A 143,124-nucleotide genomic window follows, 5' to 3' on the forward strand; every position below is an offset into this window, starting at 1 on the left:
GAAAACAGCTGGCTGCCTCTCGGCTTTCCTTTACCAGATTACCATGTCACCCGGCTGCCGTCAATCCAACAATTCGGGGGACAAAGAGCAGTTTTAGAAAATGACTTGTTGCAGTGACAGGCAGTCAGTGATCTCTGTGTGCTTGCACCAAATCCAAACCCAATGAATGTAGATTAAGCAGAGGTTTTGGGATCTTTGGCCATGTTTGTTTTGAAATTTGTCCCTTCTTAACCCCATTGCTTGCTGCTTCCTGCTGGATTAGCTCCTGCATTGTGCTAATGCGGCTATGCAAAAGCTCCACTCTCCCTGACTCATGCTCTTAATGTGCATACCTTAATATAAAGCACACCATATAATCCCTGTAAATAATTGTGGGGGCCCCTCCACTGGGTAAAAAACCCCAAAGAATGTCATAAACCGTCTAATCTGTGATTTACCAGCAGACCAAAATGAAGCATGGCCTGTCTAGTTTGTTCGCTGAACTGTGTCAATTTAACACCAATTTATAAATAAAAGTTGTAGTAGTCACTGACTGTCAAAAATTAAGCTAATGTGGAAGTGCCTTGATGTGAAATACCACAGATCCTCGTTAGAACCAAAATCAATGTAGTTAAAGGTATGCTGCAAAGACTTTAATTTTTCTAAAGATAAAAATTACATTTCCACCTTATTTCCATGTCCGAAAGAGGATTTTCAATCTAAGTGGATGGATCACAAGAAAAATAATGCTATAGCTATTGATTTCTGAATTAAATCTGCAAGACCAAAGTCTCACAAAGCAGGCTGAGACAAGAAATGTGTAGACAAACACAAGCTATTGGAAGAATTAATCATGACAGTTTGTCAGGAGTGGCTTTACAGCTAATTTTCATGTACTGAAATCAATGAAATGAGAAGCTAGCATGGGCTAGATGACAAGGTAACACAAACTTGGTGGAAACGACAGTAGAAACAAAGAGGAGAAGTCACTTGCTGAACTCTCTATATTTAGTGATAGCACAAAATGAGATTCTGTAAGTCTTTATTTAAACAATATAAATAATTTGAATTTATTTACATCATAGACCCTCTCTTATCAAAAATACTCCATTAGCATAACTACTCTAAAAACCCTCCACTCTTTCGGACAATTTTGCAAATTTGACCATGAGACAGCTGGATTTTAATTCAAAATGAATTTGTCATAGTACAGCCTGTATTGTGGAAATGTGGGTGAGATGAGTTTGGAATATTCATAAACCCTCATTATTTATTTTTAATAAAAAATAATAATAAATAAATAAAATGTATCATTTAGATGAGATTTTAGGCCAATTAATAACTGCTAGAGAGCAAGCTTAGGTGTGTGTGATCAAAGTATTGCCATCCTTGAGTGGATGAATCAAAACGTATTAGGATGCTCACCTTATGTTTTTGCAGTTGTTTTTGGGGAGGGGGGGTTGGTAGAGGTTAGTAAGCTGAAAAATAAATGTTGAAATTTCACATAGGTATGTTATATAGCATATGGCATATAAAATAGGTTATATATGCATAATTTAATTAGATTTTCCTTTGCTTAGACATATCTGTGTTGCCAGATCTAATGACAGTTCTGGTAACAGTGCGACAACGGCATGGTCTCCATAAAATAAAATCTTATCCTTATTTTTTCTGTCCAAAGATGCCAACTATATATGAAAGTGTTTGGCTAAAACAGTATGAGTGAAATAGCTGTAATATTTCTTTCAGTGACTATGGAGTGAGGGAATTGGTCAGAATCCATGCTAATGTTTACTCTCCCCACTGGATTAAACACACTTTGAAACAACCACTGTCTGCTATTATAGGCGCAGGTTCGAGCTGAAAACTATCCAACATATACAAAAAAAATATTCATGAGAGTTCTGGTTTCCAAACATTGTTTAGCAGTTGTATTAATAGCCATTCTGTGTCTTCCTTTGCTAGGATCCTATTCAAATGGCTAAATTTCTTTTCCCAAGCATTAAGTAATGTACACTACCGTTCAAAAGTTTGGGGTCACTTTGCCATGGGATTCAATAGGGAAGTGACCCCAAACTTTTGAACGGTAGTGTAATTAAATGGACGTGTAATATAACACAATATTAAGTAATTCATAAATAACATATTTTAGTTTTTGTTGTATTTAAGCAAACTTTCCCCACCTTTTCTGAAAATATTTAGGTGTTGTTCACAAAGACCAGAGAAATGCTCAGTTTCATTTCTTTAAAATACCTTCATCCAGATTGTTTTAAATTATCTTCTTTTCTGCTCATCCATGTCTCCTTATGTTTGTACTGATTATGTTCTATGTTCAAAATCATCAAGTGGGGACATGCTTGTAAATGTAAGACATTTTGGCAACTTCAAAGGCCTGTTTGAGGATTTTGCCTTTAATCAAAAGTTATGTTCAGTATCATTTTAGGTAAGGAATAAGCTAAGGTTTGGAGTTGGGGTTTTTATGGATAAGGTCAGAGACAAGCAGATAGACTTTGTAGGCCTTCTTGAAGTGAACAGCCCTGAAGACAAGTATGAGTATATCCAGGACACATGGAGGACATACTGAGATGAGATTGCTTAGACCACGTTTGAAAGTGGTCTGGGCAACATAAGACCACATTCTTCTAGCATTGTGTAAAGGCAACACCTATAAACAACTGACAAAATGTGCGTAAGCGGTAAATTCCTAGTATGTTTTTTTCCCCTTGAGTCTGACAGACATGCAGAAAATGCTATTCTGCTTAAATCAAAATCCAAACACACTGGGTTCTCATTGAAAAAAAAATCTGCTGGATCTCATTTGTGCTCATTTCTGCACTGTGAGCATGTGACACAACAGCTGTGATCATTCTCTGGTTCCTAAGCACTGTCCTGTGTTCCTAGTCCTTAATGTTTGAGCTGAGTCACGATGTTAATCCTCAAAATGGGTATTTTAATGTGAAATCTAACATAGGTTGCAAGATGGTAATGTAATTAAGTTAGTTTGTTTTTTACACATATGGTATATATGAAAAAGTATATTTTCTTTCACATGGTGAAAGCTAAGTAAAAGCTCCAAAGTAAGCTTCAGATTGTGTCACAATTGAGTTTCCATCTCTTTTTTTTTCCTTCTACTTCTCTGTCATATATAATACATTACAGACTGTCAAATCACAACAGGTCACTTGACAGGTTCAATCTGTTGTCTGGATGAACAGACTGACCTTCAAAACCTGGGTCTTCCAACACCTTAGAATCATAACCGCCAAGGGGGTCATTTTTACCACCTTGGTTTTTCAAATGCTTGTATCTCTGTAAAAAAATCCATATTTCTCCTAATTTATGACTTCCTAAAATTGACCCAGTAAACTTACAATGAATTTTGGTGAGTGTGTGATCAAAAGAAAAAGAAATATGACAATTTATACCTAGAAAGGCCAAGGGGGGTCATTTTTACCCCCTCATTCAAAGCAGTATATTGCTTAGTAATGCACAAGTTTGACAGCTGTCAGAGTGTGAGCAGCTTAAGTAGTTTAATGATCATATAATCTGGTGCTAACTTTTAGAAATGAAAAAATTCAAAAGGTGGATGAACGCCAAAGAAGCTTGGTTACAATTCCAAGACCTGAGTGACGGAGAGTCAGAAGAAAGAGAGGTAATGGTGGATGTGGGTGAGGAGGGATCTGACAGGATCTGAGGAGGAATTGCTGAGGGGAGAGAGCAATGAACCGTCATGTTTATGCGGCAACGACTCACCAACTGAGGATGAGGAGCTGATGACGGATAACAGACTAAAAAAAAGGCCCCAACTTTTAGTGACTAGGGGAGAACATGGTGTACAAACTGATGGAGCCATTTATGGGGAAAGGGATAAATGTCAACACAGACAACTTTTTACTTTTCTCCCCCTCGCCAACAAACGTCTGGCAAAAAATATGCTGGAGATGGCCACCCTGAATGTGTGGGTCCTGTACCAGAGTTGCACAGGTGCAAACGTTCCCTGGCAGGACTTCATCCTGGACCTCTGCAAGCTGCTACGCAACAAGCATATTTCAAGGCCAGCAAAGACACTGGCAACCCACATCAGGGAAAAAATAAGGTGTATTTGCATTGTGAAACTCAACTGCAGAATAAACACAGCAACCAAAAAATGTACAAAGTGCCAACGTGCAGTGTGTGGACAGTGCACAATGAAAGTGTACAGTGTGTGTGCTGATTGTGAATAAAGAAAATAACAGTAGTATGAAGCCAGTTTCAAGTGTCAGTGCATGTGTATAAACTTGATATTTAAATTAGTAAATTATATAAATGTGTATGTTCTCACTGTAATATTAATTTAAAGTTAGAAATGTATTTAATGGATAGGCCCTTGAGATGCAACATCTCGTTTTCAAGGGGATCCATGGTCCAGCAAGGGTTAATAACTTATGATCAGTAATTTAGGTGATGTGAAAAAGTTATTTTCATGTGTTCGTGTGTGCACGCGTGTGGGAATGACAGAGTGAATGAGCTGGAGGGCAGCGTTTCTTTATCTCTTCTTCCTCTAAAATGAATTAAAATACTGAAATCTGTTATTTTGTTATTTTAAATATTCTTATATTTTACTGTTTTGTTAGTTTTTAGAGTCTCCATTATTTTAGATATATTTATATTTAAAGAATAAATGGAAATGAACAACTTCATTGCATCTTTGCAGCAGGGGGTGGCATAAATTACTCCTCTTGGCGGTTCTAGGAGTGTCGCAGTGTTGGCACTTCTAGTGTTAAACTCCTTCCCCACAAAAACATGGCGGTTCTGTTGAGAAGAAACCATGATAGAGAAACTATGTATGTGTGTTTTTGTCTGGAAGAGGAAGGTATCTGTCGTTATGTGCTGTGAAACACGTTCACCGATAATGCAATAATCTTTAACATGACTGAGCCATTGTTAGATGACTAACATCAGCTCAAAACCACAACACAGCATTATGTCTGAGCTTGTCATTTCTTATTGTCAAATATTTATGTTGTCATTTTCTCCTGATTATATCAACAGAACAAAATCTGACATGACGTATCACATCGGGCCAAAATGTGCTAATTGCTTTTAGATAAAAAATTCTCCCAAATCAGTTATATCTTCTCTTTTATTAGGTTTACATTAATAATAAAAGTCTTTTTTTTTAATGATTTACCAAATTTTCCTCAAGTCATTGATGATTATTGTATCAACAGATGAACGACTTTGTATATAGAGGCTGGTTTGCCCCCTTCAAAAAAAGAAGACTGCACTAGTGTGTAGCATTTGGCCATCCTCTCTACATAACAAAAATGCCAGAAACTCCAGTATTAGCTTAGAAAAGTTCTACGTGGTATGACCAACTTATTCCATCAAAGGACTTTTACTTCCCTGACGGCAAGGCCTTATTCCAAAATGAGAATGCCAGGATTCATTGGGCTCTAACTGTGAAAGAATGATTCAGGAAGCATGAGATATTGTTTTCTCCCATCATCAGTACAAGATCTAGGTGAAAAATGCATGGACAGCTGGATACAAAAAAATCTTGTGGCATTGCAGAAGCTTATCGAAACAATGCCACTGCAAATGCTGCCATAAGACGGTCCAACAAAATATTAGACCATGTGATCTATTTTTGACCAACTCAAACCAAGACAGTTCATTATGCACAGAAATGGCAAGCAGAACATGCTTAAAGTTGGATGCTATGTATACAGAAGCTGTGAGATCAACTTAACCAATCTGGGTCCCTGATTTTAACATTCTCTAAAGATGTACCTAGAACAAAAACTTTGATAATGCAACAAGAAAGTCTATAAGGTATCAAATAAATCTGCTAAAGTTAAAGATCTGGGTGTAAATTTTAAGGGAAAGGTTTACAAGTGAATATTAGACAAATATAAAGTTAGCTGGACAGACTCAGTTGAAAAAACTGTTCTTCATATGTTTTTCTCTAAATAGGCAGATAGTTAAAGAACTTTAAAGATATATTTTTTTTATTTTCATTTCTTCTGGTCAGTGTACATTGTAGTAGTGTTATATGTTAAAGCTTTACAGCTCTAAAGATGTACCTCCTGTTTAGCATATTACTAAGATGTATTATATTCCAAACATTATGCCAAGTAGCAACACAATTCCTACTGTTCTTTTAATAATTTCTATTAAATTTGTTTTCTTTATTTTTTTTTTCTTCTTTTTTGTTGTGTATCTTAAACTTTTGCCACTTTCAAAGAAGGCAAAATGAAGAACATCAACATTTTCCTTTGGAATTTCCTTTCTTCTTAACATGACTGCAGTACTGCTATATGAAGGAAACTCTGTTTAATTCTACAAATTTCTGTTTTTGATTTTTAATCAGGTTAAACTTGGACTGTAATCAGGTTAAACATGGACCTTACACTGGTTTTAAAGGACCAGTGTGTAAGATAAGTGACATCTAGTGCAAAAAGGGCAAACTGAATTAATACTTCCTCCTGACACCAATAGGCAACCAACTCATAAAGTCAGGGTTTGCTTTGCCTCCCTGAGCGACTCTAGCTACAGAGCATAGCATTAGATGTAAACCTTTACACACTGGAGCTTTAACAACAACACAACTATGAAGTACATTGACCAAAACTTGAACAAATTACAAGAAAAAATCATTCCTTAAACTTGTGTTTACTAATTCATTGGCAACTCAATATATCATATTAGCTACACATATGTGTATTTACACAAAAATGTGAAGAACAATTATTTCAATTGAGTCTGTCCATCTAGCTTTGTATTTGTCTAATATTCACTCATAAACATTTCCCATAAACTTTACACCCAAATCTGTGAATTTAACAGATTTTTTTTTTTTTTTGTCATGATTGTTTCTCTTCATTTGTTTCTTTTTTTTCATGTGTCTTCTCAGTGTTTGTTATTATTCTTGTGGCCTTGGTTGTGTTGTGTCTCTATGCAAACTTAAGTGATTATGTGACACAAGTCACAATACACAATTCAAGGGTATTATTTCTTGTGCAGCATTTATTCCCAGACCTACACCAAACTAAAGAACCATTTCTCAATCTGAGCAGAGTAAGAAAAACTTGAAATTGAAACTGACACTGGATGAGATCAGGTGTAGCAGCAAGGGAGAACATAAAAGTGTAGAATAATGGAGGCAGGTGGGATTAAAGTCCTGCCAGCTAAGGCAACGTGCTCACAGGCAGGTAAACCACCACAGGCCAGCACAGGCTAAACCAACAGAAATCACGACTTGGTAAAAACCCCTCCCTGAGGTGTGTCTCTGGTGTTATATGTGCTCTCTAACACGTACTATGTCTTTAAGGCTTCCAATCTATATTTACCCACGTTTTATGTCTGATTGTGACGCTGAAAAATAACCTCCATGAGTCATGAGGCAGGCAACGAGAGAGGGGGGGAAAGGGAATAAGACTAAAATCAGTTTAAAGACGGATCAGTGGAACAGAGTGCAAAAGAGACAAACTGAGGTGAAGGGGGAGAAGAAAAGAGGATAAATATGGCATGAAGGGGATCATGGCTGAGTAGGAAAGAAGACAGGTGTAGAGTTGAGGGGGATTGCACTGATTCTGAGACCTTTCTTCATCTGCATGTGTTTGCATGTAAAAGAAAGACTGACGTAAAGATGTGAGACGGGCTTCACTCCCCAAACTCCCCATACAATTACAGGAATTCAACGTCCAATATGTGTCAAGATTAATTTTTAAAGTATCTTGTCATTTGAAATATTGCAACAAATTTCAGTTACACACACTTAACTGGAAAGATTGGTCAGCTGTTTTGCCAGTCTAGCTTCACTGCACCCACTCAACCTTCACATGGGAGTAGCCCAGCTTACCCTCATTACCACAGCATTACCATTCACCAGGCATATCCATCAGTGTGCTTGTGTTCGTGTGCATGTGTTTGCATTTATTTAAGTGTATATAGATGCAAATGGGTCATTGATTAGCTGTCTTTTCTATTCCATTCTGTCCCTTCTTCTGTTCTCTTTCTTTGTCTTATATACAAGTGTTACTCCTAACTCCACTGCAGAATATAAACTATATATTCTGCTATTTTCAAAGATTAAAATATCGACTAAACTGTATTTTCAGAAATCTTATCTAGCCATAAACCAAAGAGTAGTGGTTTACAGTTCATGAGTTCATTTATGGTTGCTTTCACCTTGATCAGGTTGGCATGTTAGAAGTATTATTTAATAAGCAGATAACATAGTGGTATCAAGCATCTCATACCACCTGGTCAGAAACCTGATACACCTGTTTGACTTGAAAAATAAAAACATAAAAAAAAAATTAAAAAGAAGGATTCTGGAAAATGGAGCTGACTCTATTTCATCAGTCTTCTTATAATACGATTCTTTTCACTTTGCCCTTGTTCGTGGGGGATGGAGTTCAGTATTCAAAACAACAATGGTGGATTCTGTGTCTTGCTTAAGAACATCTCTGTAGGGCAAAGGGCTCCTGTGTCTGAAATGAAACTATGATAACATCCATTCAATGCCAGTGTCATCATTGCGATGAGTTGGAATTGAATTAAAAAAAAAATAAAATACCTTTGCAGCATATGTCTAAGACCCACAAGTAAGGAATTGATGTGAGCTGGGGGAATTACTGCAGATCAGGGAGAAAGGAGCTGGATTTGTGTTGTGTTCTCATTTGAGACAGGCACAGCCTTGTTAGGGAATCCACAAGGGCTTAGTGTTAAAACTGTCAGAATCATCCTACTCTAGATCAACGACAAATCACTCAGAGACGGTGAGGAAGCTGACTTAAAAAAAAGCATGAAATTTTGGGATTTAGATTAGGAACAACACTAATTTACTCTTTCATTCACCCGAAAGAAAATCAGTGATTAAAAGGTCAGTGATGCTGGCAAATGAGAGTTTTTTTGTTAGAGGTGGATAAAAGAATGTTCTCACAGTGAAACTCGATTCTTGTAATCTCAAAGTCCAAAGGGAGTTTTGCCTGAATCCGTGTACGAGTGCAAGCCTGCAAGTTATTGTTTGACGTCTTATCTGCCTTCCTCAATGTTTGTTTGTTATATTGTAAAAGGCCTTTAAAGCCCATTTATCAGTTATACTCATTAAATGAAAGCCAACATCCACCCTGAGTCATGTGTCTCCAGTCAATTAAAATGTGTTATCACTAAGCTTTTTACTGCATTAACACATAACGACAGTGTGATTTTATTTGCTTTTGTTTTTGTAGTAGTTGTTCAAAGATATATTTTCAATATTTGAAAATAAGTAGTCTGTACTTTTTTTTGTCAAAATTCTATGCAAGTTATCCTGTTCTAAATAACAATTTATTACGTCTTGTTTTGAGTCAAAATTGCATGTAAAAGCATTATATAAATACACCCACAGTCCTATACTGCAGACTCCTGCACAATATAAACATCTTGGTCCTTCTCCCACACACACTGTAAATCTCACATCCTTTCCCTCCACACAGCATTTGACCTATATGTCAACCCCTTTTTAACGTGCTTTGAGGAGACACACAGGTTTACTGTGTTTTCTTTGCATGACCAGTTACCTCATGTTACATGTTCCAGATATTCTGCTGTGTTTGACGACGCTGTCTTAATACTGCCATGTCATGGGAGCTGCATTTTAACAGCAATCATTCAAAGTTGATCCTTCATCTTTGTCAACCTTACCCCCATTTTATGCTATTTTCTCCTGGCTGACTCACTTCTCATCTCACTCCCTTAGGGCAGACACTGGATAGTTTTCCTTTTCTGACTGACCACAACAAACTTTGACCAGAACATTTTACTGGCATCAGCTGCCTAGCACAATAAGCTGTCCAGGAGCTCCCTGACTTTTGCCATAATGAACCAAGGTCCTATGCCTCTCTCTGGATACTACTCCCATTGGATGACATTTGACTGGTATTTAAAAACTCAGTTCCAAGTTGCTAGAGAGTAAATTGAAAGATTATGGAGATGGTGTTTGTCAGAGGAGGTGATAAAGAAGAAAGAGGAAGCATTAGTAATTGAATGGACCACAGTGAAGAAATAAAAATATGTAAAAATACTGACAGTATGCACTTTCATGTGAGTTATAGAGTCAAAAAACCCAGCCTCACATAAAAATATGTAATTGCTACACTGGTCTACAGAGGGAAACTGTTGTTATACAATAAAGGCTGTAAAACTGAAATGCCTATGATTTCTTTTGGGCGTATACTTGAGATGTAATCTGGCAACCTTAAAAACATTTGAAAATGAGTCATTCTAACGTGTATTTAGCATTGTGAATGGGTGTATTTAAACCCAAACCATTATCTTTCTCTAAATCTTACTAAGCAGTTTTGTTGCCCAAAATCTAACCAAACGCTAACCGAAAGAGATGGTCAACATCAAAGATAAACTAGGAGTTATGTCCAGGAATGTTACAAGAAAAAAATTTTACAATACAGCAATACAAAAACATAAAGAGCATAATGTTACCAAAGGGGAACAAACCTCAGTTTCCATGGAGAAAGTCTTGTGCTGCAGTCACACCAATGACCACATTATTTACCTCCTAAGATGGACTTCAAGGATTCTTTTCAATGCACAATTAGAAAGAAACTAGTATTCAATACAACACGAGCACTGAAAAATTCATGGACATGACTTCTCATCTAATGATATATATTTTGCTGTGGATTATTGCAGTTCCTACACATTTAGTTGTCAGACTGGGCTTCAGCAAATAACATGCATTTTAGACAGCGGACATTAAGAATGGACAAGGGTATTTGGGGCCATCTGACAATTCTGTAGCTATAGCAGACAAAAAGAAAAAGAAAACCAAGAAAACTCATTAGGAGTTTCAATTCAAAGCTCCACAAAAAATAATTAAATAAATAAATTAAAAGCATTGTCCAGATACTGATTTATTTTTTCTATTTCATTTTTGATGGCTCGAATAGCATATAGCAACATAGTTATTCCTGTTAAAACACTGTGAAGCTTAAAGTAAAATTAAAGTCTGGACATTTAGTTTCAACACACATTTACATATACAAATGTATTTGCAATGTGATATGACCAATATAAACCATTTCTAGCTTTAGACAAGTCATCTGCCTCAATACATACTGCAGATCCATGACTGGCAACAGCTTTCAAAAATGCATAACGCCATGACAGCCAGAAGCCTTACTGAACCATGCCTCATCACTTCATGTGCATGCTGGGTATTGATGCTGTTAATTAACCGTGGCTAACTGTCATTATGTAGCCCAGAAACACAGTATCCTGGAGCAACAGATATTTCAGAGAGATTAGCAGTTTGAGGGGCCAGTAAACGGTGTACTTAAGACATTCCCAGCATGTTCCGGTGAAATCGGCCTATTTCTGAACGCTTAAATCATTAACATGTGATTATTTTTGCTTCGTTAAGGCTTGCCAGTCCATCAAACTGCATGCAAGTAAAAAAGAAAGTTTTGACATGTCAAATAGAAGTTTATAATATTGTCTGACTCTAAACAGTATTCACCTTAATGTTTAAATATAACTTGTGCAGGTCTCTATTTTTATCATGACCCCAATAGTCAGTAATCTGAAGCCTGTGTGTGTGTGTGTGTGTGAGTGTAAAATAAATTTTCCTGGCAACTGTTTGCAGTCAACTTGCACTTCACGTACACATTAAAATGAGAGTGCAGAGGTTTAAAATTTAGTTTTTGCAACTATCCATTGCATAATTTGCTGTCTTTTCTTACACCAGCCTCGGCTATTTTGAACATTTCCATTGTCCCCACAAAACCTATCACCACAGCTCTTACTTCATACTTTTGCTGTGCAACAGAGCACATAAGCTTCAGCACTGACAGACAACCACAGCAAATGTAACGTTTGTGGATCAATTCAACACAAAATCTTCTCTTTTTTGATTTAACTCACATAATGTGTGACCTTGTCGCATTATGTTCCCTGTTGTGATCATACTGTATATTCTCTTTACATTACCCTAGGCTAATATCTAAAACCCTAAGTAGATTAGATGTAATCTTCTTACAGTACCATATTTAAGGATTTTCACGTACGTGTATTGACAGCTAGAGCCAAATCCGGTCAGAAAATCTATCAGCCAGAGCTGTGTTAGCTTGTCAAGCTTGTTGCTGCGTCAGAAGGCCCACTACTGCATCACCATATAAACTGCTGCCTCACAAAATACACACCTACAGCACATCTCAGGAATAGCTGTAAGACAGGCAGGTCCCAAAGAGGAACCCGTGTATATCACAAGACAGCTGTATCACATATCCAACTGTTTCACTGCGTCACAGAGCAAACTGTTGCATCATAGTAATGGACTCTAGCTAGCTCATGATTTCTCTGTTTTAGCAGTTCTCTCAAAAGGTTGTGTCAAAAATGCTCCCATATTTTAGCCATTTGGTACTCAACAGTAAGCCCTACACTGGCATTTCTAACACTTTCTGATTTATAAACCAATAATTGCACCAGGGCTGTCACATTTTCTCTAAGGCTTGAACAACCATTTATACACAGGGAAAACTTCAAACATAGGTAACCTTTTCTAATCTAATTAATGTTTCAGACAGCAGATGTATTGGATAGCTAGTAATCCAGTAGAGGGCACTTTAGACTCAGGTTGACCTTGTGATCCATACCTTGGTAACCATTTTGTACAATTAGCAAATTTCACAATTGCTCAGTTGATGTGGAGAAAAAATAAGAAGAAAAAAGCCAAATCACCCTAAGAGGGCAGTCATAACACCAAATAATGTGAGACTTATATACTGTACACTAGCAGTATAGGAGTGAGCAAAGATAAGAATCTACGTCAACTTTGCACAACAAAGCAGTTTCATTTTGCAACGAAAAAAAAAAAATCTGCTGACTCACCGGCTAGCACTTAACCCAAGTGAACCAGCAGAGGCAACATATAAGCAAGTCAATGTCAGGTGGTCGGTGTTTACTGGCTTCATACTATTTGGCACAGTCAGCTACAGCAGGTCCTTTTCCAGTGAGTTATAAACAGCAGAAAAATAGTTCTAACATGTAGATTAGACAATGTGTTTGACTTCTCATCACAAAATTATTTACACTTTGTTCATTAGCGTCTTGTAGCAAAAGTCATGAAGACTTGAATTATATTTGGAAAGAATGACTGGTGTTCTTGGACATTTCTTTAATTTATCATGGAAATTTATCATAAAATTACATAACGTATAGGAGATGTTCTTTTGTGAAACTGTCACAAAATGTTTTAACATAAGAAAACACCCATATTATAAGATTGGAATGTGTGGAGTGGACTTTTGTGGATTTTCATTCTAGAGACCCAAAGTTTAACATGCTATAGTATACACTCAATTCCATTGACTTCACATTAATTTGTCCTCACTTTTTGGTTTGACACCTAGTTAGGTTTTGTTATCAAAAACTACATTGTATTTATTTAAAAACCATTGCTAGATCGAGATAGTTTTTGTCTACAGAACATTAGAAATCTCTTTATTTTTTTCTTCAAATTTAGCAAGGGACACTTTCCCCATCTTAGATTACAAATCTGGCCAAAGATTTAAAAAAAAAAAACTTTATTAAAGCTGTACATAATGTCACACACACACACATATGCACAACTGCTTGTTTCAAGGTTTATTCTCCTTTTGGCATGGGACTTGGAAGGCAAGACATGGCATCTCCATACACTAAGTATGACACAATTAAGAAACTATTGTCCTCCCTAGAAAACATTCATGGAAAGCAGCTCTACTGGTTAAGACTCCCCTCTGGAACAATGGTGGAAGAAGGGTGGCATTGTTCTAGAGCCACAATGTCCATGTTGGGGGTTGGTGGAGTTTTTTTCCATCGGTCTGATCAAAAAAATGTCCTACTTTAAAACAAGGGCTACTGTTCATTTCTTATGTGCTACTGACAGTGAAACCCTGTTACTTTTCATCTCAACAATGGTCATCTAATCATATTTAAATTATAATGAATTTGTAATCAGTGTCTTACGATATTTTATTACAAAAGTGTATAAATGTGTTTCGGATTACATAATATTATGAGCAGGTTTAATCTTACTATATCCATCAGCCTGCCATATAGGGCATATACAGTATTAACAATGGGAAATAAAAGTTGCGATTTTTGCATTTCTTTTCTTTAACTCCCAATTATCAAAAGTAAAACCCTAAGATCAGTTTTTAAGCAAAACCATTAAAAGGAGTTACCAAATTCAATTAAAAATTTCTCAGTTGTATGGCCATAGCATGGCAATTGCTATGACCCCAAAGTAAATTAGCATTTTAAATTATTTTATCATTTTCATAAATGCTTCTAATTAAAAGTGAGTGACATTTCTATAGATAAATGTGACAGCCAAGGAGAGAAGTACAGATGTACGTCTCCATATTTTCAAATGTACTCTGTTAGATATTTGTCAGTTTTCATAATGATGAATTTGTGTACCGCTATAATCCTATTTGCGAGTTACACAAGAAATGTTGATCAAAGTCCATTACTATGTACAGTAAAAAGTTATGTGACCAATAACAATTGGCAAAGTTAAAAATAGTCAATACTGCGATTGTGTCAAATCAGCATTTTTTTAAGAGGTCAGTTTATTATTTCAAAATCTTATTTTCTTCATGAGCAATAAACATGTCAGAGTTAGTTAGTTAGTTAGTCTATTGTGGTCTATTGAGAAGGTAAATAAAACACAATTTGAGCATTTGTGCCACTCTGAAAATGACTGGTAAAGAAAATCCGATGAAAATTTAGATGACCTACAGTAGCTTTTGAATGTGTTAAATATGCACAAAGCTGTGAGGCTCCCGGAAGCATTTAGTCTCAAAACCCCTCGTGCACTTGTAGACTCTTCGTACCAGGCAATTTAAATTGAATGTTGAGTATCGTACATGTTTCTTTAATATTTCCAGTTATCAGAGCACATTTAACTAAGAGGCCATTCTTATACTAAAAACAAAATTTCCTGAGCTTATTTATTCATTTCTTGTCTGTTTATTTTGTCTTTCAAACACTGGCACAAACCATGCAATGCTGAAAGCAGGATAATTCTGACTTTTTGGTAGTTAAGCAATGAACATTTCTCCCTCTGGCCCTGCTTCTCTGTCTTCAGACCTTTGCATTTCATCCCATTACTACACAGTTTCTGACATCTTACATTTCTTTCTGTTCTTAATCAGTGGTTTCTCTTATCCCTTATGCTCCTAAAATTGGCATCCGCTGCCACCCAGATTCCACCTACCACTAGAGGACTCTCCTCTCTGGGGCCGGTTCCCTCTTACAGAACAATCCATTAAGATCTTCTCCAGCTTTGCTCATACCATCCATGGAGTGTGTGTCTGTGCCAGCATTTGTCTATAAATTATATCATCTCAAAATCATGTGGTCAAGACTCTTTTGAATGACCTTACTAGAGGCTGTTTGTGCTGGGACAAATTTAGCTGCCTCAGTCCACCATGAAACCCTTGTCTTACAGGCACTGTAAGCACTGGCAGTGAAAACCTGTGAGATTTGGCTTGTTACAGTACAGTGAAATTTTTCCACCCAGCATAGAAATTTAATCTGGACACAAGTTGGAGGAAATTCTAGGAAATACCACAAATTTCTTGGACACAAATGACTGTCTGTTTACAGGCTTACCCAGGTTTGTTTGGCAGGCTCATGCTCAAGGACGGGCAGATAAGAGGACACATACTCATACACACACCCACATGTTTCGAAGACTAAATCAAATATTTATCAAATTCAGGGAAAAGTTAAAAAGAAATTAAACATGCCCTCAAATATCTTACAGAGGTGTAAAAGTGAAGAATGCATCAAAATGAATGCATGCAGTATAGCATATGCTGCCTATAGGAACTTCACAAGGCATTTTCAGTAACAAGCTCCCCATATCTGGTGCTTTAACTCTAACCAATCAATTCACTGCAGGGTAAGCTCTTCTGAGATTTCAGTTCATGCAGTATCTGCACACATTGTGTAAAACTTCAGTCTGGTGATCATGAAGGTCAGTAGCCTAACTTGAACTCTTTGGAAATTGAAGAGAAAAGAAAGCCTGCAGGAGGAGGGAAGTAAGAAGGCATAAACTTGAGCTCATTGAGTTCATCACTACCCTGCCTTACACTTCTGTCCTTTTCCCTCTCCATCTTGGACCACCCGTTCCTCCCACACCCCCCACTAAGCGTATCTCATTTTAGCATTGACTTTCTGTAAGCCAAGAGCCGTTGTCACCAGATCCTCTGGTCCTGCAGAGTTCTTAGGAATGGCATGTGTTCCCAACTGCCAGTTTAACATACACCCGACCACACAACTACAAACCAGATTTCAGGGGGGGTATGGGGGTCTAAGTTATAGGTCGCTGCTTGCAGGATGTAAATCGCATCACGCATGCGCAGCAAGACACTTTTGTTGGGCTTCTCAGAACATGAGAAGAGACTTGTTGAAGGCTTTAGGAGTACAGTGGTTTATCTGCAGTGTCCGACACTGCTTTGGCTTTTTGTCAACCCCCTATTACTCAGTTCCAATGCTTCTGCAAAGACAGACTGTCAATGTTACATCTTAGGTTTCAGAAGAAAATGGCATACAGAGAGCCAGACGTTTTTTGGCAGTGACACACACCAACCACCAACAGCTTTTATGCTTTCTACATATATGGTTGTGACTTTGTAAGCCTACGTCCAGTATAGACCTACCCACAACTAAAGGCCTGTTGTTATGCAATATGCACACTTATGCTCTCGTTTTCATTTACATTTTCACCTTTATGAGCATAAAAGACTCCGTTTTTAGCTTTGGCTCTGTGAGTGTGAGAGAGAATTACAGTGAGAGTGGCAGTATTCAAAGGTTAAGTTAAACATAGAAAAAAGAGCAGGAACATATAAAATGATTTATCAACATAAACTCTAGTTTTTCATGTCCTTTTTCCTCCTCTTTTTAATTCAATGATGCACTAAAAATATTTTCAGCTGAGTCACCCTCAGCTTTATTCTCCAACAAGCTTCCTTCCAGTTAGGTTGAGGTTTTCAGCTGTTTCCTTGATTGATCTTTTGTTCTGTCATTGCCTTTCATTGAGCAGTAACTCAATTTATCCATTTTTTCTTTTGTTCTGTCTTCCCCCTCTTTATCCATTTTAATTCTATCTGCTGCTTTTTGTCAATACCACATTTATGAAAATGAAATAGTCACTTATTGTATATATCTCAACATTAACTTGATGAATAGGCACAATGTTACATAGATGTTGACTCAGTTTCATAATATAATGTGTAATAAATGTATTCATTTGTTCCTTTTTCTTTCTTTCTTTTTTGCCTATTTATTTATTTATTTATTGTTTTGTTTTTTGTACACACACAGCTGTTAAGTTTTTTTCTCTTTCCAGATTAAAAAGGCCACATTTTCTATCTTTAGAATAAAAGGAACTTGATTTTGATAGAAGTCAAATGCAGGACTTTCACTCATAAGACTGGAATTAAGGTCCTATCTGGTAACACTGGATTATTTAAATCATTAGTAGAACTTTATTTTGAAATTTTAGTTTATTTTTGTTTATTTTTCCGATGTTGTGTGGTATTGAGTGAACATGATAATTTTGTAATAAGTCTTCGCATAAATTCAATAAAAACAATCTTTTCCCTGACGTAAATTGTGGATCCTGGGTGTTTGGGTTATTTTCCCTACACTGTTCTCTTTGTTACCTTCAAGCCCCTACACTGTTAGGCATCTCATTCTTAATTTAGTTGATGCTACTCTGGTCTAATGATCTTTATACTGCTCTGTGCTTTGTATTTCTTGCCATCATCTTCCTCCCCATCACAGTCTCATCCCAGTTGTTCAGGGTCTCGACTCCTCCACCACCAGTACCAGAATCTACTCTTAAAGTCCAACATTAATCACCTTCTTCTAGTGCATTGCTCAGTTTTGACATTTAATCCAACTCTATTTACCAAGACTCCTTTACAACTCAGTCTGCATCAATAAATCTATAGTTTAGCTTAAACTATCTGTCCTTACTGAATAAGTTTAAGGGTTACTTTGATTTTTATTCATTTATTTGGTTTAATTTTCATGTGGTCAGGTTGACAATGTTATTCACATCTTAGAATGCTCCACTTTCTTTTTAGTGATCCCCTTCATCTAAAAGATGCAAGAAACAACAATGGATGCTGCCTAGGTTGCTTGGACCAAAGTAAAATGGAACCACATCTTAACCTGGATTTTTGTGCATTAGCAATATATAAGGTCTGCGACTTGGTAAGCAAGACTTTTCCTTACTTTGTGGGAGGTCTGCTCAACCAAGAGTCTGGTTTCTGGTTAATCTGATAGGCTGCCTCCAGCTGAATATGCCACACTACACATGTGATTGGAATGGTTGCCACTAAATAACCCAAAGAAGCTCAGATTACAACACAGCTCAAACATAAAGGGAATACTTAAACAATACGTCTTATATTTTGATGAATTAAATATTCCAGTTGAAAATCTCTATTCATTAAATAGTGGAATATGACTCAGTTTCACCTGCTGTTGAAAACAACATAAGAATGATCAATGGAAATCAAAGTCATTAACCCATGGATGTCTGGATTTAGAATTTTGCTTAAAATAAAAGTGGAAAGAGCTGATCACAAGCTGGCCCAACTTTGTGGAAATTCCTCAAGACCATTGAAAATGAGGTCCAGTACATGGTTCAGCTTCGGTGCATAAGCCTCGTTTCCACATCCTCGTTAATACAGAGGATGAGTTTTTAAAAACATTGCCAAGTTTTTAATACCCAGTTTACATCAGCATGTTAACACTCTTAGTGTGTGCATGCATTTTGCTGAAGGGCATGTACTGGGCTTAAATTATAATTGAGTTTCAATTCAACTTTGCAGAGCTGACTGCTTCACTGTGAGACTCATCTCTCACAATTTCTTGGTAACGAAGAAAGAAAAGGCCAGAGGACACTGGTCAAATATAACTCTTAAGTTGTGAACATAGAGTGATAACATGAGAATAAATTCTTAGAGAGACTACAGTCACTACACAAAATCTTTAGATCTTTCTTATCTTTCTTGCATGACTTCCTCACTGTGTATTGACCCTGCCAAATAATGAATATCCACCTCTTTCTTTTCATATGCTAAAATGTATTGTATTGTTATAGGTTAAGCTGGTTAAAATACATTATACAGCTTGAAGAAAAGCAGGCAGTAATGAATTTCAGGGATTCATTCTACCCTCCAACCACATCCCTAAAATGTTCTCTCTCAGATACTGGCACTACCAGGCAGAAACACAGATATGCAAAGTCACACACATAAGCTGACACACATACATGCACAGAGGTAGCCCAGTAATTAGAGGTACCATAATTGTGACTTAGCATTGTAAACTGGCAGTGCAGTGTTACCAGGGAAGGTTTGTTGACTGTAGGATTATGACAGGGGACCTAAATGGTATGTGTTTATCTACATTCTGCAGTGGTGAGAGCTGCTGTTTAAAATATCCACCAGGTTCTCAGTAATGAAGTTGGCTCAGGCTGTAAAGTTTCAGCAGTGATCCTCATCTCTGTCATCCTCTCTGATGCATTACTGCCACCAAAGGGAACTGTTAATCAAACTATATTATGCATGCACGTTACAATTCTTTGTACACAGTAGGTATTTTAAACATTAATCTATAGCTTAGTTTGGTTCCCTCTTGTCTGCACGCATCTGTATTCCACCATTTTTACATCCTGTCACGACAGTGGTTGAAACCCAGAGTGAAGCATCAATTTTTTCAATTACACCAGCCTTCTGTAAGCAGTCCAGTTCTGCTGATGCAGAAGCTCTCACGGCAAACCGCCGGAGATGCAGATTCTGGGGTCAAACTGGTCAATTTTCACTTTATGCATGAAGGTATGTGTACAGCCGTTATCAGGAGCAACTGGGTTGCAAGATGGAGGGGATGAGTCAGTGGTCATCACAGGTGCAGGAGAAGCCTCATTTGAAAAAGAAAAAAAAAAACGGTGTTGCCTGCAGTGCAGATGTTTAAGGCTCCCGTCAGGTCTTGTTCAAGAGGAGGTGTACCCTTTTTCAACACAAAGAACGTAGCTGAGGTGGTTACAGTACCTCTAGTCACCCTGACATGTAAGAAGCCTGTGACAGAAATAAATACAAAATAGATACTGCAGGCCTGTATAAACAGTCAGTTCAATGTCTTTAGCAGGGCAAGAACAATTGCAAAATAAAGAAAGAAGAAAATAATTGATGAAAATAATTTAGGTTTGCTTGTCGCTAAAATGTAGTGCAAGACAGGATGAAACACAGGTCTTAACTTTGAACAAGTGCCTTTTTAATAGTAGATGTCTCGAAGCTTGTCAAAGTGTTAAATGACATTAGGTTGAATACTGATTCTGATCAAGTATCAGTCCTAGTCCTGTCCTCAGTGATCTCAGTGCTGCATTTGATACTGTAGATCACAAAATTCTGTTGCACAGGCTGGAAAACTGGGTTGGACTTTCTGGTGTGGCCATTAACTGGTTCAGGTCCTATTTAGAAGGCCGGAGTTATTTTGTTACGATCGGCAGCTATGAATCTGAGCGAGTGGCCGTGACTTGTGGAGTCCCCCAAGGGTCAGTCCTTGGGCCTCTTCTGTTCAACTTGTATATGCTCCCTTTAGGTCAAATATTACAGAACTATAGCATTAATTATCAAAGTTATGCAGATGATAAACAACTTTATGTGTCTCTGTCACCAGATGACTGCAGTCCAATAGACTTATTGTGTCAGTGTCTGGAGCAAATAAACACCTGGGTGAATGAGAATTTTCTAAAATTAAATGAAGACAAAACTGAGATTATTTTGTTTGGTAGCAAAGAGAAGAGGGTCAGTATTGGCAAACACCTGGAGACTCGAGCTCTTAAAATCACCGACCAAGTTTGTAACCTTGGAGTGTTGATGGACTCAGACCTGACTTTCAGCAGCCACATCAAAGCTGTTACTAAGAAGCTTTTTACCAGCTCAGAAACATCAATAGAATTAAATGTTTAGTCTCCCAGAAAGACCAAGAGAAACTCATCCATGCATTCATCTCCAGTAGACTGGATTACTGTAATGGCCTTTTAACAGGACTTCCTAAAAAGAGCATTAAACATTTGCAGCTCATCCAAAACGCTGCTGCTAGAGTTTTAACCAGAACTAAGAGATCTGAACACATCACACCAGTTTTGAAATCTTTACACTGGTGTCCAGTCAGTCACAGAATAGATTTTAAAACCCTTTTGATTGTTTACAAGATTTACAAGATTGTTCAGAGAATATAAACCTAGCAGAGATCTTAGATCCAAAGACTCTGGTCAACTAGTCCAGGCCAGAGTCCAGACTAAACATGGAGAAGCAGCATTTAGCTGTTATGCTGCAAACAAGTGGAACAAACTGCCAGTGAAAATTAAACTTTCACCAAATGTAGACATTTTTAAATCCAGGTTAAAAACATTTCTTTTCTCATGCGCCTATGGATGAAATCTGCATGTTATTTTTTTTTTTAACTTACCTTGCTTTTAATCATTTTAATGTAATTTATTATTTTATTGTGATTATGTGTTGATGCCTTTTACTATTTCTAAATATCTGTAATGCCTTTGTTTTATGTAAAGCACTTTGAATTGTCCTGTACATGAAATGTGCTATACAAATAAACTGCCTTGCCTGGCCTTGCCTCGTCAGTAACACATAGCGTACCACATACATATCTCTTTCTGTCCATCTTGGATCTTTCAGAAGTCCATCAGTTCTTACAACACCACCTGTAAGGATTAACAGCACAAGAACTTACAAGACACAACAGGCATGTCTTCTTTCAATTGAACAAAAATGTTATTGTTCTAGTCTTTTTTCTCTTTTGTACTTATGCATCATTCATTTAAATATTCAAACATAACATTTTAAAACTTTAAATACTTATATAGAACATCCTTTAATGTAAATTAATTGACACATTCACATTGATATCCACATTTACATTTTTTTAATCCACAAATAAGTGCACCAAAAAATATGCCATTTTTTATCAATACCTTTTAAAGACCATTGTCTAAAGAAAGTTTCTCGTACCCTGAATCAGAAATCTCCACATTTAGGTGATTCATTTAAGCTCAAAGTTTTTTAAAAGAGTGGTTTGTGCTTATATAGTATCATTCATTCATTCAATGTATATAAAATTTTATTCGTGAACTACTTATAGAGCATAGTGAAATGTTGTATTTTTATACATTGGCAGACATTTTTGTTTACAAAGTGATTAAAAATGGATATTTAAGTTTGTTATTTAAAACTTTTGCTTTCACCAAACGTTTAAATGATCACAGATTACCATCATTCAAGATGTTTTTTTTTTTTTTTACCACATTTCTTACTAAAATTCAACATTTCTTAGGTTGTTCACAAGACTCTTGCTTGTTGCATTCAGACTTTTTGCCTGTAAACAGTCATGACAAAACATAGCTGTAGGTGCCTCAGATCTTATTAGTCAATCTTTGATGAAATAATGTATATCGTATTTTATTAATATATTAAAAACTCATTACATTGATACTGTACTTTACAACTTTGTCAAACCATAACCAACCAAATCAAAAATAGCCTATAGGGAATTTATGGAGGGGGGTAGGAGTGTTACTATAGTAGGAAAACAAGAATTCCTCTTTAACTGTGAGGTCTGACATTTCTGGGGTAAAATCCTTGACCCCTCAACTTTAAAGATCTGTTTGAGGGAAAATCTTGGCATTAGAGTTTAAATAAGGTTAAGATTAGGATTAGGCATTCAGATGGTAATGGCTAGATTAAGAGAATGCATTATGGCAATGTCTACTGCCCAGTAAGGCAGGAAAACATGTGTATGCGTGTCAGAAATTGTGTGGAACAGGTGGTTGTAATGACGAACTCAAATATTTGACACAGTCTAATTGCAAAGGTAGTCTTGTGACTACACGTGCTCATAGTTTCCATAGGTGTTGAAAACAAGCCTTTTCTTCCATGCAGCTAAATGGTTGTAAACTAGACACACAAATTTAAAAATACCATAACGCACACATCTGTTAACGTGCGTGAGTGCATGTATGCTTGTGTGTGTGTGTGTGTGTGTGTGTGTGTGTGTGTGTGTGTGTGTGTGTGTGTGTGTGTGTGTGTGTGTGTGTGTGTGTGTGTGTGTGTGTATACACAGCAAAGAAATTGCATCAGCAGGAAATTCAGCATCAGATAAAGCCCAAACCTGTTTTGCTATGCCCTTTTATTCTCAGCACTGTTTTTTAAGTATTCCCACGAAAAGCACAATAAATCTTCCCACAATATTTCCATTCTTGCCCCCACAAATCACAGTAATCAAAGTCACACATATCCAAAAGCTATTATTCTTTTTTATTGCGTTCTCGTTCTCAAATTCCCATGGCCTGAATTTCCATTTCATTCACTAAATGGTTGATCAGGAGATTTTCCCTTCCCTTTCTTTTTTTTCATCCTACTCTAAAATAAACAATGGTTGCTTTTCACGACTTAAAAGTGTCCAAGGGGGTGAGAAGGGGTATGGAGTAGCTCAAAATATCAAGGTGAGAGATTAGGGCTTATCAGAGATTTCCATTCAGAAAAAATGTTTTTCCCTGCAGCTGCTGCTGCTGGACTGAGCAGCGACCAGTGGACTTGGAAGGGGTGTCCATGTGTTGTAACTAAGACTCAACCACAGGTGATTTACCGACCCTTAGAATGAATACTATGGTCTGCACATGTTCCTCTGGTTCTCTAAATCACAGTTTTTTTTCATTTCTGCCCTCTGCCTTTCCTTTTGTGCTTGACTTTGACCTAATGTACCCTCTGACCAGAAGACCAAATTACTGGAGAGCTGCCAACTTTCCAGGAAAAATTAGCTCACAAAAGATCATATGCTTTTTAATGACCCATGTTTTCTGGCTGATGACAAAGAAAACGTGAAGAAAAATGGTCTCAAAACAGCAGCAAACTTTAACAGAAAGGAATATGTTTGCGGTGTGATTCATAAGAACAGCCAGGGCATTGGAGACAAGGTCACAGCTATAACTGATGTCACTCCAAATGCCAGTCATTCATTAAGGTGTGGGTCACTCAGTCAGAGGACATGTGGCTAGGTGAGTTCTGTGGGGGAACCACCTAAGTTACTTGAGGTTAGATTCCCCCATCATAGCTCAGTTGATACCCTACTGCCCTCCAGTGGCCACGGGGCAAATGCAGACAACTTCTGAGGTCGCTTAATGCAATGACCCAGGTAATTGGACTTGGTAAACTGGGATAAAAAAAAAAAATAAGTCTATTTTAAAAAGAGTTTGGTGGGAATAAGCATGTAAATCCTCTTACTGAAATATGAAGGCAGTCCTTAGATTGCTGCCCTCATTATGTTGTCTTGAAAGGAGGTTGCAGGCAAGGTGAGGAAATAATTGAACAACGTACCAGAGTGCAGCAGAGCTGATAACGTGTTACAATCTTGCAAATTATTCATCAGTGTGCTTTCACCTCTTCAAGCAGCCTGAAAAGAAGAATGAGCAGCTGAAAATAAAGCTAGCTTGATTGTGTACATGGTGCTGTACGAGTCATTTACAGCGCCGTACGTGACAACTTTCACACATAACTGTTAGTTGACCCAAAATTTCCCTGACATTGTGACACAAAGAGGGGATTTTTTGCGTCACTGCTTTGACAAGTAGTTCTTTTCATCACAACACACAAAGCCTCAACTGTGTTCATAATGGAGTGAAAGAACAGTTGCTTGTATGTCTGGTCCAAGACTGTGAGCCACGCTGCCTGGTGAAAAAGTGCCTGTGCTGCAGGTGGCGATGAAACCTTGGTGTGGACGTGGGCACTGCAGCCCAGATGGTACAGTGCAGGTGCACATCAACCCCTGGAGAGTCAAAAGAACTCTAGCCCTGCTTTGCCTGTACAGCAGGTGCTTTCTCCACTATGAGCTCAATATTGCTGCAAGTAAGGGAGTCAGACAGTGACTAAGGCAGCATCTTCTCTCTGCCTCAGACTCACCACAATTTAGGATGTTATTTAATAAAACTTGCAGAGGATACTTCACTTTCTTCTGCTGACGTGCAGAATACAAATATTTAATATCCCTCCTATAACTCCACCTCACATAGTCTTGCACAACAGGTGAGTAAGACTGCATACGCACAAAGAGACAAAAGTACACACTGCACACACATTCATGTCAGCTCCATTAGGCTAAACCGTGCTGAGTCTCCGAAGTTAATGTTTAGACGCATTATGCCTGCTGAGATACATGCAGCAGGGACGCCGGGCTGAAGGTCAACCCCATATGTCCTATGTGATCTTTTCAAGTCAACACTGAGCCAACTGACATGAATTTGAGGACTGGGGATGGGGCAGGTGGCTAATCAGGGCTACACAGTCTTAACATCTGGCTGATAACTCATATGTCCTGTTGTGTAATCTTTTCAAACTAACAGCAATCCAAATGACACAGCCTGAAAGACTCACCAGCTGACTCGGTCACCAGAGAGAGGCTAATTATAATTGGGGGTGCTTTCAGTGTATTTTTTTTAACTGTTGCCATGCAAAGTAAAGAAATTGTGTTAAGGACAAGGTATCAACATGTTTATCCGACTTATACCTGCATGAATCTTTTCAGCCATGACAGTGTGTTGGTCTGTCATTTCCTGGAGTAGAGCACAGGGCTGGGCAGGTGGGTCCATGGCCACATTGGACTCAGGCCTGGCCATCTTATATGGCCAATAGTCAAGTCCATCACATGACAGCTCTACAGCCAGAAATCACAAGGAGGAATGGGGGACAGTAACCGTGGTTGCATCGACAGTTGAATCGAGCTATGGTTATAGCATAACAGGACCACTTCATTAGGCCAAGATCCTTGTTTCAGTATATATGCAGAGAAAGTAATGTATTCATTGACTGTGGCATGTTACACATTGCAATGTTATGTATAGATATAACCAATCTCACTTCACAAATTTTCTTTAAAAATAGATTGTATTAATTCACACTTTCACTTTTACAAAATGTTGCAAAAAATGCAGAAATTGTTTGACTTATTTGTATGTGCAGAATTTATACATTTTTTTTGTAGTGTGTATGCTTAAGTTTAAGCCATGAATTAACTGAAGCTCCTGTACAGCCTCTGAAAAACAGCAGGAATGTTTTTAACTTTTAATAGCTTTGGAAATAAAACCTCCAAGCTGCTGAGCAGTGTATATCTGTGGTTATACTTTATATAAATGTAAACATCTTGTACCTTTGATCAGCTATTTAGATAGTTTAACTGCTTTTGATCTTATTTAATCAGACAAGGGCTACATAAACATAGTGTGCATAGCAGTCATTTCTGCATATGTACACAAAAGCTTCAGAAATGAACTACATACCCTACAGTTATGTACCTTACAAGAAAAAAAAAAAGACAAGTTACTGGCCAGAGCGAAGTAATGGTCTCATCTTGGCCATGCCCCCCTTTGTGGATTTTTTCTGTTTGTGCCACTGCTAAATCAGAAAATTTTGTGAAATTCAAAAGACTTAGTTTACGTTACTAACTCTCATTAAACATTGACTTGACTAAAGACCATTTTGTATTTTAGTTTACGGCACAAATGGGTTTTAGAGTTTACAACAATAACAGCAGAGCTCTGAGGGTTAAGCAACAAGTTTAATTTGCAATTTAAAGTTTAATTGGTGTAAGCCTGATTTTAAGACAACTTTAATACTAGTGAGTACAGGTCCCTCCACCCCCCTTTTTTTCTTTACTTAATTTAATCTAATTATTTTTGTCAACTTGAACTATTTTGTGGACCAAAGAAGTGTCATGAGGCAATGAAGAGGAAGGACCCAAATGCAGAGAGAGAAATTTGCAAATGAGGAGCAGGTGATAGATTTAGCAAGTGAAGGAATGAAAAGCCAACTAGAACACAGAAAGAAATACAAAAGGAGTAGAAACTAAGCAAGAACTAAACCAAATACAGACCTATGAAAACAGAAACCCTCTAAGTATGTCACAGAGTTCCTCTTAAAAATATAAATTCACTCAACACTACATCATTTTTATACGTGAATTAACAAAAAAAAAAACAATCTTAAATAGAATCATATGTAAAATGTGTCATTAATCCCCACATTAGAGAACTTTTTAAATAAAAAGTATAAATTAATTCAAGAAAAAAAGGAAACCTGCTACCTCCTTAATAAAGTCTGGATTCTGTGTAAATGAAACCCTGTGTGAAAAGAGCAGGTGACTGTTGAGAATCCCCAGCTACTAACTGTGTGTACTGGTTATATCTGCTGTTCCTTTTTTCCTGCTTCCAGCTCTCCAGATATTTGTGGAAGTGGCAGATATAATGACATACATTAATATTACCACGATAAACTGTCAATATAAATAAGCTGGTCTTCCATTATCATCTGTGCTGTAAAAAAATGTGCTATTTTTTGTATGTTCTGCATCTCATGTACTCTGTTCACACAACTAAACTATACTTGTGGGAAACTACAAATATTTAATAAAACCTAATAAGACCTCATCTCTAATAAAACAATGCATATAGCAAATAATTCAAATATCTATACAAAATACTTTACTTACAAATGCTATTTTGGCCAGGGACCACAATAGGGACTACTTGGTTAAATAAAGATAAAGAACTACATATACAGTCCCACAGTCATTCAACTATATCCTTGAAGATGCTATAATATTTTGTTTGTATACATTTTTATAGAAATCTGTTGGGGTTTAATGCTCACACCAGCATTCTGACTCCAGCATAGGATTTGGCTTCTGGGAACCGTTTTCATACTTGTTTATTAGTTGTTAAGGCATCAATAAAAAGTATAATGAACATCTATAGGGACTTCTGCCATGTTAGCTTGGCTGACAATAAACTTAAGCAACTATTGTTGTGAAGTATGACACCCTGCTGAAAGGAGTAATGTCAAGTTGTGTGGATTTCACAGATGTAAATTTAATTATTATTACAAAGCTATGACCTTCTCATGGCCTCGTTATGATAATTTTACCTGGACAGGTACACTTCATCACACTGTTACTGTACGAACATGTGACAGACTGACAGACCAGCAATCAGTGGTGGCCTTTAACAGACCGCCTGACAAGCTGAAAGAGAAGAGGTGACAATCATGAAGTCCACAGTGCCAAAGAATCCAGCTGTAAAAAAAACAAAAGACCAAACGCTGATAGACACTAACAAAAATAGGACAGAAAATCATGCACATGAATACTCACAAGCCAGACTAAAGGTTATGGGAGGCATTGTTGACCGATCATGCCTTTATTTTTATTGGCTGCCCCTCACAGGTTTCCTTTTTGCAAACTAATCTCGTCAAAGTTTCTACAGCATCATGCTGGGTTTTTTATAGAGCTCTACCCTGAAATAAACCCATTATCAGAAGGAGCTCGAATGGCATCATGTTACCTAACAAATTGCTGCTGTGCAAATGTTTATCAAATATCTGCTGGAGACCTGGCAAGCCTCTTATAATCTTACCCTCAACACATACACACATGTATACCCACAATGCAAACTGGCCAGAGAATTTCACCTGCTCTTTCCAGTTCTCGCCAACCCTTTTCCTTGAAGCCAGCTTGAGCTAAGTCCTCCTGCTGTACTGGCTGTGCTCTGCTCCAGCCAGGGAAACCAAAAGAGGGTTTTGTTCAGTTGCCCAGAAAGGCATCAGGATCTCACAAGGAAACCTCAGAAAGGGAATACAGTTAGGAAATGGAATGACCACACACACTCTTGCAGATATACTGTCTTTCTGCAGAAGAGTGCATTTAGAATTCTCTGTGTGGTCCAGGATATGGGTGATTTGTCTGTACAGCAGAAGAGCCACGGTGAAATGCCTAGAAGGGAAAGAATATGAGACGTTCAGGGTGTGCAAGGCCAAAAAGGGGAGATATAGAGTTAAAGGGAAAGAATGAGATCATGACACAGTGTGTGTCTGTGTGAGTGTGTAAGAGAGAGAGCAGCTTTGGCCACAGTCTCTGACTTTGACCCACACAGGCTGCCAGTATAGGCAGCTGACATACTGGCCAGTTGCCATGCGAACTCAACGCCTCGGCAACGTGCTGCCTTCCTCGTACACAGCAGCGTCGTGGAAACAGTTACCAGGCGCGTCTGTTTGACTGAGTCAACAGCAGCCACTGGTGGTCAAATCCAGACATTCATTCATAAATATAATGTCCACATATGTGTTGCACATCAACTTTAGTAGTTGCAAGCGTGGAAATCTGTAAGCATAAAAATCCAGTGAAGCATGGATGAATCCACAACTGTGTCCCCTTCCCAAATGCAGATATAACAGGCTATGTACACATTTTGTGCTTTCACCCCTTTGGCTGTACATGTCCTGCAAATACACTAGCAGATATATGCACATAGTCTCACTCCAGCTGAAATAACAGTGTCTCCAACCAGCCAGTAGGACATCCTCTGCTTTAGCAGTCATTAATGCAGAACAGAACAGAACAACCTCCACTGGGCATCCGGTGTCTGAACCAATATCAATTAAATGCCCTAGTTCTTTTGGATTTTAAGGAGGAGCCACATCAAACAGTGAGTCTGCAGATGCACACTGTCCTGTGCTTCATGGGTCATAGAGTCCAAAAGAGGAGAAGAGTGTGTAATGTAACCAGTCTGGCCAGAGGAGGTAGTGTCTAGTCATTGGTCACCGCATGAGCAAGTAAAAGCAGGAGGGAAAAGACATCAAACTTCCACAAGGAGATGAGAAGTGAGGCTGACACAGAGACATTCCTGTTAATATCTTGTAGACTTTCCATTATTGTTTAAAATAAAATGCGGTGCCTCATCTGTACTGGAAGGAATCTCCACAGAAGGGAAATGAGAAATAAATGATTCATATTAGTAACCTATTAACTGCTTTTGACTGTAAAAGGTAATGTGCAGAAGGAGAGAGCACAATGGCCTGTGCTTTTGATCTCATCTACATTAATGGAACAGCTGGTTACAGCAATAAAGCAACATACCAACAACAGGATGAGGTTGTCAGCACTACTCTGCCTATTTTCTGTAACTCACCAAAGAATTAAAACAGCTGTTGTTTGTATTTTGAGGTGACTGAACTGCTGCCATGAAAACACTGCATCACACATTTAAAAAAAATTTGTGACACAATACAAAACTACCCTGACTACTCAAGCTGTGAACTTAAGCACTCATAATGAATTGCAATAATAACTGTAATGATCAAGTTGACCCTTTTACAGGTACCTTGAAAACGACCTGGTCTATCCTCAAATACGTAGCAATCTTTCAGTTAATCATTCCTTCAGCTTCCTGCTTTTTTTTAACTTAAATGTAAATTATATAATGACTTTCATGTTTAGTAGTGTCCACTTGTATATTGAATTTTACCTCTAGGGGGCTCCACAAATGCAAAGTTTCCAGCAGTTGTTACATTCATTCATAAAAAACCTCAGTTTAAGCTAGTGGCATGTTGTCTAAGTCTGTTTGGAAGGACGTTTATTTAAGCAGGTATCGCTTTAAACAAAAGATCCAGATTTCTTGACATTTGACTTTTGAAGCTTTTAAAAAAATCTCTGGGGAAAAAAAATTATTTATTTTTTTATTTATTTTTACTATATCAACCTATTTTTCCTTTTTATTAGCTAGGCAGTTATTTATATGCATTGGCTTATTTGAACACTATTATAAATTGTACTAATTGTGGACAGAATTTTCTCCTTTCCCTTTCAAGAAGGCTAGTCTGGTGTTTCTTGTGCCAAAGGAGAAAAAATACTAAATACTGATGCTCCTTTCCTTAGAATTTAGAGAACTCAACTCATTTTTCTATTATGGATGTTTCTAAGATACTCATACTATTCAATCATAGTCAAGGTCTGATTTGAAACAAAATTCTTCTTGCCAACAATGTCAGAATGTATGCATGTTGCATGGCTTCACATGTTCATTGAGGTCAACAAACGCTTGCAATCTGTTCAGTCCCCCATTGTTGTAGCTTGCAGTCATATTTATATTATTGATATAGAGTTAACTAGTTAGGAAACTAGTTTATTAGTAAATGAGCAAGCAAGCTGATGATAAAATATACAGGAAATGTTTTCAATGTGAATACAATACCTACATTTCTTTTATGTTTGATAGGAAGACAGTGGCAGCCATACATAATCAGATATCAGTGCTGTCTGTAATCTTCATGTGCCTGCAGAAGAAGCCATGTGAGTATATCTTATTTTATTCCCATATATAAAAGATTTGGCAAACAACTACATGCACATGTCAAACCTTTGGAGTCATTCAGGATGAAAATAATGTGTTGAATGCAGACGGATGAGATTACAGTGCAGCACACCTTTCCATGGATCAGGCTATAGGGTGGGGATGTCATGAGTCAGCTACCAGCCAAACAGGCTGGCAGCTTTAGAGGGGATGATGATGTCACCAGGATGAGATGAGGTGCACAGACACCGTTTGTCTATCCACATGCAAGACAGTCTGCCCACAGACATATTTTTACATATTTTTGCATATTTTTACTATAAGCTGCAGGTTTTGGAAGGTGCACAAAAATCAGTCGGAGAGTCAGACACCTAATGCACAGCTCACTCACTTTACTTTTAATGTAGCTCCACCTCAAAGGGTTTAAACACATGGCCTCCTTTTGGACTACACATATATTCTGACTTGTATGCAAAGTCCTGTCTGCATCCTTTACCCCAGTGTAGCCAAATTCTCTTTTTCTCTGTGTTGGATTTCAGAGGCGCAAGGCAGGGAGTGTGACTAGCAGCGTGACAAAACCAAGTGTGATGGCTAAAGGAGGGGGGAACTCAACAGAACTGAATTAGGGGTGTTGGTGCGGCACAAAGACGAGAGTGGCAACTGCGCCTCTCTGCAGCTGTGGGCCTACGTGAGCATCGGCAGGAACGCTACTCTGGTCTCTCCACCCCTCCCTTACTCGTTCCCTGGCACTCTTTCGTCTCTCCCATTTCACCCCCCTTTTTCGCTCATTTGCACCTTCTAATAGACTTTTGAGGTCTCCCCTCCCTCCTTTTGCCCAAATCCTTCTTGCACTGTCTTCTGATTATCTCGGTCATAACTCCCTCACTTCTCTCCCACGTCATGTTGCCAAACGGCATGGACTCGAACAGGGAGGGTTGTGTTGTGTCAGGCCAGCCAAAAGATATCTGAGCCGGTTGGATGGGGAAGAAAAGAGAACAAAGATCTTGTTTCCCACATGCACGCACAGACACTCTGGCCTGAATGACCTAGAAGGGATGTGCATGTGTGGATATCACTGAAAGCAAGTTAACTGATTTTCACGCACTTTATGTTAGCATGCAAATAACAGCATATGCTCACGTGACTACTCCAGTATCTTAAGAGTGGAGGCAAACACTGGGCTTTGAGGGCCAAGGTCAGAGGTGATACGCACAAGACTGAGCAGACTGAGACAAGTGGGAGGAGGAAGAGGAGAGAAAGGAGGAGTTAATACAATGAAGAGTTAAGAGATGTATCAAGGACTGAATACAGTGAAAAGAAGAAAGTTTTTACATTTTAGAAGATGTGTCAAAATGTAATTGTGATTTCAGAGGAGGATAATCATAATATCCAGATAAAGGACAGAGCTGAATGGGCTGATTGTCCTTGTGCTTTTGAGCAGGTGCATTTTTTGGCACTGGATGTGTCTGGTAGGCTTATGCTGTCATCCATATAGACTAAAGAGCAGTGCTGACCTCTACTGGCTGAAAATGAACATTTAAAAGTTTACAAAAACTACGCACATTCAAGTTTTAAGTTCTGTGCAGAAGTATACACAGAACAAATGAGTTTTCCCACTAAAAATAATCTATTATTATCCAAATCATTTATTAGATTATCTCCCTCCTCAGAATGATGTTTCAGGCATGAATGCTGCTTTTCAAATAAAAAAACATCCACATACGCCTCTTAAACTGCACATTCGCCTTCCCCATGTTGGTTGAAGCATATATTTTTCTCCATATTCTATGCTTCTTATAAATTAATCTGTTACATTCATGTTGTCTTCAAAATCTTTATGGGTTTTAATGAAAACTCAGACGCTCATGAATATAGTTTGAGAGGCATCATGTTACCAAATCCACCAAGCATCAGTGAATCAGTTTCTTTTTTAGATAAATGGAAAAAGAAAATGTAGTGAGTATGCAAAAACTAAGAAATAATGCAACATTCTGACTGGACAGATTGTGAAACAGCTAAATTCTTCTAATAAAGAAGTGGGGTTTAAGGTGTCTTGAGAGAGGTCCTTCCAGGTTACTCAATTAAACATAATTTTAATGATAATAAGTAATAATAAAAATTCCTATTTGAGGTTATAGAAGTCAAAATCTAATATCCCATTGGTTGCATGATAATAAAGTGATGTATAATGTAAAAACAGCAGTAGTGTGCTACATTTAAAATGCAAATAAGAACGTTAATTGTCTAAATTAGACTCAACAGGATTTTTCTGAAGGTCTTTTGCTCCTGTTTGTGGGTTAAGGCCACTAAAGTAAGTGTGTTATAAATGAGTTTGTAGTCATTATGTTCTAAGTAATCACTGGGATGTAAAGCAGTGCAGTTACACATACATATATTATTATGCCTGCAAGGTTAACTATGTGAATATCCCACCCAATTCTATAAAACTGCAAGATTTTTTGTCAGCTAGCTCAGTGTGAATAAGGTCACACTGGATTAAAGTCAGTCAAATCTGTCCATGAGCTGTGCTTTTATTTAGTTTAATCATATTCAGGGATTTGATTTTAAAATAGTTCTTCTGTCTATTATTTATTTATCTATTCTATTAGGGGCGGCATGGCTCAGTAGGTGGAGTGGTGGTCCTGTAGCTTAAGGGTTGCCGGTTCAATCCCGGCTGGTCGAGCTCATGTCGAGGTGTCACTGAGCAAGATACCGACCCTGATTGCTCCTGATGGGTCGTGGTTGAGCGCCTTGCATGGCAGCTTCCGCCATCAGTGTGTGATTGTGTGTGTGTGTGAATGTGACGTACAAGTAAAGCACTTTGGATAAAAGCGCTATATAAGTACAGACCACTTACCATGTGTAATACACAAAACAATGTATACAAGAACAATTTCACTTTCCTCATTAGAAAGTTATTTAAAAAAATTAAATGCATGAAATATGTCAAAATACTTGCTTTAAAAGCGTTTGTGGTACAAAACTGAGCCTTGTGCCTCCACTTCAGAACAGTTTAATGTTCTGCAAGATTTAAAAATTTGTTTTCTGTTGAAATTTGTTTTTCATTAATACTGCACTTAGATTAACTTACAAATCAATTTACAGAGGATAGAAGTACACAGCAGAGTTATGTGGTGTACCAACTGAGTGAACAATGGCAATTTTTTTTGTGTGTGTGCATGTTTACCTTTTATTTGACTGCCAATGTTTGTAACAGATTTTAAATCCTTATGAAATTAATTTTTAGTATAAACTAAACTGAAATGCATTAATTTAAACATATTATATCTGAAATAAGACTGTATAGAAAATTGGCACATAGTTACACTGAGGTCTAACCTGTCAGGGATAATCATCTTGGTGAAATCTTGTATAGATTAAAAACATCAGAGGATAATTTTTAAGAAAATTTGTCTTTATTTCAAATGATCTAAAATTAAATAAAACATTCCTGAGCAATGTCCACATCTTGGACAGGCTGACAATTTATTTTATAAATTCAAGTATGAATTTAAAACATTAAAAAATAGACTGCAACAGCATGAATTAATAAATCTGATGAACTGATACATTCCCTAAAGAAATGTTTTACTGAAAGCAGACGATTCAGCATCAACCATAATAATCATCATGTCTTGTCTTAAAATACATGAACACGTGTGTGCTTATAAAACTGAGTTGAACAAACAATTTGAGAAAAGAAATAAATCATAAATATGAGAAATCTCATAAGGAAAAGTGGTAAAAAAAAAAAAGGAAAAATAATTCAATTTTAGATGCATCTTGATTTTCAGAGAAACAAGTCCTCATTTAAGATAGTGCCACTGAGTTGAGAATTCAGAGGAAGACACGAGGAAGGTCATTTTTCTCAGCTTCACGAACATATCCGTAGAGTTTACCAGCTCTAGACAACTGGCGGAAGCTAAGTTTGCCAGGTGCAGAGACATACCACATGACCACACCAGAAGGGTTCACTGACACAACAAAGTCAGTCGAGTCTTTCAGTGCAGCAGTTTTCTCAGTGAAGACATCAATGATCTATGAAAGAGTTTGTAAGATATTATTAGGAGGTATGTAACGATGTCTTATTAAAGCCTCAATACTGTTACATACAACGTAAAAAATGAATGTAAGATTTTAGGTTTAGTGCATTTTTTTACGGTAAAACCTTATAAAATCACTAAAATTATCACTAACTAGAAGATTTCTGAGGAAACTTTTAATAGTGACAGTGCAGCTACTTCCTGTTGAGATACTTAGATGCACAAAAATCACAAAATTTACTTTGACAAAAACAAATTTATTTACATAAACTAAGATTCTGGGGTTAGCTATGAGATGGTTTATTTTGCAAAAGGGGGTGAAGCATAAGTGGAAATTATTTTACTCAATAGTATATACTTATGTTTGCCCTTTCCTTGTTTTTACCTTACCTATCATCACTTTTTCTTCATCTATCTATCTATCTATTACATCTCAAACAAACTCACTGTGCAAAAGTATAATTTGTATTGAAAAAAATCTTTAATTATGCAACACAGGATTGTTTGCTAGGCACACATATTTATTTATTTGTTTATTTTTAATCCATCTGCATGTTTTGTGCAGTCTTTAGATAAAGAAGTGCAACAAATTTAAAACCTCAGCTCCAAGTTTTAAGAGTCTAGGTTAGCATACTCTCCACTTTGGTGTAAATTGAGAGAAAACTGTGAGGTCTGTAAGTATGAAAGGGGTTTAAAACCAAAACATTCAGAATATTCAACAAGGTCTAGACTGTCTGTGGAAAAATCCCTCTTGGCTACAAAAATGTATTAAACTCAAACTGCAACTATGTCAAGAGCACAGAAAAATATGAAAATAACGATTCAGTCAGCAAAAATTTATTTTTTGTGGCTGGTTTAACCTTCAAATTATGTTTCAATTGAGTTACAAGGCTGCAAGGCTTGGATTCAGCTTCCTTTTGTTCAGTCCCAATCTGCTCTAAGGGGTAACATTTTATTTTATTTTTTATTTTTTTATTTTGTAAACATTACGGAATGAGAAAATTCCAGGAGTCATTGCACATATTTTCTGATCAAGCGCCATGTTTTCATTCCTTGTTGTAAGTTTTCTCTCAAAGCAGTGGGTGGTGCCAAAACATTAAATATTTTTATTATATTTGCACTTAATTGTTTTAAATTGCCACTTTTTAGTGAGGCAAACATCCAGTATCCTTCCCCCAAAATAAGACACTGGATATATAAAGCTGAATTAAAAGTTCCTAAATAAAGAGGAGAATAGTGTATAAATTCCTATTAAGTGTACAAAAGCATCTAAAAGACCTTAATGACATACCTTGTAGCTGCCCGTGGTGTAGTTGAGTTTACTGAGTGAAGTCGTGTACCGGTAGGGCATGTCGTCACGGCGACTGAAGAATACTAAAGCACTAGCATTGTTTGACAGGGGACGCCAGAACACCTCAATGCCACTTTTCTCCTGAAAGGAAGAAAGTGATCCCAACATAAGAATGACAAAGAAAAAAAAAAGTCATACCCTTTTAATACAGCTTCATTTTTCCCTCCATCTTAATCACTTTCAAGAAGCAACAAGATCCCTGCAGAAATGCTTCACCTTCACAATTCTTCTTCCCTGGATGCCCATGACATCCTGGTTGATGCTGATGGCCATTTTGTTTTGCAGGATGTTCCGGGCCTCGCTGCTGATGGTGCGGAGGTCGTTGGACATGAAAAGAGGAGCTGCCATGATCGCCCACAGAGCCATCTGAGTACGAGACTGGTCCACACTGAGGCCAAAGTCACCAACAAGCAACTGTGGAGGGCAGAATCACGCAATCAACCATGATTAAAATAAATGGTCAACTTTTAGCTAACTAAGGAAAAAGTACTTCAGATAAATTTATAACACAAATTCCCAAAGTCTGGGATGTTGTGTGAAATTTAAAAAACAGAATAAAACAGTTTGCAAATCTCATAAACCAATATTATATCTACAATAAAACACATGTTATTAATACTAACCCAATAGTAAATAGGAAATAACATGTAGAAAATTGTAGCAGTTTTTATGGAAGTGAAACAAACCATGTCAGGGTCATTCCACCTTCCAGGTCCTGCTGCCGGTCCCAGGATGTCCTGGTTTTCAAAAAACCAGTCGACAATGCTCAGCACACTGTGCCACGAGTCCTGGATATCGTCATAATTACGCCAGAGATTGCAGATCTCTCCCAGCTGAGTGTAATTTACCTGAAAACATCAACTGTTTTCACACTGACAACAGGCAGAAATAAAAACTGGACTCGCTATTCATAGTGATGCAAAATATGAGCCAAATCACTTAGTAAATAATAAACATGCTCATTACACCTTTGGTGGCAAACCACCCTGGTAGGCAGGCCAGCTGCAGGAATAGCCAATGGGACGGCCTGTAGCATTTAAAGCCTTTGACATGAGAGGGTAACCTGCCACAGATGGAGTCAAATAAGGTCAAATAAACTACAGATGAAGAACCTCAACAGGAAACTTATTTTCTGTGTGCTTACCCTGTGCTTGCTCTGCGTCATTGGAGTAACAACCATCAAATTTAAACATATCCACTTCCCAGTCAGCAAAAGTTTGAGCATCTATTTGGATTTTGTCAAGGGGGGTGCCAGGGTAGCCCCCACAGGTGTGTGTGCCCATGTCCCCATAGATGCCCAGTTTCAGACCCCTGTCATGCAAGTAGCGTGCCAGTTTTTGAATTCCTCCTGGAAACCTGAGATGGTAAAATATGGTATTATAGTTTATTTTTTATGACATAAATGAGGCATGTGCACACGTTTGTTTTGTTTGCAATAAAATGTTTTATAGACCAACACATTTAGAAGTTACAGATTACTGTTCGCACAGAGGAACCAAAACATCTGCAGTAAGTGTGCTTGTGCATGTACACAGTGTACCTCTTGGGGTCAGACTGCAGCCGTCCCTGCTTGTCTCTCTCCATGGAGGACCAGCAATCATCTATGTTCACATAGACATAACCAAGTTCCTTCCAGCCATCTTCAAACAGTCTGTCTGCCATATCGATGAACAGATTCTCACTGGGAAGAGGACAACAGTGTTTCACAAAAATCAGAACAACATTTAACACCAGGAAATATTAAGTGGATTAATGCTGCATTTTGGAAAAATGTATTGAGTGTATTGTTTAGTTTAAGGTTACTGCTTGTGTTGAGTACTATATTTTGATTGCTCATGGAAAGAATTAGAATAATAGTGTACAATATTCGTATAATGCTTGCTTGCCTAATGCAGTTCTTGGGGTCATGGTCACAGTCAATGTCACAACGAAAACGCTCCCATGCCAGCCAGCCCATGGGAGGGGTCCTCATCAGTCCATTGTCGAGGGCAAAAGTGGTCACAGAGAGCACAGAGGTGAAGACAAGCACCATAAAATGCATTCCTGCAGAGCACAGACATATCAACACTTGGACATCAAAGAACACAGAAAATATCATACAAAAAGGAAAGGTGTCTAAATAATTAGCATAACGTTCTGCACAAAAATCTGTACAATCACCTCTAACCTGCTGACTCTCACCTGACTGGGTGTGACCACCTGGCAAGTGCTGTTTTTCTTTATGCTGTCAGCTGACTAACTCAGAAACCGGTGCGTCTACTAGACATTACTTTCGAACATAACAGATATTAAAATAGTGGAAGTGAGGTATATCTTCCTGGAAAGTACTTGTGCTATTACTTGTAATAAAACTGCGGCTTTTCGGATTATTTATACAAGTTAATTTGCCCAAATAAATATGACAATTTTCTTCTTGAAATTTTAAAAAGCTAACAGAGTTTTGTAAAATTCATCGTGAGACAGTGAAAAGCATCAGAAGGCAAAGAAGAATCTAAAACACAGACTGAAAGGAGGACGAGGTTTAGACTTACTTGGCTTGGTTTGATGCCGTTTTAACACTTCTGCCGACTTCAAGGAACACACCAAACTGACTGACTCCCAGGATGGAGGAAGTGAAAATCACGTGATGGAGTGGGTCTGTCAGCTGACTACAAAGCAGGAAGTCGAAGAGGGAGGATTCAGCAAACTGCAATCAGTCTTATTTATTTTTATACTAGCTAGTTTTTCTTCGGTCTATCCCGACCTTATCTTTACGAACAAATTATAATTGTAATTGCCATCCTACTGCAAATTTCATCTTCTCTATGACTTTATTCATGATTGAGCAAAATAATTAAGGGTTGCCAGGTAGTGAAAAACCCATCCTCCAGTCTTTCCTTGTCTTCCCTGCTGTCTTTGTAATTAACTAATGAAATCCATGGTATTCAGTCTTGCAGTTACAATAATACGTAAAGTTGCAATAATATGCTATAAACGTAATTTGAATGCACTTTAATAACATTCTAGATAGCAAAAATTTGGCCCGGATCCCGCCCAGAGCTCACAAAAGATCTGGCCCAGGTCTCCATTACAGATCCAAGCCAGTGTCCTTTGGCACTACGGGCCAGTACTAGTGGGGATCTGTTTTTCCAAATCAGGGCCGGAACTGAACTGGCTCCCTGCCAGATGTGGATTCTTAAATTGTGATTTAGCCCCAGATGTGGCCCAGATTGGTCTTGGTTCCGGCCCAGGTTTGGGCCAGTTTCTATTCAGATCAGTCCAGATTTGGTCGACTCCAGGCCAGATCCGGGATGGATGTGTTCCATGAGTGGACCGAGTCCAACCTGCATCCTATCTGGATGTGATGTGGGCTGGATGTTTTTACAGGCATTGAGATCCAATAGAGCAGGAAATTCAAACTCTGGCCCTTGAGGCCACTGCCCCACAGGTTTTAGATGCTTTCATTCTCCAGCATCTGACTCACTAAATGGATCCAACAGTTTGTTCAGTTGTGCATAATAACCCGTTAGTCTAATTTGGTCCTTCACTGGAATAGCTACCAGTGAAAAACCAAACTGTGTTCATGTTGACCTAATCATTCATTTTACAACAGTTTGCAATTAAAACAGTTAGCTTTTCTGCTGCAATGTTTTGTTGGTTAAATAAATAAATGTCCCTGAAGTAAGAAAACTGTGCGATGGGAAAATATACTTTTGTTTTTTGTTGTTGTTGTTTTTTTTGTTTTTTTTTTTTTTTTTTTTTTTTTTTTTTTTGCTTGTTTTTTTTTTTTTTTTTTTTTTTTTTTTTTTTGTTTTGGGGTTTTTTTTGTTTGTTTTGTTTGTTTTTTTTTTGTTTGTTTTGTTTTGTTTTGGGTTTTTTTTGTTTTGCTTTTTTTGTTGTTGTTGTTGTTGTTTGTTTTTTGCCTTTGTGTTTTGCTTTGCATCCATCGGGAGGCGCACTGGTACAACAAAAGTTCGTTCGATTTCTTTTAAATAGAGAGGGGGGAAAAGAGAAAAAAAATCAAAATGTTTAAAACAGCAGTTGAGTTTCTACAAAACCTGCAAGGATGGCAAAATTGCAAGGTCCTGTCATTCGTAATTTTATAAATGATTAACATAAATAAACACATAGTTAAGAATTAATGTGCGCGTATAGCCTACTATATAAACTTAAAAATGGCTGCCATACATTTATTAATTCATTCATTGGTTTGTTCGTTCATTTTCCCCACAGACATTAAACGTGACGTCGCCGAGAGGAGGAGCTTATGAGCTTCTTGAGCGGCGTACAGAGAAGGAGACATGGCAGACACAGGTCTCGGTAAGATGATAGCGTGACCATCAGGTGCACAAGATCTATTCAGTTAGAGAAAGCAGAGTATGACATTATTAAATAACATATCGGGTCTCCATACAGCTGCTGTCATGTTATGAGCATGAACAGTTCGAAATGTAATGAACGCACCAGTCAGGTTACACGACTGCTATAATATTAAAATAGACTATGACTTACAATTGCGGGTTGGGGTTTTTATTTATTATTTGTTTATATTTTGTTTCTTTTTTTTTTTATTGCAGAACATGTTTTATGTTACTGAGATGTTCTGTTGAAATGCTTGTTGTTTTTTGGTAATTTAGACAGACTTCCTGGTTTTAAGTTTCAGCATGCAGCCGTTCAGAAGTTTTCACTTTCACCTTAAAGTGACAGTGTGTGAGAGGTAGATAATGAATAGAAGTAGCCTTGTATGGTAATAATATAGGAACATATGAATAATTACCCCTGTATTGTATAAACATAATTTAAATGTAATCTTAAGCATTTTAAATAGTTTGAAAGTCAGGGAACCTCAGTCCTGGTCCTTGAGGGCTAGTGTCCTGCAGGTTTTAGAAGTTTTCCTGCTCAAATTAATCGTAATTAGCCGACTTCTGCAGAGGTTGACATCAAACACTGTACAAGTCTGAGACTGAGTCAGGTGTGTTGCAGCAAGGAAACTTCTAAAAGCTGCAGGACATAGGTCCTGGAGGACCAGGATTGATCAGTGTACCAAAAAGGTAGCTACAGCTGTCTGCTAAAAGCTGGATAAAGGAGAAAGAATCCCACTGAAATCCTCATCTTGGTCCTCTGATTATCTGACAGTTTTGCCATATGTTCACATCTATGTTTACAAGTGCTTATGTAGGTTAAAGAATGAAATCGTTTTGATTAAAATAGAGATAACTGTACACCAAGCTAAATGAACAATATCTTAAAACCTTACAAAAATAAAGTAATAAATTGCAACCTAGAATCTAATGAAAAGCTAATGAATTGAATTTGTGTAAATGGTAAAATATCAGTTTAAGCCTAGAATTTTAATAATTGCATTTATTTTCAGTGACAAGTAGCCTTTGTGTTTTCAGGGGCTTTCTATGTGGGGAAGATGATCCTTGGAAGTGCAGCAGCTGGTTTTGTGTTTGGAGAAGCTGCTTCCTTTGCAGTTCAGCCCAGTCTGACTGAAGATGTCACCCTGCTGAATGCTGCAACTTTTGCTGCTGGCCGTGCTGGTTCCACAGGTGTCTCAGTAGTGACAGCATGCCTCGTGTTCACCTCAGTGCTCTTGTCACTTGGATGTGGTTTCCTGCTCGCTGCCATGGTGATGAAACTATTGACTGCAGCCGGAATGAGGTTGCCATGGTTAATAGAGGTCACAACAGGCGCATCTGTTGTGATGGGCGCTGTCATCACAGGAGTGTTGGTGGGCATCCTTCCACCGTGGATCTACATTGCCGCTCAAGGTGCTCTGGTCCTTTTTGTCTACTCATACTCCAACATCAATGACATGACCACAGCTCTGTTAATCATCTTCACCACATTATACCTTAGTGTTGTCTATGGACGGATGGGTGCCATAGCTGGATTTTTTTGTATGGGACTCACCATCTCAGTCCTCTGTGCCCTTCGAAAGACCCTGACCGAGCGGTTGACACGAAGATCAAAATCTAAAAACGGATGCAGACTGTTGGAGAGGATATTTTTCTACTCTGTTTTTGTGGGGATTCTGGGATTTTCTGTTGGCTTAGGGGCAGGTGAAACAGGAGAGGGGTCAGAGGCGGAGGTGGTTTTGATGCTGCAGTCAGTTGTTTGGGTGGCATCTCTGTCTGCAGGGCTGCTAGGAGCTGGTCTGGGAACGGTGTCCATGGTTGGGTTGGGGCCAGAGGCAGCTGGGAAGGTCGGCGTGGGAGCTGCTATCATAACGTCAGTGGCTTTAAGAGTCATTCAGCATCAGAACTCCTTTCTAAGGGCAAGAGGCTGCACAGGAGCAGCATTAGGGGCAGCTACAGCTGCAGGGGTGTCACTCGGTGCTGCAAGTGTTGCAGCCAAACAAGCATTTGGGTCTAGAAATTCAACTTTAGTAGTTTTAGGATCTGTTGTTGTCGGTGTGATTGTAGCAGTGAAAGGAATAGCACTGAGAGTAACTTTGCTAACTACATCAGAACTTATAACAATCACACTTGTTGCAGTAGGGGCATTTGTTCTGGGTGCACCAAAAAGCCCATTCCACACTCAGGTGAATCTGCAAAGGGGCCTTCTCATGGGGACAGAGCTAATTAAAGGAATCGGCATGGAGACGGTCACCGCAGCAGCAGCACCTATCGGAGCTGGGGCGCTTGGGGCTGCAGCATTAGGCACTGCGGCTCTGGGGACACTAGGGACTGCAGGAGTTCTGGTGGCTATAGTGTTAGCTCTGGGAAGTGTCCTGAGTGGCATGATAGGAAAATCCTCGCCATCAACAAATACACACAGAGACTGATGAATGACCGGCAGTAATACTTCCATTACTGGAAGATTACACCAACAAAATGTTTGTTCATTACATGCTCCTTTAAGTTGTGCATGCACAAAAAAACTGGTATTTGTGTCACATGCATGTATTTTTGTGGCCACAAGTTTGGAATAAAAAGAAAAAAAAGATTAAAAATTGTGGATATAGCTCAGGGTTTTTTTTTGTTTGTTTGTTTTGTGTGTGTGTGTTTGTTTTGTTTTTTGACTATGCACTCTGCCACATTTCCCAAGACATGACTTCTTCATCATTACTTTGTTTCATCTTAACAACAGTAACAGCAGATCTGTTTACTAAAGGAAGGGGCGGGATTAAGATGAGACAAGGGTAGAAAATATCAGGGCAAAGATAAATGTCTCACATTTGATTCTGTTTGGTGGATATCAATTTGATTAAAAGTAATTCAGATTTTTACAACAAAAGGATGTATCTCTCTGCTCATATAGATTTAAATTACCCTCATGGATATAAATATACAGCTCCAGTCAACCATGGCACTAAACAGAATTTGGAAAAGAAGGTCTGTTTTTCTACTGTGCATTACCGACCTGAGGAAAAGATTGCACTTTTTAAGGTTTTGTTAAAAACTACAACCACTTCTGAAATGTTACCTGCAAAAAGGTAAGAGACTTTGTGAAGAAATTGGAGAGATCTATAAACAGTTCTGGAACTGAATCATTTTTATTATTTAAATATTTTTGTGTAGTTTGGTGAAAACTTTTTCACAGTTGTTTGATTATGTGAGTATATCCAAAGATAACAAGATGGAAGGCCACATCATATGGATTTTAGCTTTCTCTGCGCTTCTGGATTATATTAACCAAACGGATTAGCCAGTATGTCTCTGAACCGGCTTCCTACGACAGACACTGAGCAGTCTACAGAGTGCTCTGTGGAGTATTCAGTACAAGTTCCCAGTAATCCTGGTCACGAAACTGGTCGCAGCCGTGATGTGGTCGTGCTCCAGTCCAGCTGCTGCCGCTGCCTGCCGCGCGCAATGCGCCTCACCTTTACGCCCGAGTCGCTGGAGAAGCTTTACCAGAACTACTTCCGACGGCAGAGAGAAGAGAACCTGCTGGTATTAGTGGTGTTTGCCGCTCTTTTCAACAGCTTTATCATCATCATGTGCGCTGTTGTTTACACTGACGACAAACTAGCAATGGTGGTGGTCGCAGCAGTGGGGCTGGCTGCGGACATTGGGCTGCATCTGCTTTGCTGGTTCCGCAAACTCCCCGCGTCACCTGTCGCACGAGGAGTGGTACCGTATGTACTGTGGCTGATAGTTAGTGTTCATGTTTTATGTTACACGGGACTGTACTACCAGCGGTTTCCTGAAGCTAGTAACTCTGTGGGCTGGCAGGCTTTCTTCAGTTTCTCCAGCTTTTTGACTTTACCGCTGAACCTGGTGCCCCTCGTCCTGCTCACGGCCCTCTCCTGTGGGATACACACTCTGGTTCTAGGGGTGACTGTGGCTCAAAGGTTTGGGGATAACCTACAGGGGCCCATGCTGGCGAGACAGGTAAATATGAAAGAAGGGGGAGTGTCACCAGGAGGGTAGAATGTGGAACTAGATATGCCCTCCTTTCTTTATAGATTGAGACGGATATACTCAGATGCATCATTTCTTTGCCTTTTTAATTGTTTTAGTGAGAAGAAAAGTGAAAGAAAGAAGAAAGAGTCGAAAAACACTTATAGGAACCATACCCAATTGTCCCTTATGTGCACAAATTTCCAGATTTTAGTGTCATCGGTTAAAATGTGCTGTTAAAGGTCATCATAAAAAAATTTGAGTCCATATCATCATATCCTCATTGAGGCACATTGAAATAACATTATGCTGTAATTCACTTTGCTCTTAAGGTGTAAAAGAGCCACCTTCAAAATTATAGTTCTCCATTAAAAAAAAAAAAAAGATTTTCTAAAAGCCTTCTGTTTTGTTGCTCTAAGATTGTTTAAACTTTTCATTTCATCTTTTGAAGGCCTCCGTAGTAATTTACCTTGTTTTTGAGGAAGTTTATTAAAGAACTTAAATATGAAAAGATGCCAATACCCAAGATCAGCGATTTAAATTAACCATCAATCCAGAACTTAGATTTTTTTATATATAAAATTTTAGTTTCCATGCAGCTGACAGCAGCAACAGATCCATTGCCTGAAATGAGCATGATAGCCAAAAAAAAAAAAAAAGTTTTCCAGCAAAAAAAAATCTAATAAATAAAAGCACAACATTTGCTCCTCTCCTCAGCTCCTAGCCAACATGATGCTGTACATGTGTGCAGCCATAATAGGTGTGATGTCATTCTACATGGCAGACCGGAAGTACAGGACAGCGTTTTTGGAAGCTCGTCAGTCATTGCAGGTCAAACTGACTCTCGAGGAACAGAGTACCCAACAGGTAAGTATGGCACACACACAGATGTGTATCTTTTCCTTTAGAAAATATTACTATGACTTTGATCATTTTCTAGGAGACTTACTTTAATATTAGCTGTAACCACTCCACTGAATCTTATCCTAACCTTAAAGCAAGTCTGCACAACCACACAAATAGATCTGAGATGTGGAACACTCTGTGCTGCCTAATTACGCTGTGTTTTCCTCAGCTGCAGGCTAATAGCTTATTAGAGCAACAGTTGTTTTCACCAGCTCTGCTGCCGTCAGGGACCTGGTGAGATGAAGGTGTCCTTAGCTGTTGGACAACTAAGACATTTTGGGATTTCCTGGATGACGTACTCACATTTTCAAAAATTGCCCCTTGCTTTCTTCATTTGGTAACCTTTTTGTTTTTATTTCCCACAATTCAATTAAAAATGTTCAGTACGGCAGTGTGTTAATTAAAGATTTTGGGCCCATTACTTATATACTGCATTTAGAAATTTGACTTAGATTTCCTTTTCTTCACAGTTTGAAAGTTGATCTTAATTCACAGATATAAATTACTATTAAGCAAGCTTGATTTTATTTGATACTTTGGATAGTTATTTACAGAGGGATGGGGAGGATTGTGAAAAGAAATCCCTTAGTGCCTTTCAAAAAGAGAGTTAATAGAGAATGAACAAGCCAGTCAAGCTGAACACATCTGACTAGCTGACATGCTCTCTTGAGGACCACTAATAAATCTAGTTTTGCATGCTATGCACACCTGCACATGCACAATTATGTGCAGGAATTAAATGTTTCTGTGTATGTGCGTCTGACTGTCTGTCCATGTAGGAGGAATTATTACTGTCCATCCTGCCCAAACATATTGCTGATGAGATGCTGCAGGGCATGAAAAACCAGGCCAATCAGAAAGAAGTCCAACAGCAGCAGCAGTTCAACACTATGTACATGTACCGTCATGAAAATGTCAGGTCAGGATTATACAATCAGATTCTTTGGAGCTTTCAAAACTCCCAACAGCCGAGACAGCAATCAGCGCAAAAGGGTTTTTGGCAACTTTCTGGCATATGAATTTTTGTTGCAGCATCCTCTTCGCTGACATCGTGGGCTTCACCCAGTTATCCTCGGCCTGTAGTGCCCAAGAGCTCGTAAAGCTGCTGAATGAACTGTTTGCCCGCTTCGACAAACTGGCAGCCGTGAGTAGCAGCAGCAAGTGTTTTCCTCTGTTCATCTTCAGAGTTGTTTTATATTGTTCATTTATTCAGTGATCAATCTTGATTCATTATTGTTTAGGTCACATTTTACTGCAGCTGATAGAGGTGAAGTTAATTTAAATTCATTTGTATACTGTTGGACAGCTGAATGGACTGAATCAACTTATGGGTTTTAATGATTTTAATTTGTATATTCCTCCCAGCCTTTTTGGAAATATTGGTGTACATCATGCTTGAACATTTCACTTTGTTTTACAGCAACATCATCAACTGAGAATAAAGATTCTTGGAGACTGTTATTATTGCATCTGCGGGCTTCCTGACTTCAGAGAGGATCATGCTGTTTGCTCAATAATGATGGGACTTGCGATGGTAGAAGCCATCTCGTAAGTAGTGACTTTACTTATTTATTAATGTTGAAAGCAATATTTACCTGTCTTCTAAAAAGGGAGAATTAATGTGCCTGCAGAGGCTGATAATGAAGAAAGAAAAAACATTTTATTCAGATAAGTCTGGTACAGGAAAAACTGAAATCTAAACATGGAAGTAAAGAACAATGTTTTTTAAGAGCATACAATAAAAACAGGGGTGGTATGAATTTAAACGGATGAAGGAGAAGAATTTCATGCTCTCTTTGTTTTTGCCCAGATATGTGCGGGAAAAGACAAAAACAGATGTAGACATGCGTGTAGGTGTTCACACAGGCACCGTACTCGGAGGAGTGCTCGGACAGAAGCGCTGGCAGTTTGATGTTTGGTCCACAGATGTCACTGTGGCCAACAAAATGGAATCTGGAGGAATTCCAGGGTAGGAAAACAATGTTGTAGCTCAGCAGAAATCAGTCGCAAGCTTTGTATGTATTTTATTCCAAGAGATTTTTATTTTGGGCAGGAAAGTACACATTTCCCAGAGCACAAAGGACAGCCTACATGGGGAATTTGAACTGGAGCCGGGGAATGGTGGAGAGAGGTGCGAGTACCTGTTGGAGAAGGGCATTGAAACTTATTTGGTTCTAGTCCCTAAACACACAATTAATGGGCTCAATGGAAAAGTGAGTGGTTTGTACTTTAAAAAACACAAAAAAAACATTCAGCAATATATTTTCTGAAATTATTATGTATATTTTATACATTATAAAAGTATAACTTTTATTCCTTCAGATGCCAGTTGCACTGAGCAACAGAAATTCAGTCCCGCTGATCAACACTACTGTAACCAAGGGGAACACAGCCTTACAGCCGTCCATGTCAACTAACTCTAAACAGGAGGTAAACGACTATTAACTGTTATGTACCTCACCTGATCCTTCATTCACAGATTATATACATATTTCCTGAAATTGAGTATTTGAAGAGCTTTTAAATTTTTTTTTAAAATTCATTTGTGAATATATAAGATATGTAAGATTTTTTTATCCGTTTGAATGTACTTGTGCAGTCTGCTCATGCTCCTCCCCTTCCAGGACACCACATCCACAGGTTTCCTGACAAAACAGTGTCCACTGTAGTCTATCACGTACATTTATGGAGAATGAGAAGTTAACTTCACATGTTGGTTTGTTTAGATGTCAAATTGTATTCCCACTTGCTCTGAGGTTGTCTTCTGTAAGCACAGACCCTGAATTCTGACTTCAGGACAGTGTTTCTACATTCAAACAGTCAGATGATTTCATGATGGCACTCCAGTCCCACCACTTCACCGTTATTCAAGTAGCTGTCTAAGTTTTCAAATGTACAAAACCCTGTCACCAAAATGTGAGAAGGCTGTTAGCCCCACACATTTTAAATAATTTCAGTCACTGTCCTGCAGATTGCTACTTAAACATCTTTATATATTGTATTCTATCAAGTAATCAAATGCATCATGGCAGAAAGAACCTTGCACATTATCGTGTAAAAATATACAGGCAGTTTTCAAAATATTAAAATTTTTACAAGGTTACTTTGTAATTATAAACATTTTTAATCTCTCTTTTGCTGCTGACAACCTCCAGGGGAATGAGATGGTTGAGGAACAAGCGATCAACAGGCGGCTTCAGCAGGAGCTGCTCGACAGAGAGTCCCAGCAAATGTAAGATTAAAGAGTAAAATCTCTTTGATGTTTAAATTCAAGAAATAAATGTGCAAATTTCAATCCAATTGTTTACTGATGTATCATAGGAATGACAAAAAAAAAATACACATAAGTATGAATTAGCATTGTTCAAAATCATGCCTTTATTGGCCTTTACTACATGTGCCATTATTAATTGTCTTGATTGTCTTTTCTCACTTCATTTATATGCTGCTTTTTCTGCAGAATGAAGGATCATAAAATCAACCCCATTTCACTGCGTTTTGTGGATGGAAAGTTGGAAGAGCACTTCTCCTCTGAGAAGGAGAAGCGAAGCGGAGCAGCTTTCTGTTGCTGCATTATAGTGCTCTTTTTCATCACAGCAATGGAGGTGTTCATAGATCCACTGTGAGTTAATGTTTCTTTTTCAATCTTACAGCATCATCCTAGTATTCACCTGTTATAAATATAAGTATGGTTAAAAGTTTTTGTTTTGTATTTGTTCTGCTTGGGTTGAATTATTTATTATAAACTGTGTTCTTGTTGCAGGTTGGTTGTGAACTATGTGACTCTTGTAGTAGGACAGACATTGCTGCTGATCCTCACAGTTTGCTCCTTGGCTGCCATTTTTCCCAGGGTGAGAATATAAAAAATACTACAGTCTGACTAAATGAATTATCTAATGTCTGATTTTGTTGTTTTTTCATTTTCCCTCCAAACCTTTCGCTTTAATAACATAAACGCCATGAAAATTGGCAACCAAAGAACTGAATTAATATTGTTTTCCATTTTAAATGAGTGCTTCAGGAAATAGAAGAATTTTGTTCATTTCCCATAACTAATTGTTTATTATTTATTTATCACAGATGTTCTCCAAGAGGTTAGTTTCTTTCTCAATATGGATTGATCACACCCGGTGGGCAAGAAACATGTGGGCTATGGCAGCCATATTTGTTCTAACCATGGCTGTGATTGCTGACATGGTAAGACTGCAAGACTCACTACAAGAAAATGGACTTAGTATCTGTGAAATTCTATCCAAATCTGTGGTATGGGTGCCTTTACATTACCGTAGTTTGTTTCCACTTCTTGCTCATTAAACTATCATTGCCTTTGATGTGTCTGACTACATGCTCCCAGTGGAGTCCATTAGTTGTCTATCTTGCTGCCGGCTGGCTCATTTGTCACAGACCCACAGGGGCAACCTGCTACACACTCTGCTGCCTTTGAGGTCCGATGTGAATAAAGAATGCTTTGTTTCACTGTCTTGGCTGTCATGTAGAAGAGACAGTCCCATGTTTTTTCAAAGGACTTGTAAAAACTTTAATTTGTAACAACTTTAACTGAAAATGTAAAGCTACTAGTGAATAGATTTCCTGCGATTTAATCCTGTTTCCAAGTAAAACTTTTGGTTTTTGCAGCTAAGCTGTGTACCATCATCACTTGGAGTCTTCAATGGTACCTTTGGCCCCATGCTGGAGTCTCTTGGTGACCGGGGCTGTGCAGAAAATCCAAAATATTACAGCTTCATGGCTGTGATGTCACTCATTGCAACTGCCATGTTGGTGCAGGTCAGCCACCTGATTAAACTGGGTCTCATGGTGCTGGTCGTCACAGCAACCGGAGCTGTTAACATCTACAGTTGGCGGGACATATATGATCTGTATGACCACATACAGTTTGCTTCCTACAGGTGAGAAATGGGTTAGGCTGAATATTTGTACATCTTTTTATTACTGTTGCACTTAGTTTTGGACAGGAGGCGCTGGCAGGTCTGCACGTGTTGCATCTAATGCCGTTTCTCTCTTTGTGTCCCCAGAACTTCCATGGTACCATCCAAATACCTCATGACCATGATGATTATTGTCATAATGATTAGCTTTTACTTCTTTGCTCGCCATGTGAGTTACTATGCCATCACACAGGGTTACATCTATATGGACCCGCAGCCAGCTACTGTCATGAGAACCAGCACCTAAGCAGGATAATGTTTTGTATGTTTTGTCAAAATGCCCCACTGCTGATTTATCAAACTTGTGTACATGTAGTTGGAACACCAATCCAGGAAGCTGTTTCTGTGGAAGATTGGTGTGCACGACCAGAAGGAGAGGGTGTCTGAGATGAGACGTTGGAATGAAGCTCTGGTCATCAACATGCTGCCAGAACACGTGGCCAAACACTTCCTGGGCACTAAAAAGAGAGATGAGGTATTTATGATTTTACCTTAGCTTTAGTGTTGTTTGGATATCGAGAAGAAAGTTAAAAATATGTGAGGAATCAATGTCAAGACAGCATTATGCAATCAATTTCAGCTTTTGTCATCTTTGTGGACAACAGTGCCATCTTGTGGTTTGTTGCATAATTACATATAAGAGATCAAAAATATGCTATAATGGAATCAACAAACCTATAAACATGCATTTGTCATTTGCAGGAGCTGTATAGCCAGTCATATGATGAAATAGGTGTGATGTTTGCGTCCATCCCCAACTTTTCTGATTTCTACACTGAAGAGAGCATCAACAATGGAGGCATTGAGTGTCTCAGGATTCTAAATGAGATCATCTCAGACTTTGACAGTGTGGGTTCTGGCACTCTGGAGTTGGCTGTACACAATTAGAGATAACAGCACAACTCTTGATTGATATTACATTAGGAATAATCCCCATATGTTGTTTATTGACCCACAACTCAGAGTAATCAGTGTCTATTTTTTCGACTAGTTATTGGACAGAGACGAATTTCGGTGCATCACAAAGATCAAGACAATAGGAAGCACCTACATGGCTGCCTCAGGACTTACGCCAGAGAGTAACACTAATGGATACAGCAACCGTAAGGTGTGATCCTGTAATGGCATCTGTAACTATATGCTCTATTGTTTTCATCAAAAGAAATAAATTGTTAAAAGTTGGTGACTTTTCTTCTACAGCCAGAGGACCAGTCACTGACGGAGCACTGGCAGCATCTTTCTGATCTGGCAGACTTTGCGTTGGCCATGAAAGTCACCCTTAACAACCTTAACAAACAATCCTTCAACAACTTCATGCTGCGCATCGGTGAGTGTGTGTCTGCATGTGTATACCTCTTCTATACATCTCTGTTTATGTCAGCTCATTTATCTCTTTAGGACTGAATAAAGGAGCAGTTCTTGCTGGAGTGATTGGAGCTCGTAAACCTCACTATGACATCTGGGGCAACACAGTCAATGTGGCCAGCAGAATGGAGTCGACTGGAGTGATGGGAAATATCCAGGTAGCAGAGAGACTCAAACAATTCACAGACACAATATGTCATCCATCTATCCATTTTCTGTACCTGCTTATTCCAATGCAGGGTCGCAAGGGGACTGGAGCCTATCCTTCTTTTAATGTTGTGTCCTGCTTTGCCCTCAGGTGGTGGAGGACTGCTATGACATCCTGAAAGAGTATGGCTTCCGCTTCATCCAAAGAGGGCCCATATTTGTCAAAGGGAAAGGAGAGCTACTTACCTTCTTTATGAAAGGGAAAGACAAGCCCAGCTGCAACACCTGTCCAGTGACTACTGCTCTACCACACCAAGTTCAAGACATTTCCTGATAATTTTCATCTGATGCAATGTTATTAATGCATGGATTGACCTATGGAAAAAATTACCTGAATTCTCTCATGTATAGCTTATTTTTCAAGTTGTTTTTTCATAAACTCTACTGCTTAAGCAAAGAATATGGAAGTAGGTCAACACATTAAAATACTGTTATACAGCTATCAATTCAATTTAATCTTTATTTCAGACTCACAATTTCGTCCATTTAAGGAGAAAAAGATAAAAACTAAAAAGGCAGTACAGGCTATCAATAATCCATACAAGCACTTTCTCCAGTGCTACCAGAGTCCAGAGTTATATAGACACTGATCTCCTTAGGCATTGTCAAAACCATAAAAATATAATTTATAGAATCCTCCAATCTCATAATATACAAATTTTCTAATAACAGCATGTAAAGTGGGCACAGCATTCTGCACAAACAGCTGACACTCGTCCATCAGGGGACCTTCAGTAGGATACAAAGTTCATCGTTAAAATCAACTTCCATCAAGACCAGTCCTGACATAACAATTAAGAACAAAAACCTATTTTTCAAGTTGTACATATTATAGGAATATCTCTCAGAGTTTCTTAAAAGATTTTATCATGTTGGACTTAATAGATTTATACAAGCACACCCCATAGAAACCAGTATGGTTTTTTCATGTATGTGAACAAGAAAACATCAAAACTTCTTTGGAACAGTGCCAACAGATAAGTGATACACTCGAAAGAAATACACAATATCTTTGCAGTCACCTAAATACTTTTAAAAACAGATTATTTTACAAGGAAAAAGTAAACAAACTTCCACAGTTTGAACACATTCAGATGCATGAAATTAGAATCAAGGGCTCCCGATTAAACAAAGATAATTAAAACTTCCTGGAATAACAGTGAAGCATGCCTTCTTCAAACATCTGATCTTAAAGACACAGTGTTCTTTTTGCTACTGAAAAGTGTGGTTTCATCATAACAAGATATAAAGAAGCTCTAGAGGCTATCTGAAAAAATATAGATACTTATAAATCTTGCAAAGGGGGATTCTAGATGTGCTTATCTTTCACTTGTCTGCCTATGTAAACTTTAAGCTTGTTTGTTAACCTTGAGCTCTGGTTTGTAAAAAATGTAGATTTATCATACTGCATTTATACTGTGATAATAAATGTTTCCACTATAATTTGGGATTTCATTTTGCCATGTTTTAAGTGCAGTCTCAGCTGACTCAACCACTTGTTGAATAAAGTGCAGAAATTATATGCTAACTTTTTAAAATCAGTACTTGAATGTCGTTGAATATTTTGCCATAGTAAAGCTGATTATCTTTAACTGGTGTATTCCGACTCCTAATTTTGTTTGATCTGCAAATACTTAATCAAGTCATTAACACAATGGATGTTTCTCACAGGCCCTTGTTTACTGTATATCTAATCAATGATTGATTGTTTCATTCACTCCATCACCAGGGATTTAAGGTTTACTTGAATTTGGGTTTGGGTTGATAGACCTACAATGGCCTTTTGTTCAGTGTTTAAGTCCAATCAAAATTAGTATATACTGAGGCTTATATTGACTTTTTAATTGGACTCATTTATTTTAAACACCGTTCCATAATAATTGGCAATCGTCACACATTACATGCCAAATACTGAAACTGATAATCTGCTTTCAAATGCTATAGTATCCTAAATTTGTATTTTAAGAAGGTTGAGATAGAGGTGTAATTGTACAGCTGCATCAATAATCTTTTTTTTTAACCTACAATTTATGAAGTCCAGGGAAATGTACAGACCAATTTTATAGTTTTGAAAGTAAACTGTTCTTCTACTGCCATTTGATACAGGAATTGAGTGACTTAACAATTGAGGGTCTCCTTTGGTACAGTCTGCAAGGAAGTCTGTTTAGCATAATAACTCTGGCAACACCCTTCAAAAACATTTTTGCTTGCTGCCATATTACTCCAACATCTGTGGCGCTGATGGTACCACAGATGTGCAAGTTACTGTTGCACTATACACTTATGACCCTCATTCAGTAACAGATCGTAGACTTTGAACTGTAAACTAATAACATGCAAAATAGCTCTGCTACTTTTTACTGTGGAGGATGCAGCAGCCACGATTTGAAAAAAAAAAAAAAAAAACTAGACACTGGTTTACTAGACACTATAAACTAATATCTTTTACAATCTGTCAAAAATATTGAATATTTCTCTATTATTGCTTCAGAAATAACTTATCTTCTCTGGAATGCTCCTATACCCTACCTTGTTACTGACCGGTTGTACTTAGTAACTCATAATTAATCTAATCATCTTCACTATTTTTATTTATTTATTTTGGTTTTGTTTTTGAGTAATCTTTTAGTAATTAATTACACTTATTCAAATATACAATGGTTTTCAATTCAAAATAAAAACATATTTTAATTTAAACAGTATCATATCTCAGTTCCCAGATGTTGAAATGCTATCTTTCATCCAAATGTGGGAATCAAATAATTTCACTACTCTTTACAATCTACATTTACAACGTTGTCATAAATTCTGCTACTTTGAAAAATTGTCTGTGCAGTGTCTGCAGGAGATTGACTCGTTATTCAAAATTTAAACTAAATGAATGTTAAGTGAACATTCAAGACTCTGAAGATATTATGCTTAATTTTTCTTTGCGCAATTATTTTTAGGATATTTATTATGCTAACGAGGTTCCCATGCACCACCCATGGATTATAATTCTACCCGGAAGCCTGGTAGTGTAGGAATTTCCGGTTACGTCACATCGTCAGGACTCCATTAGAGTTGCAGCTGTTTTGAGAGAAACATCAACAAAACGGATCGACTGACAGTACGCTCTACGCCCGACAACGAGGCCTCAGATCTGGAAGCTTAACCTCCATTTCCCACCCGGAGCTCCGCCGGCTTCTAACCACGGCCGCTCTCGGTGAGGAAACTCTGGCCTCCGCTTCCTCCTCCTCCGACTCGGACACCGGCGGAGCGTCGCCGCCCCCGCGGAAGAAGCACCGAGCCTCGGCGGCGGAGGGAGCAGGAGAGCCCGGGGCTTCAGCAGTTGTAACAGGCCTCTCTGGAGTTGTCCTAGGACTTGCTACACACTCTCAAACCACCTCAGCCATCCACTTTAACCGAAGTGTTGTCAACAACCTTAGCAGCAGTATGCAGTCAAACGGGGCAGGACAGGGACAAGAATCGACAGATCTCTCCTGCCTAAACAGTGCACAAAACGGGGAGTCATCCTCGGCTGGTGGAACCCATTCCAATGGGCTTCTGTCCAACACAGACAACGGTAACGGCGTTGGTACCAGTAATGGATCTTCAGTAGGGCCCTGTTCGGGGACTTCGGCTGCCTCATCGGCTTCGAGCACGGAGGTTGGCTCGCTTAAAAAGAAGAAACGACTATCGCAGGCGGAGGAAGATGTCATACGATTAATAGGACAACATCTCCATGGACTGGGGCTGAAGTAAGTTTATACAATATGTCAGTTGGGGACAAACTTCTATAGACATGTACTGTTAGCGTTCAACAAATAAAGACTAATCTATAGTTGGTGTTTTATGTGAAAATGCTAAATTGCAGCTGGTAAACGCGCTAGTAGAGCGCTTGACAGACACAAACATGGGGGATGGGGTAGCAAGTTAGCCTGTCAGCTAGGCAATTGGTAGAAAGAAGGGGTCCATCTTGCACAATAACAGTTAGCTTGATAGCGAGCAGCACTAGCGGTGCTAGTGGTGTTGTGTCCTGACAATAAACCTTTACACAAACAAAAAATACAACCCAACATGTTGTTGTTTTACAAATTAATCACGAAATGAAGTACGTAGCATTATAGTAACGCCTTAATGCGCTATTAAAAGACATGGTTTTCGAAGTGGATAAAGGCATTACATCATCAAACGTTATTAACATTAATTCACATAAGACATGATATACTAACTTGTTACGGTTTGCAGTGATACAAAAGTCAATGTAATGACAATGAAAAGCTTTTCTGTAGCTGCATATTAAAGTACTGGAGCAGGATTATCGGGTCTTTTCTTTCTTGCTTGCTTTTTTTTTTTTTTTTCCGAGGGACTGTTGCGCAAAATAATTGCGGAAAAATATAAGGTTAATGTTTGGGTTGTCAACGTCACTTTTCTGAGTGGTGCTTATCTGCATTTCCCAGTAAGGCTGCAAAAGAAATATGTTTTCAAACGAACATGTTTCCAAGAAACATAGATCATTCTCTTAAAACACCGCAAAATACGACGATGAAAACAGTCCCGGTTATGTTGTTATTCCCAGTGACATTTTAAGCAGCTTTTTAAATGAAGTCAAAACAATTCGCAACGTCTAGCTATTTAGTGTACATTATCACTTCTCTCTTGGATTAATGCCGTCATTTTTTGTGTCACTGTGTCAGAGCAATGTGTCAGTAGCCTGTCTCAACTTGCATTTTTTAAGGGCATCTATTTATGTAAAGTCGGTACCGTGGGCGACATTTGTTCCTGAAATGAGTATAATCACTTGGTTTCATGGCGGCGGAGGAATGCGCTCTCTACCAGCTGTTTTAGATGGAAACGTGGTGCTTGAATCTAATTATAGCATAGTGGGGCTTTCATGATATGTATGTGTACTCATCTTCAGCGTGGCCGTGGTGGTCGCTGTTGTGTAGCTAGACATCCGTTGATCTGAGGTGTCAAATGAGAAAGTAAAGCAGCCATTACAAGGCATTATAAAATACATCCCAACATAGTGTTTTAGGGCAATACATGACATCGCATGGTATGAAATGGAGCCCCTGTATTTCAGCTAAGGAAATGCAAGAGAGATCAGAGTAGCAGTCAGCTGGATGAGAATCTCAACACAGAGCTGCTGCGCCACTTCATTGATACCTGAGTATGATGTCATCATCCTGAAGGTGTCAGCTCACCCCTCCCCCTCATTTCAGAATCATTGTCATTATCTTGCATGCACATCTCATCAGGCACATTAATGGTGGTGGGGTGTGTTTAGCAGAGAGAGAATGTTTGGACAGATGGTTATGGTTCATGGTTGACAGGCTGAGAGGGTGATGTCAACTGCAGTGAGAGCTAGCCTCATTTTAATGAACCTCCTACTGTCTACAAATAATACTCTAGTGGTGACACAACTGCTCTGGGTTGGCTTCAGTTACAGTAGGCCATGAAACTGCAGCTTCCCATTTTCAACCATAATTAATACTGATTTTACATGTCACCAAGTCATATATTTGTAACACTAAAATTATGACACTGTATTACATGGTGAAATTTCTAAAATGAATGCAATGGTTTCTTCTGAAATATCACTTCATATAACCATGTCCTGACTTTTCATCAACCTGCTGACTGAGCTTGCAGTTCTGATTACCAACTGAATGCTGACAGTTGAAAAGCCAGCTTTGTGTTTAATTTCAAAGTCATCCTCCTGTTTCTTTCTTTCTGTAATGTCTTGTGTCTGTATATCAGCATAACTTTGTCTGCCTCCCTTCAACCTCCTGTGCGTGTGTTTGCAGTCAGACAGTGGACTTGCTGATGCAGGAATCGGGCTGCAGACTGGAACACCCCTCAGCTACCAAGTTTCGGAACCATGTCATGGAGGGCGAGTGGGACAAGGTGGGTTTGGTTTGACCATTTTGGTAAATGAGGTATTTGTGAGTGTATTTTTAACCTGCTGATCATATTCTGCTGTAAAATGGATAGTTTAGTAAAGAAACCAGCAAAGAAAGAATAGGTAGTTGTAGATGACGCTTTCTTCTTTTCTTTTTCAATAAAAGCAAATGTGGTTCCTGTTGAAGGAAGCATTTTAGAACGTAAGCAAAACACATTAAGTTATTTGTATTTGGATTACAGTTACATAAGTTCATGCTGTACAAGACCCATAAACATTCTTGACTAGTACCAGTGGGTATCTGTATTAGACTCCAGCCTCTTCTCTTATGCTATTGAATTTGGAGGTGGTAATTTTAGTACGCATAGCTTTACAGAAAGTCTTCCATGCTCCGGCATAAAATTTAGTTTTCCTTTTATATACTGATTTTGTCAGAACATTGTTTTGAGTATTAAGTACTAAGTAAGAACTAGAAAGGAAAACCTTTCATTTTTAGAAGAATGGAAATCATTTTTAAGGAATTATGTAATTATAAGTAAAACTTCTTTGTATTTATATGCTCTCTGAAATTTTAATAAATAGGCATGTATCCCATTATGTGTTTACTACCTTATTAATGTTTAGACAAATTATTAAATGTTGCTTATCTTATCCAAGTCCTTAAAGTTTTGCAAATTATTTTTGCACTGTGTTGTGAAAGCCACGGTAGATTTACTAATGCAGCATTTGAGACATCTCTGGTTTTTATTAGCTCATTCGAATGCTTTTATGTATGTTTTTATTTATGTTAGAGGCTTTTAAATCACCAGTCTTGGTTGTGTTAACCTCAAAGTACAAAAAGCTTTTCAGACTTACATTTTAGAGTTGAAGCTTATAAAACTGCAGAACTTATTTAAATGAATCTTCTGTAATTATAACCTTAAGTCGGAACTGAAGGTTCGAAAATAAGCTGCAGCCTTGAGCCAAATGGTAATAAATTTCAGGATATGGGCAGCAGGTTTGTTCTTTCTGAAAATCAGGAATAAACTTGCCATTTTAACCTTTCTTTTGATTTAAAAAAATCTGTCTTAGCTGCAAAATAAGAAAGGTAGATGGTATTTTATACTTATGTAAGGTGTTGTTGCACCTTTTGTTAATTATAATAAAAGAACATGAACATTAGCTACATTTACAAAGTCTTCATTTACATTGAGCACAAGAGGTCTACTATTGTTCATATAATTATTATTTTATTATTTTGTTTTCTTCTATATCCATGGAAACTGCTGAGCTAACGATTTCTTTCTCTGTCTCTCCCCTCCATCACTCTCCGTTTGTTTTGGTCCAGGCTGAGAATGATCTCAATGAGCTGAGAGCACTGATGCATTCTCCAAACGCTATTGTGGTAAGCTCCCTTTGCCCAAACCTGAACAGGGCTGAATAACAGTCAGTTACCAGGCACAGCTGGGTGTTCCAGAATAGTACCCTTAGAAAGCAGGTCCTTGTTGTTGAACGTTGAAAGCTAAAATGTTCTGGATTAAACCTCAGAAAGTGTCAGTGTCAGAAATGGATATTACAGCAGATTTAGGGACTGAATGTGTAATTGCTTTTTTTTTTCTCCTCTTGGTTTGTTTCTTTTAATTATTTCACCATATTGTTTGAAGCAACTTAAATTTTTTTCTTTTTCTCTCTCTTTTTAGTACCTTTGTTGGCTGTGTAGATTAGTTTGGTTTACAAATAATTAAAGTAGCTATTGCCTTTGTATGTTTATATGAGAATATATTCTTTATAGTTTTAGGTTGGAAATCGAACTTAGAGCAGCCTAATAAGCTCTAACTATTACAGGAACTAACAGAAAATATTAGCTTCTAAAATGCTCCCTTGTGTCTCAGTCAGGTGCCTGCTGCCATTATATTTGAACTAATCACTGTAAAAAGGTTTCTGTTTCAGGTCTTGAGTTAAAGATTGTTGCTTAATTTTTAACTTAACAGCAGTTCTAGCTTGTGGTTTACTTAATGTCACAGCTATAGTTACAATCACAGTTTACTTAAAACACATGTAGTTGAAGAATCCTAAGATGGTTGTGATCCTGCATTTTTTTCTTTGCAGATATGCATAGGTGGATGCTGTCTTGAACATATGTGTGGAAGTAATAAATGCAGTTGCTTCAGTTATCAGGGCTGCGCTACATACATGATACAAAACAGACATTTCATGCCGCAATGTCACTGCAGTGATTGGTTAACACTTAACTGTAGCCATCAGTTTTATAGAATAAGTCCGGTAATAATGATGCATCTAAAAATATCTCCTGTTAATAACAAGCAGTCTTAAAATGTGCCTCCATAATTTTTAGCTTTGATTTCAAAGAAGGGCAGAAATATTTAGTGGTAACTGATTATTTTTTTAACCTGATAAAATTTGAACTTACCTCTTCCTCCTCTATTACGACATGGTCCCGTCTTCATTTTCTCTCAGCCTGTGTCTTCCTTTTCCTACTCAGCGTATGAAGTTCCTGCTGTTGCAACAGAAATACTTGGAGTATCTGGAGGATGGTAAAGTACTGGAGGCTTTGCAGGTGCTTCGGGGAGAGCTGACACCACTCAAGTACAACACAGATCGCATCCATGTACTCAGCGGGTACGTTTTTAACATTCTACCTGTTTCGTGGCAGTCATCAGATCATTCACCCTGCCTTCACAAATGCACATATTCAAACAACTTGTGTAGCCCTTGATCACAAATAATAGCTTCCACCATGTGTGGTGTGCTAGCTATAAAAAGGTGATATGTAACCAAAACACTGCTTGATTACTTGATTTACTCTTGCACAATGCTATGCAGGCGTTGAATTGTAAAAAAAAATATTGTTTTGTCTTGTTTTAAGGAAATTCAGGATCAGATGCAACCTTTTTTTGCTAGAGATAAGCATTCACCTTGAAACGAGTTTGTGTTTCACACATTTAGTCAATGAGGAATTGAATCTTAGAGTTGGATTATTTCATTTTTAATTTGTGACTTTGATTTTAAATATGGATGACTTTGATCAACATTCTTAGTTGACCTTGTCAAAAGTTTGTTTTCACCTACTCACAAGTCTTATTCTCAGTTGATTCTTTTAATATTATGTGTTGCCCTTAATGCACAGTATTGCAGGTCTATGACATCATTTCAATGATGTAGAGTTGTTTCATCTTCTTCAATGCTTGATATTTTTTTGGTGCACATTGGGTAGCCTTCTGTGGGATATTTGTTTAGCCCAGCTTTGGTGTCTTTGGCACTTGGTGTTGGTGTTTTTTACACAGTTATGCTAGGGCTGGGTGATTAATCAAATTTTAAACCCAATCACGATCTGGGTTTTCAACAATCATAAAAATGAAATGATCCGATTATTTGCTACTTCTCAGTTTACTTTTGTGCTGTTTTTTTAGTTGCAAATCAAGCACAACTGGCATTGCAGCGCTCTGCTGCAGACTCGTCCCACTACCCCAACCGCTTTGATATTATTCAGCGCGGGTTGCAAACACCTCGCTAGTTATGAGCTGGGCACACGGGAGGCAACGTCGCTCCTTTTCCATTCATTTTCTATGGAACTTGCACGATGAGGCGAAAACCGCTGCCCTTCCCCTCCCAAGCAACAGTCGACATTCATGCATGTGAAATGTTGCGCTCATTCACGTAGACGTGCACACGGGCTTGTAACGTGACACAAGAGAATAGAAAAATGTTCAGTTTTTGTGAGTCACGACTAATCCACCAGCTCCCAGAGACAGGGAGAAATAACAAACGTTATAAATAAACAGAACTTTTTTTCTCGCCGAAGACCAGTGCTCAGTTAACACAGCGAACAATCTGAGATTTAAAAAACTCATCAAAAGTTTGGATATACGGTATCACTCGCCATGTCGTCACCATTTTAGTCGAGTGTCTCTCCCTGCCCTGTATGATGAGTGTTGTGAGGGTGTTGTGAAGGACGTGGCAACAGTCCAATGTTTCGCCATCGCTATGGACCTGTGGTCAAGCCGCACCATAGAGCCGTATATGGCGCGGATTTCAACGTGAAAACGAGATGTCTCGACTCATTTTTTCCAGATCACACCAGGCAGAACATAGCTGCTGGTTTGAGACAAACAATAGCTACTGGGACCTGGGTGAAAAGAAACTTGTCTGTATTACCACAGACAGCGCTCCTCCTCAAATTATGCTACACAATCCTTGCAATTTGTTTTTTTTAACTAAGCAGTGTTGTTGTGTTTTCTTGCAGGTACTTAATGTGTAGCCATGCTGAGGATCTTAGGGCCAAGGCAGAGTGGGAGGGCAAGGGCACAGCCTCACGCTGCCGGCTGCTGGATAAATTACAGAGTGAGGAGACATTTTCCTAAAATGATCACGTAGAGCTTGTACACATTGCCTAATTTCAACACAACTACATGCACATTCGATGTGCAGGAATGAAGTTGTGTACTGCTTCTTTTGTGTGTTGCAGCATACCTGCCACCATCTGTGATGCTGCCCCCCCGGCGATTACACACCTTGCTGCGGCAAGCCGCGGAGCTGCAGAGGGACCGCTGCCTTTATCATAACACCAAGCTGGATAATAACCTGGACTCTGTCTCCCTTCTCCTTGATCACGTCTGCAGCAGGTTGGCACTGCACAGTTCCCAAGTTCATAGATTCAATGCTAAATTGTCACACTGCAGCAACTCATACTTTGACCTCATGCTGTTACGAAACTATAATACTAAGGACATTCATTTAAAGCCATCTGTGTACACGTTGCCTTATTCATTTGAGGTCTAAACTCGTTTATCCTTTTATGCCTCATCCTTAGCATGTTAACCCTCCATTATGTCACCACCACTTTGTTTTCATCAGTTTTCATTTTTTCCATTTTCTCCCCCTTCCTGCTACATTTTGAGATGTAGACAATATACTGTAAAGAGATTTACATAAAGAATTGGGCCATTAAAATTTTAAGTTTTCATCTTGTTGTTCCAGGAAACAGTTCCCCTGCTATACCCAGCAGATCCTGACGGAGCATTGTAATGAGGTGTGGTTCTGCAAATTCTCCAATGATGGCACCAAACTAGCCACTGGCTCCAAAGACACTACTGTCATAGTCTGGCAAGTGGACCCCGTGAGTATTAAAAATACACAATCCACCTTTTGTTTATGATTTATTCCAAAACTTTTCTGCCCAATTCACTTTGTCAAGGGGAAAATGCACATTAATCTAAATTCGAATAAATGTATAAATGTCTGATTTGCATATTCCTTGTGTCTGCTATGATTGGCAAGTAATAAAATACAAAATGTACAGCAGTTAAAATAATCTAAAATGTGAATATGAACAAGTTCAAATGTAATACAAATGAAATGTATTTCCAAAGTCATGTATTTCCAATATGAGTTGTCATGGCAACAGCCATTAACTTAAGAGTTTGCTGTATATATGTATAATATATCACACAGGTATAGTATAAATATTGTCATGTTAAAGATAAAAGAAGACTAGGTCAGTTTCAACACTGTTGGCTTTTAGTAAGCAGATTCTTTGAATTAAGCATTAGAAATTATTTTATGTTAGTCACACACACACACATATATATATATATATATATATATATATATATATATATATATATATATATATATAATGTTTCCATAGTAATTCCCTATCTAGCATGATGGAGCTCTTATATATTTAGTCTTTGATTATTAGGAATTACCTAAAAAAAAAACAATCAGGATTAAGGCATTAGATACTGTTAATGTGAGATATAAATTATGATTTTAAAGAAAAGTAAGTGTTTTCATCCTTAAAGTTGGTTTGTTCACTCATGCTTTAAGTGAGAATTATTTTTTATAATACATTATGTAAACTGTTTTCAGTTTACCTTGTTTGAACTAAGAGCCCTCTGACAAGCTATTTCCTTTCTTAGTCATGTGATTTCCTCAGGTTTACACTGACCTTGGCTTGTTCTTGTTTTTGTTGAGTCTCTGTCAGACAATAAAAAGAATAATTTGTTGCATTTAATTATGTCTTTAGAGCTGTCTGGAAATATTTAGAATTTTTCTTATAGTTTCTCAAATCTAGGGCCAGGTTAAAAAAAATCAGTTTATCAATATTAAACAATTCAAAAGAAATAAATCCAATATCGAGTCATGAAAATTGGAGTTGGCTCGACGAGATCTTAGCATGTTTACATACACCTGGTTTCCTGTGTCACCTCAGTCCAACATCAGCTTCTCTTGCCAAGATGATATGAAGTTCAGATGTTTTCATCAACAAATCAATAGTGATGGTTTTCTCTGTCTTTGTGTAGGAGGGCCACCAGCTGAAGCTGCTCCGAACCCTGGAGGGGCATGCATACGGAGTCTCCTACTTAGCCTGGAGTCCTGATGACACTTACCTGATTGCCTGTGGACCTGATGACTGCTCTGAGCTCTGGCTCTGGAATGTTCAGGTAGCATTATTGCAAAGAAGATTGTAATACACAGCCATGAACTTTATAATTTTTCCTTAGTGTATCTTCAAACAGCAGTGTTAAGTTATCCAAAGTCTGTTGTGGACATGATGGTGACATTTTGTACAAGACTGTAGATCTGAAATGTTAACAAAATCGTGTGCCATTTAAATCCAGTGAAGACCTGGAGAAGATATGCCTATATGCCCCATTCATTCTCTCATTTCTATTACCCTGATAGTGTCTGCTTTATGCAGGAATGAGCAAGTATAAATGTATAGAGATCCTTATTTTTTAATTTTCATTTATTTTTTTGTTTTGTTTTGTGTTGATAAAACAACCTTTGTCAATCATTTGCTAGGCCAAAATGAGTTGTCATGGCAACATGACATATTTGTTTTAAGGAAACCTTGACCTCATGCATTATCACCGCTGATGCATTGTATAATTTTATAGAAATGACATAAACTGTATGTGCATGCTTCATCATTGTGGAAGAGAGTCTCTAAATGAAGCCATCAGAGTATTTATGTAACACTGTCCTTTATTTGAATGACCGCCACATTTAACAGACTGAAGCCAGTAATGATGTATCTCAACTCTAAAACAGGGCTATAGATCCTTTATATTGTGCTGTGTGTACTTAATGACCTCTTCTCCTCACCCATCCCATCCCCTCCCTTATCTGTTCCTATTACTTATCCCTCCCCCACTCTTACTTAATGTGTCGTCTTGCTTTCCCTTCCCCCATTTTTGTATCCTCCTCTGTTTTTTTTTCTTCTGCCTTTTGCCAATCTCTTCCTTTACCAGACGGGGGAGCTGCGGACCAAAATGTCCCAGTCCCATGAAGACAGTCTGACCAGTGTGGCCTGGAACCCTGATGGCAAACGCTTTGTTACTGGAGGACAAAGGGGACAATTTTATCAGTGTGTAAGTGGAAAATGGTTATATCTATATATATATATATATATATATATATATATATATATATATATATATATATTGTATTGTATCAACAGAGAGTTGATAAAAGTTGAAAGTTCACACATTTTTTATCAACAAGAAGCTGATTTTGGCCCTGTAGGTGTCTTGTAAAAGTGGTGAACAAAATCCACCAAAAACCACTTTATCCTCCAAACACGTTTCATCTCTAAGGCCAGAGATGTTTATTCTGCTCAGTTTTAGCATCACAGACACCTGCCTCTGATAGCTTTCTTGTGTTTCATTCCCTGTCGGCTATGAAGAGGTGTGTTTGAGTAAAAACACACTAATACTGAACTTAAATGTCAAGTAGGGTGGTACAAAATATTGTCCCACGACTGTGAGTTTGAGACCTATTATCGACAGCATCATTATGTGGGAACTCTTATTCCAGTTTAGCTAGCCTCTGGCTGCTACGGATTAAAAGTTAAACAGCATTTTTAAAGTAATATAAAACCTCATACCTCTACATGGGAACTTGTTTTCTTCTTCTCTTTTCTAACATTTCTAAAAGCCGCTCCTGAGCGCTTGGATGAGTTGTTTGACATTTGTCATATTAACCTCTACCTCAGATGCATCCCACCATAACACGTCCCTCTGTTCTCTCTCTCTCATGGCACACGCCGGCTCTGATGGTACTCTGCTTCGGTGAAAGTGAAACTCATCCTTGCAGACCGTGCAGATCACTTCTTATTTATTGGATGTTCCATCAAAGTTCTTTTTATACTCAAATTCATCTGCAGGACCAGCCTGCTAAACTTGCTTCTAAATGCCTTCATTCCTCGCCGTCATAACAGAGAAATAACTAATGTTTGGGGTGTCATGCAGCACATGCCTTAAAAATATTAGCACAATTAATTACATAAATTAGTGACAGCTGTTAACCCGTTATTTTTGACAGCTTTAATTCAAACATGTATTTAAAGTGGTTTTCTTTCCTTCTAAATACTTTTTCTCTTTTCATCCTGGTGCATTTTGAAGGCTGGGAAGTTTGCATGTTAAAGAATGAAATTGTAAAGTATGGGAGTTACTCTAGGTGGTGAAAATGAAAATTTTTAAGCAGGTGATTTATGAGTTTCTTTTGTGAATAAACATGTCATATGTAGATGATAATGAATGCAAATAGTACTACTGTTGTTTATTTTAAAAGAAGAGCATGCAGTTTCCGTATTACCAGTGGTTGCCATGTTACGCTTTGTCTGTGTTCTCATTTTTCTGTCAAGAATAAGGGATGAGGGGTCTGCTGTCTGTGTTGTCAGGACCTGGATGGAAACTTGTTAGACTCCTGGGAGGGCGTGAGAGTTCAGTGCCTGTGGTGCCTGAGCGATGGCAGGACAGTGCTGGCCTCGGACACCCACCAGCGTATCCGGGGGTACAACTTTGAGGACCTCACAGACAGAAACATGTATGTGTCAAAACTTCTAGCCTCTTCATCATTGTACATAGACACATTAATGTCAAATGCAAAGTAAATCTGAATATGATTTTTTTACTTAAGCCCTCTGATTTATGACGCATTTTGAAGTTTTCTGGTACTTGTTAGAAAAACATGGAAATAAAATTTAAAGCTGTTTATCAATTTCAAATATATTTTTCTACCACAAATAATACAGCAACAGATGTCAAAACTTTCAGATACTGTAGTATCTGTATACAGCTGTACATATTATTAAATTTGATCCTGTTCTCATCAGCTGCTGCATATTGTTGTATGTGATGTGTTGTCTCTTTTTTACATATCCTTTGCAGAGTTCAGGAGGACCACCCTATAATGTCTTTTACTGTTTCAAAGAACGGTAGATTAGCTTTGTTAAATGTAGCAACTCAGGTAAGAACCTGATCTTTATTACCATAAACAATATCTGTTCACTTACTTAAAAAAGCAAAGTCATTGCAGACATTATTTTCAATAAAGGAGAAGTTAAATTATTCGATACTTTAGTAGTTATAAGCTATTCCTCTCTGACCTTTTGTAGGGAGTGCACCTGTGGGATCTTCAAGACCGAGTGCTGGTGAGGAAGTACCAAGGTGTGACCCAGGGCTTCTATACCATCCACTCCTGTTTCGGCGGACACAACGAAGACTTCATTGCCAGTGGCAGTGAAGGTAAAGTCACACTGCTGCAGAACACACTTTTTCTTGTTTGTCAAAGACAATTAATAGTGAATAAATTTAAGTGTGTTGTCTTTTTTTTTTTTTTTTTTTTTTTGGAAGAGGGCAGTCAACAGCTGATCAGTGTCATTTTAATTTTTACTACTTATTGTACAGTGCAGATCAGAGTAGTGGTTCTCATTCTAACAAGACTGGCATAAGTTTAAAGTCACAGATTTTTGCATTATGGTTTTCCATGTAAAAGCACTAGGAATGTTGGTTTGGATGTTCAGACAAGGGTGACAAAGACAAAATAAGTCTTCACACTCAGAGGGGCTGTTCTCATGAAACTCTTGAATTAAACTTGGCAAAGCTTTGTCAAACATCTTAACGGTAGTTGCTTTTAAAGTTGCTAAACTGGCAAACTATTAGAAGTTTTAAGCAAGTCTGCAGCTTACTAATGGCCCTTTACCGCTAGTACCCACTTCCATCTCATGCCTACAGCTGGTACAAAACGCTCCTGCACAGTTTTTAACTGATACAAGCAAATTGAGAGCACATAACTCTGGTTTTAGTATCCCTTAATTGTCTTCCCGTTCATCTACGAATCTATTTTAAGATTCTTTTATTTGTTTTTAGATCTGTTGTTGGTCTTGCCCCTGTTTATTTATCTGCTTCACCCTAATATGCAATCTTGTACTCTTAAAAGCTGGATTTATACTCACCTGGCATCTGCATGAGATTGGTTACTGCTAGCTGATGCTGGTGAGTGTGCTCTTGCACTTGAGCGTAGGGGGGGGTACATGCCGTTTTGGTGTTTCTCTTCCTAATCTGAATGTGGCAGCAGGGGTGGTATCGACTGGTAAACTCAACAGGATGGAGTTCTTGTAATATTTCACTTCCATCCCAGTAGGTATTTCCCGTCTTCAGTGAAGTGCCGGTCACCAATACAAACAGTGGTGCAACTCTGTGGCTGGCTCCCAAAAACAAACTCCATCGATTGCTATTTAACCGTTGTTTCCTTTGGGAATTTGAACAACTGTCATAGCGCTATGGAAACTGAATGTAGAGACACACTGGAAAACTCAAACATGCGTTTATGTGATTTAAAAAAAAATGCCACTAACTGCAGAAAGTTCAGAAAAATCAAAATAGCATAATAGGACCCCTTTAATGATAGAGCAGCTATGATGCTATCCACGTGGGATTTAAGGTCAATTTGGCACGCAGAACTTGAATGTCATTTTCTCTATCGATGTGTACTTCCTTTGAAAATCTTAATATATTTTGTCCCCTTTTTCTTCTTTCTTCCCAGACCACAAAGTGTACATCTGGCATAGACGTGGTGAACTTCCTATTGCTGAGCTCACGGGCCACACGCGTACCGTTAACTGTGTGAGCTGGAACCCGGCCATCCCAGGCCTCATGGCTTCTGCCTCAGATGATGGCACAGTTCGTATCTGGGGTCCTGCACCTTTTCTCGACCCCCAAGAGGCGGACGGACCCAACGGTAATGATGTCACATTTCTGCTATTGTATATGTATTGTTTTCTTTTTGTTTATTGATTTTAACTGTTTTTGATAACATTGCAATTTAACTTAGGCAAGAAAAATCATTGTACATTAGAACTGACAAAAAGTGTGTTGGAGTGAAATTTCTTTTTCCTTCCATTCTTTGCCCTTGGGCATCATTATTACATAGAGAATTTGTATTTTTTTCCTCTACAGAAAACTGCAGTAACATGGACAGTTGATGGTGACCTACAGAGCAGATGACTCCTTTCTCTGACAACAAATACAACAATCCTACAATAAAACATGACAAAATTGAACACCACCAGAAAGAAAGTGAAGTATAACAAGAAACAATTGCCACCAACACAAAAGAGAAAAAAAAGTGAGAAGAATTTGACTCCTGGCCTAGGCAAATGGTGGATGTGATGGTGGACACCGTGGAAATGCAAGTCCTCATCCAAAAGTCTGATCCCAGCCCAGAGGCCTGAAAAACCAGTCAGAGTCCAATGGGATTTTTCACTGGTGGGCTGCAGTGGCTATTTCTCTTCCAACAGACCCTTGCTCATCCCATTTCGCTGCATGGTCACCAGCGATGCCAGGTCCTCGCAAGTTTCCTAGGAAACCCGCTTCCACCTTGAGCTTGGAGCACATAAAGTCCCTGTGATGACAGACAGCGCAGACCAGCCGTCTCATTGGACTAAATCTGTCTGCCTGTTCATCTCTCACGCTATCGGTCTAATGTCTCCATGGACATGGGTGGGGTGTTGTTGGGGGAGGATGATGCTTAAGGGGGGGATTTAGCAACTCTTCTGTTTGTATGTTTAACTTCCCCCCTCTTTCTTGCTATATTCATCAACGGCCCATTTGGACAAAGGCTGAAAATCCGCCATGAAAACATTGACCGACCAGCTGAAAAAGAACAGAAAAAAAATGCTAAATGTTTCAATTTTTTATGATAGTTATAGCGTTTATTCTCATTTAAGAGGTGAATCTTAGCTCGAGTAGTGCCCATGGAAAGCTTTAGCGTGAAGATTCTGCTTTCTGTTTCTTGACATTAGAAAAAAAAAATAATTCCTTAATTTAACTTCTAACAAGGACAGTTGCTGTAATATTTCCTAGTGACAGCCCCTCTCTCCCCCTCCTCAGCAACCTCTGTCGAGCTAGCTGCCGCACAACTCCCATTACATCTGCCTAAGAGGAGGACAACGTGATTCACTAGTTGCATATCAACCGTGAGGGGGTCACACATTGTCAGTGAGGTGTGGTTTCCATCATCAAGACATATCCATGACCTTTCTCAAAAAAGATATACTTTTAGATGTGAAAGAGTGCAACTTAAACTGCACAGCGATGACTGCTGTCCCTCCGCCGTGTGTGAGAGTGACTGAGAGCGATTATGCATGCACGCAATAGTGAAAGTTGCCATTATTGGGTGCAAATTTAATTGCCGCGTTTTTGTAATGTGTTTTCAGTCCACACCAGCAGAAGATTTCCCGCCTACCCCTTATGCTACTGTTCCCATAATTAAAATTGTAAAGAGGATTTTAAACCATTTCTGAGTTATCCAAAGCCCCATAGGGACCTCTATCTGTGGAACAAAGAATACTTGAGAGCCATTTTGTAAAAGAAAAAAATTGTTTTTTTTTGGTTTGTTTTTTAATCCGGGGCTTTAATTTTTACATAAAACTGTTTTTTGTCCTTAACCATGCGGCATTTGAAACGGCTCTGAGTTGACATCAGATTTTTTGGGAAAAAGGAAATTATATATAAAAATGCAATCTAAGTGAGGCATGTTTCAAATGGGGAGGGGAGTAAAGTGTTGTTATAAGCAAGGGGTCATTTCATTAAAGGAAGTTAATAATTGAACTTATGAAAGAAGTTGTCAGTACGGCCCTGCAGAGAATAAGCACCAATAACTAGAACCATGCTCTGAGCGCACAGTTAGGGAGTGTTGTTGCAATCCTGAAAACACACACAAACTGCCTTCCTTCTCATACAGTTGCACACAAACCCTCAGTATGTACGACACCCTCACTGCACTGTGAGTGATCTTTCTGCTCTCTTGCACATACAACAGTGGCATAAATCCATGAATTACACAACGTAATGGTTGCCACATTTTGCCATCGTTCTTGATGACTTTAAAGGTCACATTGGCAAAGATTTAAAACTTTAAAGGAGATTGCTAAAGGAATTGAGCCCTTACTATTTCTCTATGCACCCAAAGGAAGTGACTTACCTTCTAGACATTATGATGCTCAGCGTCGCATTGAAGACATAGCAGCCTCATCTCGAGACTACCACTCTGAGCTTTGAGAGAATATAGCATTAACTCCCCCTTTGCTTTCCAGCCAAGTTATTCAGTGGTCTTTGCACCATTTAAAGCTTTCTTCCTCCCTTTTTCAGGGTATGTAATGACAATTTGCTACAGACTGATATACAGTAAAATGTTTAAAAACATTGCTTTTCTGTCTGTTTTTATTGAACTTTTTTGTTACTTTAAATTTTTTGTTCACATTATATCATTTTTGGTTGATCTCTATCCCTGTATGATCATATTAAAATATAACCAGATGTTTGGAGTCCTCCTTTATTGTAAACATCATAACCCCTCTTATTTTTTTTTTTCTTTTGTCATATATATCTTTGTTTGTATTCAGTTACATTTCATCTACCACCATTATCACAAATGAATATGCACAGTAACACTCATGCCAGTGGGAGTGGGAAGAGTCTTTGGAAATGTGTTACCTACAATCAAATCAGGTTCAAACTATCCACCCCTCGCCTTTAAAAGAGTTTCCTTTATGTGAAAATCTACTCAATTGCATGTCTGTGTAATTAACTGATATCTCCCACTTGGTGTGCCATTATAGGTTGGCAATCGCTACTTTTCTGACCTGTATCAAAGCCAAATCACAAACCACACAATGGTGTTTTCTGTAGAATATGTATGTCATGGTTTGATATTCACACTATGGAAACCTCTTTCTCAACTAGACCACAGAATGGACTCCTCTTTCATGCCATGCACCATTTTAGAAGACTTGAGGCAAATTCATGCACACTAAGAACCCAGAAAAGCATTTCAGTAAATACTCATCACGCACCTGCTGGTGGCAAATGCTATGTCTGTATGCAACCTGGTGTCTTCTTTATTCTTCTGAGTTTACCAAGGAAGTTGTTTCTGATTTAACTATGTCTTATTTCTCTAAGGTGGTGGTGGTGGTGGGTGGGGAATACTAAGGGCTTACTGTAGCATCTCTAAGTCTCTTGGGCAAGGGCGGGAAGGGATGATGTGTGGGTTTGCGTTCAATGTCTTATTTACAAAAGTGATTGTACTGTTTTGTATTGTTGTGTAGGAAAAGTGTTATGTATGCATATTTTCAATAAAGCATTCAGGGTTTTGAAAAAAATAAATAAATAAAAAAAAACAAGTGGCCCATGGGAGTTTGATGGGGCAGGAGCCTGTGCAGGTCCAATTCTTGGACACCCATCAGATATCCAGAAAACCCATCTCTCCAACTATAAATGTGCAGATCGTGTTATATTACTGACTTGGTGAGGCATGAGTTGGGGTCTTTGATGGGAAATCTTAGTTGAATCTTTGTTTTCAGTGACTTTTTTTTCTTCTAAATGTTAAGAGCCACATCATCTAGGAGGAGGCTGGCTTTGATGCCAGCGTGAGTAACAACAATTGCCAATAAAGTCTAGTTATTTTAAATACGTCTTGCTGTTGGCCATATATTTTGGTAAAGAAAAAAATAATTTTAAGGGGTGTGAGTGTAACCATATTTTTGAAACACAAAATGTTTAATGGTTTAACTGTAGGAATTTATTAAATTGGTAACCCTGCAAATCATTCTGCAATCGTTATGCCATCTGCAAGGTAGTTGCTTGCAGATGGCATAACTGGCTCTTCATGTGTCTTTGTGAATGAGAAATCCTAATGGTATACCACTTATGAAAAAAAGATAAATAAAAGACAAACATGGGGCACAAAATGCAAATTCAACTAAAGCCACACTTTTTTTTAGATATTTTGAAGCCCCGGATGTTAGTGGCATCAGACTTGGTGCACCTCCTTGTGGTTTCTTTTAGAAAAATATGTCTGAAGATGGAGCCAAAGAGAAAACAGAAACAAAAGTCCAATTTAATACATTTTCTATAATTAAAGAAGTAAATATGGGGAAAATACAACATATAAACCAACAGATTTTTAAATATTAAAATTACCAAATGTCAAATATTAAGCATAAATTAATGCAATCAATAATAAGTGTACATTTTCATTTTGATTATTTGCATAAAAACAAATTACTTTTTTGTTGTATGGTAGATTTCCTGAAATGTGATGTTTGAATACATACATTTGCCTTTCTTTCCCTGCTTTCATCAACCAAGCACCAATAAGCACAAGTCATTTGTTATTTTTGTCATATTGAATGCATGAATTTATCCAATAGAAGCCATGAAACTATAAAACCTTTAAATGTGATGGATAGTGCAAAGTTAAACAGCGCTGAAGAAACACTGATAGAACAAAGCAAGTTTTTCTCAATATCAGTGAAGTATAAAGTGTTTATGTATTAGTGATTAAAGGCAGGATCATCCTAAGTATATAACTGTTGCTAATAAATAATACTAGTATCATTGGTTTATAAATTTTGATTCACATTTTCCATTAGATGACCACTTTAAAAGTAATAATCAGTTGTTTAAAAATAAAAAAGGGCTCATTACCTTTTTCCTGGTTTGCGCCCCTGCAGTTTATTCGAATAAATAAATAAATGTATGCTTTATACTTGTTTTAAATTTGAGAACCAGAGGATACAGACAACCTGTGTTTACTGTAAGTGCAAGTTACAGGGCGTCTACAAGTAATTCTATAAATGTGTGATTGGAGCAGAGGTCCATGATAACTGACAATAATATAAGTTTGTTTTGCTCCGTCTGAAAAGGGAGGGGCATTAGGAGTGACGTCACTACGCACCGCCCCCTCTTTCCTTGACAGTCTGTACTCACCGACAGTCCGTCTCGTTGTTTCTTTAGCCGAAAATAGAGCACCATTGAGGGCAGCAGTTGACTGCCAACCGAGTTTCCACGGCAGTCATGGCGGCGCCGTTAGCCCACTTCGACGAGGACTGGCAGGACTTTAACGAATTCAAGCCGCCCTCTGAATCGACCGATCAGTTAGACCAACTGAACTCAAATGTGGGCGACGCGTCGGGCCTGGACGATTGGTCCGACCTGGACAACAGCTTCTCCGGCGAGATCTGCAGCTTCAAGTCGATGGAGGACCTCGTCAATGACTTCGATGAAAAGCTGACTGTGTGTTTTCGAAATTACAACACTACGACTGAAAACATAGCGCCCATTAAACCTATCACAGAGGAAAACTTCTTGAAAGACGACGAGTAAGTGTGAATTGTCGGCAAGATTTTAATTATGCTAAATTTTAATCTCTAGGCTAGCTAGCCACTTTAGCCTTACTAGCTAACCTCACCGTGATGTTACTCACTGGGGACTCTGAGCTTAGCTAGCTTCAATCACTGCTGTACAAAGTTTTATCTGGTTGGGTTCTGCGCAGTAAAGTATATTTTAAGTTAAATGGGTGGGAAAATGTATGTATATATATATATATATATATATATATATATATATATCGAGTCGTTATCACCGTTATGTGTTTTTGCTTTGTTTACCATTTCAAACCAAATAAAGTTGGCTTGGGGATACTTAACTGTTTTTCCTCACTGCTGCCTGATGCACTATATTATGTTTAATTAATGAAGTGTTTATTTAAGATCGCTGTTCGGAATCTTTATTTGCTACCTTTACAGCCCTTATTCTCTCAGTCAGGGGTCCTTAACAGTTGTATCTTGTTGGCCCTCAGATGCAACATCTATTACTGCACAGCACCCAGTCACATCACTCCCACAGCGAGCATAGATGTCACATTAACTAAAGAGATGGCAGCATGAATCACACGCTTCCTGCTCTTTGCATCTAACATTGTGACGCTGTTGGATCAGATCTCATGATGTGAGCAAGATGCAGACAAAACAGCTACTTTACTGGAATCCTAGACTTGGACTGTGCATATTTTTAGTATTTGTCATTTTTTTCATCCAGTAAATATAATGATTTGATATATAACTAAACTTTATTTAATGGTAAATCTGCACTGTTTGTGTGTCTGATGTGCAATTTTTAAAATAATAATATTAATAATAATATATAATAGTTGAGATGTTGAGACAAACAGAGGAAAAAGGGAATGAATAATTGGGGATCAGGTCAGTGAAGCCCAAAGAGGAATGCCAGGCTTAGTTTTTTTTTGGATGATCGCGCTTTTGCAGGACATGAAGAGCCTCTTAACAATTTGTCAAGCACAGTTATGGTTGAGAAGAAGTGCGGAATGACAAGGATGAAATGCATGTGTGTGTGCTTGTTTGTGGACTTCAGTTAAAAAGAGTAGAAAGGAAGCAAAACATTACACGTTACAGCATACACAGGCATTCCCATGTGTATAAGTTCAACATCTGCATAAATATATTCAAGTAAACCCAACAAATTGGTTGTGTTAAAGTAGAAATAAACAAATGAATCTCCTGAGGCAAGCCCTGTGTTCTTTTTTTTTAATGCAAATGTACCAAGTGAAATTGAAGCTACTCGTGTGTTTTGGCAAGCTCTCACGTGCCTGAGACACTGTTAACGCTTTGGGCTAAAACATTGTCTCCAGCCAGCTTTTGCCCTATTTAGAACAACCCAGCAGCTCAACAAGCAGTGCATGAACACTTCAGGGGGAAACATGCATGTTATATAAACATGAGCCCTTACATGTGTGTATGTGTATGTAAATTCAGAGCTACAGTGACACATGGGTTCACAGCATCCATCCTGTCCCTGTTGGGTCATTCAGAGCCAAGGGTACAAAAATTGGCCTGTGTGCCCACTGAGTCTTAAATCCAGAACAGACTTGATTTTCTTGCTTTTTTGGGGGGGGGATAAAAATGCCTTGCAGGACCACATGAATGAATTTGCCTTTAATTTTGAATAAAATGACTTTGAAATTCTCAGTATAATCTGTTGGGTTTTTACAAAATGAGCATCCAGTGGGAAGTACAGGCTCTGCCAATTTAAAAAGCTCTGCTAAGTAAATAAATGTGAATAATTACACGGATTGTACAGGAATTTTAATATCTGGAGACAAATCTTGTTATAAATATGGTGACTAATTTCCCGGCAAACTTATGTCCAGCAGACTCCACACCACCATCTGTTCGGCTCAAGTCCTCTGCCAACTTGTGTGCTGCAGAATGTTGTAAACATTCAGCAATCTGTTCCTAAACCAGCCAAGATGACCAGGAAACCTATGAAAATACTTAGAATAGTAGGGTCATCCGAAGTTTGTTACAAGCTTTGATCTAATGTAGCTGCATCACATATTTTATCTGTGAGCTCTGGATATGTGGTGTGTAATTTAAGAAGTTGTTGATTCAACAGTGGTTTTAGTGATGGAGCAGGACGGAAAGCTGCCTGCTAATGCTGTGTCACAGTGAAAGGAGAAGGAAGCAGGGTTTGTCTTATCTACAGCCAAAGACGGCTTTTCAGCAGCCCTCTGTCTTTGTCTCACAGCTTTGCTCTGTCTCTTCTTCATGCTTTCTTTCAGGGTGTGGAATGCTCTGACAAATAACTATGGCAATGTCATGCCTGTGGACTGGAAGACTTCCTACACTCGGTCTCTACACCTTCCCTCCCTCAAACTTACGGAGCATGAGGTATCACAGTGATTCACTCGCTTAGTCTGTTAAAGTAGTTATTCTATTCTATTTATTTTTATATTTTTATAGAGCACAGTTATTTTTTTTCCCTTTCCTGTAAAATATAGCGAGCAGCTCTAAAGATCCCAAGGTTATCAACTGTGTCAACACATAAAAAATTCCTATGGTGTTTGATCTCAGTCTTTAAACTGACACGAGTCTACACTGAGCACTTTGAAGCTCTGTTTTCAGTCTTCTTCACTTATTTTCTCTGAATCTCTGCACTTTCCTTCCCACCCTGGGGGAAAGAAGTTGGACAACCAGTCGTTGGATCTGTCAGACGATGATGAGGAGTTGAGGGAACAGCTGGATATGCACTCAATCATTGTCCCCTGCATTAACGACGAGCCGCTATTCACAGCTGAACAGGTAACCCTCTTACACACATACTCAGACTCTGCAGTGTTATGTTATGTAAACAGTTATTTAAACTTTTCAATCATTTTGATTTAAAAAGTATATAAAGTTTTTACTGAGACAGAATCGTGTTTTTTTTTATTTATTTATTTATTTTTTGGGGGGGGGGTGTCATAAGGTTATAGAAGAGATAGAAGAGATGATGCAGGAGTCACCAGACCCTGACGATGATGAGAGCCCCTCTCAGTCCGATTTGTCCATGCTCTCCCAAGACCTCCATGCTTTGAAGCGCTCTGGCTCTAATACAAGCTACGAGGAACGTGAGTAACCCTGCACATGTGCAGCAGAATGATTTTTTTTTCTAATTACCTTCTTGTGGTGTCTTTTAATGTCTGTGTGTACCATATCACAATTATCACAATCATGGAATGAGCTGAAATAGGGCATGCTGTCCAGTACAGGATGAAGCCACTATATGCACATGCACACACGTGATTAACATTCTTATGTAATGTGTAACAAATACGCACAGACAGTGAAATGTTATATAATCGATAGCTATACACTTTGGGGAGGATATTACCAGTGATCTCAATTACAGGTCTTGCCGTGTCCTACTCGTACCTCAGATTAATATGCAGCTTCCATTTGTCGTTAAAAACTATATTCATTGCTGCAATTTGTTGACTCTTTGAGCCACATCAGTGTAATTTGTTTTGGTGGCTCTTCCCTCTATGCTCTGTTCTGTCCTCTGTCTTCTCTACTTAATCTCTTTCCATTTGATAAGAATTCCAGTAAAATTAAAGTTGTGTTGGGGAGGATCAAGCACTGACTGGTGAGGTTTGTGTTATTCAGTGAATTGACAGTTCCTCAACAGTTTTGTTTAAATCTGATTATAATCTGTGTCTCTTAATGAGTTACTTGGTGTAATTTACAGCGGATTCATCCATTGTTAAGGACAGCACAGGTCTTTTAGCACAGCTTTGTCAATATCTTTCACAAGGGTACCTGGTGCATTTCAGGCAGACCTTTTTCCATTCATGTAGCTACATATCTTGGTGTTTCTAGAAGGATACTCCATCTCTTGCATGATTTAACCAGATTTAGCCAATTCACGTATTTAGCAGTGTTGGACTCTCTCAACTCAAAAAGGTATGGATGAATTTTTTTATTCAGTTTTCAGGAACTCTCAGAAATGGAAGAAAGGAACAAGTGATTAAATATTGGGGGTGGTTCGTATCACCGCCTGGATCCAGGAATTTTTTTAAAGGATTCTTTACTATGGGGAGATAGGGATAATTTTGCCATTAGAGCTTCTAACTAAAAAAAAAAAAGCCCACAATCTTGGGAAAAATAAAAATGACACTGGCTTGGCAGAGGTCTGCGCTCTGAGTGCTTCTGGTTTAGTACGGAAACTGTTTGTTAACTCGGTTATAATTCTATAATTAATCTCAACATATGTGCTTAACTGACAAGTTAACAATCTTGTTCAACGTGTTGGTAATCCGTGGCCGTGACTTAATATTGCGAGACCACATGATAACATACTCTATTGTGTGTCTATGTCATCATACAGGCTCAATAGTTTTGTGCTATAAAGTTTTAAAAATCAGCCAGTTTTCATTACAGCTGCTGTGTAAGAAACAGCCTCAACTGGCAACGCAGAGTTGATGGTACATTAAAATTGTGCAGTTTATGTCACCACTGTTTTATGTTCAAGCCATGTATGTATTCTCAGCCAGTTAGCCTGAAGCTTTTCTTTGGGCTGCTTGGTAAAGTTTCTGGCACCGGCGCTACCCAAAGACCTGAAGGATCTGGGTCATTACCGATCCTCCTTACCGCTGTTTTTCCCTTCAGATGCTGTAATGTTAGATGTACATTTTTAACCAGCAGTCCAGCTGGAAATCCAGTAGCAACATTTGGTTTACCAGTGGGAGCAACGCTTCTGCAGCAGAGGGAGCTCGAAGCTGAGAGGGAGCGCGCTGAATCTGTAGCAGAAGTCTTCCTTTCAGTTTTATCCCTCCGAAGCAAAAGTTCACTGCACATTATTACACACAGCTGTAATTGTATGTATAAATTTCCCGCATTATAAGAGCTGGGTGTGCGGGATTAGATTATATTATGCGCCATTCCCATCCCACAGTTAATTTCAGGTCCTGGCTATATTTGTTTTGAACACAATTATTCATTTCATACCGATGTAGAAATTCAAATGTCAACCAGCCAGCTTCAAATCTATCATTTCTTTTAGATGTAGACTAGCATACAAATTAGACATCTCCTAGTGGGTGTCACAACATTTAGTCAGAGTGATAGAAAGTCATACAGTACAAGATGATGCCGGAGACTTTTCTTTAGTTTAAATCACTTCAACTGTGTGACATTTAGTGCTTTGAATTAAATTTGCCTGGAAGGATTTATGTAAACAACATTCAGCATTGATCGCAGATGTTGTATCTCTAACCTGCACCATAATTTACTTTTTTGTTCCATTTAACTGATGCAAGAATCTAAACACAACTGACTGTTCATTACAGTTCTTCCCTTTATATTCTATTATCATCGCAGGGTTGCGTCAGATGTCCATGTCAGAGCTGACTGAGACTCTAGACGAAGTGGAGACAGCCATTCGCCGCTACAGTGAAGAGCTGATTCAGGCCCTAGCCCTGCGAGATGAGCTAGACTATGAAAAAGAGGTACTTTGAATTGACCACACTTGAGTTTGAAATTACATTAAAAACATTTTTTTTGAGTAAAGGAGCTCTTCAGAAGGCCAAACAACAATTTTTTATATATGTGATGTGGTGAGAACCGACAGCCAGTGAGACGGCAGCGAACTGCCAGCAGCTTTATTTTTACATTTTCCTTTGCCTCAGTGTCTTTGTGTCAGAGTAGTTTTGACTGACTCTAAAAATAAATTTCTCTGAGACTATTTTATGTACAAATAACATGATCTAAGATGATGATTTTGAGAAACTTCAAAGTTGAATTGAAGCTTTGTTTATGTGCAGGTGAAGAACAGCTTCATCTCGCTGCTGATTGAGGTGCAGAACAGACAAAAGGAACACCGCGAGCTGCTGCGAAAGAAGAAGAAAATCCGAAGTACGACCACAACAGGGCCCAACGGCCAGAGGACAGCCAGCACGCACATACCAGGCACAGTGAGTCATGCTGACACGCAGTGGGAGGCATAAAACCAAACATTCAAGTTTTGTGCATGATCATGTTAGAGAAGTGTAAACACAATTATGCACCAAAAACACAGATCCAGGTTGCATGAGCTGACAGATGATGCCACTTTTATACTTGCACTAAGGCTTTCTGCAAAGCCTCATTCCCTCTTCCTCTTGACATAGAAACCTCTTTACCTGTCATCAATCTCTTATTTTCCTCCTTCCTTTCGCTCCTTGTAGCTCCTCACTCTGGAGGAACTCTCCAATGTCATTCAAAATGGCCTCCGTCAAACTTTTGGCTACACAGGAGGGGACAAACAGGTGCCCCTGCTCTTTCTTTCCACTGCAGTTACATTCCTGTTCTTCTTTCTTTTCTCATCTTTTTTTCACTGGCATGTTAGTTTCCTGTTTTGCAGCCACCATCACTGTTATTTGGTGTCATTTGTTCACTCTGTCTGATTGTTGTTGCTGATTTTATTCTTTTTCTTCACTTCTGATGTCACTTTTATCCAGTAACTGTTTTCCTTTTAAACACCCATTATTATTTTACTGCATCTTCTGTTTCATAATCTTATTTTTTTTCCTTTGTTTGAAGCCAAGATGATGATGTTGTATAACTTCTGCTATCTTTTTACCAGCAGTTTCAAACATCCTATCAGTGATTTCCATGACCCTGACAGCATGTTTCATACTGACTTTTCTTTTACTTTTTCCCAACAAAAAGTTAAATGAGAGGATATAATTTCTTTAATATAATTAGATATTTTATGTTCTTTTTTTTTAGTACCTAACCACAGTAATCCCATATGAAAAGAAAGCTGGCTCGCCTTCTGTTGAAGACCTCCAGATCCTCACAAAGAGTGAGTTAGTCATCAACACAAATGCACTGAAACAAGCTAGCACTGAACCACACAGCAACACTGGATGCAGTAATCTGCCCTTTTTATTAGATCAGAGTGAAATATTCTGCCTGCGTGTGCAATATAATTTCAAAATGTAACAAGCTTCTCTGTCCTTGGCAGTCCTCCATGCCATGAGAGATGACAGTGAGAAGGTGCCTGCTCTCCTAACAGACTACATCCTCAAAGGTAAACACTGACTCATCAGTCCAATGACAAGCTTGACTTTTGTTTCATTACAGTCCAGTTTAGTAGAATATTCAATAAAAATGACCAATATTTAAGAATGAAGTAGTCTTTCTTAATAAACAGTCTGAATCTTTATTTTGATTCAATCATTAACTGAGTGTGCAGGGTGCCTGGTGATTGTTGACAAGAAGAACTCCCTTTTAAACTTCCAGCAGAACCAAACCCAGGAACCTGCCTCAACCAGTTTGCTGGAACAAAGACACAAACAATGTTACGTATACACTGATCAGCATTAACAGGAGAATTAACACGCCTCGTCTTGTAACAATACAAAGTTCTTCACATACATGGCCCCAGCAGGACACAAGCTATCTCTGATCTCTTGAGATGTTTCTAAGCAGGGTATGGGAGAACACAAGTGGCCCCTTGTAAAACCTTCTGGTTCAACAGCAGATAAGACAATATAAGAACATGTAAGCAAGTAGTCTGGATCATTTGCAGCTGCTGTGGACATGACCGAGAGATTGTCCTCTCTGCTGACCAGTATGCTGCTTTTAATTTGCTTTCCACTATCTAGACATGCATATTTGCATGCTGTGCTCTTATTGACACAATAAGGAGGAGGTTATAGCTGATTGGTGAACATATATATCAGCGGCGGTCAGATTTTCATACAAGACCAAGTAGAATCAAAAATCCATTTGGACAAAAGTGGAAACAGATGAAGATATTATGTTTCTGTGCGATAAACTGAGAGCAGTGAGTTGGCACCCCATCAGTGCAAAAAAGAAAACACTTCTTATTTTTAATGTGAGTCAGCTCCACTTCACGTTCACACCAACCCTCTCTGTTGCTGTAAAGAGGAAGAACAAATGTTTATCTGCCTTATATCTGACAGCACAAACATGTTTAAAGGGGAGATAAAATGCTTGTCACTCGCCACTGTTGACCTGTACCTTCCTTGTCTTTCGCCTGTGCTGCACTGTCGTTTGGGTAGCTCTGGTATGAGAGCGGTGGAACCTGAGGTTTGTGAGGTTAACAGATCATTCACCCTCAGCCTTCTATTCTGAGCTTTGTCAAACACCCCCTCCTCCTTTCTGTCTGCATAACATCACCTTTTAACCAGAAGAAGCAGCCTGTCCTCACTCAGTCTTGCTGTAGTGCTTATTGTGCTGTATAGTGTACGTGGCACACTACACCCACCCTGAAACGCACCAACACACTCGTGCATATAATTTGCCTTTACTACAAGTTTGCAGTAGCAGCGGTTCATGTGTTTGCTTCTCACCTGTAACTACTGCTTCCTCTTCTCTCACTGCTCTTTTATCCCTGTTGTAGTTGCTCTGCCATAACTCACAGCCCCCCCTTCATGTGTCACATGAGCATCAAAGCAGCATTTATCTCCAGCTACTGTGTTCTTGTCTCCACAGTTCTCTGTCCCACGTAAAGTCAGTGGCGAGACTTCTCCGGAGCCACCCGACAAGCCAGCAGAGGAGGGTTCTGGTAATTTGGAAATACCCAAAATAGTGGATTAAAATCCAGACCTTCCTTCCTTCCTCTTCAGTTTTCTCATCATAGACTTTTGTTCCTTGTGCTATTTTGTACTTTTCCACTGTTTTTAAGTTTTAAACTCTAGATATGATTCTTAGTCTGTATAGCTATATTTTCTCCATTTGTAATCTTTTACATTTTTTTAATGCTTGGAAGCTGCATCCCTTTAATTCTGACTTCATGATGATTTGTCCGTGGATGCCAGTAATCAGTGTTAGTCTGGACACCTCAGTGATTTGCCTGACTTGAAAGCATCAGGGAAACAACATGGTGCTTTTTCAGTTCTGTGGGCGCCATCAGCAGGCCTCGAGGGGATCTGCAGCCTAGTCTGTTTTGAATCTGTGTAGCTGTCTGGCAGGGGAAAAACATCCTGGCAGAATCTGTGAATCTCTAAGTGCCAGGCATGTTGTTATCAAGCATAAATCCTGTTTATTACTATTATTATTATGTTATTTTTTTTTTAAAGAAACTTTGATTTATTGCACATGACATTTTAGTTGCAAGACTTTTGCTTGCTAAGAATCAAAACCCCTTTAATTTAAACATCCAAAATCATTGGCTTCTGTTGTTGCATGTTTGTTTTGGGTTAAATGCTCAGTATAAGCTGTAAGTTGAATGTTTAAAATGAAATATTTTGTACGATTGAGAGAAATTGCACAGTTTTGAGAACTTTTTGTTATTTGAAAAAGGGACGAAAGTGATACGACTTTAGAAAGTGATGGCTGGATGAACAGACGTGTAAAGCATATTTTTGGATAAGAGATTTTTAGCAAGATTAGAGACTTTGTAATCATTTTGTAAATGTTGTCCATTGACTGCTGTGTCCTCAAATAATGACCCCAACCCTGACAACAGCATCACCTCCACATTAGTCATCATTTCATGAGCCTGCAGATACCTCCTGTTTCCTTATGGCATTAATAGAAAATCATTTGTTTGTATTGTTAGTTAGAAGGTGTTAAGTTTACTTCAGGTTTGATTATTGTGTATAAAACCATTTAGTTGTGGGTGTTTCTATCTGGTAGGTCTATGACTTTAATATTGTAGGGATCTTGTGGTAGCACTTTGTCAGTGATCTGGTCATGTAGTCGTTGGATACTACACAGTACATCTCATTAGATTAATGTTAGATCATTACCAGCATCAGAATGAAGGCATGTTGCCATGTTTCCCACATTAAGTATAAGAATTCAAACCACCTTAAAGGGACTCCACTGATTTTACATAAGAACTAATCAACCTGTAAAACTTTATCAGAGTAAAATTAACCATAATGATAATAACTGGGTGTCAGTCAAGAGTAGAAATTTATAAAGATAAAACTAGCATTGATTTAGGGTAACTGAAGTTGGGATATTTTTAAATATTTTCAAAGTGGGAGGTAGGCATTTTTAGAGGGGGCTCCAAATAGTTTCAAGAGAAAATATTAAGAAATGTTGTTAAAGACTTAATATAGCCTTCCTGTCATTGATTTTTTTTTATTAAAAATCTAGTAAAGCAATATAACAATTACGATTTTACTGGTTTTTGTTTTTAAATTTCATAAATTATTTGCATTAGTCAACATGATTAGTCGATCAGTTCAGAAAACCCAAAGATTAATCATACAAGCGTTTTTCTTTAGATTTGTGATTTATCTCCACTTGACACGTCAATGCGAGGCTGTAGATTTCCCTGTTATATCTAAATAAAATAGGTATTCTAACTAAATGTTGAAACATATGAAGTGAGACTTTGTCAACCAGAATAAAATCAATAAAGCACCTGTCTTAAAGGAAGTTCTGTAGCATATCACCGGAGCGCTCCTTTGTAGCTACCAGTTAATGCAAACTACCATTTAAATCACCAGCTGCAACAAGCGCAGCAGATCAGATCTAGTCCAGCTCTTAGGTGCATCATTAGTGTTGGTACTTTGATCTGATGGGTACCAACAATCCCATTTTTTTGTTTTTTGTTTTTTTTGTTTTTTTGTAGTAGCTACAGTTTACATGATTATTTTAAATTTAATCAACCATTTTCTCATGAGTAGCTTTACAAATATCGATCACGTCATGGTGAAACATGACTTCTCCTCAAACCCCTTGATTGTGTTACATAGTTTTGTTGTTAGGTGTAGCTCACGGTTTAATGGCTCAAGTGGAGGCTGCAGTATTATTTGCTCGGTGCAGCTTAATAGTGTTTAATAAGATGGCGAAAGTGGAAAGAATTTCCTCTTGGTTAGGAAGCGACAGCGAGACTCGTGTTAGGAGGAAATAAGTTGGAAATGGATGCGATAAATGTGAATGTTGGGGAAGATTGTACGAAGGACTGCTGCAATGGAAGAAGTCCATATTTTTTTAAAGCAAAGCAAAAGCTCATGATGCTATATTTAACTATTTATATGTGACTTGTTTCTGTCGTTGCCAGCTACGAAAACATTTACAACCCAGCATGTGCTGCATGCACTTTACTGCTGCAAAAACATTTCTATTGATTATCAATTTGTTTACAGACATGTTAGTATCACACTAAAGGGACAAGTGCATGTTGCAGTGAAACTTAAAAAAGCAGATTTAAGATTTAAACTGTAAATCTGAAAGCCTAGATCAAATGCTTGGATTAAATAAGTTTTGTACATCTATTACAGTACCAGTTTGTAACGGTTTTACAATGAAATGGCAGACAGCACCGAGGTCACTGAAGGATCTCAGGTCAGAACCTCATCTGGTCCTCTCAGCTAACATATCAGTATAACTCCAATTTAGAGATTTATATTTATACATGAGCAACAATGAAAAAGTAAGAGGTTGCCTTTATAAATGCCTGAAAAATATTTCTACATGTAATAAATTCATTTTGTTCTTAATGCAATAGAATCACCCCAGTTTTGGGGTTTTAAGTTTACTGTCTCACGTGGTACTGCAGTACATTAATTTATTCTGTAAATGTTTGTTTTGTAACAATGTTGTTGACTGTGATGGTACAAGTGTTATGTGCCCACATGATAATGCAACTCACTTCAAATAAAAGAATTACATATGTAAAGATGGATGCTGTTGATTTTCTTCTAAAACAGCATTGTGTGTCTTTTGTTTCTCTGTGATATCCATAATCCTGTAACAAATAGTATTCCAAAGACCTAGATCATTTATATTATATTACTTTATATTCGTTATAGTTTATTTAACTTTCATAAATGCATTATAATGAAATTGTGTCTTAACTTTGATCTTTTAACCAGACTGTTAGAGCGAACGTACAAGCTAAAGATTATTGTTGATGATGGATGAGTCTTATTTGAAGTAGAATCTGTTAGTATTAGAACTTGATTTACATCAGTTTCATGATTCGCGTCTAAAAGCAAGTTATTGGTATCATTAATAAATTTAAGTCATTTATTCTTAACGCAAAAAGTAACTAAATGTTTGGTCCATTACTTCTCCTCTTCAGTAATAACAGGTAGTGTGGTATTGTACATAACTGGAAAGCCTGATTAGTAACCTTTAAAACAAGGTATAACTTTTAAAAGTTGTGCTTATTTGGATTAAGTGACATGGCTCAATATGTGGGAAGAAAAAAAGGGCACTACCCCACACATTTAGCTGTGTTGCTCATTAAACAAAATTAAGACTACTACAAGTTAAACCTTGTAAAGGTGACTAATGGGATTTTCCATTGACACATAAAGAACTCCAACTGGTATAAAAGAGAAGAAATAATTAACCAAATGCAAATTTTTGTACTTTTTGTACTAAGTTTAATAAAAAATCTTAAAATACACTGCAAACTGAAGAGGCTACCTCTGATTATTTTGATGGCACTTGCAAGCTGCTGATTAAAGTGTTCATATGTTCACCAGACAAGAGCAAGTTCAAGGTTTTTGGCTCTCATTAGGAAAGAGCATAAAAAACTTTCCAGAGGTGAAAGGTTAAAAATGTTTGTAAAACCGACACAGAAATAAATTAATAAATGGAAAATATAGGAAATAAAAGGGTTAATATATTACTTTGTATCTTTGGTTTCTTTTGTCTTCAGTGTGTGCTGGTTTTAGTCCAACTGTGGTCTTTTAGACATTTCCTTTTTAGAGAGAAAGAGAAAAAAAATGTTCCTTGCAAAAGCAGCTGCTTCCTTCTTCATGTCAGAAAGACTGATCCCATCTAGCATTGTTCAAATAAAAAGAGCTTCACTTTTTCCTCTGACAGTCATCACAGTTATTCATGGATCACGCTGGGCTCTTATTCCTTTATTTTTCTTCTCAGCTGCTGCTTCTGACAACTCTTGCTCAGCTGCAGCTGATCAGGTCGACATGAGCGTGTGGCCTCGCTGTCGTTGTTCAGGATGTTTAACATCCAGGGCCAGTGTCCTGTCAGGATGAAAAGTTGCTGTCGGGTCACAGGTTGGTGTCGGTGAACATGGTGTGCTCCTTTCTGACGGTGCTGAAGCCTTTGATAGTGTCAACAAATTCCTCATCGTCCATGAACTATAGAGAGAGACAAAAAATTAATTTTTCATTTAAAACTGCAACCTGAAATTTTTAGTTAAGAGCTTTTGCAGGTTAAGATTTTATTTTATTTTTTCTTGTATCAATGCATTACCTCCACTTTGCCACATATAAATATGCTGGTATGTTGCTGTACGAACAAATATTTTTTTATGAATTTGCAAAATGTCATATTGGGGTTGTAGTTCATCTTTAGTGTGACTGTGGTTGCAGTTTGAATAGGTTCAGCACATGTTTCTGGGGTCTCACCATCCCACTGTCATGGCCTGAAACATTTGGGTCCCATACTTCATCATCTTCTGCCAGCGACTTCCCATCCATCACCTGGCTGACGCTGCGTCTCAGGGAATTCACACTGAGGATGCCCACTTCGTCCTGTTGAGGGGTTTCATCAGCAGGTTCACATTTAGCTGCCAGTACTTCCTGCAGAAGACAAAAAGCACAACATATGATTGAAAAGTACAGCAAAAAATGTATTTGTACGAGTTGATGAGGTGTTTTACCTCCATCTTCAAGGTGAAGCCTTTGAGGGTCACACTGTTAGAGAAGCTTGTTGTGTCAGGCACTGTGTCAAACTGAAAAGAAGAGAGTGAAAATCTAAAAGTGAATACGAGTACACATAGGAAATTTCCTTTTACAGTGAGCTGTGGACTTAAATGGCCTGGTTTATAAAATAGAAAGCACTTCTATTGTTTCAGCTCTGAACAGGGCCAGCCTGAGTCTATATGGAGCCCCTTACAGAATTTGCTTTCCATATGGGGCTTTCTGTATTGCAATAACTAACTAAGATACTAAGTGTCTTAGTTAGTTAGTGGTGTTAGTGGTAAGTTGTTGCTTAGTTTGCTTATAACTTGAGCCGGGTCTGGCTCTCAACATGGGTCAAAGGTTGAATGAAATAACCTTGTAGGAAGTTCAGAGAAAAAAAAATGCAGTCACACAAAAACAGGTCAAGAAAAGATGCTAAAATTCTAAAGAAATGTCAGAAAATGTCAGAAAGTCCGGATATTTTTCATGTGATGACTTTCTGGGGCGCTTAAGTAGAGCAGAGATGTTGGAAGTTTCTGCTTTGAGAAGTGAAATAGCTGCTGTAATAATGGCCTAGTTTCTACATTGCTATTGTTGATCAGATAATAAGGAACTGTGGGTAAAGAACCCCCTCACCAAAACCGAATTGCTGGGTGGGTAGACAGCCATGGGGCTTCTCTTCTGCATGGGGAGGGCCACCAGTGGAGGTCTCTCCCTGTTGAGTGGGGGTTTGTTCAGGGCCTGGTGCAACATGAAGAATCATTTTATCAGCTTTTTGTCCAACAAAAAAAAATATGGCAGAGAAGAGATTTGGAATCTTGTTTTTGCTGCTGTCTGATAATTAAGATGTTCATTTATTGGTATGTGATGTCACTTTTCATCATGGTGCACTCAAGCAAATTTATCCAGATGTTAATCAGACTTGACACACAATTACAGTCACAAAAGAACAAAAAAATAGCACTTTCTCTTACCTTATGAAGCATGACTCCTAACACAAAGGCGAGCAGCAGTAGGGCGATGCCTGCCATCACAGCAATGAACCACAGTTCCTGGACAATTTGCTGGCCTTTTAGACCCCCCTCTGCCCGATCACCACCACCCCCTCCACTTCCTCCTCCGGGAGGAGTGGGGCTTGGTGAATCTGTATCAGAAACACATGTCAAACTAGCATTTAATTACTAGAACATAGAAGGATAACAGCAGACATGTAAGATTCAAGTCTAACTAAAGGTTAACATTTATAGTAAAAAAAACAATCAATATAAACACAAAAAAGTATGATAAGGAGTTTCTAAAATGTTCTGAACAAAAAAAGAAAATGGGCACATAATAAGGGATACTGCTACAAAGAGGCTTAAAACAATTACAGAGACACACAGAATGACTACAAAGAACTGCAGAGTGGCATGAACAGCTACAAAGAGGCTCAAAATGCAAAATTTAAAATAGCAAAAATATCTTAAAATAGCTGAAAAGATCTTAGGAACAACAAGAAAGAGGCCAAAAGCAACACAGGTGGGCTTAAAATGACACAAAAATGTACATAAAAAATTATAAGAATGGAAAAATGGCTACAAATATACTCTACAACCACAAATACATCTAAAACATTCATTTTGTCCTGCTTCTCTATTAAAAAGAGTTTGGATGCCTTTTACAAGGACTCTGGTGGTTTATATGTCCAGTGAACATATTATTCATTTTAAACTTCTATAAATAGAGTAGCTATTACCTGACATTTCAAAATATATTAAACGTAAAAACACAACTATGCTAGTGTGTGCGTGACTATCGGTCCAAATGAACCAGTTGTACACTTTGGATGGCAAATATCCTCATTTGTAAAGAGGTCAGTTTCTGTTTGCAGAACATGCTGAGCATTTCCAACTGATCCGTCCGCCTTAAAACAGCTTTGTATTGTAAGACTTTGAAGGATTTATATTGGACAGATGCACATCTCAAATCGACCCTGAGAATGAAAGGGGATCACGTGCGCTTGTAGAAGAGATAACATTGTAACCGGAGACAAACTGGCTTGCATGGCCTAGTTTTTAGGAGTCACTTTAATTGTCTCCTTTAGATGTAGCTGCTGTGGACTGTCTTGTTACAAACTGACACAAGGGTGGAAAAGTGAATCAGGGGCTCGTGGAAGAAAACAGAAGAGACTCACCAGTACTTAGGTCCGTGTTTCGGCCTGTGGTAGGGGTGCTGGCAGCCCCTCACTGTGTGATACATCGAACAGAAGGCCAAAAACCTGCAGAGAGTTGAGGATCACACCTGTCGCTCCATCAATATTTTACACCTGATACTTTTACTTGCTGACCAGCTCCCTTCAACATTCCACTGAGGAGTCAAGATATGAAAGTATTAGATCACCATGTCCTGTTCCAGACCCTGCGGCTAAGATTTCCTAAAAAAGAGGAAAGGAGAAACTAAACATCTTGGGTTAGAGGTAGAGAGCCTCGAAGAAGCTGCATGAGCGTTCCTCTGTGCCTCTACAACTCCCATCAACCTTTGCTTTTCCTCAGCAGTGCCATGGTAACCGTCAGGTGTCAGATTTCAGTTTACCTGAAGAGCCAAGGTTGTAGCATATCACCCCTCTGATACTCCAGTGTCTGTGTCTGTGTATGTTCATATTCATATGAAGCAACTTACATATACATTTATATAAAAATACAATCTAAAATCTTAAACAACTTATTCCATTATTATTTAGCTGTTATTGGGAGAAAAGTGCCCGCTAGCAACTAAATATTAACTTAGCAGTAATTGTAAAAAAAAGCCATGCATATCGTGCTGCAGCCCTGACAAATGTTTGAGTTCAATGTTGCTGCAACTGCCATTTTTTCCACTAAGTGCTTCACATGTTTGTTCCAGTGTGAAGGTGATGCATCCTTAGGCTGTGGGTATCAAATCCTTTCTTTCTGTTGCAGCCAAAACCTTTTAAACAGCTTCAATAATACAAACATTGCTGCCTCGTTGTTATGAGTGACTCCTTCATTTACAATTTTGCTACTGACTGAATTGAAGGATGCTTTTTCAATAGGTGCCCAGGGCTTAAAGTCAAGTTTTAATGCTACATCTTCTCCTTGTAACAATGGGGAAATGTTTTCACTTGTTGTTGAGGGTCACCCTGATTATTTACTTACAGGCTCTCAAGTGACATCTTCACCTAATATGAGCTCCAAATATATTTGAGGATATCATGACCTCTGTGTTGTGAGTGTGGCGTCTTTGCAATATGCTGTAAAACCACATGGTGGCGCTAAGCAGCTGCAGCAGCTGTTTGCAGTGTTGTGAGACTGTGTCCTGATGAATGAGTCAAAGGCAGCAGAGCATTATGCAAGCAGAGCTGCAGTGTCCCTTATCCCCAGTCACAGCTAAAATTGCACTGCAGTCCTGAAAACAGCAGCTCCACCCAGGTTTACATGCTTAATTAGGATAATTAGCTATATACTCTTTGTTTTTCCCTCCAGGACTGAGTGACACAATCAGCCGAACGGTCTAATTAGAATAAAGTCAATTCTCTCTGCGTCATCCTCAAGTCACCACAAATATACGTTTGTCCATCTGCTGTGGGGGATGGTTAGGAATGACAGGCAGATGTCAAAACTTCAGATTTAGAAGTAGCTTGTCATGGTGTTCAAGATAGCGCAAGGGGAAATCACTATACTTTTAAACATGAGCAGCTTTGAGTGGATCTGGAATGACCTCAACAGCCAAATCTGGACATTTTCCAAAATGCTACCACACTGTGGACTGGTTTTATCCTTCTTTCAAATATTCTAAATTAAGCACTGTCTCTCATGTGGAGTAAACAATGGAGCCCTCCTCAACAGTATCTTAACATGACCTATTTTCCTCCTCACTTTTTAAAAGCCCTTTCTGCTTTGATATGCCTTTTTCTAGCCATTTATTGTCTTGAATATTTGCCCCCTTTTTGATTTCAGAGTGATTTATGTGAAGTTTCTTGAACGCTATATTCAAATTTATCTGTTAAAGAGGGATTATTACTGTCTGACTCCAAAATGCACATCTAAGAGATGTTAATGGGAGTCATAAGTAGAAACTAAGGTTCAACAATGCACATTGAAACAGGTTTATTAAATGAACAGCTATAATCTTGGAACATTTTATGTCTTTTTTGTTATTTTGTCCATTTAAACTATAAATACTTTATTTCATCCTCTAACGCCAGTATGCTTCTCCAGCAAAGTCACACCAGCAAATTAACATTTATTGGGAATACATTGTTTTAGTTGCAACATAAAAAGATGTTTTCAGCTAAAATATATCACCTTTGCTTCACCTGCCCTTCGTCTACATCAGTCTGATCCACTAGATGTGTGGGTCTGCTAGGCTTGAGAGTTCGGACCCTCCCTTCTGTGACACTGATCTGCAAGTCCTGTGCTCCACCATGGACTGCTTCTTTTGTTGTATGTTCTTGTAGCAAACAAATACACAACATGGACATGATTAAAAGGCCAAAGCCTTGGTTTTTACTAGATTTTGAAGACAAACATTTTATTGAAGATGTTCAGAAATCATGAAACAAGAAGAAAAAGAATCAAGGACAGTTTGTAGTTGGACAACACATATAGTTAAATATTTTCATGGCAACAAATTGAGTTCAGCAGAACAAAACTACACATCACCGAGTACTTGTCATAGAAAATTTGTGCCCCATGTGGCCATTTCAAAATTTTTATTAAGGTAAAACCTTGGAGCCACAACAAAGACAACAATGAGCACTGAAGTGATTATTGAACAGTTTTTAATCTGTACCCATTGGTTTTCAGTCCCAGAGATCAGCGCTCTGTATCAGAGCCCCTACACTTATTAACTCTTGGCTCATTTGATTTATTTTTTACAGAGGAGCTACCCTCCTTCTAATATCCTAATCAGCATTCATACCTTGCTGTGATGATTTGGGCCAATGCTTTTTTTTTTATTGAGGAAGTGATCTCAACCTTAAGTGCCAGAATCAGCCTTTTTTTTTTACAGCCCATATCCTTTGGGCCTCATCCATCACCAGGATGTCTGGGTAACACGACCACTAGACACATACTAACTCATTTAAGAAGAGGGACATGTCATTCAAGATCACTAACTCATTTACAGACGCCTGATGTGATGAAAATTCTGCCGCTTGTTCAAATTCCCTGGTGAGTCCTACGAGTTTTAACCACAGATAAATTAGGAGATTATTTGAGTTCTGCTGACAGATAAGGAAGAATAAAGGACAAATGGGTTCACTTGGATTTTAATTAGTCTTCAACCATCTTTGTTTTGTCAGCTTTCTTTTCTCATCGTTTCTAATAAAACAATGTATTTTATTTATGAAACTAATTAATTTCACCTTTTTTAAATCTGAGGTTTTACATACATGTATCATCAAATTTCCACCAAATAAATTTACTTGCTGTACCATAATTATAATTTTCTGTTATTATTGGTCTTTTACAATTTATTAGAAGAATATTAGTCCATTCTTCTGGACAGTATTGCTTTTTTTTGTTTACGTGTGCAGGTCTTTATTTATGCACAGCTCTGTTAAGGTCCTACCACGGCAGTGGAGTCAGGTTGAGGTCTTCTCAGGTCTTCTGAGGTCTGGACTTTGTGTCTCTCTTTTATTTTTCCTGCAATTCTGTTGTAGATTTGCTGCATTTGGGGGTCATTGATCTGTTGTATGACAGTTTTACCCAAGCTTTAGCTATCAGACTGGTGGCATCATATCTGACTCAAATACTAGAGGAATTCATGGTCCTGTGGCTGCAGAGAAAACCCAAATCATCACCCCTCATACATTATAATAGACAGTTGATATGTGTTTGTTCTGATTTGTTGTGTTTGGTTTTGCCCAAATGTGGTGCTGTGCATCACGGCCAAACAGTTTCACTTCGGTCTTCCCTGTTACTATGTTTAGGTTTTGGTTATTTGAAAAGAGGCTATTTCCTGGAAAACCTTCTGAACAAAGCAAACCTGTTCAGTTTTTTTCTAATTGTGCTGTCATGAACTTTAACATTTAACAAGTTAACTGAGGCCTGAAGAGTTTGAGATGTGACTCTTTTTTCCAGTTATTCTAAAAAAATTGTATGGTCTGACCTTACGGGGAACTTACTATAACATCCACACCTGAAGAGATAGTCAGCTGTAGTGAATGTTTTCCACTATGACGGACTCCAAATAGTTTGTAAACGGCCTTCTAATCCTTCCCAGGTTGATGGGCAGCAACGATTATCTCTCTAAGATGATTGTTGATGTCTCTCCTCTGTGACATTGTGTTACACTGAATCAGACCAGCTGACCACTGACAAAACGTCTGCTTTTATAGAGGTGCTCACACTGATGATCAATCAATCAAGTGTATTGATTAGCAGCACCTAACTGCTACTTAGCCATTTAAATCCTATGGAAGCAGTAACAACGGCTTAGTTCTCACACACAAATTGGTTCAATTTTAAGAAAATAACGTCATATATTATTATTTATTTAAGGTTTTAGTTATCAGGTTTGTAGATCTGGCAAGGATCAAATGAGTTTTTATGTCCTGACATCTAAAATCTTGGAATTAAAGTCGGGCAGCTTACTTCCCACAACTGTAAATTCTTTGTTTCTACCCACAGTACATTTTCATAATGCATAAAATGTCTGTTATGCATCAGCTACTCATCCCAAAAAGTGTGTTACTATGGATATGCAGCATTTCATAAATATGATTATATTAAACTTGTAATTATTTGTATGAATAAAGCAGTTTTCCCCACATTGTGTTTAGATAGAATGGATTCTATGTCTAAGAGTCTAAGAGACAATTAAGCAAAATTCAGCTGCCAGTTAGGGCCACAAGGTGCTGCTACAAGCCACCGAAGACACCTGAGAGGACGCTGAGTTTAGCGTTTTAAAATTCTATCATTCATTAACCCATCATAAAGCCATTACAGATGACTTAGATAATTTGTGGAGAATGGTTGACAGATTCACTCAAACACTCACACAATTCCTTTAAACCTACCTGCAATCAGATTATAAACAATGCCTTTCTCTACAGCTTGTAAATGAAAGAGATTATATTAAAGCGTTACTAAAACACAACTATAAATAGACTATTAGAGAGGGGGGTTTGTTTTTTCTCAGGGTAACTGTATGACAAAGCGATGAGTGGGATGCCTCTGCTTCTCTCAGCCTCAACAGGCAGATGATGACCAGCACTCTCTGGGGCCACTGTTAGAATTCATTACATTATTGCTGTTAATTATAAATCTCCATCCAACTGGGTTTAGATGGCCTAAATGGGCCATAATGGGCCTAACATAGAAATAACAGTCCATTGTCAGACTCTGCAGCATAGACTAGCCCTACTTACCAGCTCTTAATGAATTTGCTCCAGACCCCTCTCTGCTTTATTGAGGAAGATCACACTGGGACAATATAATCTTTACATTAAGGGGATCGTCTTTATTGCCCAGAAATCCACCTGAGAATGAAACAGCACGCCACAGCTCGTCCAGACAAAGCATTTTTGCATCTTAAAACACCACTGTTGGCATAAAATGATGTATTTACAGCAAATTTTACTTGACAATTATTAAAACTTTGCTGCTACATCTGATCATCTTAACAAAAATACCCACACTACAGCGTCACAGTACCTCAAGTCAAACAAAAGAGCAAGACTTGGACTTTTTATTACTGAGATTCCTTCTGAATTGAATTATTTCATTTGACATGTGCGGCAAATTTAAATAATCTTCACACAGCACACTAACAGATTAACAGAGCGCCATCACCAGGTTCCCCAAACTTTATGGCTAAAAGGAAATATAGTGCACAAATTTTATCCTACACATTGACTTCTACCATAGAAAAGACATCAAGCGACCCCCTCAAAAAGAAAGAAAAAAAAATCCAGGATATACATTATGGCAGCCTTTTTACATTAAGTCTTAGTCGTCTACACAACTCTACTATATTATGATCCTCTAGTACAGATTCCATTTATAATCAGGTTGTCTTTAATGTCATGATATGATGTAGATTTCAGTGCTGTAGCAGAGAAGCTAGTAAAAAATTATCTTACAACGATATCAGTTTAAAAATCTTTAAAAAATGATCATCCACTGCAGATGCTCATTAAGTAAAAGAAACTAACAGAACAGAGCCATTTTTAAATAAATATTTCTTTGCTGTCATACAGTTGCATCATGACATTAAGTACTCATTCCCTGAAATTTTTCAACCAAGAGGCCAGTTATTGTTCACGTCCTCGCTTCCCTTTTATCACATGTGCATGAATGTAGTGAGTGGACGGATATATTTTTGCAATACACGACTAGAGCAAGGAAGCAGGTCTATGTGGACATCTCATAGGCCACGTCATATTACTATGGACATTTGCTGGTATTATTCAGTTATATAAGTCTTTACTCTTTGGCAAGACTAATCTGTTACCTTTTATAGGACACATTTACCTTTTCTAAACAAAAAGGACAACTTACACCAATTCATAAAAGTTCTCTAAATGCACTAGAATGCAGATATTACAGGCTTTAACAGAACAAAATAATCCACAAGGATCTTCAAGTATCAGCTGGTCTTGAAAAAAAATGACTATGTTTGGCATGTAACTGTAAATATCTGTAGAAGGCAACTCTTCTGCTTTTTGTCCATTTTCTTCATCCGTTAAAGCGAGCCAGCACATTTATGCAACTTTGACTGCTTATATATTTTCCCACTCCTGTTCAAACTTTCATAGGAAGCAGATGGGTTGTGGCTCTATAAATGTCCCAGCTACTATGTTCCCAGTGATTGCAAATTAGAGACTCTATCGTCAAATGCAAGTTGAAATGAACAAATACACAGAGTCAAACCCCACTGTTACCCACCGTCCTTCATTACCTATCGTGCTAACCTCAGAAAAGAGCTAATGTCTGTCCGTGTTCTGATCAGGCTTTGGCCTCTAGTAGTTCGAGGAATAATTTGTGCATAGGCACACGGCCGTCCTGTTTGATGCTGCAGAAGTGCTGGACGGCACGAGCGGCTGTCTGGCGGAGAAGAGGGAGGGTCATGATCATCTTGCCTGAGCGTCGAGGATCCTCTGGATGGTGCACAGCCTCGTAGTCCTGCAGGGCCCCGTGAAGGACATCCTGGAGTCTCTGAACTGCCTCCAGGTCCTCAATTTGCATGGAGTCTATAATAAAAAATGGAATTGAAAGTTTAAGTCATGTTATTTAAACAAAACATAGTGAGCAGAGACAACGGCCAGTCTGTAATAACAAGCTAAATACCAGAGTTAGCAAGCGCGATGGCTTTGAGGACCAGAAACTCCTCCTTTTCCAGCCCCATGCTTTTGTATTTTTTCACCAGCTGCAGGATGGCGTTATTGAGGTCAAGCAGCCCAGCCAGTTTTGATTGCTCCTCATCCATGATGTAGTCCTCAGCGTAAACCAGCTTGTCCTCAAAGGCCAGAGAGCGAAACACTACTCGAAGGATCAAAATCTCCATCCAGCCGCTCTGCAACAGACTCATCTGGTCTGCTAGAGAAAGTGAGGGGAAGCCTGGAAAGAGGAGAAGATAGAAAGGCATAAAAAAGAAGAATGCCACAAAGGGGCCTTGTAACTTGATCATGACCTGAACAAGTTACAAGGGTTATTCTGGTTTGATGTATTAGAGAACAGTTAAAGTTTAGCACTGACTGAAAGGAGTGGACAGTGATGACAGATACTATTTGGTTATGTTGCAGGAATTAAAAGGATGCAGAATTTCTAAAATATTACTCATACAAGAGGTAAAAAAAACATAGCCTCCACACTTCTCACCCATTAAGCAAACTTTTCCAACAAAGGAAATCCTTCACAATTTTCTTTCCTTTTAGTGACCGTTTCAACCCAAAGCTGTTCTTCTACGTCTGCTAGAATTTATGTTTTTAAATGGGTTTTGAGACAAACTTATCCATTTATATTAACATCCCCCCTAGTGCAGACTGTGCCTGCATCACAATGATTTCAATTATGAAATGGCCACACAGCAAAAGGTGTAGTAAAGGACAGAAGGAATGAATTGGTGGTAAATTTAATTACTCTCTGTAGGACACACCTACTTTGATTGACAATTACACCCCACAGGAGTATGATTAAACCTGCTAACTGTTCCCGCATAAACCTGCATACACACACTCACACATGCGTTTACTGTAATTAAACGGGTGATTTTTACAGAGCAGGGTGAGGCGGGGGAGCTGTTTGTATTTTTGACACCATCGGTGATTGTTATCAGGAGCCACTGCTCTTTACAATCACCGTGGCGACGCCAGTGGCACCCATATCCCCACTATCACTCCATGATTGATTGGAAACACTGTCAGTGCACCATTTCATTGGTCGATGGGGATCGGTATTCTGGTTCAGGGCCATCGATCAGGATCAGGGACCTGGGTGAGTCAGTGTTTGATAGATTTTATGGACAAATACATGTTAAATCTTCAATAAAGATAATGTTTTAAAATAAAGGGTGTGGGTTTCTATATTAATGTTGAAGTATCACATTAGAAAAGGGTAATGGAACATCATGGCACAGCTGTGCCATCACATTTCAGCCCAAGCTTTGCTTTCACCCCATTCCTCACCGTTGTGTTTGGATTTTTAGGGGCCAACATTACATATTTTTTATTTATATTACTTTTTTTTCCCCAAAATACAGTGTTTAAATTGTTGATTTTTTGTCTTAGAAAGGCAGGTTACAGTGTTGAAGTCAAACAGCTATGTTATCTAGACCAGTTGCTGTATATTTAAGCCATTTTGACCCATCACCATACAGCTGCAGCACAGATGGTTACCCCCATGCTAAGAAAGTTCCTTCTTTGAAGTAGGAGCTAAAAAAAGACACTATAAAAGCAGTTCTATGAACTACACTGGGCGGCATTTCCTGTGGCGTGGACACAAACACAGAAGGGGAACTGACAGTTGATGGAACAATTATGAAAAGGGTTCCTACAGTCCAAAAGTACCTAAAGCACTATCAGAACCCTACACATTTCTTCTTCTCAAAGGTTTTTTTTCCCGACCATTTAAATCTACTCCTATTGCTGTTTATTACACCCATACATCATCCATCTCAGTATGGCAAAAAGGATGCTCCACTTTTGCCTGACAAGTATCTCAAAACACAGCCACAGTTCATATCATGTCAACACAGCAGTCACACACCAGTCGCCTTAAACACACATATTTGACAGCCAACTTCTATCACAGACTCAAAAAAGGCCAAAAACAAAGAGGGCAGTTGGTCTTTAGCCAGCTCATCTGCCAGTCTGGCCCTCAGACTTCAGCCCACATCACTGTCAATCTGCCTGATAAAAGCAGACACAGAAGAGGGGGTGCAGGCAGGACAGTAGACCCATCACACTAACCTCCCCTTGGGCAAAGAACTCAGATGGCCTGGGACACTTTGCCCAGGACCCCAGGTCTCCCAGCAATGGGGGCTGCGTGTCCTGCCACTCATCCAGAACTGATGTGACATGGCCATTACGCTGCTAGGAAGGGCCAGACTTTTTTTTCTTCATAAAAACATCTATTTTCTTTGTCTACGTCTTTCTTAAATACCGTTTTTCTTCATTTCCTGACACAGCTTCTTTAATCTTGTCAATGTCAAACTTAAAAATTATGTTATTGTCCACTTGTAACATGTTACAGTTTGTCTCCTATATTGTGATGCCTGTCATCTCATGCAAGCCTTATTTTTTTTCTTTTCTCTTCACTGGTCCTGTATATCCATATGTCTTTGTCTTTCTGTTCTTGTCTTTTTGATGAAACTCATAAGATTTATTTTACTAAATCCAAATTTCTCAGTCACTGGGAGGACAACCTGTTCAGATCACAGTGCAACAATCTCACAGTTGCATAGCCAACAGGTAGGAAGGTAAAGCATAACGATAACTGGCTCTGGAAACGATACAATGCTCAACTGTCTCTTTTGTTTGTAAAATGCATTTCTGTACAGCATCTAAGCATCTTTAGTTACATCTAATTTGAGTAAATTGACTATATGATATTCCTGCAGAATGCTTAAAGTAAAAATACTGAACAGGTTTTATCTAAATACCAATCAATCTATGATAACCAATAATTTTCCAGTGTAATAATTTAATTTGCTTTTACAAGCCTTTGGTCAGGTTTAAGCTCAAAAAGGAGACAAGCATCTAAGTTATGGTTGTGTTTAGAAAATAAAAAAACTGCTTATTATAGCTTTGCAATTTCCAGAGCTGATTTGGATCAGAACATTGAGATACAATCTTTGCAAATACAGAAAACAATCCAATTTTTTTTAAATGACTGAAGCAGATTATTCTAGTTTATTAAACTAAAAAGGAACAGTATAATCAATTTACTGCCTGAAAAAGTTAGCCTTCCCTTATCTTTGTAAAATCACATGACTTTTAAACTTAATGAATAAACATAAAATAATCACGTGATAAGATTTAAAGTTGCTGGCTAATGGCTTTTCTTAAAACTGGGCTTCACTAACTGTTTCCCACCTTTTCCGTTCTTTATGCTGAACAAGGCTAATTGTGCAAGTTTCAGCTGAAAAAGTGATTAAGCATCTTTCCCTGAAGGCAGATACTTTTTAATTCACACAAACACCAACAGAGACTCGAGAACATTGGCACAAAGATAACTCACATATACTGAGAAGCAAGACAAAGAGGGAGGAAGTGGGTGATACCAGTCATGATAGCGAGTGTTGGACAAATAGACTGCAGGTTAACTGTGTTTAATTATTGGACAAGTTTAAAAATTAAACAAGTTCATGTGAACAAAGTAGTATTAGAGGAATAAACTCAATGAATTACAGAGAAAGAGATCAGATTTGACAGGATTTAATTAAATTATCCTTTAGTGTTGCTTTCAGCTTTTCTACATTCGCATGATCTGTTAACAGATTTAAGGGATATTGGTCATTTTGATTTGCTTTTCCTCTCAAAATGATTTTCTTGATAATAATTAATGCTACTGTAACGAAGTATTAGTAATGTTTAGGGTACTGTAATTGCAAACGCCTATGCAGAAGTCACAGAAGTGATATTAAGCTCTTCCAAAACCACAGCTAGGAATCATTATATGAATTGTTCTAGTCTAGAATACCTTTTGTTTGCCGCAACATGCCTGATGCATTTTGTTGCATTTCATGTATTTTTGGTGACATTCCATGGTTTGATTAAAATGTGTTTGACATCTGGATAAAATCTGCCTCTTTTTCCCCTCTGTCCCTCTCCCCCCAGGTGGGTATCTGCTGTGTGTACAGCCGCCTCTCTCCGCTGCTCTGCTCCCCCAGCAAAACCCTGCACTGGCAAAGGGCTACAAATATACACCCATCAGTCGGACTCCATCTGTCTTGAGCGTTGACAGTATAAAGCCGGGCAGACAGACAGACAGTAACTGCCCAGGGGCCGTGTGGTGGGGGAACTGGGCTGGAGTAGGTTTATTTTACAAAACAGACCTATGGAAATCCTGATGAGGGAACCTAGGGACCCTAACACACATTAAATGATTGCCTCCTCTCGTTTGTAGCAAGAAAAACAGGAATGAACACAGCAGAGGAACAGAACACACACAAACACACACCTGCTGTGTTTTGTAAGCATTTCAGAGACAAGTCATTAACAAGAAAGTAAAAAAAAAAAAAAAAAAAAGAATCACAGGTGTCCCCTTGTGATGTTTTGGGTGTGGATGATACATGGCTGATAAAGCAGACGCATGAACAGAGAGATAAGAAGAAAGGATGGAAAGGAAATCAAGGGAGGCTGTTTTTTTTTTTTTTTTTTTTTAAAAAGATCCTCTTATCCCAGATTATTTTACTGTAAGGCCATACCAACTCTTTATTGTTGCTCTAAAATGTTGATTTGATGTTCTACATCATCTTAAACACTTTATATGGCTGCCCCATTACACTCATTACAAATATTTACCATGGCGTCATTCTAAAATGCATTTACAGATAAGTAAATGATCATATCTGCTAAAAATAGGATTGTTACTGTGTTTTAGATAAAGTCCATTGGGTTAAGGAAGTTTTTCAGTGCATGATTTTGTAAAGGCTGGCCATTCATTAATAGTCAATCAATAAAAATTTGAAAGGTAGTTATTTGGACAAACAGTTAATCAATATGACTATTTTTGTCTGAGGAAAAATTAAAGATGCAACAATCTGCTTTTTTAGGGTTGGCTCGATTCCGATATTTTCCAGTACCAAATCAGCTTACGTGGACATTATTGTGTTTTCCCTCATCATAGCTGTTGTTGTTATTGTCTAAGGTTTCATTAGGCTGTAGTAAACCACACATCACAACAAGTGAGCAATTGAAAAACAAAATTAATCCAATTTAAATGTTTTCTAAAATAATTTATATGACAAAAAACCCTCTAAAGTAAATCGAAGACAAATGTCTGTAGTTGCTTCATCATCTTAATAGGAACAAAGGTAGTTATAATTTAGCAGCAACAGATTGTTTTCATGTTTAAAGTCCAAAAGAATGTGTTGAAAGGGAGTCAGGATGTATAGGAATAATTTGGGAACACTAGACAGCCTGACAGAGTTGCAGACAGATTGAGGTCTGCAGTATTGGCTCAGAGGGCTCGTTTCTGCTTAAGAGGACTTCTGATTATAGAAACTACTGGGGTGCTTATTTCAGAACAACACTGGAACATCTTCATGCAGCCAATTAGCAAGAACTTTTATTCAGGGTTCGAATTACACAGTGACTTTTGGGGGAGCCTTTTTGTTGGGTGTGTAGTGTAACTTCGCCTGTCACTTGTATATATATATTAGTGCCACATAGCACGGTCAAAAATATGGTTACTACCGAAACAAAACGCTCAGTTACTACTGTATGAACTGTATTTCAAGCATTTATTCATTACAATTTTGATGATTATAGCTTTCTGTTTATGAAAACCCAAAAATCTAAATCTCAGAGAATTAGATTACGTGAAGAGTCTGAAGAGTATAATCATGCATATGAACTCAATACTTGGTTTGAGCCTCTTTTGCATGAATTACTGCCTCGGTGCGGTGTGGCATGGATGTTAACAGCCTGTGTCACTGCTGGGGTGTAATAGAAGACCAGGATGCTTCAACAGCGGCATTCAACTCTTCTGCATTGCTCAGTTTCACGTTTCTCCTCTTCTTGGCAATGTCCCATAGATTTTCAATGGGGTTCAGGCCAGAAGCGTTTGCTGGCCAACCAAGCACAGTAATCCTTTGGTCATTGAACCAGGTTTTGGTTCTTTTGGCAGTATGAGCAGGTGCCAAATCAGGCACCTGCAAAGGATATATCAGGAGTCCTTTGAAAGTGTTTCCGATTAATTAGCTCATTAGAGTGTAGCACTTAGAGGCTACAACATTGAACCTTTTCACACTATTCTAATTTTCTGAGATTCTGAATTTTGGGTTTTCATAAGCTGTCATAATCCTCAAAATTATAACACATAAATGCTTGAAATATCTCACAGTTACATAAGGAGTCTATATATTGTTTACCTTTTTAAGTTGAATTACTGAAATAAATCAAGTTTTTGACAATATTCAGATTTTTTGAGTTTCACCTTTATCTGCAAAACAACCCTGGAGATTCCCATGTCTTGCTATGCAGCTTCTCTACGGGCTAATGCCTTCCGTTTTCACATTATCTGCTGGAAGTTTACCGTTTTGCTTGAATGCTTCAGCGAATGTCTGCTGTGCACGATTTTCCCTTCCCCTCTTAGCTAAACAACGTTTTACCATGGGAACCTGGAAACCTTGGCTGTACACACATTTCAAGTTGCTGTCTTGCTTTTTTATGTTTCTAGACTAAAATATATTGAAATTAGTGACATGCTACATTAGCAAAGGCAGCCCATTCCTCATCAGACTTGTCAGTGCAGGTGTTTGGTAACGATGAATATCTAAACTAAATCATATTTAATTATTTATTTACACAAGTTCTAATGTAAATATTTCATGAACTGGTTCAAGATATTTTGTTTGGCCTAAACCTGCATAAAACTTATATATTTTTAAACACTGGACAAAGGGAGGTTGTTCTGTGGGTTGGTGAAGTGGATCAGGGAATACAGTCAGATATCCCATGTTCGAGCCCGATACTGATATTGGATCGGATTGCTCCCAATTCTAGGAAAAATGCTCCTCGAGAGTCTAAATTTATTATTTTTTCCTAATTCTTCATCATGCTGGAATTGGATCCTCAATCCCACCAACATGTCTTCTGATGGGAAAGCGGAGTCAGGGGACCCAGGGGTGGGCCCTCCTATTTCAGGGGCTGAGGTTGCTGGGGTGATTAAAAAGCTCCTCGGTGGCAGGGCCCCGGGGGTGGATGAGATTCTCCCAGAGTTCCTTAAGGCTCTGGATGTTGTGGGGCTGTCTTGGTTGACACGCCTCTGCCTCTTGTGTGGATATCAAGGATGGTGCCTCTGGACTAGCAAACTAGGGTGGTGGTCCCCCCCTTTAAGAAGGGGGACAGGAGGGTGTGCTCCAACTGCAGGGGATCACACTGGTTTAGTGGCCTCAGGATTGGGTCTCTGCTTTTTGCAGATGATGTGGTTCTGTTGGCTTTATAAGGCCGTGATCTTCAGCTTTTGCTGGAGCGATTCACAGCCCAGTGTGAAGCGGCTGGGATGAGAATCAGCACCTCCAAATCTGAGACCATGTTCCTCAGACGGAAAAGGGTGAAGTGCTCTCTCTAGGTCAGGAATTAGGTCCTATCCTAATTGGAGGAGTTCAAGTATTGCAAGGTCTTGTTCATGAGTGAGGGAAGGATGGAGCGAAAGATCAACAGGCGGATTGGTGCGGGGTCTGCAGTGATGCGAACTCTGCATCAGTCTGTCATGGTATAGAATGATCTACGTTCCTACCCTCACCTATGGTCACAAGCTGTGGGTAATGACCGAAAGAACAAGATCAGGAATACATGTAGCCGAAATGAGCTTCTTCCGCAAGGTGGCTTGGTTCTCCCTTACAGATAGGGTGAGAAGTTCAGTCATCCGGGAGGGGCTCAGAGTAGAGTCGCTGCTCCTCTGCATCGAGAGGAGCCAGATGACGTGGCTAGGGCATCTGGCCAGCATATTCCCTGGACGCCTCCCTTGTGAGGTCGTCCAGTCACGTCCCTCCGGGAGACCAAGGACACGCTGGAGGGATCACATATCTTGGCTGGTCTGGTTTTGAGTTTGAGTTTTGGACTAGTGGTCAAATAAAACAAGCTATATAGACCAACTTTGACTAGGATATTAAAAGGAATTTTCTCTCGTTTTTCTAACTGATTAACTAAATCACTAAGTTATCAAGTATAGAGAACAGCTGGGAGATTCATTGATTATTAAAACAAATCTCTGTCATTCAATTCTTCTAAGTGTGTATTCATAGTAGATACAGATACAGTAAAATGGAAAGTTTTGGCCTTTAATATGCCACTCTAGCATTTATAGAATCTAATTTTTCCTCTTTTTTTGCACAGAAATTCAAGACGCACCCAAATCATACCATAAAATGCTTGTTTTATTTCTGAGTTTAGCATAAATCTTAAAAGACAAGTATTCACACTACAAACAACTATTCCAGGTGATGGTATCAGTCAGAATAACTGCATACAAGCATTTTAATTATTCATAGCTGTCAGAATGCACTTTTCATCCTTTCATTGAATAAGGAATAAAAAAAAAATTAAAAAAACTCCAGTAATCCCTTCTGTTATCTCAGAAGAATTTCTGTAATTCAGTTTTCATCCCGGGGAAATAAATTAAAACGTCCATGTGGCCACTGGTCATCTCTTTTCTTGTGGGAACACCCTTTAGTCAACTTTGGCATGGCACGCAATTTGTAGCATGCCCACACACACACACATAGAGGATGACTGACAGATAACACACAGCCAAGCTAACGTTCCCTTCCTTCTCTGGGCTGCCAGTGAGCATCTTGGCAATCACAAGTCAGAACAATCCCTCTTCTGATCTGATTAGAGACTTAGTGAACCTAATGTGTGTGCAGCGGCTTGTGTGAGTGAACAACTGAGTGGGGGAGACAGGGGGACTGAGCCTGAAACATACCGGGGATGTGTTTGGCCCAGCCAATGTTGACCACCAACTCTCTGTCAGCGAGGTCACACAGTGTAGTCAGGGCCTTGATGTCGCTCTCGGGTACCGTGGGATCTGGCATGGCAAAGATGGCCCCTGGCTCGGCGACCAGCAGCAGAGATACCACCTTGTTTTCTGCTGCACCACCTACAGAGACTAAAAGAGACATTACTGCTATTACAGTGAATTCAGCGAGGTTCTCTTGGAGGGACTCTTTTTGTGAAAGTCAGTAAAAATGAAAAGAAAAAAAAAAAAAACACTCACACATGTATAACAGTACACCACAACCACCTCTCACCATCATAACAAAGGCACACTGCATAAACCACTTGCCTCAAGGAGCATGGCAAAGAGCCAAAAGGTGCTGACCTCCACTGCAAACTTTCTACATGTCAAACTGATCAACAGCTGCAAGATGCACTGAAAAAAGTTCAATCCACAGAAACCCATCCATGTGAGCTATCAGGACCACATGATGTCCCTTTTAAACGATAGCACCTGTACAGTCAGCCTTCACGAGTCATACCAATTGAAAAGGGGCATACACACACTAAGCAGGTATATTTAATGTTGTAGATGACTGATGTTTATACTTTTTTAAACATCATTTAAACAACATTAATTTTGACAGTAACCAGTTAAAATAGATGCCAACCACTCATTTTCGACCTTGCCTTGATCGTCTCTTTGGCTTGAGAAGACGAAGCTCATGTGATTACTGGCTACAGTTAGTGGTTATCTTGAGAAAAGGATGATTTCTCAACATGCTGTTTCTCTGCATTGCTAGAACCATGATTTTGTTTTGTAACCACCTCATTTGCCAAAAAAACAACAAAAAAAAAAAAAAAAAAAAAAAAGCATGCAAGTAGTGCAAAAGGCACTAAATTACTAATTATTTTTATCCAGACAGTGGTTGTTAATAAATTTGTCTGTTTTGGTTTGTGCCTTTTAATAACACTCATGGGTTCTGCACATTTGTACTTTTGGTTATAAATTTCATGCAAGAAAATAAAAGACTTGATAAATGAGTGATTGATACCCATTCATCACCAAGTACATTACAAGAAATTCTCATATGTTATGGCAGGCAAAACACATAGTTTGACTGTTGCAGACTTTCAGATCACAACACAGAACTATTTGTACACTTACATGTCTTTTTCTGTGGCAAGGTATTTTGCGGATGCAGATATGGGCTGTTCTCAGCATCTATTCTCCTCTTGTACTTTTGTCTGCCTCCTCGAACCCGGTCCAGACGCACACCTATGTAAACGAAATACAAGACATTGATGAAGCTTAGCTACAATATAATAACAAATCTGGAGGCATCTTTATATCAGTGTGCTCTAAATAAAAAGTTGTACAGTATAAAAATCTAGTATGTAATTCTGAGTAATGTAAAAACAATTTTTTTGCCACCATGATGAAAAAAAAACATCAGTATTGTGAGAACTGTGTTAAAAAAACAAAAAAAAAGTTCCAAAAAACATAATGCTGCTTGGATCTTTGTCAGGAGCATCTGATTAGGGTTTAGTTAGTTAGTTAGTTTTTATTGCCATTGTAGCAATGCAGTATAAGTACAAAAACATAAGGCACAGTTCTTTTACTGTCGATACAAAAGTATAAAAAGAGCATGTTGCAGCGTTACATTTCTCATTGGTAAAGCTTTTGACATTGACAAGACTTTCAAACAAGGCAGTCATGAGAAAAAAAAGACTCAGTTAAACCCAGTAAACCATCAGGACATTGTACACTCATCAACACGTATGTACTGTCAATTCCAAAGAGACTGGATAGGACAGGCCTAATGCTGGCAGGGCAGCACACATCCTGTAAGACGACACCCAACAACTTTAGAGCATCTTAACAAGCACTGGGGCAACCTTGTCACCATGACAATGGGGATTTAAGAGTGTGTATGTGTTCAAGCTGGGCAGTTAGATGAGAAGAGGCTGATAGCGTTCATAGAGAAACGCATACTAAATGTCAGCCACCATTTGCTAAGAAAATCTTTTATCCAGGGAGTGTGAATGCGACTCAGGAAGCCTTCCGTAGTGGTGTTGGGTTTCTTTTCTGCACAGTGTAAATAGCCATAGTGGCCCTGAATAGTCTATAATGGCATCTGTAAGAGACAAGCTGAGGGTATTATTTCCCCTCTTGACACCTCCCAATAATAATCCATCCCTTTGAGCCTGTAGACTGCTTTTCTTAGTCTGACTTCTGCAGATATTTATGGAGTGCATGCATCAATTTTAAGAATAAATAGCATGTTGTCTAATCAGGCATGGAAAATGTGCTGAAAGGTTTTATCAGTTCTATACCGTTGGTTGGTAAAGCCATGTTTTATTTTAAAGGTATGCCATTACTCATATCATAAAATTTAATATAATGTGAGAGAATCTCTGCTTTGTAAATTAATGTCCCGTGTATAGAGAGAGATTAAATAGAAGTGATGATTGTGTGTAACAAAGTGAGAGTGTGTAAATGTGGCCTACAAGACTATACATGACTATATTTAAATGCAAGCAATTTTGACCAACAGACCCAAAATATTTGCTTATCTCCTAGCACTACCATGTTTTACCAAGGGCTTTTAATTTGCGATTCTATTTCCTCACTACTACATGTAACATCCTTCTCTTTTAAATTAGGATTACAAAATTAGTGCCATGTAGAGATTAATTTTAATGAATCAAGAATGGGCCACATCACATTGGAGTTTGGTGGACTGTTTGATTATAAAATCAAAAGATCAGAGTTCAACAGTGCAAGCTTAACTTACATGCATGACAATAAATGTGATGACAAATCTGTGTTTGACCAACCCTCTATTGAATCCTGACTAGCCTAACTCGTTTTCCTGTGTTAAAGAAAAGGTGTTGCTCTGAGTTTTAAGTTTAAAAAGTTGGATTAGCATGAAAATTATCTCCTGTTTGCTACATTTGACTTTTGATTTTAATGCTGGATTTTGTTTTTCACCAATGAATTTGTTCAAATTTGTGTTCAAATGCAAAGATATCAACATCAGAACTAAGTAACGTTTTCCAGTGGAATGTGCCGACAACCAAAAGGCCAAGAATAGCGTTGGTGGATAACAACGCAGATATGAACACTCCTTGTTCTTCTGAACTGCCTGTGAACTACTCAGAGGCAGATTTATTTTTTGCCTCTTTCACCACTCAGCCATGTTGATGGGGTCTGAATTTTCACACGAGAAACTTTGCAGGTTCCAAGAATGAACACATCCTGCATCCTGACACTGATCTCAACCGAGCTAGTTTAACCTGTTCTGAGACAGCGCTTCACCAACTGTATTACGGCTGCCACTATGTGTTAACTAAAAACAATCTCATGTTTCTCAGACATTATGACAAATTTACATATGGCAGCTTTAACCACGATCACATTGGCATTAGGTTCTCAGCAGATGTCTCGTTTCAGACTAATGAAAGAATCTGGAACATTGGCAGCATGAACTGTAAACACTTCCTGTTCAGAACTCAGATTAAGACATAATTAACACACCTAAGAACTAACATCGACACAAGGCAGAGAAAGAAGGGTGCTTAAATAACGCATTAGTGCAGCCCTAACCATTTTTCTTAGAAACTAAAACCATAAAAATCATAGTTTAATCTGCATAATACATAGTATTTTTAAAATACTGTCCACAACTTGTGGGCAGTATTTTTTGCATCTCTTAACTGCCCTAAGAAGCTGCAGCAACTGTGGAAATGGCAACTAAACAGGGCTTAATCAAATCCTGCCTGGGGTCTATATGTCTTTTAGCTGTGTATTTAATATGGCTCTGACTCTGCCCATTAAACCTCACAGCTCCCTCTGTCTCAGTTTACTGCGGCCTCTCTGGGGAAGAAGGGCGTTACGAGACACGATGAAGCGCGTTACGAGGGAGCTTACGACGGGAGTTACGAGGGGCAGTTCGCATTTCACGGAGGTCTAGGAATCCCAGAAGGTATCTGGAGGAATTTATGAGGACGAAGGCAAAGCAAAGGGGGTTGAAAAAGGAGGGTGGCTGAGAGACAGACCAGGATGCTGCTGATGCTCCTACCCTAGTAAAAGCAGCTAATTTAGAAAAAAGGCACACACACACAAACACACACACTATCACACATTCAGGAAAACAAGCAGAGGTGTGAGGACATGAATGTGATTGCCCACTGACACGTTTAAACGCACTCATTTACACAAACACGTGTAAACATGTTATAATTCTTTGTATCCATGACTTACTGTAGAAAGACAGCTGAAGTGAGAAGGTGTTGCTATGCATTCAAAGATGAGTGGGTGGTGTAAAAAGATCATTCAAGTTTATTACAACTGGGACAGTATTTTCATAGTTTTGCCCATCATTTCCATTGGATCTCATAACATCGTACTAATAAAAGTACTTGCTGACAGATTTGACTTCACAAAATGTTTGAGAGGGTGAATATTCAGCAGCCAGACAATCACAGCAATTGGAAACACGTTATTGTTTCCAATATTGCGTGTCATTGACAGTATAATAGTTCATCAAAGCATAGGCTTCAAGGTGTGCTTTGTATCGGTCCATTTAAACGTTTACAACCAACAGTTGAGTCACAATTTCAGATAAACGAATCTGGTTAGTTTACAATCTCCACATTTCCAGTAAGCCCTCAAAGTTATTGTCTAACTTTGACGGAAATTCTGAATTAATTAGAGAGTCAAGAGGTCAAGGTTACTTAAAGAAACACAATTCTCGTAAAAAAAATATATGACGGTTTGGTCATGATTGTGCCTGTTAATCAATTTTTGAGTATAATATAGTGAAATAGAATTCACAGGTAGACTATCAATGTTTTAATTTGATGCTTGGAGACCTCGGTTATTTAAAACAAACACAGGATGTTTTCCAAAACCTAATCAAACAGCCGAAAGACAATTACATGTACTGATAAAATGTGCTGATACTTAAATCCACTCTCAGAACTTGAACTTGAATGTCCTGGTTGTCTTAAGCCTTGTGACTTATTCCTCCACCACCTGTCAGGTGTTAAATTCCTCCTCCTGGCAAGAAGCATCTACAGATCAGTACTCTAATTGTCACAAAATGACACCAAAGAGCTAACGACTCCTGACCAAGCATCACGACAATCCTTATGACTGTCTTGTGTTCAGAGTCATTCAGACAACAACTTCTTCTCTTTGGCTGGACAGCAACAACAGAGACAAGCCCGGACCCCGGACCCTGGACCCCGGACCGGCGGACTTACTATTGCTTTTGTCAACTGGCACATTGCTGCTTTCAAACCTTATTTTAATTCAGTTAACATGACCTCCACTGAATGAAGTATCTTAATAAACCATTAACTTGCCGACTGTCTTCATTGGCTCTTCTATGAGTGAAATGGTGTAATTCTGAGAACATATAAATGCATAACATTAACTACAACACACATTTTATTTACTCGCCCTTCCTTATTATCTTTTCTTGGCCATACACAGCAGGCAACAAGTGGCCAGTACTCTAGGAGGTGCCTAATGTTGTCCTTTCTGAGTCAGTTCTAAATCCGGACAATAATATGTCACCAGGCAGCAGGCACGTGGACCAAAAGAGCACCTGATTGCTGTTACAGACCATTTGTGGCATGTGCAGAATGCCATTTTAAATATTCAACAATACATGATGAAGTTTTCTTATCAAAAAGTACTTGGGATTGGAAATGAGAAACTTAACTAAAATTATTTGCTGCACTCCTTTTGCCTTAATTCATCCAAGAAAATTCTGTGAATGATTTCTGTGAAACATGGAGACATTTCCCGAAACTTTATCTCACTAACTGCTGCTGCGTTACCAACACACTGCCACAAACTGGCAGTTGCCAAGTCACTCCTTTGGAGGAAGATAAGTGAAGCAAAAACTGCCCTAGCTGAATAACTGCTAACTCTGCTATGCATTGTTCGGCTCCATGTTTATAATGTATATACAGACCTATTTACATATATAATAAAGGCACTTTATGTTTAACTGTCAGAAGTTTCAGGTTTCACTTGACTTAACCGCATTACAATCTATCATAGGTTCAAGGCAAGACCAATACATCTTTGTAATGTGACTATGACTTATGCATTAAAGTATAGAGATGCAATGGGGACAAGCTAATCTTGAGGCATTGCTGGTACGCTTCTAAACTGGTAACAGGAGGTAATCACAGAGCTGAAGTAGCATGTTCATCAGGGCAAACCAGAAGGGTGAAAGCACACCACCTTCATCAACAACACTGTTGTCACTCATTTGATGTCACAATTCAGGCTTTCTGTGAATCACCACACACTGCAACACTGAGTCTCCTCTGTTGGTTTGGTCTGTATGTATTACCCAAAAGAAACAACAGAAGCTTTACATTCTTTACACTGAACACAATAAAATATGAATGAAATTAAATGATGTAATGAGAGTGAAACTTAAAGAAAAAAGAACAAAATACTTTCATCAGCTATGCAACAAAATCTATATTCAGCATGCTAACGACCTTCAAAGCCTAACCCACTGCTTATACAAATTATGAGTATAGTATAAATAGTATCAAGCTATAGCATAGCCTAACACTAGCATCCATACGAGAATCCATCTTAGTTTTTAACTATATATTTATTCACTTACTGAAAACTAACAATAAAAGTGTTGATTCTGCTGAGGAATGAAAAGGTAAGCTGCTATTTCTCTGGTGCTTTCAACATCATACATACTTCTAGAGGCTGTTGTTTTTAACTTCTTCTAGACATGATCCTAAGACCACTGTAGCATTTTGACTTCCTACTTAGCAACATTTTTACAAGTGTAAAAATAAAAGTCTGCACGAAACTTAAGTAAACATGAAATAAAAATGTTAAACAATTGCATCCACTATTGCATATAGAACAAGAAAACTGTTGCTGGTAATCATGTTAACATTTCCTGGAAAGCACAACAGTACTCAGGCTTATCTTAGCCTTCCATCTTCATGTTGACAGTCAAGGGATGGCTTCTGAACTTCTGCCAGGTTTACCACCGGATCAATACCGGAAAAAGTAACTCAATCAAGGTTTTTGACCAAGGTCTGAAAGGGATTTTCACTGTGTAACTCACCTTCTCTCAACATGCCTACTGCAAGACATTTCACAAAACGACAAGCTTGGCAAGATTTCCTCCTCCTTTTGGTGATTTCACATTCATTGGACGCTGGGCAGCTGTATTCAATGTTACCTGGACAAGAAGAGACACAGTGGAACAACAATGTAAGATTATTGTCTCCCACATTTTTCTAGTGTAAAGATTAATTTCTCATACTATCACGAACATGAAGATCGGTTTGACATTTTTTTTAATGATAAATGTTACATATTACAGAAATCAGAAATCCCAGTTATCCTGATTTAAGCCTGTACTGTTCGACCCCAAAATAGACTTAATCCAATATTTCCGGCAAAGCAATCTTGTAAAGTCTTTCATTGGATTGCCCCTGCCTTGTAAACTCTTTAACTCCACACCTACACTTTGTAATTTAGCTTTTCTGTCACGAATTTTCACATTTACCATGATATTGACGTTTAAAACATTATTTTAAAAAAGGCTGTGATTCTTACAGCAACAACATAATGACTTTAAACTGAAATCGAGACATATTTTGGATGTAATTCCCTTTATTTAAAAGTTTGTAAAAAATAAAAAATGGAAAAGAAAAGAAACAAGTGAAATAAAGAAAATAAAACAAAAAGTTTACTGGATTTAACTGGTCAAAAGTGCAGGTTAAGCCTGATGGCTTTCAGCCTGCTGTAGGCGCTCTAAGCTGCCACCCTCAATCACAAACAGGAAGTATTTCATGATCCAGAAATCAGCTCTCCTTGTCTGATGTGAAAGCCACTCAAGTCTGCCCTATGACCTATTTACAGCAGCCAACTTCTAGTGGCCTTAATAAGACGAAGCCCACCAGGTCCTTAACCTGGGCAATAGGTCAGCACAATCTCTTTAAAACACATCCATTGCATGCTGCAGGCTTTTAAAGACATAAGTCAAAGCAAACACATTCAACAGAAGACATTCTAGCAGCCTATCACTTAAAAACCCAAACTCCTACATGTTGACTGTATACACAATGCTTTTCATATCAGCTGTTTGCAAACAGATCTTTATTTAAAGCCTTACTCGAGTTTTGAAGGCAGGAGGCGGAAGCTATGAACTAACTGATCAGGGCTTGTTTATACCGAAACAAAGGCTTAGGGTACAACTCCATCTGCACCATGTTGCTTGTAAAACAGGTTTATACGATGCAGGAATTCATTATCAATCGTAAACAATAAACTGTAAACCGAGCATCTTCCTGTGCATGAAATTTATTGTGTTTTCATCTTTCTCTTACTTACCCTGGATGGTCCTTTTAAAGAAAGCTTTGCAGGCCTCACAAGAGGCCACACCATAGTGGTACCCCGAAGCTACGTCACCGCACACCAGACACAGTCGTTTGGCCACGGAGCCCAGCATGAATTCACACTTCACTTGGCCTTCTTCCTCCTCAAACCTCCTGGATGGAAGTAGAGAGAAGTGAGGAAGAATATGCACAGTATTTTTAGTGTTGGCCACTGGAAATGAGACAAAAAGGAAAAATACAACATGATGTGATTTATATATCAACCTGTTTGTTCCTCCATTGTTGACGAGTGCTGCTGTGTGCCCATGGAGACCTGGCGAGTCTAGCCCATTACTATGATGAAGACCCTTGGCAAGAAGACCGTAACTGGAGTTTGTGTCCGAGGAAGAGCTGCCCGGACTGGGCTGAGCTGGGCTGACGTCACCCTGAGAGCTGGGGCTGGAGGGTTCACGCTTTATAGAGGAGGGACAGGTGGGGTCCAAGCCCCTCAATGACATCCTGCCCAGATGCCTGGAGGAAAAAGAAGGGACACGGAAAATGAGGAGAACAATTTATTAATGATGGAGAGAGCCATTTATATAATGAGTGTCCTTGGCAACATTTTTAATATTAATGTATTTAAATGAGTCTAATGTGTATTAGCCGTGTTTGCTTTTATAAGTTTATAAATCCGGCATCATTTCAGCATTTAGTCATCTATGGGTGTAGCTCAGGAGGAAAAGCAGTCATCCACCAGCCGGAAAGTCAGTGTATCAATTCCAGGCTACCCCTAACCCCATGCCTAAGTGTCCTTGGGCAAGACACTGAACCCCACTTTGCCTCCTGATGTGTCTATCGGTGTATGAATGTGTGTGACTGGGTGAATGTGACATGTAGTGTAAAGTCAACATGACTGGAAAAGCATTATGTACAGTCCATTTAGTCATCTTGTCATAAGCAACCTAAATAATAACATTTTGTTTATGGGATCATAACATTTCATTCTACAAACTGCACAACAAAGACTCACTGATTAATACATCCCCACCATGTCCACATCCTTCCATTTGTCCATCATCCCCAGTGTTATCTACAACAGCCGTTTGAGATCTCCCACATATGCAAAGCTGCTGTCCATTACACTACTTTGTTTTCAAAGGAGGTGATTGCTTAAGCAAACTTAGGGAAATAGCCTAAGCAGTGATCAACACCACCATTAGCTTGTTTTTATTTCTTTTTTTTGCCTTTTGTCTTCTCCATCTGCTTCTTTCAGTTACTCATGACGCTTGGCCAAACACTCCACAGATAAGTATTTCTTCCAAAGATGCATTAGAGAGTGAAAAGAAATTAAAAAAAGGATCTTCTCAAAAATATTAATGCTACCTTATATTTTATATATCTTAAATGGAATACTGCAATGAGGATAAAAAAAATCAAATGCTTTACCTCTATTTTTATTAACATTTCACAACCAGACTATTTTGGAAACATATTTAATTTCTACAACTTCTATGATAAGTTATGCAATCATGAATGTACTGTAGGTTTGCATGTTAAAGCTTTTGTCACTGTCCTATTATTAGTTATTGAAGTGACCACAGCAGACTCACTGTCACCGTGCTAAAGGAGAAAAAAAAAAAACATGTGAAACCAGCTGAAGTGTACAGTAGGCTCTTAGGCATGTGATCTGCTCTCACACACAACCAGTAATACATCCTGAAAACGCACGTACTTCCATTGTGGGGTCAGACTTTTGCACGTGCATGTAAAAATAAGAAGCACAGACAGTCTCCCACTTCCTTATATGCAGTAAGCTTAAAATTCTTGTGAGTAGGAACATGCTACACCTCCCTGCACACATATACAGAGACATTTTAAAGCATGTGTCCTCATAAACGCCTTAACACATACTTGCATGCAACTGTGTGTCGCCAGGACAACTTTATAAAAAAAAAAAAAAAAAAAAACATCCTCTGCTGTTTCCTAGTGTGTCACACACTTCCATACGCAAAGAAACACATAATATCTGCACAGCTGTGCTTATCCCCCCCTCTACTCTTGGTCCAGTGAGGTGGGTGTCCAACTTGGTCTATTTCCTGCCATGTAAATCAGTCTGCCATCACAACTTATTTGGTAGGCAAAAAGACTGGCTGCATTTAACCACCCACTGAGTAAACCATGGCCATGCGCTGCTGACCCCTCTACAAAGCCACAAAGATGAACAGAGAGATACACAGTAAGAAACTGGTAAAAGAGGTGTCTCATCAGAAAAAACCAAACCACTGCTTTGTGTGAAGAGTTGTGATTTCTACTATTCCCAGAATCAATCTGCAAATTTGTTATTCAGTGCTCAGAAACATTCTTGATAGCCAATAACAACCCATTTATATCCTTGTATGTCCAATTAGCTCTACTGTGGTCTCTTTTGTTGCTGAGCAGCATGCAGCTGTTTCATCTTTGCATTTTAACAGCTTTTTGTGACACAAATTAAGTTAAATCCAGCTTAAAGATTAAATTAGCTGCTTTGTCTATGTATATATCAGTTCATATTCCAAACCAAGCAATCTCTCATTAACCTGTGTCCAAGTTCCAGTTGAAGACTCTGATCCCATTTTCTCCATCACTCCTCCCCTTCATCTATAATCACTCCAGTTCACAATAAAAACAGCCTTGTGAAAAGACTCCAGTTTCCTTTTAAAGTCACACAACAGTAGCTTCATTGGCTATCTATCACAGGTGTCCATATTGCTGTCAGTTCTTGACAGGTAAAGAATGATATAGTATGCGCTCTCCCACATCACCGGGAGGTGGGGTTGGATTCTACTTTGCTTTGTTAATGAAATGGCATTAGAGTACAGTGATCAGATGGGAAGCAACATTCTACAACGTTGTATAAAAACAAGTATCAAAAATCAAGAGACGGCCAGCACAGCTTCTTCAGTCCAGCACCGGACAGATAAATCAGTGTGTGAGTGTGTGTTACAGTGGGTATTTAACACTTGTATACCTCTTGTGTCCCAGTATACAACACAACTCTAACAGCACCTTGGTAACAAAGGAGAAAATGCAGAGTAAAACGACCTGGGGGGGCGGGATAATAACAGAGGCCGATAGAGGGAGTGTGAAAAAGCTGGGGAGGGACAGAAAGAAAGGAGGCAGTCCTGTGGCTTCACTCTTTGATGACATGTAACCATGGCCAGTGTAGACAATGACCCAAGAGATGACAAGGAGAAAAGAAATCTAGAAAAACAAAGAGATAAGTGATTAAAGTCCATAAAAAATTGAAGAAAAAAAGATGCACGACATGATATTATCTTTATTACCACCAGAATCCAAATACTTCTCAGCCCTTATAGACCAAAGTCAGAACCCCAACTCTGCGATGTGGTGATTTAGGTCTTTTTTTCTCCCTCCTTCTTTCTCCTAATAAGCCAAAGCCTAAGAGTCTTAGACAGACTTTGCATGCATCCGGAAGATGAGGTGCTTGAGGCTGGAGCTTGGACCCACAGGCTCTGAAGACTTGGACAGCGTGCCACAAAGGGGATCATCTGCAGCCATCACTGCCCGCTCTCCAGTTCTTTATCTGCCCGCTCGTGTCACAAACAATCAACCAACCTGTGCGTCCACATGTCTGGCCGTTTCGCCCTGTCTGTCTCCTAATTGTCTTTATCTTTCACTGCTGAGGAAGGTTAATTTCCACTCTGAAATGCTCGATGAGATGTGTTCTCAGTGCAGACTGATTATATCACAGCTGATAAAAGTGCAACGGTGATGATAATGAACATGATTATTTTTTTCTTCATGATTACAGCAAAGACATGCAATCAAAAAGCATGTCTGGAGGTAATCAGACAGCTCCTTCACACATCTTTTTCCCACACTTTCACATTAGCTTTGTTTGTGTCGGTGTGTCTGCTGGAGAAGATTTTCACCAGCCTTGGATGGACCATTTTAACCACACCAAGACTAGTTGGTCAATGATTTTCCAACATGACAATGCCAGGATTTATCAGGTTTTAATTGTATAAGAGTGGTTCAGAGAGCAACAGACATCATTTTAACTCATGCATTGACTACTACAGTCCAGTATGAACACAACCGAGAATCTTTGGGATGTGCTGGAGGAGATTAAACAGTGGTTGGACTCTCCAATCATCAATACCGGATCTTGGGGAAAAAAATCACTGCAACTCTGGATGGAAGTAAAAGCTGTGATGATGCATAAGTTTGTTGAAATTATACAACGGCAAAGGCGTCCTATTTTCTACAAACTAAATTATTCTTACCACCATTAGACTGAAAAAAACTACAATTTAAGGAAAGTTTGTGACACATTTGAATTTCATTATTACACATTTTTAAGAAAAATATGTTAAATGGTAATGCAATTTAACAGCTTGCAGTAAGGTCTAGAAAAGAGTAAATTTTAAATAAATGGGCATATGAGCAAATGCTGCAAAGAGTAGGCTATTTTTTTGTGTTTTTATCAGGCTGCACCTGGTTTAGTGGCAGCCTAGTGGTTGCAGAGGTGTGTTCTGGTTTGGAGGAGCTGGGTTCAAGTGCAAGGGCTGGCAACCCAAGTGAACCCCTATGGGTTCTGGGGCATGGTCTTTAACACCCAACTGCTGCTTCGGGAATCAGGCTTGGCTGCCAGCTGGGATTAATAAAGTATAGTAAAAAAAATACTACTAGAACTAAGATGAAGAAATAATTCAACAGTGCATTGTGATGCATTAATAAACAACAAAATAAATTAAAATCACATAAACACAACATCTTGCTCCAGGGCTACTTCACCTGCTGCACGACATGACAGAACAAACGTGAAGTTTTGCGGAAACGAGCTCTCTAGGGTACTTACTCTGTGTCAGAGTGGTAGCTGAAACACTCTGGCAGGTAGAGATCGACTAAATCCATGCGCGCGGCGTCACCATAACCCGAAGAGTTGAAAAGGTCTGCTCGTTTCCGTACCCTCTTTATTCAGCTGATATGTTTTGTCCTCACTTGTCACTGCGGTCTCTCTTTATTCTGCTTCCACACTGTGTGTCCAACTACTCCCCTCTCCTCTGCTGTATCACTCTCACAGCTCCGCTCATAGCCCCCCGCGTGCTTCTTCCTGTCACTCACACCTCTCACCAACAGCTCCCGGCTGCCTTTGAAGTTTGCACTGTTGTGACTACAAGCTGCATGTGACAAGGGTCTCCGAGCGAAGCAGCCGGCCCTCCCTCATAAACACCCAGTCAGACTATTTGAATGGCCTTCCCCCCGCACCACGTTGAGCTGACAGCTGATTGGCTGCACTCTGAGCCAATCAGAGCAAGAGTCGCTGGGGCAGGTGGATATGGCAATAAAGGATGTGGGGTATTTTGCAGGTTTTAGCAGTCAGAAAAAGCTCAACGTGGGAGCATGGATTCCAACTTATTGAACATAAAATTCACTGCATAACCTCTGAATGTGTATAAGAGTAAGTATTATATATATATATATATATATATATATATGTGTGTGTGTGTGTGTGTGTGTGTGTGTGTGTGTGTATAATACAACAATAATTGTAGGATCTTTATCTAACTGTAGATGAGTTTACACAAACATGGAAAACAGACCTGTTCGTATCTCCTACAGTATGAAGGGATATAAAAAAAAATAATAATGATCTACATGAACACTTAATTAACTTATTAATTATCCGCAATTTTAGTCCACGTTCATCAAGCTAAATTTGCCAAATGGTCAAAGATTTTAATTTCTCTATGCTGAAAATCATCTGCTTTATAAAAAGCAATATTTACATTGGTGATAGGACATAACAAAAGTTATCATTTTGAGCTGGAAAAATGTCCAGTTATTAATGCATTTTTATTAATTTATTGAAGATTCAGCTGAGGAACTATTTATCTGAATAGAATCAAAGATCTTAAAAGATTATTTATCAAGTCAGACAAAGCAATGTCTAAATACTAAAGTGAAGAATGTCCTAATAAATCTACCATATGGATGATATGGCAACTTGAACAACTTCCCACACCAACACTGTATGAACATATGGACATCCACACACTGAAACATCAGTTCAATTCTATTTAGGGCTTAACTGACTTACCTGCTAGTGCAGCGCCATTATTTAAGATAATCAGCCTTGGCTGTGTGCCTAATGTGATGCTTTTCGACTTTCACTCACAACGCACACGTGCAAACAAAATGAGAAGCAGTGTAAGTTGTGTCAAGCATGCAGAAAGGTTAACACGTTCAATATGATGTGACAAAAACAAGATATCCCAGGAAGAAAGGCCAACAAACAACATTTAATTTGACACAGGTCTCTAAGCACAACTGCACGGTGGTGCGGTTGTGAGCACTGTTGCCTCACTGCAAGAAGGTTCCTGGTTTGAATTTTAGTAGGGGCATTTCTCTGTAGAGTTTGCATGTTTCCCCCACATATGGGTGGGTTCTCTCTGCGTGCTCCAGCTTCTTCCCACAGTCCAAAAACAATCATATCAGATCATGTGGTGATACAAGGTAGCCACAGGCGTGAGCGTCAGCATGCATTGTTGCTTATCTCGTTTGTCTCTTTGTTTTTCCCCTGTGATGGACAGCAACCTGTACAGGGTGTACCGTATATATCATCCAGTGACGGCTGGGATAGACTCCAAGCCCCCACAACCCTGACTGGGATAAAGTCCACATAAAAGACAAATTATTAAATCTTAATAAATCACATGTTTATTAGTAGAGCATATAGTTGGTAAAGCCCTGCTGAGTCAGTAGTTTAGGAAAAATGCTAAATAAGTTGGTGTTTGATTTAAAACAGATATTTTCCAAAACTATCTTCATATATCATTTCTATAAGTTCACATGGTTTCCTCTGGGATCAGCATGAGTAAAGAGCTAGAGTGTTCTACTTAAATGCAGAGCACCATTTCAAAGAGGGAGAGAGAGAGAGAAAAAAACAAAACAAAAAAACCCTGAATCATAGTTTGTAATAATATAGCACCAATGTCAAAAGACTTTTGGTACTTGTATAACACAGATAATACACAGATTTTCTATATTTCTGCAGATATTTAAGACAATTCTTTATAGTGGATCAAAAGAAATGCATCAAAATATATATTTGGTTGTTTTATTACTTGAGTGAAATAATTTCACTCAATTATTTAGTGTTTTACATCTGGAAGTGTCAAAAGCATTTTAACTGTTGCTGTCAGCTTGTGGTGGGAGCCCCTTGTGTAGTAATAACTGCAGTTAGATGTCCCTGTTAATCACCGATCTGTCCTACATCTCATCTTAATGGTATATCAAGCCATTCCTGGATACAGAACAGCCTCAACTGTCAGATGTTGGTGGATTTTTCTCACATGAACGGCTGTTTTCAGATCCTTTAAAAATATTCAAATTGAATTAAAGGTCAGGATTTTGACTTGGGAATTCCTAAACAATTACTTATTTATTCATGTGTTCATTGGTAGAATGACAGGTGTTTAAAGTTGTTTATATTGTATAACCCACTTTCCACCAAAATCCATTTAAATACGCTCAAACATTGATACACCACTTCTTATGCAGAAATGCCATTTACATTTTTTCCACAAACATAATTTGCAGACAAATGATTTTTACATCACAGCTGCAGACAATGTGGAAGTTACCCTGGTTTCTTCTGTGACCTTGAGACCTACTATACATCTTTTTCTTGAAGTTAAATTTGTTATTTGACAACTCCTGGATTCCATTCATTCATTGGTAGACAGTTTTGGTCCTGGTAAAATAATAGAAGTGCTTTTTGTAATCTTTTCCATACTGATGACACCGTTCTCAAAAACCTCATTGATCTACTTCCACAAATATTTGACATGAAGATCTTGGATAGATCCTGGTTTTAAATTAAACGGGGTGGCCACCAACATCATATTACTTCACATCGATTAAACACACCTGACAGTTCTACCTTTACATGAACCATAGAGACATATTTTGTTACTTACAATATTGGGTCATTACTGTTTGGTGAATGAATAACCAAGTCTCATGTATCTCTTAATCTACTTTTAGTGCTTGTGCAAACATCTTGAGGTTAATCAGTCATATTTACACAGCTATATAAAAAACTTCTAAATGGTACGCCAACTTTCAAATGCCACAGCGAGGATCTGAATGTCTTTCTCCTGTAAGTATCATCTCATGTCTTCCTTCTTGATTCCTCAGCATGATGCCGTGCTCTAAACTAACCCAATCTCCACAGGCATGAAATCACCTGTGCTAATCTGTTGCTGAGACAAAGGCCAGACAGCAGACTGCATGGAAGGGGCTTTACCTCATTGTGCACAACATGAAAACTCCCAGCCAACTGAAACAGTCATTATGACAGCCATATGCACACACGTACTAACAAATATATGAATGCAAACACATGAAAAACTTAAAGAGAAGGTACATAAGAACCATGGAAGATAAGAGTTTTTTTTTTGTAACAGATCTTATCTGAAACACAAAATACAAAATCTTATACAGTTTAGCTATCATTAAAAAAAGATCTCTACAAAGAATTTATCTTAGGAAACAACGTAGACATCAAAATGAAGCAGCTCTTTGCCCCTCAAAGGCTTTAACTTGGCTACTACCATCAATGGATCATTTGCTCATTACTGGGAACAATTAAAGTGATATAAATAGAAAGTACAGGTTACTACGAATCTTAAAACTCAGTGAAGTGATTGAGGTTGTTTTGCTACTTTTTGCAACAAGGCTGCATATATAACTCTCCGGCTAAATTATTCATAAAGAAATTGTTTTGTCCAAAACATCAGTTTAAGACCAGATAGTGTTGACACTGCCGTCTCAAATCCAGTTTTAGTCATTTAGGAATAGATGAAGGTGAGATATAAGTCAGCAGGATACAGGCCACTAACGCCTGCTTGTTTATTTTTCCAAACCCATATTTGAGAATCACAGATGTGGCAGAACTGCTGGTATATCTGGAAAATGTTTGTCTCGCTTTGTTTTTGCTGTTAATGAATTTCCAGTCAGAGAATTCAGAAATTAAGCATCCAGTAAAAATTATGCAAAATATTTTCAGTTCATTTTAGTATGAAGAGAAAAAAATGTATCATGATGTCAACTTCTAGCCTATTTAATGTTATAAATGAAGATGCTGGCCTATAATTGGTCAAAAACTGTAAGGCAGGAATAAATAAATAAATAAAAATTAATAATTTTGTCAGTCATGTCATGAGTTAAAGTGATATTGATCCCAGATGAGCCTTCAGCTCATTTTAATTATCAGCTGATTTTGACCCAATATTGGTATATTAAGTATTTTTGTACATTAAATGAGTAACATTTATTTCACTATTTCCATTACCCTTGGAGATGTCTGTAAAATGTAATAAAAATAACACATTAGCAGATTGTGGTGCAGAGTTGGGTGCTATTTTCACACAAAGCTCCTTACTAGTTTCTAAAATGAATTCCTAGAAAGTTCAAAAACAATGACCCTGATCGTATTCGGATGCTTTAGTCCGCATTGATCCTTGATGTCAAGCATCGGTTGGCCTCAACCTCTTTTGGAGCATGCACTTAATGAAATAAATAAGCTGATAAAAGCAGGCTCTACAATTTAGAGGAACAATGTCAAGCAAGAGAAAAAAAAACAAAGAGGATGATTGGCAAGCAAGCTTGACAAACAGGACATTGACATGAGCAGAAGCAAAACCCAAAGTTGACGGCTCATGGAAACATGGAAACAAGCTAAATGCAGCAAATGAAACCAAGCATGCATGGCTGCAGTTAGACCTCAAAAACATTTTTACACTGCGGAGCCCCAACTAAAGACAGAAGCTCAATAGCAGCTCTGGAGGGATGCTGGCTGTAATGGAGCACCCAGCTGCCAGCTATTGACCCAGCACACCAGATGCATATATTTCTATCTGAAGAACAGGAAAAGTCCAGGTGAAACAGGCACAACCCTGTGTGCGTACATTCACTCTTTTCCCTATCCCTAAATTCACAGCCACCAAATCTCAGCCTCAAGCGACAGCTGTCACAATGAGGTCCCAAACTGGACAATCACTCAGCAACTCCAATCCCCATCACACACATTAGCATTAGCCTCAGTACCAGCGACTCGTTATCTGCTTAGTTTATATCCGACTCTTAGCCATCCATCAATTACTGAGACAGAGGGACAGACTATTGACACTGTGTGCAAACATCCTTGTCCCATTGCACCAGCACTGCGTCTCTCAGACACATGAAAGCTTTACAAAAGGGGGCAAATACGAGAAGGTAGATAAAAAGAATCAACCCTAAAAAAGAAAGTCATCCTATTATGACAGATAGAGAGTATTGTTACATTTGTATGCTTTGCAGTTTGATGCCTTTAAATAGATGGATGGGCGGGAAATGAAACATAAAATAACTGACAGGTGAGCACTTGGAATAGGATCAGTTTCATATTGATCTGTGGCACACTGTATAGAGATCTGAGGTCACGCACACACATCCTTGGCAGAAACCTTAGAAACCCCTTGGGGGAAGCTTAAAGTGACATAACCATAGAAATGTCACTTATAGCTATTGGGACCTGCTGATGCTCCTCCTCAGAGGGTTCAATGGTCTTCAAATGCTTTTCACTTATCTGGAGATCCTGCAGTCCCACTGCGGAGGAAGTGAGTCACTGCTAGGAAATGTATATGCACAGGAAGGCTTTTAGGCAGACAGGATTTCATTAGGACTCATTTAAGCCTGTTCTATGAATATTTGAGACTGCTCTAAGAAATCCAGCTCAGTTGCAGGCTTTTACAATTGCACAATAACCACTTGGCTAGATTGCCCCCTAGTGGAACAATTTCCTTCACATTTATACTGCACAGCAATAGTAGAGGGGGAAAGAAAAGTTAATAGGACTCACCTGTTGCTAGAAGTTTACCTTGTAACGTGCAACTGTTCTCTTGTCATTAGAGCACATTGTCTTCTGCCAGCTGCCCATCTGAAGGGTCTTTACAAGTGATTAGTCTATTTAACCAAGTCTCCCCTGACAGCATAATATGATTAACACAGCAAATACTCTTCATATTCTCAGCAAGAACTATTGGATTAACTGGTCATCTGCTGGTCACCCTCCTCCTACTGGTCTCTGTATGTTCTGCACTGCATGATGGTAGAAAGAAAAAGAGGTCTATCTCTTTCTATGCACATGTATAAACAGGAAGTTCTCAGTAAAGCAGCTACTTGATATCTTTTCCAAAATAGGTTTTTAGTATGTTTGGATTTCATTTGTCTTCTGTAATTTAAGCATTATGTAATTATTCTGTTCCATCAGAAGTTTTGTTCCCTTTTTCCCCCCCAAGAGTTTTCTTTATTCAACGCGGGCCTCTAAAAGCAAAGCTGCAGATAGCTGCATATTGTGCAGATTGTAGAGCTCTTAAAGGCAAGTGTAAGTACATTTACTTTAATAGTGGAATTATCTCCTTAACACTCACGGGGCAAAGGGAAAATCTACTTAAAGGGCCAATCCAAATATGTCCTTTTGAACCAGCTTGGAGAGCTGTGGACTAGATGGTGGTCTTTCAGAAAAGAGCCACAGCCGATAAGGAATGTAATTTTTATCCAGTTTGGGTACCACTATTCTTTTTTGACTCCAAATCTTAAAATGCTCAGTTTGGAGGGCTGTATGGAGGCCCATTTGACCACTTCTTCTAAATACCCAAAAGACAGGGGTAATCCACTTACATGAACAGCAAACAAAATGGAGGACAATACAGCAAGCACAAAGAGGTAAAAGGTTAACAATAGTTCACCAGAGTGTGTACAGAGCAAATATGCATTTTCTCTACTGTTTTCTGTTGCATTTAGAGCTTCATTCAAATGTGTTACACTTCTACAAATATTAATGTACATTTTCAAAACATCTCTACTTAAAATATATCATTTTTATATTTCTTTAGCACTACAGTAATCTTAATAGCATTTATTCAAAGTACCCTTAAACCTTTGTCATAATTTTCTTTAAAACAAATCACTCTTGATAAAGAGTGCGAAGAGCAAAAATACAGACATGATTAATGGTTTGGACTTTCCTTTTTTGGGACTCTGTATCTTCTAATGCACCTGCACTTTGAAAAAGAAAGAAAAAAAACTCCCTGTAAGGATACTTGCTACTTATTTGACAGTTGTCATAACTCACTATTTTCCAAGTTATAGCTGCAGTAAAACAGCTCTTTGCAGAGTGGCCTAATGAGTTGTTTCCAGTAAATAAATTGTTTTATCTCTAAATTGTTTGCATTTGATGGGCATTAGGAATAAAAGTGAGTTTTTTTGTTATTTTTGATAATTGTTGTGTTTTCCATTTATTGGTGATCTTTAAAATTGTGTTTTTCTTTTCTTAAATGTATTATCTCTTTCATTGTTGTGTTTTATGCAGTGTTATCTTTTTCTGAAGGGTTGTTTTTTGTCAAATGTTTTGGTTTTTTTTATTTATTGCCTCTTGTAAAATGTTTTTCCTGCCTTTATTTGTTTTTCTGAAATGTAACTTGTAACTGTAACTATATATATATATATATATATATATATATATAGCTAAGGAAAACAGCATCACAGTTTGCTTTTATATATTTTTTATAAACTTAATGACTGGAGTAGTTTGAAAAACTCTTACATTAACTAAGTACAAGAAAATATGAGTGCCTGCTTTCAGTACTTTCATTTAAAAATTTGTGAAGCAGTCTCACTTTTTCCCGTGTTGGCTTTTTTTTTTTCTTCACACTGGCACCTGGTTTCCCAGGCGAGGAGTCTCTGATGTGGGTCCAACACACTGAATCCGGGGAGTCAGCACCACACACGCCTAATGCTGATGTCAGGAACTATTAGAAACACTTTCACATGCCTGCACTCACACAGAGAAACAGCATGCAGTCTATCTCATCATATCACTTTTATCTCCACAGGTGGCAAATTTAGCCCTGTGGCTTAGTGTCAGCATGTCTACACTAAACAAATCAACACAAAACACGCAGAGAAAAGAGCTATCCTGTCATGTTTTTCTTTAAATAAAAAATAAATAAATAAATAAATAAAAAAAAACTAAAGCACAGCTTTATGCATTCACCCTCTGGCTTTATCTTTATCTACCCATCCATCTGGACACCCCTCTAACTTGGCCTAACACGTTCTGTCAGCAACTCTACAGGTGAGCCAGTCTCATCTCACGACACTGTGTCCCTCTGTGAGGAGCTAAAGCCAATACTTAGCTCACACTCTACCTCCATCCCTTCTTCCTTCACATGTGTTATCATTCTTTCCTTTTTTCTGCGACTCCCTCCTGTCCCTAATCATTTCATCACACAGATGCTTCCAGGTGCACCTCTGGGACATTTCAGCTCACAGGCGAGATGTAACACCCCCCCACCCCCCATCATCCTCTCTTCAAGCTTCAGGGTGTTCTCCCAGTGACCCCACCTTCTGGTCATCCCCTCACCCAGTTAGTTTGCTCAGCACAGACCACTGATTCCTGGTACACCAGTCAAAATATAATTTTCTGCAAGATTACACATGATAATGACTCGCTTTGGAGGGTTGCCATAAATGATGACTTCCAATTATACATGCATAACTATCGATCTGTCAACAGAAGCGGTCAGGAGGAAGAGAGGGGAGAAGAGGCACAAGGCTGGACATGTGTACAGTGATATTTCCAGATATCTTTCTTAATACTGCTCACATAAACAAACACATAAAGAAAGAGTGGGTGCTGCTGTAGATGCACTCAGTGGGTGAAAAATTAGCAAAACTGCTTACAAAGTCTTGCACAAAAGCTTTAAAGGCAGTACCACTGGGAGCCAATAAAAAGCCAGAGATGTGTTCACCTGGGATCAGAGTAGACCTTCACCTGCAGGCGCACACTAAACACCCACTGACACCTCTGAAACACCACACTGGACTGTTTCTAAGCAGATTGGAGCAAAAGACACATCGGTCCATCCGCTGCGATTGAAAGAAGCCTGCGTCTACTTCTTCCCAACCGCTCGTCTTATCGCTTTTGCTCAGTACTCACTGTCAGTTTCATCCACGGGCTGGCTGGTCGGTCCTCCACTCTACAGCTGCAGTCAGTCAGTCAGTCTCAAGGACAAACGCTCCAGCTCTCCTCGCCTCCGGTCTCTGTAGCTCAGCGATGCAGCAGGGCACACACAAATTCATAAACACACACACACACACACACACACACAGTGCCCTCTCCCTCTTTCTCTCCTCTCAGCATCTCACTCTGATCTGCTGCTGAGTTTACCTGCCTGGCTTGCTCACAGGGGAGTCCTGAGAGAGTGTGTCAGACAGAAAGTGTGTCTAATAGAATGGGTGTGTGTTGGGCATGGGGGGGCGCAGCCAACTTCCCCTTTCTCCTTGTGTGCAGAGAGGGGGGTGAACAGTAAGGAAGAGTAAGGGACACACAATACTCCAATATACCCATAAATAGAGGTTTTCTGTTGCAGCCTTGCAAAAGAGAGGGAGGGGGGGGAAATACACGCATCATATTTCAGCAATGTTGACTCAGCATGTGAATGTGATGCATGTGTTGAGCTACAAATATTTTAAGTTCATGTATTCATGAGTGGTTATGTATTACAGAGCTATGAGCGCGGGGCTCCTGGAAAAGTTCCCTTGATGTGCATTTTCAGGAAGGATCAAGTTCAGAGCGAGGTGCTGAGGTTGAGACTGGCTGCATTTTAACTTTAGCCAGTTAATTTCATACTCCCGTCCACAGAAAAATAAGTAGTAGTAGCAAAGAAATTCCATGAAAATTAAACCACGCAGTTAAGCATAGGGTGATTATTATCTAGCTTATCTCACATTTATCAGCATAAATCTTAAAACAAAGCTCTTTGTTATGCAAATAACCATCAAGCTAACAGTCAACAGGAAAGAGATCAAGATCTAGATTTATGAGTCTTAGAAAAAAAACAAAACTGACTCTTAAGCCACGGCAAGCTAAATCCTACGACTGAATATTATAAAGATTTGGTCAATTCCCAGCAGAAAGTCACCCCTGCTTTCAAACAGGGCAACAATGGCAGTATCGTTCTGTGGGATTTTTTCTCTGACACACGAAAAAGATGAAGCAAACTGGAGCAATCTAGTAAAAATGTTTCCAGAGTGCTCAGGATCTCAAGCTGACAAGTTAACATGCCAACAAGACGACAAATTTATGCATATTTCAACATAACAAATGAAAGGCTTCAGAAAAACTGCAAAGTCCTGAGCAGACTCAGTCTGACCTGAAGTGATGCAACCCATCCAATCTGGATGAGCACGACCGTTTGTCAAAAAGAACTGAACAGGTTTGTAGAAGAGGACTTCAGGCTCAATTGCTCCACAGTGTGGTTTGTACAAGTACTAATCCAAGTGTATGAATACTGAATATGAATGGGTAATTTAGATTTTATTTTTATTAAGTTTACAAAACATTTCAAATACTTTTTTGTTTTGCATGGAGAATTGCGTGTAAAATGATAAAATTATTTATGAAATCCTAATCAATTTAAATTTGCCTCAACTTATTATCCCATTCAGACCCGAGGTGCTCTGTATACAATCCAAGTTGGGGTACAAAGTATGATGTTGGGAAATGATGAGGCATGGTCACCTACATCTGGGGATAGAGACCTCAACACTTCCAACACTAAATTATATTTTTAGTACTTGATAAATCAGAATGACAGAATTTATCCCAAAAGGATAACAAAACTATATTTTAATAGACGTAATATTTCAGCCTCAGTCAATATCTCTAAATCAGCCTTGGTTTTGCAGGGTTAAAAAGACAAATGCAGCTACAGTACATCATCTCATGAATCATCACAACAATGGCTAGCTAATTTGCCAACAGAACCGCATCACTCAGCAAAGTCTTATAACAAATTGAGGAAAAATCAACACTTTATTAAAAAAAAATTATTATTTTTTGTCTGCTGTTGTCAATTTTTTCCTTCTTACCCACAATTCTGTCTAATTAGACGTTATTTAGTCTCTTCTTTCCCACAGTCCTGATGATAGGTCTCATCAAGCTAATTAAATGAAAACACCTGTTACCTACAGGTATGGGAGCCCTTTAAGTGACACCAACATTTCCACTAATTTTTTCCCCCAATAGTTTCCAAACTTGCATGGAAATATTGCACATTTAACCTGTCACTTCAGTATTTACTGAATAAAGTCACTTAGCATGGTTACAACTGGCTAAATGCTACAGTCTGCAGCAGTGTCTTTTATAAAAATACTATTTAAAACAGGACAGAAAAACAACACTTTTAAACATGTATACAATTAGATTCTTCTTAAATATCTGCAAAATTGTGCAGTGACTACACATCCATGCATACTGATGCAGAATGAAAAAAGTGTGGTTCTGGTTTATATATGTTTGTGGGGAAATAAAACATATTGGCATGACTTGCCCCATTATATGGAGACTAAAATGGATTAACATCCAGATATCCCCACTCACATCCATGCAGAATACACCAATTACAATAAAAAAAAGAACATAAAATGTGTCTTGAGGTAATGTCTATTTAAACTTTTGATTAAAAAAATCTTGTGCAACATTGGAAAAACCATTTTGCTTTAATTTTCTAACCAAGTCAACTGTCCGCTTTCACCGGCACATGCTGAGGAACTGCTATTAGCTTAGGCCCAATACTCCAGTTCTCTGGCCAGTAATGCCGGCATCTGAGGTAACAAGTGATGAAGCATCAATGTAATTTTTTTATTCTCCAACATGGAGTGAGAGCAAAAGAGGTCCTTTTTCCAGCTCAGTTTCTGTCAATCACTTTCACATGACAAGGGGTCTTTGTGGATATCCCAGGCCTCTTACAGCCTCCCCAATATGGGAAAGCTTTCATCACATATGCTCCTGGTATACCATGCCTTGCTTCTTCCATTCTTGTGGCTCACATGCCCGGATTACTCTGGACCTTTAATACCAACAACAATAAAAAGAAAAGGGAAAAAAAGAAAAAAAAAGGCCCTGAGAAGAATTCATTACTTTTTCTTTTTGTTTGGGCATTTCACCCTAGTCTGCTTTAGGTTCACAATCGAGAAACTGGGTGTTCAGTTGAAACCTAAACCTGCTCCTTTAGGTCTCTGAGTGGCCCGGATGGGCTCAGTGATTCCCCTTCCCTCTGGGCCCAGCCCCATCCCTGGAGTCCAGCCCATGGTTTGCAACATGCGATTGCCCATGTTTGTGTCAGGGATGGGAGGTGCACTCTCCCCAACCACACCTGGAAAAAAGGTTTCACAGATTAAAAAAGGGGATATTTCTACATAGTTTAGACTTACACAAAGCTGAACACTAATTATTCAACTTAACAGAACCCACTAATAGGTCAGGTATTAATTCCACAGCAGAAAATTATTTGCCAGTTTTTTTATCCCAAATTAAGTTAAGTCCTATGTTAAGATCTTTTTAGTCTTAAATTTATTGTGAATCTAATCCAGTACTTTGGATGAATGGCTGAAATTAGTGTCAAGAGTTTGCAATCCTAATTTTCTTCAGTGTTAAAAGACCTATTCTTGTTTCACAGATTTGGCAGAATGTCAACATACTGGAGCAGCTTTAGCGCAAACGTAAACATCTAATTGACTTAGCTGCATTTCCAGTCATGTCACAAATACATTCAAACAAGTGAAGCGTACATGTTTCTGTCTTGGACAATGGTCATTTTGTCCTCTCTTTTCCAGGAAGTTCACTTTGGTCTCAGCGCCCAACCAATTACTGTTTTTAATCCTCTCTTTATAAGTGAGCTGTGCAAAGTAAAGCTGCTCACTCCATGAGCTGCTAGTGCTCTGGTCAGGACTAGCTAACCTGGCTTTAGCAACACAGCATGTTTGTAATGTATCAACTGGCCCAGGCATTTGAAGAGTATTTTGCTTAACCCTTCTGAAAATACTAAGGAAAGCCCCTGTCTTTTATTTATTTTACATAAAAATAAAGAGAAGATGTGGAGGAAAGCAGAATGAGCCAACTAAGCCATTCAAATGAAGAGAAGAGCCAAAAATATAACAAAAGGGGCAACTGGCGAGAGGTACCAGATGGTGTGTTAGGCACAGCTAGGTGTGCATCCAATACCTGAGGGTGCAGCAGAACCGAGGGGGGCTGCCTTTCGCCTCCGCTTGACATCCCCTGTGCATAGAGAGCCGAGGTGTCCGCTGGTCTGTCTGCAAAACCAGACATGAAAATATGGCAGCATTAGTGAGACTGCACAAAACCATCAAACATTGTGATTTCTTTTAAAAAGGGAATGTTGATACTGCAGCAGAAACAAAAACAGGAAATTAATAATGAGTTCTGGTAGTAAACTGCAGGAGTTTTGAGTTAAATTGTGCTCACCTGCTTGCTGTTTTTACTGAACAGCTCCTCCGATGTCCTCTGTCTGTCCGTGGGTCCCAGTGCAACTGAAGTGGCAGTGAGGGGAAAACAGAGGATGAAACTTAATGTCTGCAGCACCTTTGACCCTTTTAAAATAGAATAAGGGAAAGTAATAAAAAAAAAAAAAGCTCACCTGTCCGTGTTCTCTCCTCGAGGTTGAGCTAAACCAGGGCCTGTTAGAGACATAATAGAACAATTAAAGCACCACGTTGCTGCTGTGACAGTTGTTCAGATGGAAAAAGAACTGATAGTTAACATTACTCTCTCCTGCTAATAAGCCAATAATAACAATAATAATAATAAATTAATCATGACATATTCTACAGAAACCTAAAAAACGTTTTCAGGAGTTTATCTTGGCTTGACAGCCTCTCCCTTCACATTTGCATTGCAGCAACAGTTTAATATTTTTTATTGATTTGTCTCTACACACAAATGTAGAACCAGTTAATCTACAATGCCATGTCTATCTAATATATATATATATATATAAAATTCTAATTGATATTAACCACACATTTTTCACTATTACCCTTGGGCTCTCCCACTACAAGAGCAGATTAAAGAGAAAATATATATAAAAAATGAATTAAAAAATAAATAAATAAATATATAACACACATATAGACATACAGACAGATATTTTCACAGGCGAATAAACAAAAAACCAACAGATTAGTCAAATTCAAAAGTGATGACAGAAAGAAGAACTCACTCATGGGAATCTTGCGTTTGCCTGCTGAGTCTTTCGTTAAAGCCCTGACTGGAACTTCCCTGCAGCCCGGCCTCAGGTCCCTGCTGGTTTCCATGGAGATGACTCAACCTGGCCTGAAACCCTGACAAACAAAAACATCCTTGACAAATAAACTCAGCATAAAAGTTCAGAAATTGCTTCATTTATTTTGTCAATACCATTTTGATGCAGCAGTTTCGACTGAAAGACCATTTAAAATGTTAAGAAGCAACTGAGCTAATGACATATTGCTGGGGGGGGGGGGGGGGGGGCAGCTTTGTGAAGTGGGAGTCACTCCACAGCCATATTGTTGTGGTGGCATTTGTGTGGCGTGTTGGCCACCTGCTGGTGGCAAAAGAAACTGCAACAATACTGTAAAATGTACATTATTCGCTTGGAGCCTTCATACTGTAAAAGTCAACTCTACAAAATCCATTCAGGAGAGTTTTTTTTTTTTGGCAAGGTGCTCCATTTTCTGATAATTTGTGCTGCAGCTTTGAAGGCAAGTATTCCTGCCTTGTATCATGACAACCTACCTCTCTGTGCATTGGGACTCAAGAGTGGAAAAGATCCAGTGAGAATGCTGTTGAAAACTGGGTCAGCAAGGTCCAGCTCCTCTGATGCTGTCTCCCTCTCCCACCACGGAACCACCCCAGCTATCCCACATGCACCACCAGGTCCAGAACCAGACCCTGGCTCGCCCTCATAGAACCAGTCACTCTGTTCATCGTCACCTGGAACAGACGCAGAGCATGTGACCTCACAAGATAAAAATTTATGACCGTTATCATGAGGCCTCCACACAATGGGAGCCTTTATGAAGCAATCTGTTTCTTCTTAGTGTCTGATCTCAAAGCTAATTTGACAAGCTGACAATATCTGTTAGTTAACAGTGACATTAGTTCATCCAGAAACCAGTCTTCTTTTTTCCCCATTATACTGTATGTACAGGAATCGAGTTAATAATTATCTACATAGCTGGTCCTGTTCAATATGATAAATACTTTTAGAGATATTAGAGAACAAACCTTGCCTTCCCTCATCGTTGGTATAAAGGCCGCCATCACTGCTGTTACTGACACTGCTGGTCTCACTGAAAAGAAAAAGAGTGACATTTTATAGAAACGTTTATGCAGATTTTAAGAAATCAAGTCAAAAAAAGCAACGAAATGCTGTCAACTACAAGCAGGAAAGTTCAACAACTACAATGTCATTAGCAAAGTATTAGAATGAAAGATCTTTCTTTTATACACTGAATGTGACAGTGTACAGTTTATATGGAAAAAAAAAACTGTTTCACTGTTTACAATGTAAATTAAAAATAGAATACAAAGCCAACATATCATTTAGAACTTAAAAATGCATATATGAAAGGAAATTAAAATTCAAAAGATAACTACTTTATGAATCCCAGAGGGAAATTATACATTTATATAATTAACATATACAATCTCATTTGAATTTGATGCTGACAACGAAGAAAAAGACTCAAAAATGATAATAACAAGCATTTTAAAAATACTTGGAATATGTCACTGCTTTTTATTTTGACAGGCTATTAAAGTGACAAAGCTGAAAAACCAGCGAATTTCTGCTCTGCATTAAGAACAGAAATGTTTCTGCAGTGAAAATTCTTGCATGGACGTGAACGCATTGCCAAAACACTGAATTGTGTCAACACAGTAATAAACGTGCCGTTCTCTCAACATGTTGGTTGTGAATAATTCAAATTGATATATGTATCCAATAACTACACATTGGTTTCAAGACTAGATATGTTGTCTTTGTAGCGTTTCGATTCAATTATAGTTTAAATGATTTGCAAATTAATGCAATGCTTTATTTTATATTTCACATGACCCTTGTGTTTCAGATATGAGATTGTAAAATAAACATTTTAATGGATTTTGCTTTTCTACAAAACCATTATTTCATGTGAAATTCACATAACTGAATAAATTATGAAACAGACAAAAGCACTGTTTATTTGATACCTGACTCTACAACTTACCTGTAGTCTCAAAGACAAACACACTCATCTTAATACAGAAGCAGAGACAGAAGTCTTGACACTCAGTTGGAATCAATGAAAAATAAAGTCAAAACACTAACCACCTGTCACTCATGTCCTCATCTGAGCCCTTCTGTTCCTCCAGCTCCATTTTGTCCTTGGATCCTTCCACTGGAGAAGAGACCGGGTCCTCACTCTCAACCACCACCCCTTCATCTGTAGCTTCCACTCCCAACCTGTGGGTTGCCAACTTCCTCTTCTTTACCCGGTTCTTCCCTCCTCCCAACCCCATCAGTCCACTTCCACAAGGCTCCATGGCAACACTGCCTTCGATTCTATGCGGCCTGCCGCCAGCGCGGGCTTTAGGGACAGGTGGGGGCCCAAGTATGACGGAGGAGGGGGGTTCTGGTTCTACGGGTGGATCCACAGCCATACGCTTTACTTTACGCCGCCGTCTAAGGCTGCGAGTTCCTTCTGCTGACCCCAGAACAGCCAGGTCATCAGGCCAAAGTGGCCGCTTGCTTCTTCCCAGGTCAGCTGCGTGAGGGGGTCTTCTTTTGGGACCAAGCTGTTCATCAGAGTCACTGTTATCTCGAGCATGACTGTTGGCAGCGGAGACACCTCCTGTGCTGGCACGGTAGTCCTGCAACAAATGGCATGGTGGTGAATACCAGATTGTGGTGCTGCTGCTAAATTAAGAAACTCTGACAAACTCAAGTATGTTAGCTGGGACAACAGTGCATGTACTGACAAATTTAAACAATACAGTGTCAAGGAAATATTCAAATCAGCATCTTTCAACAGTGCAAGAAGATGCTACCAGCAATTTCTTGTTGCTATCTGATGGTGCCACATTTTTTACTTTTTTAAGTGTACAGTGAGAAAGACAGTTGCATATGAGGATGCCTTCAGACAATCTCAAATGTTCTGCTCAAAGATCTGCTTGACACAAGGTTTAAAGTGATGTTAAACATGTAAATTAACTTTTGTGGCCTCACCTTGTGCTCCTCCACACTGGACTCTGAACCCTCACTGAGGTGGCCAGCCTCCCAAGGTGGATGTGGATTGTCTGAACGTCGCTTTCTCCCCCTCCGTTTCCGAGCTTGTCTCTTCAGCAGACAGCCCACTGCCAGTGCATGATCTCCTCCATCACCAAAACCACCACGAGCAGCTTGTTCTGAACTCTCCTCCAGCGCTGACACCAAATCATGGACCAGCTCGTCCATTGTCCGGCGAAAGTGCCTGGAGGGAAGGAAAGAGGTTGTGGTGTTTTGCACGTTTTCTTATAAACCTGGCCACTTCAATACCTTAGAATTATGAATGGTCACTGGTGAGTCTAGGAACGTAAGTATTGAAGAAAGCAGGGTGGGGTTGTGCACAAGTAGCTCGCAGGCTATGATGGATGCCCATAAGTAAATGCCAGCAAAGTTTTTGTGCATGTTGGCAAAACGTGTGAGCTTCCTCTCCCCCCCTCCTTTGGTTTGGTTTGGTTTGTTTGTTTAAAGAGAGACAGACTATGAGAGCAGCCCCTACGTATTTTTTCAATGCAACAGCCTTAACTACTCGATGTGGTCAAAAGCAACGTCGTTGAGCTAGCTGTGAACTGTCATACGCCAAGCTAATATTCATGTTACATTACATTGAACCTGTTTCTTTTCGTCCTGGAAAGTTAGAGCCCACACACAATGACTATATTTTCTAACACTCACGTTATTTAATCTGCTCCAAAATCTTATATTAGATCCCAAGGTATCGTTTGCAAATTCTAGAGATATTGACTAATCTGTTCTTTTAGTTAGCGATTGTAGTTAGCTTTGTAGCTTACCGTCTTCTTGCTAGTTAGCTCTGTTCACTTAAACTAACATTCAATTACGACATCTTAAAAGCCACTCCAATGCTGGAAAGTGAATGTGTTTTTAATATCTATGCCAGTTTAATTGTAAAGACTGTGAACAATTAAAAATAGATTTTTAAAAATATATAGTTTCAGAAGAGGTTAGCTGCTAGTCTATTAGCACAAGCTAGCTTGCGTTATGTAGCCGGCTGATGCACGAGAGTTTAGGGGACGTGAGCAATATGTTACGTCCTGATGATTTTAAAGACCACCTACCAGCCAGTTCCTGCTTTGCCGATGGTTTTTAGATTAGCTGCACGGAACATTAAAGCCACTAAATACCAAATATCTTTAGTCAGAAACAACAGACGAAGAGTGACACATCGCAGACACCATACTGACACAAGAGCTAACGAGCTGTTAGCTGAATCAAAATGCGACAAGGGGACTCCATGTAGCCAACAAGAGCCAAGATGCTCTCTTCAGGTACTGCAGGAAAATATAACTTTTACTTGGTACTATGACAGCACTTAAAAATTCGCCCAAATTTGGCTAAATTCTAAAGACGTACTGTGGACAGATTGAGCCATATTTTATAAGTACCGTTATAATGAACACAATAACGTTTAATATGCCTACGCGAGCGTCTCTACTTTACTGTAAACCAGAGTTTGAATGCTGCAAGTGAAGGCAGCCTTAAATTCAATTCACGTGTATTTACCACTACTGAACCCTAGAGGACGGTGTGAAACTGAAAGTAGATGGAGGCTCACCTCTGTTCTTGGCCTATCAAATGTATACCAAAGGTGACCATTTCTCACACATTTGTAATAACAGTGTCATATTGGTTATTGGAAGAGTCAGAAGAGAACGTCACCTCTTGCAACAGGTGGTCTTGTCTGATATTCAGTAACAGCCATCATGGTGGTGGTGGTGGGGCCAGTTCTGCAACAGGTGTCACAGTCTGTCTGTTAAGTAATGGGAAATTTACACCTAGAAAAGACTGTCAGGCATTAGGAGGGGGGAGGCTGTTTGCCTACACAATTAGTTGTCTGACTGGCGTGCGACCATGTCTGCTGACGTCCACTCAGACCAACATTCTGTCAAACAATCCTTGTAGGCATAATCCCCTTAAATGCCTAAGAAGTCAGGGGCTCTATGGATGACGACCGCTCCAGGACCGACTCAGGTTTCCAGCAGGGGGCTCAGGTAAATTTAGTAAGACATAGTTAACTTGCACTTGACTGTCAGATGCTTGTGGTGCTCAGAGAGTGAAGACACACGCTCTTGAACTTGTGGCGTTTCCACATAAGAGACACCTGCTGAGAGGCAGCACAGACCAGACCTTTGCTGGGATTAAACTAATAATGGAATCATGACATCAGCAGTTGGTGTAGAGGAGTTAGATGATGCTGTTCAGCAGTATTCTGCTGAAAATACCTGGAGTTGGGTAAAGTGATTTTTAAATCATCTGCATGTTCGGAGAAAGCACAAACAGCATGAATAATGGCTTGAAGACAATACAGCAGCTTTATACCTCTTTATGCATGTTTATTTTATTCTAACAAAATTAAAATATTCAAGACAACTTCTCAAAGTCCAGTAACTGGTTCTCAGCACATACACAACATCAACAGGAAGGCGTGTTTAACCCACATGTAAGAGGATCTACTGAAACTGAAACTTGTGAAGAGTGTTTTGGGAGCACATGGGGTAACAAGCTGGGTGGAGAAATAGTCTGATGAATCAGGGGATCTTCTCACCTCTTCTATGGGTTAGAATGATCATATTTGGAGGAAAAACCCACATTTGTCATACAAGAGGACAGCTTCAAGTTAGACAAAATACCAACAAATAAATACAAATTCACAATCATCTATGGGCAGATCTTTTCAACTTCGATCTTAAATTTTTTATTCTTAAAAGACGCTCTTACTTTTCCTGCTTTTCATAACCATAAGTCTAGTGTTTTATATTTTTTCCTTTAATCTCTAAATCAAAGTGTAACTGTTCCAAAGTCTTATAAGTCTCAGGCCATAATGACGGGAGCCAATCAGCTGGCCTAAAATCAGCCAAGAGCGTACAGACATTTTGCAATGAACTTTGTTAAAACAACGTGCCCTTGTTGAGTCAACTCAGATAGTTCCTAAAAACACAATGAGTAGTGATTGCACGTGATGTTTTTGATTACCTGAGGCATATTGTGTGAGGTTAATTTAGTTTATAATCAAATGGGCCCCAGAAAAGGATCACTAGAGTATTTTTTGCATATATAAGAACATGGAAGTGTATAATGAAAGAATGATAGTAGCTATAAAAGGGCATAAAAAAAAACTTGTGAAAATGCAGGAAAGTCAAGCAAACAGCAGCTTAGATGTGTTTGTTTCATATTGTTGATGAACAGTTGCTGTCAATTCTACTGATTACCAAAATGATCATGCATGTAAATTAGGAAATTGCCACCATGTGTTGTTCTTGTGTCCACAGTGCTTTCTGACAGATCTTGTTCTTAGAAACAGGTCAGTAAAGGACAGCTGTGTGGCTCAGATATCCCTCAAGGACTCACTGACAGGGACACTGATGTGGGTCAGCCCGTTCCAGTGACCACTGCTAGTGTTGAAATAATATTGACTGTATATACATTATTATAGTGAGACATTCAATGACATATTAGAATTTTATCTTCAGTGTTATAATTGATATATTTGCAGTGTTGACAGCCTTGATATTTGTGTATTTCCTAGAAGTACATATGTACACGGTGTATTCAGGATGTGGCAAAACTCTGAATAACAGTAGCTGTATCTGGATGCTTGTGATAATGAAACCAAACCCTTGCAGAGAGAAGAAAAGCTTCTAATTAAATGTTTGAATTGTAAATGTATACTGAACAAAACAAATTTGCATTAACTTGCAAAAGAACACTCAATTTAAACAGTCCTGACAGCCAAAAAATGGTAGTTTACTGTAACAAAAATGGTTATGTAGAAAAAGGAATGACAATCTCACAAATTCACTAATTTGCGAAATTACATAATGCCAGCTTAGGTTGCAGGTTGCATCAGGGTCAGCGGTTTGATGAAACAATGTTCACAAGCAAGAAACTTTTACTAAAGTTAAACTGGCTGAACTTGCAAGGTAGTAAAAACCACAAAGCATACACACCCAGACACATACCCAGCTATAACGGTGACATTATACAACGTAACACTAAAAAAAACCCTGAGTCTGTTTCATTTTATATTAACTTATATTCTCATAACCCAAAATAAAAAATACAGAAAGATAAAAGACACACAGGTCTCGGTGATGGTATGCTGTGACAGAAAAAAAATGGTTTACACAACATAGACTGCCTTACAATGGGGAAAAGCAATTAGACCCATGTATGCTGACATACTCTAACACAAACACACTTTGCCCAGAGTGAATGTAGAAGCATAAGAGCAACAAGTGAGGCTACAGCAGCACTTATACATCCAATATTTCGGGTTGGTGCCTGTAGCATGTGAATGAAGAGAGGGTTGATAAGATTCTGGATGCGTTTCCACTTCACTCAAATACACGCAAAGTGAGAGTTGGCAATAATGTAACTTTACATTCGTGATATAAAGTATAAACTATTTTATCCCAAGATGATATCAATTTTATTTTGTATCTTGTATCAGTCAGTGTATCTAGGGCGATGGAAATTACGTGTTTAATACACAGGCATTAGATGTCTGGCTTTCATAGTGTTTAGTAACGTCATGTTGAAACAGTCAGCCACATCCTCTTCACACGATCTCGGTGACTGGAGGGTCTCGAGCTGAAACAGCTAACATCGCCTGTGCAACGAGGCTGCGCTGTGATTGGTCAGAAAGATCACCTCACTGCATCACTGACTGTGTGACTTTAAACACTGACGTAGCTATACCGCAACCCCTAAACTCAGCTTAAAAACCCATAACACTGTGACCAGGTAAAGTTTTGTTTTAATAACTAATGTACCCATGTCATGTGCAGAAAACACAAAATAAATATGTATTTCTAATTTGATCTTATTTCTAATTGGATCTTATTTATGTCATCACTTAAACATTTAGCTTTAGGTTCAGCAGTGACAAACTGTGTCCTAATAAAGCAATGAGAAAACAATGTGGCGCCACAAAACATGTTTATTACCGCGTAAGGAAGAGGCAGCAACATTTGCCACTGTGGCAGCCCAAAACGGTGCGTTTTGCAACTCACCAGCTCGGTGCTGATTGGTCGAAAGCGAATAGACGCTGCACGTGACGTTATCCTCTAACAGGCTCCGCAAGGAGTAAAAGGAGATAAACAGAGGGAGCAATGAGGGTCTTTTTTACTTAAATATTTGGTTTCTACTGTTGCGACTGGTGGGCAAAAAGTTATTACTACATGACAGACTCGGACATAATTTCCGCCTGGAAACAGAAACTATTTTTATTTGTGACGCTGCCATTCACCATTGAGGAAACGCTCGTCTCAGTGTGTTGGTGAAGTCTGCCAGGTATGTTTGTCTTTATCTGTACACACGATTCGTGATTTTATGGATAGAAATCTGACTTGATAATCAATATACCCATCTGTTATAATCAACGACGTAATATTCATCACCAACATTTTCTTTTTGTCCGGTCAGGAGGATAAACGTGACTTAGCTTTTTACCAACATCCACTACAAATAAAATGTTCAATTGAAAGATATTATTTGGGAATCTGATTGACTGTTCAGTTCAGGCACGTGTATTGTCACGTGTCGGCTCTTTTTATTTATTTATTTATTTATTTATTTTTAATTTGATTTAGTTTTTATGAAACCAGTACTCTTTAAATGTTTCTTTAAATGGCAGATACTTTTACTTCCTCAGTTTAAAAACGAGGGGGTGGTCTTATGTGAGGCTTGTTAACAGATTCGGTCCACACTTGCACACTCATTATCTGCAGAGTGGCCCTGCCAGAGTCCTGAAAAACTGAGACTTTAGGCTCATTAAACTAATGAGCATACCATTGTAAAAGAGTCACTAGTTGGGCCTGACTGTGAAGGGGGATTTTTTTTCAGGACAACTCATTTGTTTCACCAAAAGCTGCTTGTCTGCATTTTTTGAGACACTCTTCTCTTTTTTGTCTGATCTCTAACGCAAGTCTATTTTTGGATGGAGCTGCTCAGCACAGTGTAGCTGCAGTGTTGTAACTCCATGCCTCAGTGGAAAATTCAATTAATAATTTAATACAGTGAAGTTCATTTGCACAGGATGTTGCAGGAGACAACGCGTTTTCTCAGATTCACCTGCTATTCTAAAAATAGAGCCTCTGTTCTTTAACAGGATCATTCGATTCTCCTGATCAT

At 38.6% G+C, this 143,124-nt stretch overlaps 9 protein-coding genes across 16 annotated transcripts in view; 5 read left to right on the plus strand and 4 right to left on the minus strand.

The window, feature by feature from the left end:
• Positions 1-34,283: 34,283 nt before the first annotated feature.
• naga (N-acetylgalactosaminidase, alpha) lies at positions 34,284-39,259 on the minus strand. 2 transcript variants are annotated; one of them, XM_041976015.1, is made up of 10 exons: positions 39,148-39,194; positions 38,798-38,872; positions 38,503-38,659; positions 38,157-38,297; positions 37,761-37,972; positions 37,585-37,679; positions 37,303-37,464; positions 36,833-37,030; positions 36,557-36,697; positions 34,284-35,260 (listed from the first exon to the last, which is right to left on the minus strand). In XM_041976015.1, the coding sequence occupies exons 3-10, from the start codon at positions 38,655-38,657 to the stop codon at positions 35,060-35,062; spliced, it is 1,305 nt and encodes a 434-aa protein (XP_041831949.1). In that variant the 5' UTR covers positions 38,658-38,659; positions 38,798-38,872; positions 39,148-39,194; the 3' UTR covers positions 34,284-35,059. The 2 variants fall into 2 exon arrangements, with proteins under 2 accessions (XP_041831949.1, XP_041831947.1); XM_041976013.1 differs by lacking the exon at positions 38,798-38,872 and having other exon boundaries at positions 39,148-39,259.
• A 1,569-nt stretch (positions 39,260-40,828) lies between these two features.
• On the plus strand, positions 40,829-43,553 carry LOC121633772. The gene is made up of 2 exons (XM_041976010.1): positions 40,829-40,915; positions 41,995-43,553. Exons 1-2 carry the CDS (start codon positions 40,897-40,899, stop codon positions 43,383-43,385), a joined length of 1,410 nt encoding a protein of 469 aa, XP_041831944.1. The 5' UTR covers positions 40,829-40,896; the 3' UTR covers positions 43,386-43,553.
• Positions 43,554-43,824: 271 nt separating this feature from the next.
• Positions 43,825-53,934, plus strand: LOC121633769 (adenylate cyclase type 3-like). The gene is made up of 20 exons (XM_041976008.1): positions 43,825-44,934; positions 45,661-45,810; positions 46,629-46,768; positions 46,882-46,993; positions 47,270-47,397; positions 47,660-47,818; positions 47,903-48,062; positions 48,172-48,279; positions 49,005-49,081; positions 49,310-49,471; positions 49,613-49,700; positions 49,930-50,046; positions 50,485-50,756; positions 50,883-50,964; positions 51,112-51,270; positions 51,498-51,644; positions 51,787-51,903; positions 51,996-52,122; positions 52,194-52,318; positions 52,459-53,934. The coding sequence occupies exons 1-20, from the start codon at positions 44,254-44,256 to the stop codon at positions 52,639-52,641; spliced, it is 3,294 nt and encodes a 1,097-aa protein (XP_041831942.1). The 5' UTR covers positions 43,825-44,253; the 3' UTR covers positions 52,642-53,934.
• A 1,464-nt stretch (positions 53,935-55,398) lies between these two features.
• Positions 55,399-71,861, plus strand: wdr26b (WD repeat domain 26b). Its single transcript, XM_041976009.1, has 14 exons — positions 55,399-56,107; positions 58,160-58,259; positions 59,582-59,638; positions 60,737-60,873; positions 62,498-62,595; positions 62,720-62,876; positions 63,232-63,370; positions 64,560-64,700; positions 65,511-65,630; positions 66,941-67,086; positions 67,431-67,509; positions 67,658-67,787; positions 69,088-69,282; positions 69,501-71,861. Exons 1-14 carry the CDS (start codon positions 55,803-55,805, stop codon positions 69,524-69,526), a joined length of 1,830 nt encoding a protein of 609 aa, XP_041831943.1. The 5' UTR covers positions 55,399-55,802; the 3' UTR covers positions 69,527-71,861.
• A 2,433-nt stretch (positions 71,862-74,294) lies between these two features.
• Positions 74,295-84,525, plus strand: LOC121633775 (fasciculation and elongation protein zeta-2-like). 5 transcript variants are annotated; one of them, XM_041976018.1, is made up of 11 exons: positions 74,296-74,704; positions 76,963-77,071; positions 77,363-77,482; positions 77,649-77,790; positions 80,039-80,166; positions 80,482-80,631; positions 80,884-80,964; positions 81,428-81,503; positions 81,666-81,731; positions 82,729-82,756; positions 83,162-84,525. In XM_041976018.1, the coding sequence occupies exons 1-10, from the start codon at positions 74,400-74,402 to the stop codon at positions 82,737-82,739; spliced, it is 1,188 nt and encodes a 395-aa protein (XP_041831952.1). In that variant the 5' UTR covers positions 74,296-74,399; the 3' UTR covers positions 82,740-82,756; positions 83,162-84,525. The 5 variants fall into 5 exon arrangements, with proteins under 5 accessions (XP_041831951.1, XP_041831952.1, XP_041831950.1 ...); XM_041976017.1 differs by lacking the exon at positions 82,729-82,756 and having other exon boundaries at positions 74,295-74,704; positions 77,366-77,482; XM_041976016.1 differs by lacking the exon at positions 82,729-82,756.
• A 2,393-nt stretch (positions 84,526-86,918) lies between these two features.
• On the minus strand, positions 86,919-90,800 carry si:ch211-57i17.5 (usherin). Its single transcript, XM_041976021.1, has 6 exons — positions 90,461-90,800; positions 89,262-89,431; positions 88,924-89,028; positions 88,266-88,337; positions 88,012-88,185; positions 86,919-87,741 (listed from the first exon to the last, which is right to left on the minus strand). Exons 2-6 carry the CDS (start codon positions 89,316-89,318, stop codon positions 87,652-87,654), a joined length of 498 nt encoding a protein of 165 aa, XP_041831955.1. The 5' UTR covers positions 89,319-89,431; positions 90,461-90,800; the 3' UTR covers positions 86,919-87,651.
• Positions 90,801-94,245: 3,445 nt separating this feature from the next.
• On the minus strand, positions 94,246-129,052 carry LOC121633773 (estrogen-related receptor gamma-like). Of its 2 annotated transcripts, none has more exons than XM_041976012.1 (8): positions 128,829-129,052; positions 115,064-115,309; positions 114,795-114,952; positions 113,521-113,637; positions 107,562-107,672; positions 106,383-106,565; positions 97,578-97,847; positions 94,246-97,480 (listed from the first exon to the last, which is right to left on the minus strand). In XM_041976012.1, exons 2-8 carry the CDS (start codon positions 115,294-115,296, stop codon positions 97,236-97,238), a joined length of 1,317 nt encoding a protein of 438 aa, XP_041831946.1. In that variant the 5' UTR covers positions 115,297-115,309; positions 128,829-129,052; the 3' UTR covers positions 94,246-97,235. The 2 variants fall into 2 exon arrangements, with proteins under 2 accessions (XP_041831946.1, XP_041831945.1); XM_041976011.1 differs by lacking the exon at positions 128,829-129,052 and adding an exon at positions 119,640-119,987.
• A 1,453-nt stretch (positions 129,053-130,505) lies between these two features.
• Positions 130,506-138,255, minus strand: gpatch2 (G patch domain containing 2). 2 transcript variants are annotated; one of them, XM_041976334.1, is made up of 10 exons: positions 138,051-138,255; positions 136,939-137,182; positions 136,045-136,583; positions 134,958-135,022; positions 134,466-134,663; positions 133,912-134,032; positions 133,330-133,369; positions 133,158-133,222; positions 132,897-132,985; positions 130,506-132,048 (listed from the first exon to the last, which is right to left on the minus strand). In XM_041976334.1, the coding sequence occupies exons 1-10, from the start codon at positions 138,098-138,100 to the stop codon at positions 131,879-131,881; spliced, it is 1,581 nt and encodes a 526-aa protein (XP_041832268.1). In that variant the 5' UTR covers positions 138,101-138,255; the 3' UTR covers positions 130,506-131,878. The 2 variants fall into 2 exon arrangements, with proteins under 2 accessions (XP_041832268.1, XP_041832267.1); XM_041976333.1 differs by having other exon boundaries at positions 136,042-136,583.
• Positions 138,256-142,076: 3,821 nt separating this feature from the next.
• The window catches only part of lpin1b (lipin 1b), a 10,985-nt gene continuing 9,937 nt past the window's right edge, over positions 142,077-143,124 (plus strand). Inside the window, exon 1 of the mRNA XM_041976810.1 lies at positions 142,077-142,284. The gene's annotated coding sequence lies outside the window, so the exon portion shown is untranslated. The remainder of the gene's footprint in view (positions 142,285-143,124) is intronic.

Source organism: Melanotaenia boesemani, chromosome 22 (genome assembly GCF_017639745.1).
Source record: "Melanotaenia boesemani isolate fMelBoe1 chromosome 22, fMelBoe1.pri, whole genome shotgun sequence".
NCBI classification, from domain to species: Eukaryota; Metazoa; Chordata; class Actinopteri; order Atheriniformes; family Melanotaeniidae; genus Melanotaenia; species Melanotaenia boesemani.

What these genes read in the sequence shown, in the direction of transcription:
- naga (XM_041976013.1), bottom strand. Translation starts at nt 38,657, where the DNA reads ATGCATTTTATGGTGCTTGTCTTCACCTCTGTGCTCTCTGTGACCACT. An exon ending in TGACGCAGAGCAAGCACAGG is followed by an intron (nt 37,680 to 37,760) that starts GTAAGCACACAG and finishes CATCTGTGGCAG; the next exon opens with GTTACCCTCTCATGTCAAAG. An exon ending in ACACCACGGGCAGCTACAAG is followed by an intron (nt 35,261 to 36,556) that starts GTATGTCATTAA and finishes ACTCTTTCATAG; the next exon opens with ATCATTGATGTCTTCACTGA.
- LOC121633769 (XM_041976008.1), top strand. Translation starts at nt 44,254, where the DNA reads ATGTCTCTGAACCGGCTTCCTACGACAGACACTGAGCAGTCTACAGAG. An exon ending in TACCGTCATGAAAATGTCAG is followed by an intron (nt 46,769 to 46,881) that starts GTCAGGATTATA and finishes TTTTTGTTGCAG; the next exon opens with CATCCTCTTCGCTGACATCG. An exon ending in ATACAGTTTGCTTCCTACAG is followed by an intron (nt 50,757 to 50,882) that starts GTGAGAAATGGG and finishes TTGTGTCCCCAG; the next exon opens with AACTTCCATGGTACCATCCA.
- wdr26b (XM_041976009.1), top strand. Translation starts at nt 55,803, where the DNA reads ATGCAGTCAAACGGGGCAGGACAGGGACAAGAATCGACAGATCTCTCC. An exon ending in TGGAGGGCGAGTGGGACAAG is followed by an intron (nt 58,260 to 59,581) that starts GTGGGTTTGGTT and finishes GTTTTGGTCCAG; the next exon opens with GCTGAGAATGATCTCAATGA. An exon ending in TCTGGCTCTGGAATGTTCAG is followed by an intron (nt 64,701 to 65,510) that starts GTAGCATTATTG and finishes TTCCTTTACCAG; the next exon opens with ACGGGGGAGCTGCGGACCAA.
- LOC121633775 (XM_041976016.1), top strand. Translation starts at nt 74,400, where the DNA reads ATGGCGGCGCCGTTAGCCCACTTCGACGAGGACTGGCAGGACTTTAAC. An exon ending in AGCTAGACTATGAAAAAGAG is followed by an intron (nt 80,167 to 80,481) that starts GTACTTTGAATT and finishes GTTTATGTGCAG; the next exon opens with GTGAAGAACAGCTTCATCTC. An exon ending in CCTCCAGATCCTCACAAAGA is followed by an intron (nt 81,504 to 81,665) that starts GTGAGTTAGTCA and finishes TGTCCTTGGCAG; the next exon opens with TCCTCCATGCCATGAGAGAT.
- si:ch211-57i17.5 (XM_041976021.1), bottom strand. Translation starts at nt 89,318, where the DNA reads ATGGCAGGCATCGCCCTACTGCTGCTCGCCTTTGTGTTAGGAGTCATG. An exon ending in GCTTCACCTTGAAGATGGAG is followed by an intron (nt 88,186 to 88,265) that starts GTAAAACACCTC and finishes TGTCTTCTGCAG; the next exon opens with GAAGTACTGGCAGCTAAATG. An exon ending in CAGGCCATGACAGTGGGATG is followed by an intron (nt 87,742 to 88,011) that starts GTGAGACCCCAG and finishes CTCTCTCTATAG; the next exon opens with TTCATGGACGATGAGGAATT.
- LOC121633773 (XM_041976011.1), bottom strand. Translation starts at nt 119,695, where the DNA reads ATGGATTTAGTCGATCTCTACCTGCCAGAGTGTTTCAGCTACCACTCT. An exon ending in AACAATGGAGGAACAAACAG is followed by an intron (nt 114,953 to 115,063) that starts GTTGATATATAA and finishes ACTTCCATCCAG; the next exon opens with GAGGTTTGAGGAGGAAGAAG. An exon ending in CTTGCCACAGAAAAAGACAT is followed by an intron (nt 106,566 to 107,561) that starts GTAAGTGTACAA and finishes TGTCTCTTTTAG; the next exon opens with TCTCTGTAGGTGGTGCAGCA.
- gpatch2 (XM_041976333.1), bottom strand. Translation starts at nt 138,100, where the DNA reads ATGTTCCGTGCAGCTAATCTAAAAACCATCGGCAAAGCAGGAACTGGC. An exon ending in GGCAAAGCAGGAACTGGCTG is followed by an intron (nt 137,183 to 138,050) that starts GTAGGTGGTCTT and finishes CCTTCCCTCCAG; the next exon opens with GCACTTTCGCCGGACAATGG. An exon ending in CGGTTCTGCTGCACCCTCAG is followed by an intron (nt 132,049 to 132,896) that starts GTATTGGATGCA and finishes CCTTTTTTCCAG; the next exon opens with GTGTGGTTGGGGAGAGTGCA.